The 124,540-nt window shown below is 44.3% G+C and overlaps 1 protein-coding gene across 4 annotated transcripts; it reads right to left on the reverse strand.

The window, feature by feature from the left end:
* Positions 1-20,475: 20,475 nt before the first annotated feature.
* On the reverse strand, positions 20,476-119,093 carry ZDHHC21 (zinc finger DHHC-type containing 21). Of its 4 annotated transcripts, none has more exons than XM_029605688.1 (6): positions 119,004-119,093; positions 104,511-104,622; positions 92,007-92,145; positions 77,366-77,482; positions 33,093-33,136; positions 20,476-21,297 (listed from the first exon to the last, which is right to left on the reverse strand). In XM_029605688.1, exons 2-6 carry the CDS (start codon positions 104,585-104,587, stop codon positions 21,165-21,167), a joined length of 510 nt encoding a protein of 169 aa, XP_029461548.1. In that variant the 5' UTR covers positions 104,588-104,622; positions 119,004-119,093; the 3' UTR covers positions 20,476-21,164. The 4 variants fall into 4 exon arrangements, with proteins under 4 accessions (XP_029461548.1, XP_029461577.1, XP_029461567.1 ...); XM_029605707.1 differs by lacking the exons at positions 20,476-21,297; positions 33,093-33,136 and adding exons at positions 42,405-44,130; positions 44,220-44,286; XM_029605717.1 differs by lacking the exon at positions 119,004-119,093 and having other exon boundaries at positions 21,165-21,297; positions 104,427-104,535.
* Positions 119,094-124,540: the final 5,447 nt, after the last annotated feature.

The raw sequence follows: 124,540 nt of genomic DNA on the forward strand, positions 1-124,540 counted from the left end.
GTCAAAGATTTGGCAGCTGGGATTAAATACCAAATACTGTATCTGGGGTGCAGTAATCCAAAAGAACTGTATGCAATGGAGAGTGAAAGACTGATGTGCACAAACCAAAAGAGGAATCTTGGGATCTAAAGATGGCTAAACAATGTAATAAGGAGACAGCTAAAGCCAGACGAATCCTGTGCTACATAGAGAGAGGAATAGCCAATAAGAAAAAGGTGATAATGCCATTGTACAAGTCCTTGATGAGGCCTCACCTGGAGTACTATGTTCAGCTGGAGTTTGTGTCTCAAGAAGGATAGTGACAGGATGGAGGTGGTTCAGAAAAGGGTGACCAAAATGGTGTAGGGTCTGTATCGGAAAGACCTGTGAGGAAAGGCTGAAGGATCTGTATACCTTGGAAGACAGGAGGTGCAGGGCAGATATGATACAGACCTTCACATACTTGAAAGGTTTTAATGATGCATGAACCTTTTTGGAACTTTGGACCTTTTCCTTTGGAAAGAAAATAGAACTAGGGGGTCACAAAATGAAACTCCGGGGGGGGGGGGGGGGGGGGGGACGACTCAGAACCAACGTCAGGATATATTTCTTCATGGAAAGGGTGATGAATGCTTGGATTTCCCTTCTGGAGGATGTGGTGAAGATGAAAACAGTCAAAGAATTCAATGGGGCATGGGATAACACTGTGGATCTCTAAAAACTAAAGGATGAAAATGAGAAAAGTGCTGGTATGGCGGTTACTATCCTTAGCAGAAGCCATGGAGACTACTACCCTTAACCAATAAGCCTTGATGCTTTTAATGCAACTGTTGTCAGACCCAGATAGAGTCATGTTGATTCATACTTGAGACCTCATAGAAAATCTTCAGGCAATTATTTCAACACCCACCGACCGAGGATTAAAGGAGGACGAATTCCCTGATGAAAGGTCCCTGGACGGACTTGAAACGTAGCTGCGTCGGTCATCCATAGATTATACCAGATAAGTCGGGATGTTGAAGGAGCTTTGTATTTAAGCCGGTTTCTAAAACACTTTATGCCTAGCGGGGTCGTTCAGAAGTGATTTAAGTATTATCAAATACCTTCTGGGATCATCATAATTTTACCGGGACATTTAAACTTGTTGCTGTATGATTGAAGGAGTGATTTGGTTCACTGTTATTAATAATGAAGATTTCATAAGAAAACACTAGAAATGTTCACACTTGGTGTTATTACATCTTTTTCAAAATATCGGATGGGGGAGGTCCGTTCATGATTATAATTTTAATCATATTACCCTGTTGGGGATTTATGATAACGATATATGAAACGTTCCTCTCTTTTCCAAAAAATCTTTTTTCACACGTTCATATGTACATTTCTTAAATTGGGTTATCCATTATTGGAACCAGGAAGACCATATACTTGCTTTAGAAAATTGACTGGAGGGTTCAAATTGTGGTCTAATTTAATGCAACTGCAACATTGCTCCCTGCTTAGAGAACTAGAGGAAAGAAATGAAGAAAAGCATGCAGGGGGGTAACTTGCTGGTGTAGCAGTTACAAATCTTAACAGATGCTCCCCGCTTAGTCGGCAGGGGAGAAAAGAGGAATTGGATTCAGGCAACAACCGAGAACGCCTGGATACTGATACACAGACATAAGGGAAAAAGCACAGGACTACTTCTACAGCCAAGTCCTAAAATAAAGAAAGAAAGCATGCATGGGGGTAACTTGCTGGTTGCGGCAGTTACTACCTTTAGCAGAAAGCATAGAGATTATTACCCTTAAGCAATAAGCCTTCATGCTTTAAATGCAACTGAAACATTGCTCCCCATTTCAACAGGAACAAGGGATTGGATTCAGATAACCAAAAGGGCTCGACTGCTATGGTCTGGGGTACTGATATGCAGACCTAAGGGAAAAAGCACAGGACTGCTTCTATGACTAAGTCCATAAGCAAAGCAGATAAAGCAACACTGAATTTTCAAGAATGCTCATCACCCAGTAAAAAATGTTGCTAGCTGAAATATTTATAGGTATCATAAGGTTTGGGGACAACTGCACAGAGTGACAGTTATTACCTTTAAAATAAATATGAGAGTAACCTGCAGAGTGGCAGTTACTACCTTAAGCTTGCTGGGCAGACTGGATAGACCATTTGGTCCTTTTATGCTGTCATTTCTGTTTCAGGCCCAAAGCTCTTCCAAGCAATAAAGTACTGAATCTTGTTCCTGATTTTCCTGGAACCAGGAATTTCTTTGACTTCATACTGAGTGTCATCCTCAGTCACCACCTTCAAGTAGGCTTAAGCGGTGGTCTTCAGGGCCAAGACAAAATCGCAGGCTGTAATAGAGATACATGAAAAATGTGGATTCTGAGTGTAGGTGGGAGTTTCAATTTGTAAGCCACTGGTCCCACCTGTCGAGGGATAGGAAATGGTCCCATGAATGAATATTAGGGTGGTGTCTAGAGTCAGAGTGGCAATATGCAGCTTGCAGAAAAAATAATTTCTGGCTAAGATTGCCAATATCTTGATTACATAGACCAGCATTATGAAGAAATTAAGATGATAGAAAAACCTGACCAAACAAAAAAGAAAAGCAATAAAAATTATAAAAATGTATACTTTAAAATAAGAAAGGAAGACTGTCACATCTCAGTTGTTTCATACTTGAACACAGCTAACTCAGCACAGTTCTTTAATCCCTTCCATTCTACTAATGCAAACATGCTGTGCTACCATAGTGGAGATATTCAAAGATAAAAGGAAACAGAAAAACAAAAAGGAGAGAGCACATTTATTGAGAACAAAGGATATTTCAAAGTTACAAGACAATTCCATTCGGTATCAGATGACATACATTTCAATTATTGTCCTTGAAATAATTTTCTTCTGGAAATTTTCAAGAGCTGCTTCACACCTTTAACAATGTCAAAAACCTTTATTTGCCTGCTGAAAGAATAGTTTTGCTGGATATAGCATAGCATTAAATGGCATCTTGTTTGCACAGCTCAGTCTTAACATGAACAAATTCTTGCTGTCTGTGCAGAAGTTCTGCAGAGAACCCTTAACGTATAAAATCTTGGTCTCTGGATAGTATATTTCCTTCAGTTTATGGCAGCAAGTATAATTTGTACTTTCTTCAAAGTTGCATAAGCAGATAACTACTAGTCATGACCTCATTTGACTCTGGTATGGGTTCAAGGGAGCAGTGAGTTTGATCAATTTTGTATCTGGTTACTGTATTAAGAATCAGGGGGAGCCATTCTGAAAAGAACTTGACTGGATGGGGTCTTTTTGATTTCTCTGGTATGCCAAACACTCATTATTACAAGTGTCCTGTTACTCAGTTTGGACTTTCTAAGAACTCTCATACTGGGTCAGACCAATGGTCCATCAGGCCCCCCTGTTTTCAATAGTGGTCAATCTAGGTCACAAGTATCTGGCAGGATCCCAAAGATTGATTTCATGTTGCTTACTCTCAGGGATATGTAATGGCTTCTCTCAAGTCTACCTGGTTAATAATGGTTTATGAACTTTTCTTCCAGGAACTTCTCCAAATCTTTTTTTAAATGCAACTATATTAACCTTTTATACTACATTCTCTAGCAATAACTGCCAGAGCATGATACGTGAAAAAGTATTTTCTATGTGTGGCACTCCCTTGGGTCAGCCACCAGATGGCCTTAGGTCCGTGCTTAGAACCCTTACATCCCTCTCTGCTCCTCCCTACCAGGGGGCTTGGATTGGACACCTCAGCCTATTTAGTGCAGCCATTTTAGTATCCTGTAGTCAGTTTTAGAAAAGTCTCTTAACAGTGAGGATGTCTTTTTCCAACTCTCTGGTGAGGCCTCCAAGCCTCCAACTCTCTGGTGAGGCCTCCAAGCCTCCAAGCCTTGTTCTTTGTAAAGGCCTCGCCTATATATTCCTTGTTATAAGTTACTTGTAAACCGGCACGATGTGCAAACGGTTGCCGGTATATAAAATAAAATAAAATAAATAAAATAAATCATGCATCTCAAGTTTGAAGAGATCCTTCGTCGTGCACTCCACGCCAGAATGACCCTCTTCTATTAATTACAAAGAGATAGATTTTGGGCCAGAATCCCTTTAGGTGCTTTCACTTCAGAAGACTGAAGACCCATGAGCTCCACTCTACTCCCTAGGTGGGCAAGACCGGTGTCAGCAGCTTCTGAGAGAGATTTTGATAGCTGAAGATGTATCCAGTGTTTCTTAAAGAAAATATTTTGGACAATTGCTTTGTGGGGAGGTTTTTGCTGACTCACTCATCCCCACGGGGATCCAGAGCTGGTATAGCCTGGTCCCCTCTTTCTAAAGACTTTTGCTGCAAGAGAAGTCCCCACAAACAAAACTAAAGAGAATGATCAAGACCAGGAGAGCCCAACTGGATCTCCTCATCGGATCTCCGCTCATGGGACCAGGACAGGCTGGGTGTCCAAGAATGAGATAGAATCAGGTAAGACTGTTTTTCCTGTGATTGAGGGGACCCCCTTCCAATAGGATTCCAGTTTAGCTGCTGGGAAAGCTTTGTGCACTTACCACCACCATGGGAAGCTTCACCCAAACGTCTGAAATAAAGGACAACTACCTAAAAAGAAACTTACATCTGTACCATCAGTCAACTATAACTTCAATATTATGGACAAATTGGACTTTATTTGTTGCAAAATCAGCAAACTTTATTTTAGCACCCAAAGCCTGATCCTGCTTGGTTTGTCCCAGCAGCTCACCCCTTAGGATGCTGCTATTTACAACACACGGGGAATAACACACCACTGGGCCATAAGCAAGAGCTTCCACCCACAGAAAGAATCCACCCTAGGATAGAGAGTTAAGCATGGAAGTACTTGGTAGCTGGATGTATGCCCTGAAGAGAACAAATACGTTTGTGTGCCCTTGGGACCTAACCTCCCCCCCTGCAAGGGTTATATATGATTTGTATTAAATGTGCTACTTAATAACTCAAGGATTATCCCCTAGTCTTTTTAATTTTTGAAAGAGTAAACAACTAATTTCTATTGAACTGAGTGGTCCGTTTTAGTTATCTTTTGTTGAGTAATAACTAACAAGTCATCTACGTCACCAACTTCTTTGCTAGCTCTTTAATATAATTTGTCTCATTTTAGAGACTAACTCAGCAACCTTAACAACTATTTTTAGTTGAGAGTCCAGACTTGTATGAAGTTTTGTGGAGAGTTTGTCCATGACTTCCCTCAGAGGAAAGGGAGTCAGCAAGTTCAGTCTCCATCAGTGCCATTTTGTCCTCCTGTTTATTTTTTTTTTTTAATGGCTTTGCTGTTCATTTTCTTCACTTCACCTAATCTATCTGACCACAAAGCTGGTACTGATGTGTTTGAGCACTCTTTAGCCCCAACTTTAGACTTCTGGAAGGATTTCAGTCATTGAAAATGGATAAATAGGAGGACCACCTGTGGGATGGTCATCTTGCTTAGCATCACATGATCCCCCCCCATAAGTGAGACTTTTTAATGAACTAAGCTAATGCATTTGTGACAAGTGCAGCTCAAAATTAAGTATGATTTGCTGATAGAAAGATTGGCTTTTATGACTTTTTTCATTAGCATAATCATAACATATCAAAAAGACCCATTTATTAGTGTATTTAACCTTTCATGTTGAGGAGGAGGAATATGAATGTATAAACATTTTTTTTCATACAATTTTTTTTTCACTTTAGTTTTTCAACTTTTTATTTTTCTATTTTCTGTGTTTTAAATTTTTTTTAACATATATTAGTGGTTAATATATAAAAACATGTTTACATTTACCTGAAAGACCTTTTATATTGAAAATTTAATATACCAGACTTACCATGGGGGAAAAAAAGGCCACACAATCAGTAATTTTTAAAAATATGTATTTAAAAATAGGTTTTCTAAAAATACAGTACATAATACATCTCAATAGAAATAAATTCACAATTTAAATTAAATCAATCTGTAAAGAAAAATAGATTACATATGACAATCACCCAAAATAAATACAAAACAATGGTTTACAATTAAGATACACCATTCATTACCTGAACAAGAATTATTGTATGTCAGTGCACATATGGTCATCCTTCGACCTTCTTCCTGCTGTTTACATATCTTAGATGTGACACTAATCATCTAGGCCTCTATTCTCCAAAATTCGGAGGCATGCAAAAAATATTAACAAGGAGTACATTTCTGAGATTATCCTGAGCAGGCTCAAATGTCTTTCTTTGTAATGTGGGGAAACTAAATGTCTTGGGCTGAGTGTATCCAGATATTTGTTCATTTATATGGTTCAAGGATTTTACCAACTGGAAATCTTATAGTGCGTCTAGAGAAGGCAATATTACAGAGACACTCTGAAGCAGCATGGTTAGAGAACAAAAACAAAAAATAAATCAGCAGCCTAAAGTACATTAGAGACATAGCCATATACATTCATACCAATAACACTACAAAGCTTAGAATGCCTATAAAACAGGATGAGTTTTGCTGTAGTTATTTTGTGTGTGGCACTTAGTTATTTTGCAAGATAAAATGTATATCCGTTCTATAGATATAAGATTTTACAAGTACTTTACAAGTGGATATTAATTTGTATATGTAGTCCAGTTATTCAAGCCAACTTGTGAAGAAAAACTGTTGATCATTTTAGTACAATTCAGTCTAATACCTGATCTATCTCTCCAGTGTAAAGGCAAAGTAATAAAAAATGTACATTACATTGGCTCATTTGACTTGAATATAATGTAAGGAGTGCAAGATAAGAATGGGATAGAAATTTATCTTTTAGATAAAATCCAATTTCAGGAAGAAATGGGAGGTAGCATGACTATTTGGACCCAAGAATAAATAATTACATTCATGTCTGCAGCAGATCCATGTACTGATTAACGCAAACAGCAATGGGTTAAGGGTAAGTCTACTTTTACAATAAAATAATGCAATACATTAGCAGTTCAGCTACCTTACCAGGAAAACATTTCATATTTCCATTTAAAAAAATAAAAAGGAAACCTAACAAATTTATCCAAAATTTTACAACAAATTATAGTAAGGGAAAGTGAAACCATTTATTCACATTAATATATGATACAAGCACATGTGACATCACACTCAGAAATGTAAGCAATCCAAGTACAAGAAATAAGGGGCTGATGCAAAAAAAAAAAAAAAGTGCTGAAAGTGGGCACGGAGTGTTCAGCGCCTGTTTTCTGCACCTCTCCTGGGGGTACCATGCAATATTTTAATTAGGGGTCACGCTATCAAGGAGGCGCTAGGGTTGATTGCGTGCCCCTAGTGCCTCTTTGACAGCATGCTCCCAGGAGAGGCCGGCTGTCCACGGCCGTCTGCTGGTTTAGAAAACGGACGCTGAATTTATCGCCGTCCGTTTTCTAAATTGGCACACAACCGTGGGTTCGGAAAACAGACGCTGGTTAACTGAGAGTCCGTTTCCCGAACCTGACTGCATGGGGGACCCTGAAATCTCACAAGTTTTGCTGACCCCACCCACTTTTTTTTTTAACCTTTCGTTCCTCCTACTTAACATCGCAATGATATTAAGTAGGAGGATCTACAGACATGCAGTATTTTCTGCTTTTCTTTACAACTTTTGGGAGTGCTCAGGAATTAACGCCTGCTCTAGGCAGGCGTTAATTTATGAGCGCAAAAGTGTGCATGTTGAACGCACATTTTTTTTTTTTGGAATTTCGGGTGAGTAACTAACAGAATCATCAACATGCATTTGTATGTGATGATTGCTATTAGTTTCACCACGTACTGGACACACGTTGTGGAGGCGCTAATCCCCTTATTGCCTAAGGGAATTAGGTTGTGCCTACACAACCTGTGTCCAACTGCGGGTTAAACAGTGCACTCAGCTGAGCGCACTGTATTGCATCAGCCCCTAAGAAATTAAAAGGGCTGGTCTTGTGGTGGGGCTGCACACTGCCATGTAGAATCCCTGAATAGATGCCCAGGAATGGGGCTTATTCACTTCAGGTTGGCTGGGTGTGGGGGGGGAGGTCATGATCATTAAAGGCATCACATGGAGCTGGATCTAAACCTATAATATAGAGCGTTTCCCAGCCGGTGGTGCTGCGGCACACTGGTGTGCCATAGCTGTAGCTCTGGTGTGCCACTACAGTCTTCAGATTCTCTTTCCCCAACAGCTATCCCGCAGGATATCCTCCCGCCAGCAGAAGAGTGAGAGTGCAGCACTTATCTGCTGCTGCTTCTGTTTCTCCTCTGCTGGCTCTCCTCTGCAACTGAAATGACATGGGGGACCCTGAAGTCTCACAAGTTTTGCTGGCCCCACGCAGTTCCGATTACAGAGGGAAACAGGCATAGAAGAAAGAATGAGCACCAGGTAAGTGCTGCTGGAAGAGGCCGCTGAATTTGCTAAGAAGCTGGGGATACTGGAGGAGAGGGAAGGAAAGGATAAAGAAATTACTAATGCCAAGCAGGGGAGAGAGTAGGGGTGGAGGGTAGGAGAGATGTTGATGGAGATTATATCGGGGGAGGGGTGGAAGGAGAGGGTAGGAAGGGGAAAGGGATGATGATGAGGCCAGGAGAGTGGAGGGAGATTGTAGATCAGAGAAAATCAAGCCAGAGCATAACTACAATGGATGAGATGTAAAAGCTGCTGCTGACCTGCCTTATCCATTTAACATGATGTTAAATTCCTGTAGACTTTCCTCCTCCCAGTTTCAAATCTCCCCTGTTTTATTGTAACTTCAGAGTTTTTTCTTTTCACTTGCTACAGTTTGTTAATTTATTTATTTATTTTTTCACCCCCCCTGTTAAATGTAAACTGGCATGAGATGTTTATCTTAAATGCCGGTATAGAAAAGTGCTAAATAAATTAAATAAATAAATGATCTCCCTTCCAACCTGCGACTTGAGTTCTTTGAGTTCTTGTCAAAATATTCAGAGATGGGCACACAGGGACCCCTTATGCACAGAGGCTGAGAATAAAGGAAAGAAATAGTAAAAATAGCATTCTGCAAAGTATGGTCCAAGTAAAAGCAACTAAAACTAAAATAAAAATTCAGTCAATCTGCAAGGGAAATATTAACAAAGCAATAGAGTGTAAGTACTATTTATTATTTAGCCATATTGATAATCTGTCTTTCCAAGTAAAAACTTACTCATAGCAGAGTATAAAAATAGTAATACAAATAAAAATTAGCACTAAAGGTTCAAACAAGCAGCCCCTTTAAAGAGATACTGCTGTTTTGATAGGATCATATCATATGCTCAGCACCAAAGACATACTGATCCCTTCCCATCCAAGTAAAGATTTAGTTTCAACCAAAAACAATTCAACATTTTCAGCAGAGGTCCTTCATAGCCTTATCATTTGTAATCTTAAAATATATATTATATATTTAATTCGTTTGACCGCCCTTCCATATAGTTCATCAAAGCGGTTTACAATAAAATCCAACAAATTATATAGACAACTTAAGACACAAACAAAAGAATAGCCCACTGCGTAGGTTCCATATAGGCCTCCAAGTCCTTTTCCCATATGTTTTCTATTTTTCAGAAAACCCTAATAAAAAGAGCACTGACCCCATAACCACTTCAGAGGATGCCAGCACCTTATCAAAAGTTTTAAAAAAATTCTGGTACATTTTGCAATGAATGGATATCAGTTTTCCTTGCTAATATGCAGTGCCTTAGTTGAAACCATTTAAATATTTGAAAGCAGCTAAGTTAAATTTGATCCTTTTCAATACTTGATCCAATGTCCATATACTTCCTAACCCCCTTGGAACATCATATTATGACCCCTTGGTTCTACAGTTTTCTTTCCATTGAAAAAAACCCTTTTGTTCCTGTGCATTATTTATATCTTTCAGGTAGTTAAAATTCTGTATCATATCACCCATGTCTCTCCTCTTGTGTATAGATATTTAGCACCTTCAATTTCATCTTCTAACTCTTTTGGTGCAGGCTCCACATCATTTTTGTTCCCTTTGTCTGGACAACTTCCACCCTGTCTCTAAACCTTTTTGCAATACAGTCTCTAGAACTGAACACAGTATTCCACATGAAGCCTCACCAATGGCCTGTCAGGGACATTATTCTGTCCTTTTCCCTGCTGGTTATACCTCTCGCTATGCAGCCTGGCATCCCTTTGCCTTATCTAGTCTCTTGTCACATTGTTTCGCTGCCTTCAGATAGACACTATCACCCACAGTCTCTCTCCTAGACTGTGCACAACCGACTTATGCCTTATCATATATAGCTTCTTTGGCTTTCTGCACCCCAGATGCATGACTCTATACTTGTAGGCATTGAATCTCAACTGCCAAACCTTCGATCATATCTCAAATTTTCTCAGATCATTTTTCATTCTCTCTACTCCTTCAGGTGTGTCCACTCTAGAAAACAGAAACATGACTCAGAAAAAGACCATATAGCCCATCTAGTCTGCCCATCTGTCCAAATTTTCTAGCCCTTACAATTTCCATCACTCCCTCAGAGATCCCCAGTATTTATCCCATGCTTTCCTGAATTCAGATATTTGAATGAGATCTTATTGTCATCTGCAAAAAGACAAACTTTTCCTTCTAATCCTTCTGCAATATCAGTCACAAAGATACTGAATAGAACTGGTCCCAGAAGTAATCCTTGAGGCACTCCACTTATCACTCTTTCCTCCTCAGAGTAGGTTCCATTTACGACTACTCACTGTTGTCCGCCAGTCAACCAATTTCTGATCCATTCCACCACCTTGGGACCCATTCCCAGGCTTTTCAATTTGTTCGTGAACCTCCTATGCAGGACCTATCAAAAGCTTTGCTGAAATCCAGATAAATCACATGAAGTGCTCGGCCTTGATCTAATTCTCTAGTCACTCAATCAAAAAAGTCAATCAGATTTGTCTGACATGATCTTCCTCTGGTAAAACCATGCAACCCACTGCACTGCAGATAGTTCATTATTTTTTTCTTTCAGAAGTGTCTCCATTAACTTTTCCACCACCGAGGTAAGGCTAATGGCCTGCAGTTTCCCAGGCTCCTCCCTGCTACAGTTTGTTAAGCAAACCACAACCGCCCTTCTCCAATCTTGCAGCACAACTCTCCTTTCCAAGGATCTATTAAACAGGTCTTTCAGCAGATCAGCCAGAACCTTTCTGAGCTCCTTCAATATCCTGGGATATATCTCATCCGGTTCCAAGGCTGTTTCCACTTCCAGTTTCCCTAGTTCCACCCAAACACTCTACACCCCATTCCCATCTATGCTCTTTCTAACCAGCAACAGTTCTTCAATAAGGTCTTCTTTAGTGAACACAAAAAATGTCGTATTTAATGTTTCTGTTTTTTCCTCCTCTTTCGCCATACACTGACCTATGTCCACCTCTGTCCTTCTTCCATTCTCTGATATATGAAAAATGTTTTGCTACACTGCTTTACTTCTTTGGCAATCCTTTCTTCCTTTCAAGCTTTTGTCATCCTGATTTCTTTTCCCGTCTCTTTCAACTTCACCAGATATTCTTTCCTGTGTGCCACTTTTTGTGCTCCTTTGTACTTTTTGAATGCTGATGCTTTTGCCTTTATTTTTTCAGCCACCTCTTTAGAGAATCATATCAGAGACCTTCAAGTGAGCCAAACAACAATGAAAATCAGTGTGGAGCCCAGAGCTGGTGCCCATGCATTTAAAGGTCCTGCAGTGATCCCACCTGCCCCTCCTGTACAGGCTTTCTGTGAACAAGATGACCTGTGAGAGGGACAGGATTGCTACATGGCCAGCGAACATGCTGACATCAATTATAGGTTTTTTTTATTTAGATGCTGCCTATGCAATAGCCCTAGACGGCTTACAGAATAACATAAGAACATAAGAAATTGCCATGCTGGGTCAGACCAAGGGTCCATCAAGCCCAGCATCCTGTTTCCAACAGAGGCCAAAACCAGGCCACAAGAACCTGGCAATTACCCAAACACTAAGAAGATCCCATGCTACTGATGCAATTAATAGCAGTGGCTATTCCCTAAGTAAACTTGATTAATAGCCGTTAATGGACTTCTCCTCCAAGAACTTATCCAAACCTTTTTTGAACCCAGCTACAGTTTAAATACTGTACCATGCAGAGCTGGGGTGCTGCAATTTGAGCACTCAGCATGCAACCTTGGGAGACTTCCTAAATGCATCCAATGCCTTGGGTCTTTCCCAGGGGTTCTTATTAAAATGATCACGTGTATGCTTAGGACGCTTCAAAACCTCCACCAAATCATAAAGCAACTGGACCACCTCAAAATCTGGGTGGCCTGAACTGTGTACTTCAGGTCTAGTTTTTGGGCTACCAGAACACAGGAGGGCGTGTGCCACATCCTCATCTGAAGGTCATGGAGTTTGTGAACCAGAAGAACCACAGAATATGCTAATGTTTGAAGTAACTGGAGGAGCCCTAATACATCTGTTCTCGGGTCCTTTTCCTTCCTAATACTGTAGGACTGGAGTTTTTACCAGTTTATCCAAAAACATGGAATAGCAGAAATACTGGAGGAGAGGTATGCTGATGCAACTCCAACAGGGGATTGGACGTAATCCCCATAGAATCCTCATCTCTTGGCCACAGAGGAACGCAAAACCAGGACACCAATGATAAAGTGGGTGACTAAAGTGACCTCAGCTGGTTTGACGGGAGAGATATCCAGTAGAAACTAAGAGTAAATAGAGCCCACTTCCTCCTCTTCCAAATAATAAAGGGACTCCCCTGGAGGAGAATCAACCACCTCCAGATGAGGACTTATTCTCCTGTGGAAAAGTATGTACCGGTGTGGGCCTTGGAGCCATCTACTCTGTGGAAACATTTCTTACATGTTGGACAGGAGAAGTTCTAAGCTGGGATCTACTGGTTTAAGATTCCTCTTCAGAAACCCAGATCAGCTCATCTTCACTCAGAGCTGCAAGAATAGCTGAAGTGGAACCTGGCACAACACAGCAGCCCCTGCTGCAGAAGCGGCCAGTTGCACCAACTCCTGTCGACTAGCACGCCACTCCAAGGATAGCACTAGTAGCTCCTTCTGCGCCATGTCCAAAACCAGGGGACTCTTAGACCTACATGCCGAAGCACTCTACTCCTGACACAGGCTGCCATACAGAGTGTATGCAGGCTGCCATACAGAGTATGCTGACAGTACCTTAGAATGCAGGTGCTGTTCTGAGGACATGTACACCACCCTGAAATTTCCTGAATCCAGATAAAATGAGTGGCTCAGTGCCTTGGGAGACTTCTGTGTTTTGAACCATGATGGCACCTGTGCTAATTTCGCTAAGAACCACCTCAGCATTGAGAGTCCCGTTCCAGCAGAACTCTGCACCAACAGTGCTGGTCTCTTCAGCTCTGAGGAGGATTGCTCCAAAGAGGTCTCCTAAGCTGCTTCAGAATTTTTCTCAGTGTCTCCTCCAGAACCATAAGCTTCTGTGCCACACTCAACCCCTGACTTGAGGCAAATCCAGTCATCTGTGCCATGGGATGGAGGGGGAGAGAGGAGTCTTCCTGTGCTTGCGAGATCAAAGAGTGGGGAAGCTTCCTGTCAACTTCATGAATCGAAAGCCCAAAGACACCTTGCTCCTTGATGAGGCATGGCTCCACTGTTCACTTTCACTTTGCGGATTGGGAGCTTTTACTTGCCGAGCCTTTCTTAGGACATCCATCTTCCACGTGTGGTACTGCAACGCCCTGGGGGACATTGACCATAGCTGTAGCAGTTAGAGGAAATATGATTCAGGCTCAAACAGTGACAAAAGATGGAGTGTGTATCTGTGAGGGACATCTGGTGCCCTCAGATGCAGGACTTAAATCCACTTATTGCAGCCTTTTTGGCCTTGAGCTTCTCTCTGCTTGTCAATATTTTGTAGGTTCACTTTTTTTTTTTTTTTTTTTAAAGACTTTAAAAGTTCTGTTTGAAGGGCGTCCAAGGCAGCAGCAAAAAATGTTTGAAAGCATCAATGCAGACAGGAACACTAGGCCCTAGAACATTCCTAAAAGAGACTGGGACACGTGTGGTATCTTGGATGAAGAGAGGCTCTGAGAGCTGGGTCCATGTCGGCACTGTCAGATGATGTTACCCATGCGTTATGGCTCATTCATGGCTATTTGTCAATGGAGAACAGTAACTGTCATTAGTGAAATATATAGTGACCACATAAAACAGAGTGGATGAATATTCTAAAAATATATATATTTTTTTACCTACCACCAATCAAGAATTTACATGCATAGAGCTTTATAAATATCCCTCTCTTACTTTAACCTTATAAAGAAATACCTTTCCAACATCAGCAATAAGTGAGATCTGGTTACAATAGTGATATAAAATAATCTGGACATTACTATGGAAAATATTGTGGCACATCTCATAATTCACTGCATTGCATCACTACATCATCACCATAGAGTAAACTAGTGTTACTGCAGTGACATCTTGTGCTAAAACATAATATCATGCAGTAACTTTTGAGTGAGCTGTTTATCACAGCTCCACAGTTTTTAAATTATGTAAAGCATTAGTCAAAATAAAGTCTTATGAAGAAAAAAACTGTGTGTTTTATTTACCTCCCAAGAGTAACACATGGAAAGATGAGAGGATGATGTAAACAAACCCCTAGGATCAATACTAAAAAAATGAAGTTATGCATTTTGGGTGCAGAAATCAAAGGGAATTACAGATGTGCACAGAAAAGGAAAGAGTTAGGGTGAATATATCCAATGATTTTAATGTAGCAAAATAGTGCTACAAGACTGTGGCCAGAGCCAGAAGACGCTAGGGTACATAGGGAGAGACCCCTGTACAAGTTATTGGTGAGATCTCACCTGGACTACTACACCCAGTTCTGGGGGCTACACCTCCAGAAAAATATAGACAAAGTGGAGGCAGGCCAGAGAAAGGCTATCAAAATTGTGCAGTCTGTGTCTGCAACAGAAGTCCTAGGAGATTAGGCTTAGTGATCTAAGAAGAAATATAACAGAGGCATTCAAGTATCTGAAATGAATCAATAATGCACAAGAAGCAAACCTCTTTCATTAGAAAGGAATTTCTAGAATAAGGCAGCAATGTGAAGCTCTGAGAAGGAAACCTCAAGAGCAACATCAGGAAATATTTTTTTATGCAATGGGCGATAGATGTGTGAAGTACCCTGCTATAGTGGGAGGTGGAAACTAAAATGGTAATGGTCTATACAAACTCCATGGAGTAAGCACAGAGGATTGTAGTTATAAAAATGGAGATAGCTGAAGAATGAATTAGCACCCAGGTCTTTCTGGTAGGATGCAAGTACAGTAATAACCAGAAATTCGAGTGGAAACAGGCACACGAAGCTGGGACTGACAGGCTATACGCTCCTCATGTTGAGCAGATTGGTGTGGCAAGTTGGTGGCGGAAGGGAGCCATCTGGAAAGGCCGTGGGCATCTATGAGGCTGGATTTTCTTTCAATAGCATGCTGGTGTTGGTGGCTGTTTAGATTATTTTGTGACATTTTCGTTGGAAATGGGAGGTAAGGTGTGGGTGTAAAAAAGGGGACCTTCCATGCCAAGCTACCAAGGAGGGTGGTTACAGTGGTGGAAGAAGATAAAGTTGTCCTGGATAACAAGTGATATCCTACAGATGGTCAAGTTCTGTTGCCAACAGCTGGGATATAACCTTAGAAGTATGGACAGAAATAACTGGGCAGACTAGATGGACCAATTGCTCTTTTTTTGCCGTCATTTACTATGTTAGCTCAGTTGTTGTACTCTCTGTTCTCAGATTAGACAATCAATAATTTTAAAACCCCCTGATTCTCCCATTTAATGAAAAAATATGGAGGTCTATATTCCAAGGCATGTAGCCAAATAACTCACTATCCGGCTAAATGAATATTTGGGCACTTATCCTGCTAAATTGTAGCCAGATTTCTTATAATCTGATTAAAATTTAGCTGGACAATTTAGGGGCATTCCAGAGGTGTTTTGGGGAAGAGTTACATTAGCTGGATAAGTTATCCAGCTAATGTAACTCATTCATCCTTTATATGTATACCAGTATAATTTATGAATTTGTGTTTCTATAAGAAGGAAGCTGAACTTGTTTTCACAGATGGCAAAGTGCATCTAAGCCAGTTTGATCTTTGATTTTACTATCATAAATCAGCAATAGCAGAGGAAACAAAGGCTACTTCACAAGTGCTACTTAAGTTTCTATCACTGTCCCTACTGCGTGTCCTCACATCACATCTACGCTAAATATAAGGCTTCAATTTATACTGTACTCAGCTTAAAGAAGATATGAAATTAATTTGCCTGGTTCACTTTATTTCACATATACTTTAAAATGTTTATGGTCCTGTGACTTATAAATACATGATTACTTTATCTATACTCAATACACTACATTTTTATTATGAAACCCTGCTCTCAGACTGGTTATAATTTGGGCAACAGACAACTAACTCTGGGTTACAGCTTCAGCACTCAGGTTGTCGCTAGGGGTATATGATCTCAACTAGGTGACAGCTGAGTTACAGCTACAGCTAGATATTCATGATTCTCAGCTTAAAAAAATACATTTTATTCGGTGGCATATGATTTGCAAAAAGAAAAGAAAGATTATTCTGTAGTTTCAATCTTTTTTGCATTCCTAATTTGCAAAAACTATTTGGGTTTTGCTTTGTTTTTATATTTTAAACTACCATTCCGCACTCATTAAGAGGGATAATTTTCAAAAGGATTTACAGGCTTAAAATTGGGTTTTACATGTGTAAATGCACTTTACCTGTGTAAGTGTGCTTTTGAAAATTGCCTCAATCGTAGATTACATTTATGCATGTAATTCCTTTGAAAATTCACCTGTAAGCTTTTTTTTTTTTTTTTTGGAGATGGGGGGGAAGAAGCCAGCAGTTTCCTCCTGCTCCGTTGGGCTTCCAGCTCAGATGGTACTGGGGCTGGATTCTGGCACCATAATCTAATTTGCAACTATTTGCAATTTTTTTTCCCTTATTTTATATTCACTCCCAACTTACCTAGACAGCCATTTGCTGGGGTGTGACATGCAGCAGGGCTCCTTCTAATCCCTGCAATCATGGCCAAACATCCGGCCAGTAGGTGCTGTCATTGTACAATAAGAATGACTCCTCCACAACATTGCTAACCCTGGTTGACATGGGAAGCAAAAGATCCGAGACAGGAATCAAATTCAGGTGCCTTTACATGGTAGTGCACAGCACTTTCACTAAGCAACTGGACCATCCCCTCAAAAATGTACCTGGGTATTATCTGGTTTCTCTCAGAGACTCCAGGAATTTGTATAAATTACTGAGTCTTTGGAGAAGCAGGGAAATCTACAGATGCTGGCTGAATCATCCCCCCTGGTCCAAAAGGAGGGGGCAGTAGTGGAGGCTGAATAGGTAGGTAGGTTACAAGCTAGTGTGCTGGGCCTGGAAGCAGGAAGGGATAGAGTGCTGGAGTCAGGTCTGAGAAGAAAGTGAGTGTGTATATGAGTGAGGAAAAGTGTGTGGGAGTAATTTTGTGAGTGTGGGACTGTATACATGGGGGGAGAGTGAGTTTATGTAATAGCATGCTCTGCATCTCTGCAAATCTATTCCAATCTCAGGGCAACCAGAATTCAGGAGTTCCCAGGTATGTTTAATAACTCTTTCAGGAAACTGCTTTCAAGACACAGGGCTGTAAGAAAGGAGCCACAGCAAAACCACAAAGACCAACTGGCTTTCTATTGCACATATCTGCCCCAGGAGGCAGTTACAAATTAAGGGCACCCGTGAGCAGACGGGGATACGGTGTCTCTAGACAAAGGCCTTGCTCAAGAAGCTTTGATGGGGAAATAGCCTTTGAGATAGAAGGCAAGTGAAGTATGTCTCCCTCCGCACCTCCCATCCTCCCTGAATTGGTTGAAGGGACTGGCAATTTGAGGAATAGCTGCTTTGGCAGCACCAAAGTTCAGTGTGTTAACGGTGCTGATCCATGCTCTGAGGCTCAATTCATGAAGCATCGGCACTGTTGAGGTTCGATGGGACTCAATGAACCAGCAAATAGTGTGTCATCGGTGCCAGTATTTCGTGCATTGACCTTGACACCAATGCCTAGGCCTCAGTATAGCTTCTTTGACACACACATGGTACTGTTGATTCTGAAGAGTAGTGCTTCTTCTTACTCAGCCCCGAGCACTGCAGTGCCCATGAGGGGCTTGCGGATTCCTGAGAACATTGCTTTTGCTGCTTGCTCGACTCCAATGGGGGGGGGGGGGAGGGCAGGCCTGCTCCAATAAGGGGGGTGGAGAATACTTGAGGAGTTCCTGCTCATCTTGGCACCCAGGGAGTCAGAAGAGGTTCTGCTCTGGAAGAGGAATGGTTGTGGCTCTTCCGAGACATACGCAGCTCTTCCATCTTCCAGGCTCTGAAATCAAAGAGACATCCAGCTGCAGTGATAGCAGTTAGATTGGTCATGGCCAAGTCCTAGGCACCAGTAACAAATGTCATGGCCATCAGTTATGGACATTTTCTTACCATAAATGCAATCCTTGAAGCCACTGATGGTTGGTTTGTTAGAGCCAGAATTTTTCTGTGAAGAACTTATCTTCTTTTTTATTTTTTGAAATAGCACTGAAAAGTGCTGTTTGGTGGGCTGCCAAGACAGTAAGGCAATGCAGTAGTAGAAAAAAACCCCAACTATAAATCTGAAGATATCAAGAGATACATCTGAAGAAAAACAGACATAGGGTACACATCCGTGCTGAAGTTCGGATGAAAAAAAGGGGCTCACGAGGCAATGCCTATGAAGGAACTCTATGAGCTAAGATAGAAAGCTCTGTCTGGCACTGTTGGATATCGTTGTATGGCTAATTCAGCCCTGCTTGTTGATGGAGAATAAAAGTAAAGGGAGAATGTTTTGGCACTTGGGATGATGAGAAAGGGACGCTGATATTGAGAATGTACTGACAGCACCTAATGAGAGTTTGAATGTGGGAATAAAAAAGGAAAAACGATATTCAAGGTGATCCCAGGACAAAAGTTTTGTATATAGGCACTTGTATAGACAGATGAGGAATTGCAGGAGTGAAAGGGATAAAATAAGGCAGTTATAAACATAATGAGTTTAGAAGGGTAGCCCAATACCCAGGGACATTCTCAGAAGCAGTCAGTGACCTGGGTTTTGATAGAAGGGAGGATGTCAACAAAGGAAGTGTGCAGAGAGGAAAAACAAGGGGGTGGTTATTCCCAAACCTGTCCACACAGACTCTAACTGGTCAGGTATTCAAAATCTTCACAGGAGTATACAGGAGATACATTTGCACATGGTGGAGGCAGTACATTCAAATACAATTATATCATATTGTGGCTATCCTGAAAACTCAACTGTCTGAGGGATCCTAAGGATAGATTGGGAAACACTGCTATACATAAATACCATTGAAAAGCTAGATTCTCCATAGACAGTCAGTAGACAACTTCATTACTTTATATATGGCCTCTGATGTCTAACAGAAATCTGTAGCTTTTCAGCTTTGGGCACTGCAATGTACTGAATATAGTATAAAGAATATCACAATTACCACTACTGTACTCCTTCACTGAAGGACAAAAAAAGTTGCCAATGGTTACAAACCCCACTGAGATGTCGAAAAGGCCATAATGCTTTCTCCCTTCTCTTGTCAAATCCTGAAAGTGACAAAGACAACCCATATATCCCTGAACAAGAGCCAAATCATTTTATACAAAAACACAATACACAAACAATCAGCCAATTAGAGACTTGCATGCCAATTTAGTTTAGCTGCCTGCAGCTAGGTATCGCTATTATATTGGTCTTGGATGAAAAGCATCTTTAATGACATATGAATAGAATACTTAGGCAAGGTGGTCCCCTGTTTCCAGAAATATTTCCTAAGAAATACACATCCTATAAAAGTTTAGATATTTACACAATACATCTTCATATAGATTTATACATCTCAGTGCAACATATGCCACATGCTTATTCTGGTATTTAGTCTACCATATTGCATAATGGAAGAGAATGAGCAATTTGCAAGCAAACCTTCTTGGGGTGAAAGTAGCAGTATCACCCCTAGTCGGCAACAAATGCATTTTTGTCTTGGATTTTGGGGTTTGATGGATCTTATGAGCACATTTTTTTAATAGCATAACAGTTTGCTATATGAATAACATCAATATAAAATTGACATGTAAGACAAAAACAAAAAAAAGATACACATTGAAAAGAAATGAAAACCATCTTTGGAACGCTGTGCTACACAGCTAACAGGTGTACAACACTTCAAAGCAGGTCTCCTGCAATTCTACCCTCTTTACCCTTAGAAGAAAAAGATTAGGTCTGTTTTACTAAGGGTTCTCCCTTTCCTAGGTCTGCAGGAAAACTCTTCGATAAAGTAGGCCCAGAGGAATTTAGGAGGCGGCTTAAGGTCATTCATTTTTCTGCCAAAGAAATCTTTTTCTTCTTAAAAAAAAAAAAAAGTCCCTGGGCTTTCTTTCCTTTCAGAGATTCTGCCTTGGGCATCATGCTTTCCGTTGGGCAAATGAAAACTATTCTGCAAGTCAGACATTGCATTACGACTCTGAAAAGAAAAAAAAAAGCCTGTGGAAGAGTTCCTTGGGGGCCTCCCTTATGGGAAAAAGAAATGCTTTAATTAATGTCAGCACACAAAACAAACAGAATTTATCTTACAGTGACATTCTGAAAGAATCAGAAAAATATCCATCACTGATAGTAAAGAAAACAATGTTAAAAGTGATTCGGCTATAGAAAGTAATGCAATAAGAATCCTGATGTAACTTGTCCGTGGTGCTCTATTCAGTAGTAAGTCAAGAACAACCCAAAATTCCCTGTTTCAAAATAACTCACCCATTCATTTCATTTAAACCCGTATATTTACAAAGGTGCCTGGGGGAAAGGCTCATTTGAAAGGAACATTCCTTCCTCTTCCCCTTTAAAAACAAAAATAAAGATCTTTTACTAATCCTTAAACAGGATCAAGATCACTATTATAATAAAGCCTGGGGTAAAATTATGTCATCTAGGATTGGTGGGTGGATTATAATTGACTGGAAGACTGTCACAGTTCTATTATCATAAAACCTGAAAGGCGCTTCCAGCATAGAGGACCCATCTGTGCCCACCATCCATCTGTTTAGACATGATTGGCAAAGTGGTAGGAGACTCGCAGTGGTTGCCTTTGCCTGAAAGGAATGAACCACAGGATCTTCCAGGGCGTGCCAAAAACTTCTGAGAAGGTCTGCTGCCATGGCTTTCGGGCTCTGGACCTGCGGAAGACAGCGTTATTAGTGAGAGGCAGCACTCCCAGTGTGCACTTCACTCAACTGAAACAATACAGACTGCTTGGGGATCCATTAGTTAATTCTGATGAATTGCGTCCTCACACATCACAAATACAGCTTTCCTTTCATAATGGTGAGCAGCTGAGGCTGAACACTGGGAAGCAGAAACTGTATCTGCCTAGCCAGAGCTCAGCTTGTAAAATGAAGACTACTCAAATCAATAGAAAGCATGTCAACACACTAACAATTTGTTTTCCATTTCTATTTTCTTTGGGGAGAAAAAAAGGACTCAGTCCACATGCATGTACTGTAGGAAAAATGGAAAAAAATATCATCAGTAAATACTTGCAGAAAAGTTAATAATGAAAATACAATATAGATTTTTAAAAGACATTTTAAAAAGCTATTGCTTTCCAACAGGGCGAGAGCACAAACAGGGGATCTCACTCAGTTGGATGGAAGTGTGGCAGCTTACCAAACATTGCAGAAGATCAGCTTTATATATAAATGCAGTACATTCTCTATTAAGGACCCCATGCTTCCACACGAATAGTGTCCCGACATACAGAGAAGTACAGCTGCATTACTTTGATTGCACAGTGATACATTATTTCAAAATTTAAGAAAACAGACAATATGAGCTAAAGAAATATGATTATGGGCTTCAAAAGAATTTTCTATATAGCCTGAACCCAAGGGTGATGGCAATACTGTCCCTGCAGGAGGATCAATTTTGGGCTCTTATATGAGACAAAAGAGAGGTTATATATTTTCCTATACACCATAGTTGGAATTCTTGAAACTGCAATATTATATTTGACTGCCTAGAATATCAGCTATAACTGTATTCTTAGAAACTAAGAGCAAATTAGAAAAAAATAAACTATATTTAGTTTCACATAAACCTAGTAATAACAGTTTAAATAAGGCATGGCACAGTGTATATAGGAGAAAAACTGTGGAGATGGGAAGAGGATGAGCATACTCCATTTCTATTTGGTGCTATACGACATGTTCCTTGTAAATTACATCACAATACATACAGCAAGTGCCAGTTCAGTGAACTATTTCTAGCTCACTATTGGGTCAATTTTCAAACCCCAGCACGCGCAAATACCGGGAGATACGCGCGTGGCTGCGCCAAGCCCATTTTTAAAGCAGCCCAGTTACGCGTGTATCTCCTGGTATGCGTGGAAGTGCTGGGTCTCTAAGAAGGGGCGGGGTCTGGGCGGGGAAGTGGCCAGTACCATTAAGGACCTCGAAACTGCATCGGAACCGGCTCACCTGTGAGTCCCACAGGGAATGACAGCAGGTATTTATGGAGTACTGTGCACATGTCCTGCAATCTCCGATTGCAGCCACTGGGGCCCAGAGCGGTGCTGGTGCCCTTAGGGCCCATGGCGCTTTTGCACTCACCAACGCAAAGCCACCATCGGGCACCCAATGACTCTGCACCCAGGGCCTTGACGGTGCTAAACCGAACTATAATCAGTTCGATGGTAAATAGCTCCATCCCTGGTGCCACAGGTGCTCACGGATGTCGATCACCCAGGGTCCAGATGGGGCCTCAGCCTGAAGGTATCGACCAAAGAAGCCATGGGTGTGTCTGCAGGGAGAGACCCTGCAGCCTACCCACAGCTCACAGATGCCAAAAAGAGCAGATGACCGCCAGTGCCAACGGCAATTTCCCATGGCTCACTTACTCATCCAAGGCTGTCGATGCTGTGAGCACGATGGCCTCACAAGCATTATGGCTGACGAGAGCCTCGCTAGCGCCCATTAACAATGATGGTGTGCGCATCCTGGCAGGGCCTCCAATGCTGGGCTCGTCAGCTGAAAGGATGGCTCTGAGCTTCTCAGTGCTCCGTAGTGGACACCACCCAGGAGTCTTGAGGGCACCGGACCACCACGTACGGCTGCACCAGCGCACCAGGGTGCCTCGAGTAGATGGCTAGCACTGCATAAGAGGCCAAAACAAACCTTGTCACCTGAGGGCTTCAGAGAGCCCCAGCGGTCGATGAATTCAGGGGTGACAAGGGCGCTCAATGGCGAACCCGATGCCTGGCTGGTGGAACTTGACATAGTTGAGGCGGTAATGAGAGGCATTGGTGGTCTGAAAGCCTCTATGGTGGCCTCCCACCTCAATGGCCTTGAGGGCATTAATGGTATTGGGGCAGCATTGCATTGTGATGGCACTGAGATCCTGCTAGCACCAAGGCCGTGCACCTTGACGACCAAGTGGGGGGCCGTGGCATCAAGGGTATGCGTCTCAATGGCATCAAGGGCTGCCGCAGCATCGATGCTAAGCACCTTGACAACATCGAGGGCTTGCCACCTCTTCGACCTCGACAGCCCCGAGAGTGGCCATGCATGCACCTTGATGGATTAAGGGTATTGATGGCATCGAGGGCTTCACAGGCATCGAGATCACCATGGCATCAATGGTACCATGGTCACCACAGCATTGAATGCAGCAAGAGCGCCGAGGCATTGAGTACAGCGAGTGCACCATGGCGAGTGCACCGAAGGCACCGTGACAACGAATGCATCAAAGGTACCGTGGCATCAAGTACATTGCGTGTGCGGCATCGAGGGCACCACAGCACTGATAGCAGCGCAGTATCGATGGCAGCGTAACCTCGAGACATCAGCAGCATCGAGGGAGTCAACTTGCACTGTACTCTGTCCCCTCAATGCTCAAGCTGGTGCAGTGAGACTTCAGTTCCACCGATGCCAACGACACAGAAGGCCACTACAGCATTGTGGGCGGTCACACACCTCGATGGCCACAAGGGAGACCTGAACCTTGACGGTGTCAAGGGTGACCATGTTACCCAAAGATGGGCCTGGTCCCCGACACAGGCCCGACATCGATGCGTCAGATGAACAGTGCGCGCTGGTCAGAGCTGTGCATGGGCAACTGGTTCATGGGCCAGGCACCGAAGTACAACAGCAAGTTACTAGCTCAGGCTCTGCACACCCTCTCTCTCCCAGGGAGACTGCATGGCCAAGGCTGGCAAGCAGGAGGGGAGGCAACATCATCCAGGGCTCCTGCCCATGGAAGCTAGTTCCTTGAGATGTGGGGAGGATGAGCTCTCCCCTCACAGAAATGGCATGGTCCTCGATCCTTCCACCATCTGAATCCATCGATGCCAATCGATCGGTGAACCGCCATGGAACTCCAGCCTGGGTAGAACTCAGGCGAGTCCCCAGACTCAGCAGCCAACATGGATCAGATGGACTGCATAAGTCAGTCCTGTCAGCACCGTGGAAAAAATAGACAGAGCAAGGAGAGGACACAGATATAAAAACTGCAGAAGCATTTTAAATTTTTTTTTTTAGTAACAGACTCTGCCAGACTGCTCAGGGAAAAGCCCACCATGCGGCCTGTATGAATATGGTCAGTACAAGAGACGTCAGAGCTGAGAAAATGAAACTTAAGAAAACTGATTTCCTGGAAACTAACAGCAAGTGTAAATGGCAGAAAAAACACCCTAGTAACAAGGCACATATACATGCACAAATTTACTAATTGGACAAGGGATAAGGGGTGGGTAAACGCAGACACCTGTTGATTGGCTGAAGGTAAACCTTTATAACGCTATGCACTAGCAGTAGAGCACTGAGTAGGTTTGAGCTTGCACCATTTGCTTTGTAAAGCTTGCTACTTCTGAAGAAACCACGCCTTTCTTCATAATAAACTTCACTGTTTGACTTTTAAAGATGGTCTTTATCAGTCTTACTTTATCCGAGGTTTATTCAGGCCAGAAGACAGCTAGAAAGAAGGAAAAATAGAAGAATAAACTACTTTAAGAGAAAAGGGAAGAAAACAGCTGCAGCTCTAAAAAAAATCACTTATAAAAACTGCGAGAAGAGAGCAAAGCTGAATACCATGAGCACACGGCTTCCGCAACCGCAAGGCTCTGTGGAAAACGAGAGACTGAGGGACTCTGCCTAGGGGGCAGGGTGATGACTACAGCTGCACATGCTCAATAGGGCATGCTGAAAGCTCTAGATTCTTTGAGATCACAGTTCTGTGTCAGGCTTCATCCAATGATGTCACCCATGTGTGAAGACTACCATCCTGCTTATCCTAGGAGAACTCCACGTCACAGCCTTGCAGATCTCCTCCACGGGAACTGCTCGTAAGTGGGCCAGCGAAGCTGCCATGGCTCTGACAGAATAGCCTTGACATGACCCTCAAGATGCAGTTCCCCTTATGCATAACAGAAGGAGAAGCAATCTGCTAGCCAACTGGATAGTGTCTGTTTGGCAACAGCAACTCCCAATCTATTCCTGTCCAAAGAAATGAAAAGTTGGGTGGACTGTTTATGGGCTTCTGCCTGCTCCAGATAGAAGCTAAGACTCTCTTGTAATCCAAACTGGGCTGAACTCTTTCGCCCTGGTGCAAATGGGGCCTGGGAAAGAATGTTGGCAGGATGATTAACTGCTTAAGATGGAAATCCATTACCAGCGTAGGCAGGATCCTAGGATGCATACACAAGACCACCATGTCATGAAAGAACTTAATATAAGGTGGATAAGTCACTAAGGCCTGGAGCTCACTGATCCTGCACGCTGAAGTGACTGCCACCAAAAATATTACTTTCCAGGTCAGGTATTTCAAGTCACAGGAGCGTAGCGAGCTCAAAGAAAGCTTTCATCAGCTGAGCCAATACCATGTTTAGGTCCCAAGACACAGCGGGAGGCCTTAGGGGAGGCATCAATTGAAGCAGGCCCCGCATGAAACATACAACTATAGGCTGTACAGAGATGGCATGCTGCCAATTGCACTAAGATGAATCCTTACATAGTTGGTTTTTAAGCCAGCCTCCGAAAAGTGTAAGAAGGTAGTCAAGCAGGTTTTGTGTGGGGCAGGAGAACGGATCTAGGGCCTTCTGCTCTCACCACCTCCACTTCAGTCTGTAAGACTTTCTAGTGAAAGGATTTCTGGAAGCCACAAGGACCAGAGATACATCCTCAGAAAGATCAAAAGGCTGCAGGATTAACTTTTCACATCCAGGCTGTGAGAGACAGGACATAGAGGTTGGGATGCCGCAGCCTGCCCTAATCTTGCTTGATGAGATCAGAGGAGGTCCCTAGATTGATCGGGTTTCCGGATGGACAATTCCCACAGAAGTGGAACCCAGACCTGTCTCAGCCAATGAGAAGCTATGAGGATCATAGTCTCTCTGTCTTCGTGAAGTTTCAAGAGAGTCTTCACCACTAACAGAATCGGAGAATAAGCATACAGAAGATCCTTGGTCCAATGACGGGCGAAGGCATTGAGGCTGATTTGCTGTCTGACCTGGACAGAAGCAGAACAGAGGTACTTTCCTGTTGCAGAAGGATGCAAACAGATCTACGTCTGGGCTCCCCCAGAGGGGAAAAAACTAATTCGCTATACCACCTGATCCAGGGACCACTCATGGGGTCTGAAGGCTCAGCTCAGCCTGTCCGCCATTACGTTCTCCATTCTGGCTGGGTATCTGGCCCTGAGCACCATCCTCTGGGCTAGGGCCCAGGACCAGATATGGACCGCTTCCAGACATAGGAGGTATGATCCCTTGCCTCCCTGCTTGTTGATATACCACATAGCTACTTGATTGTTGGTCTCGATCAGGACAATTTTGTTGGACAGCTGATCTCTGAAAGCCTACAGCATGTACCTGATCACCTGAAGCTCCAGGAAGTTGATGTGACATCATATTTCCTAGGCAGACCATAGGCCCTGGGTGTGGAGCCCCTCTACATGAGCTCTCCACCCCAGGTTCCATGATTAGGACAATTCGAGAAAACCCACCACGGAGTATTTTGGGTATGAGCCTGGAAGCTCTGGGTGGCCTCACGTCACTGCAAGGCTCTGTGCATGTGTAAGTGTGCCAAAAGAGTGACATGGACAGTTTCAACATGTGCCAGGCTGATACCTGCTGGCTGTGTTGCACCTCTGTCGCAATGGTCACCAGAGCGACAGCCCTCTGGAGTGGCAGAAAGGCCCTGGTTTCAGCTGGGTCTAGCAGGGTTCTGACAAAGTTCAATTGAGGTGACAGACTGAGAAGGGACTTTGTGTAGTTGAGAACGAACCCTAGTGATTCAACACCCGAATGGTCAAGCGTATGGACCAGATGGACCCTGCCTGAGACGTATTCTTGACCAGCCAATCATCCAGATACGGGAAAACACACTGCCACCACGGCCAGGCAGTGTGTGAAGACTTGTGGGCAGACAAATCCAAATAGCAACACATGGTACTGGAAGTGCTATTTCCCTTCCACAAATCGGAGATACTTCCTGTGACTTGGGAAGATCTCAATGCAAGTGTATGCATCCTTTAAATCGAGGAAGCATAGCCAATTCCCTTTTTGCAGGAGGGGAATCAGGGTATCCAAGGAAACAGTCTTGAACTTTTATTTTTAAGAAACCTATTCAAGACCCTTAGGTCTAGGGTGGGATGGAGTCCTCCTGTCCTATTTGGAATCAGGAAGTATTGAGAGTAGAATCCCTGCACTCTTTGCCTTGGTGAGACAGGTTCAAACACTCTGGACATTAAGAGGGTAGAGAACTCCCATAACAGTGCCTCAGGGATCTGTATTGGGACCTTTACTTTTCAATATATTTATAAATGATCTGGAAAGAAATACGACGAGTGAGATAATCAAATTTGCAGATATAAAATTGTTCAGAGTAGTTAAATCACAAGCAGATTGTGATAAATTGCAGGAAGACCTTGTGAGACTGGAAAATTGGGCATCCAAATGGCAGATGAAATTTAATGTGGATATGTGCAAGGTGATGCATATAGGGAAAAATAACCCATGCTATAGTTACACAATGTTAGGTTCCATATTAGGTGCTACAACCCAAGAAAGAGATCTAGGCGTCATAGTGGATAACACATTGAAATCGTTGGTTCAGTGTGCTGCGGCAGTCAAAAAAGTAAACAGAATGTTGGGAATTATTAGAAAGGGAATGGTGAATAAAACGGAAAATGTCATAATGCCTCTGTATCGCTCCATGGTGAGACCGCACCTTGAATACTGTGTACAATTCTGGTCGCCGCATCTCAAAAAAGATATAATTGCGATGGAGAAGGTACAGAGAAGGGCTACCAAAATGATAAGGGGAATGGAACAGCTCCCCTATGAGGAAAGACTAAAGAGGTTAGGACTTTTCAGCTTGGAGAAGAGACAGCTGAGGGGGGATATGATAGAGGTGTTTAAAATCATGAGAGGTCTAGAATGGGTAGATGTGAATCGGTTATTTACTCTTTCGGATGATAGAAAGACTAGGGGGCACTCCATGAAGTTAGCATGTGGCACATTTAAAACTAATCGGAGAAAGTTCTTTTTCACTCAACGCACAATTAAACTCTGGAATTTGTTGCCAGAGGATGTGGTTAGTGCAGTTAGTATAGCTGGGTTTAAAAAAGGATTGGATAAGTTCTTGGAGGAGAAGTCCATTACCTGCTATTAATTAAGTTGACTTAGAAAATAGCCACTGCTATTACTAGCAACGGTAACACAGAATGGACTTAATTTTGGGGTACTTGCCAGGTTCTTATGGCCTGGATTGGCCACTGTTGGAAACAGGATGCTGGGCTTGATGGACCCTTGGGCTGACCCAGTATGGCATGTTCTTATGTTCTTAACAGTATTTCCTGATGCACTATTGGCCCCCAAAACGGGCACGGAGGAGAGCTCCCCACTCCAGAGTGGTTGCATCTGTGATTAGGACAATTTGGGAAGGGGGATTTTGGAAAGATATTCCCTGTTCTAAATTCGAGAGAACCTGCCACCAGGACAAAGAATCCCAGAAAGACAGAGTGATTCGGATGCGAGCCTGGAAGCTTTGGGTGGCCTGATGCCACTAAGACCTCAAGATCCATTGGGTTCTGCACATGTGTAAGCGTGCCAAGGAAGTAACATGGTCGGTTGCGGCCATGTGGCCCAACAGCCTCAACATATGCTGAGCTGACATCTGCTGGATCTATTGAATCACCACCGCTGTGGATGCCAAGCTGACCACCCTGGATCGCGACAGGAAGGCTCTTGTCTGAGCCATGTCTAGCAGGCTCCTAAGAAGTCCAATCGAGGTGATGGGTTGAGATGGGACTTCGGATAGTTGATGACAAACGTTAGTGACTCCAAAACCTGGATGGTCAGATGCATGGACCGATTGACCCCTGCCTGAGAGGTACTCTTGACCGGCCAATTGTCCAAGTAAGGGAAAACATGCACTTCCAACCTGCGGAGGTGCGCCCCCACCATCGCGAAGCATTTTGTAAAGACACATGGGGTTGACGCTAGCCCAAACGGCAACACTCTATACTGAAAGTGCTGTTTTCCCACCACGAATCTGAAATACCTCGTGACTTGGGAAGATCTTGATGTGAGTGTATGCGTCCTTTAGGTCAAGGGAGCATAGCCAGTCCTCTTTTTACAAATAGGGGATCAAGGTGCCCAGGGAAATCATCTTAAACTTTTCTTTTCTTACAAACTTGTTCAAGGCACTCAGATCTAGGATGAGACGGAGACGTCCTGTTCTCTTTGGAATCAATAAATACATGGAGTAGAATCCATGCCCTTTTTGCCCCGGTGGTACAGGTGGCCATTAAGAGGGAGGCGAAGTCCATTTGTAGCACTTCCTGATGAGTTACTGGCCCAAAGATGGGCTGGAGGGCAATTTGGTGGGATACCCAATACATCTGGTGGACGATGGGTAAAACCCACTGATCCGAGGTTACACTAGCTAATCGGTTTGCAAGGAACCGCAGCCTGCCCCCGACCAGAGGATCCATCATCCTGGGTACAGGCAACTGGTTTATGCTCCCTATGGCTTAGTCAGAAAACCCTGTGCCCTTAGTTAACTGAGGAGCCAGTTGGGGCTTGGGAGCTCTCTCCTGTCTGGAACGGCCGAGGGAGCTCTGTTGGTGTGTACAGGATTGAGAAGGCGGAGGATAGTGCTTCCTTTGGTAAAAGAAAGACTTCCTGTCTCGATGGCCTCCTGGATGAGGACGACATGTCCGGAGTGCTGGTGGAGCGCTGCTGAAGGGTTTCATGATGGACTCGGAGTTGGGTCACAGCATCCTTCACTCTATCTCAGAAGAGATTCTCTCCAGTGCACAGCACATCAGCGAATCGTTCCTGCACCTCTGGTCTGAGATCCAAGGCCTGCAGCCATGCCAGACTGCAGGCGCTGATTCCCACTGCAGAGACCCTAGATGCTGTTTTGAAAACATCATAGGTGGCATGGACCTCATGTTTTCCACACTCCAATCCCTTGTGCACCAGTGACTTGAGGGTGTCTTGCTGCTTTTGAGGTAGCTGCTCAGCTACCTCCTGCACCTGCTTCCAGATGTTCCACAAGCAGCGATGCAGGCAATAAGAATGGCACCTTGGAACACCTTCCTCCCAACAGCGTCCAACACTCTGTGTTCCTTTCTTGGAGGCACCGAGGAGTGGGTCCGAGAGTGCTTGGCCTCCTGAGGGCGGATTCGACCACCACCAATTAGTGGGGCAGCTGACGCTTATAGAATCTGGCAGCCTTCTGGATGAGGTAAATCCCGTCCACCTTCTTATTCATGGGAGGCACAGTGAGGTGTTGTTCCCACATCCTCAGCAGTAACTCCGTAAGGATCTCGTGTACTGGGACCGCCATGATCTCCTTAGTCGGCTCCATGAACTGAAGAACCTCAAGCATTTTGTGCCTGGCACCTACTTCAGTCAAAAGCTGGAACAGGATGGCCTCCAACATCACCCTGATGAACTCTGTAAAGATCAGGTCCTCAGGCGGGGACCTCCTTCGCTGCTCTGGAGAAGGGTCTGATGGGAGACCCTCCAATTCCTCTGAGGATTCCGTCTGATCATCCTCCCAGGGGTCATAGGGACCCTCATCCTCACTGTATATCCACAGAGGGTGGAGTCCTAGGTGCTTGGCTAAAGTCCAGAGGTGAAGGCACCAATGGAACTGGTCAGTGCCTGGGATACCCAGTGTCTTCAGGGTCTGGGAAACAAGGGCTGGTAATTCATCCTTGTGGAAGAAGCGAAGCATGGTTCGGTATGGTTCCATCCCTAGAGGGATTTCTCCTTCCAGGGAGTCGCTCTCGCCCTCAGATGAGTCTGGAACTGAGATAGGGTGGCTCTTGGTTAGGCGAGCCATATCTCGAGATGTCCGGGTAGCGCTGGGAGGATCCTGAGCATCCAGGCGGTGTTGAGCCTGGTGCATAGCAGGGGCTGGTTGTGCTTGAACGAAGGTTTGCAGCCCTCTAAAGAATTCCACCCAGGAGAAGGTTCCTGGGTCCATGTTGATCCCCGGGGTGGTTAGAGTAAGTGCCCCCCGAAGTGGCCTCCTATGGCGGAGCCGAGCCGGAGATACATAGGTCCGGGGTACAATCATCAGTAGTTCCGGACCCCTCTCCCGACTATAGGGGGCCAGGTTTAGGTTCCCTTTGAGCTTCATGGCACTGCTGGCACATGAGGGCCTCCAATTCTGATTGTGCCACTCTTATGCGGCAGGCTGAGCAGAGGGAGGGGCCTTTGGCCTTCTTGGTCGGTTGTGCCATGTTTGTGCGGTGGCTGCGCGTGTAGTTATGCGCATGGGGGCGGTTAGTTATGTGCGCCGGGTGCGCCTCGTTGCGTATGGCAACATTGGGCGTGCGCAAATTAGGTGCGTTGGTCGACCGACCTGCCCCGCGCCGGACGAGAGGGGAATATGGCACCGACGATCACGCTTACAAAATGGTGCGCGCCCCCCCGGAGGGTCTCCACTTGTGTGGGCCCTTGCACCGGATCGGGGCGCAGCCAACCCGGGGCTGCTCAACCCTATCGGTGCCCTTTAAACCTCGCTGGGAAAAATGCTCGATACAGCTGTTCGAGCTCTGGAGACCAGAGACTTAGATTAAAAGGTTTCTACCTTACCTGGTCTCGACACTTACCGATTGCATGCCGGGCGGTCTCCAGCTGCGGTGAGTGAGGGAAATACCTTCACTTCAGCGCTCGAATCTGCACCTGCTGCCTTTAAGCCACCCGGAGGGGCTAAGTCCATGCCGGGATTCGGCTGCCGGACCAAGATTTACCTCTGAGGGATCTCAGAACTCACCTCAGGAATTCTCGACTGGGGGAGGGACCCTTAGGTATCACCGCAGGAGAAGCGGGGCTCAATCTTCCTTAGGTACATTTTCTTCTTCTTTGTTTTAAATTGTTACACTATTCTAGTTTGTGGAATAGTGTCCGCATCTGCTGGGAGACGGAAAATACTGAAGAGCTAAGCTTCCTGCACGGGTATATGTAGAGTGACGTCAGATTGAAATCTGACTCCATCTCCCATCTGCTAGCAGAAGAGTACAATACCCATTGGTCCTGAGTCCATCTGGCTACACGCTAGGAAAGTTACTATAGAGGTAGTTTTTATAGCCCCTACAAAGCAGACGGGAGAGAAGGAGAAGGGAAGGGATATGCAAAACTCTCTATCCAGTAACGTCTATTGACTAACTCCTTACAGCTTGAGCCAAGGTTCCTGGAATTGGTCTCTAGCTCTGCTGCTCAGGGAGGTTGCCTGCATTAAAAGTTACCTGTAAGCTCATGGGTCATGGCCTTAAAGTCAGAGGGCCAGGGATTAAGGGGAGGGAAAAGCTCCAAGTTGCAGCCCTATGGTACCTTTGTTTCACCCCTCCCATCCCTCTCAACCAGGCCACAGGCATACCGTGAGTCAGCAGAAAAACTGTTGCTCTATTTAAGGTTTCACTTACATATTTGCCCATTCTTTCTCCTCTAGATACTTACATCTCTTCACAACAGTTAGACATTTTTTCTATTGTTGTAGTATCCTGTTAAAGAAAATAAAAACAAGAAACAATGCATCAGAAACATTTCTCTCAAATTTAGGCTAATTTCATTTGGTGTGGGGGGAGGGCAAAGAAAAAGAACCTTTTATGAAGTATTGCAATAACTGGACTATAGCCAAGTTCTTTATAAAAGGAGTAGAATTAATGAAGACAACCATTTTACAATATAGTCACAAACCCTTTATATAGTGCAAGCAATCATTCTGCAGATTCATTAAGTTGAGCGTTTGCATTCTTCTGTTGTAGTTAATACTAAACAAGTTATAGAGGCTTGATTATAACTATAAAATTATGTGTGCTTTGTGTGTTCAGATAAGTATTCTACTAAGCACTAAATGCTTGCAACAATGCAATACTTCCAAAGACTCTTTTCACTCAAAATGGACTCATCAGAATCATTTTACAAAGTATTAATTGTACTTTTACAGAATAGGTTTATTTAAAAAAAAAAATTAAAAAAAAGACAAAAACCCCCACTGTGATTTAATAAGTAATTTTTGCCAGCAGTAAAATACTTTTAAAAGTAAATTTTCTTTAAATGAGATGACAAGAAAAGCTTTAGATTTTATGGTCTGTTCCAAAAATATTAAAATGCTAACAGCGCCATCTATAGGATATTGACAGTGGTTTCTAAGGCCCACAGAATATTGCAAACACTGTAAACCTAAGCAGTGTTTCAGGGAAAGCAGAAGAGACTGCAAAAATGTCAATGCTGTCTCTTTGAAGGAGTTTGGGCCCAAAACTTCAACTCCCCCCAACATCTCAAAAGCCCCTATTTTTTGCTCTTACCAAGTCTTCCTCTGAAGAGATGCTAAATATTGGCATGAACATTCATAATGTCCACTAGGGTGGATACTATCCTTGCAATACTACAGGTACCAAACAAAAATGGTAACAACTGAGCATTATTTTGTCAGTGGCTAGTATTTCCTAGAGACATTTTGCCACAAAGTACATATGAACTTAATCATGCTCTCATAACAAAAATATAAACCACACAATCCCAAGCTAGGCTGTGAGCAAACTGTTTCTCTTCAAAAGAGAAACTCTGCGTTACAACAATGGTTCAAGGTTACATTATTATGTAGCAGACTGTGACCATGTCACATCTATTACTTATTTGATTTATATTCCACCTTTAAAGCAGATTACATTCAGGTACTGTAGGTGTTTCCATGTCCCTACAGGTTTCACTATCTAACAGGACGATGCAATAAAGTGTGCCCTGCCTAGCACACAGGTTTATTTACGGTTGGAGGCGCATTTTGGGTGCACAATCATAGCATCAGATGCGGTTCAAGGAGCTTAGCGTGTCCATAACTCATGCACTAACAAACACTTACTGGATAGCATCTATCCCATTTAAATTCCATATAAATGAAAGATTAGCTATTACCCTCCATTGCAAGAAAGGGCGCCCAAAAGCTGGCTGCTCAATGCACATTTTTGTAATGTACGAAATTTAGCTCCAGCTTAGTCTTTGGAGTAAAGTTTACTCATGATCTAGCAGTCAAGGCTGGTGAAGGCTTTCTAGACATTTTCAAGACGGTTTTTCTGTACTTCCTTATTCTGCTGAGTTATCTCTTGCAAGCGAGAATATGGACAGTCAGGGAAGAAAGAGAAAGGTCTATCGGGGAAGAGAACAATCAAGATAGAAGGAGAGAGGACCATGCGGCACAGACTACAGTCATAGGGGCCGATGCAATATAACCCGCAGTTGGACACGGGTTGTAGAGGCGCTAACTAATCCCCTCATGCAATCAGCCCCTATACTGTCACATATCAGTGAAAGGACCAATCCCCTTTCAGGATAGCCTTCTGAAAGGAGATTGGTCCTTTCACTGACATGTGACAGTAAAGAGACCAATCCGCAATAAGTGAAGGAGTGAATAAGTTAATATTAAGTGCCCGACACTCCTGGTGCCGGTAGTCAGGTTGGGAGAATGGACGGACAGCCACCGACAGCAGACCTCTCTCCGGCTTGCGCTGTCAAGGAAGCGCTAGGGGCGCCCAATTGCCCCAGTGCCTCCTCGACAGCGTGAGCCCTAATTTAAATACTGCATCGCGCCCCCAGGAGAGGTGCCTGGGGGCGCGTTAGGAAAGCGGGCGCTGAATACACAGCACCCGCTTTCAGCGCAAGTTTTTTGCATCGGCCCTATAATCTGGAAACTCTGCAGGTAGTGTATATTTCAACTGCAGACAACACTCCTCGGATTGCCAGAGACTGATGTGGCACGAAGGTACCGTTTAAACTCAAGGGAAATTTTGTACCTTTATGAGGGCCTGAGTAATGAGAGACCCCCTCATGTCTCGCTATACCTGGGTTGGTGAAACTGCTCAGTGCTTTATGTTTTTTTGCCACTGGAAGTTTCCAAAATATAGTTGGCCAGATGGCCCAGTCCTTATTCTCGAGGCACTTTGGTCAAGTACTACAGGCAATGATGAAACACAAGGACTACGTCAAATACTCAGAGCAGCATGGGTTTTATGACATTGCTGGAATGCCAAATAAGATTGGCGCTATAGATTGCACCCATATCACTCTCACTGATCTGTCGGAGCAGGAAATGGCATTCCGCAACAGGAAACATTTCTATTCAATGAACGTCCAGGTCATGTGCAACGCGCATCTTAAGATTCTGAGCGTCGTCTCAAGGTTTCCTGAAAGCTGCCACAATTTGTACATCTTCTCCCACTCCGCGCCCGGCTGTGATTGTGCTGAGGGAAAATATGATGATGGCAGGTTGCTTGAAAGTTTGAAACTCTACTTGGAGGGTCAGTAATGTGGATGGGGAATGGGGGAGTGACAGCTACTTATAGCAATGCTTTGGCAAGCTGATGTGTGTAGGATGTAAAATGGAAAACTAATGAATGTCAATTGCGCATGGTTTGTGCCCTGAGGGTAAATGTGCCGACAATGTATGTTGAGAATCCTGGAGGATATGGTGGAAGTAGTGTATATGATGAATTTGTACCTTTTTTGTTATGCCATTTCGTTTTCCCCTTTTATAGGTGATGTAAGCTATGGATGTAAGGCATGGTTGCTTACCCCGCTCCTGGGTCCGCATACTGCTGCGGCTAGACGATACAATGAGGCACATACAAGCACTAGGTCTGTCATCGAGAAGACATTTGGCTTGCTGAAAAACCATTTTAGGTGCTTGGACCAGTCTGGCAGTGCACTGCAGTACAATCCGGAGTAAGTGGTATGCATAGTCATGGTCTGCTGTACACTACACAATATTGCTTTGTGGTTTGGCATGGAAAATGAACTCACAAATGCCCTGGAGCAAGATCCACCCATGCATCCGGCAACAGAGATGGACACTACCGTGAAGGGCCATGAGGTTCATCGAAAACTCATCACTGACTACTTCTCATGTAAGTTTTAAAGTCTGCTAGCAATTACCCCTCTGCCCCAGTTATTTTACTTGACAGGAATAAGGAAAAAGGAAGATGTTTTGCCTGCAGTTGAGCAACCGCCATTTCCTTGTGCTTTATTTTAGGATTCTATAATATGAGGTCGCTGGATGGAATGGACTCATTTGCCTGTTTTCATTTGTGCTTTTATGTGTTCTTTAATTAATCGATAAAATATTAAATAGTTTTAAATAACAGAATCCATCAGTTGGTCATGTGGCACAAAGTTGTATGTGATCTCTATGTTCATCTCGCTCATCCATTCCACCCTCACAACCCCTTCACCTCCTCACAAGCCCACTGTTAAAGGTGTGCATCCTCTCAGCCCCTCATCAAAGGTGTGTAGCCCCTCACCCCCTCGCAATCCCCCGTCAAAGGTGTGCCTCAGTGCGATTGCTGCTCTCAGGCCCCCTCCATCACTCCACTCATCGCCCCACCATTTCTCTCATCAATGCCTGGGGTCCTGGAGCTCCAGACTCTCACTACAGCACCACCTTACATAGAAGTCCAATGTCTATGGGCCCTGCATACATGGGCCTGCAAATGCACACATGGACGCACATACATGGCCTTTTGACTGTACATAAGGGATGCACAGTACTTGAGCCCTGCAACCGCACATAACAGACACACAAGACATGGACACACAGTTTCTATGTCAGTGGATGCCCAGGTAATGGAGGGCACACACCTCTCTTGCACGGCCATATCCCGACATCCATTTTGTGCGGGGCCATTGCTACTGCAGCCATGCCAAGGGGACGGATGCCCAGTTTTTCAGAGGGTGATGTACGCCTCCTGTCGGAGCTCATTATTGCAAATGAGCGGTGACTGTACTTCTAGCCTGGGAGGAGGTGTAACGAAGACCGGGCAGATGTTGCTTGGAAGGTCCACAGGCAGAAGTTTAATGTGCAGGACTCCTTCCCCAGGGATGTAAGTGCTGGTGATCAATACAAGAGGGTTATAGTAGAGTGAGTGGACGAACAAATACGCTGTTTGGGAGTGGGGGACTAGGACAGCAGGCTCGTTCTCATATTTAAAGCGTTTTTTTTCACCCTTTGTATCTTCCAGGTTGAAGCACTAAACAAGCAGGAACTGAAACTGTGCCACAAACAGTGGGAGTGGCATCAGGATGTGCGTGCTGAACTCGGGGAGCAGAAAGGTAAGTTATAGTCACACAAACTTTCCCTTAGAAAATTGGTGTACCATAATTACTATATCACTGACGCGGTCCAAAAGCAAGGTTTAGAGGATGGGAATGAAGAGAAGACCCATGGGAATGGCTTGCTGAAATGGTGGCTACTACCTGGAGATTACTACCCTTAATTCAATAAGCCTTCACACGGTTAATGCAACTTCAACATTGCTCTCTACTTCAATGGCAAGGGGAAATGTGTAGAAGAGGATTTGCAATTAGATAACAACCAATAAGGACTTAACTACACAGTGCAGGTAAACAAATAAGCATAGGGGTAGCTTGCTTATTGTGGCGGTTACTACCCTAAACCAATTAAGCCTGATACTTCACTTTGAATGCATAAACAGTGTTGCTCTCTGCTTCAACGGCAGGGGGAAATGTGGAAAAGAGGATTTACATTCAATCAATATCCAACAAGGCATTGATCTGTGCAGTCTAGGTAAACAAGCATCGGGGTAACTTGCTTGATGCGGCAGTTACCACCTTTAACCATTAAGCCTTATGCTTCATCTTGGATGCAACTCCAACATTACTCCTTGCATCAACGGCAGGGAGTGGCAGGAAACTTGAATCAAACGGTTACCAACAAGAGCCCTGAACTTGGTGGTCAGTGAAACAGATAAATATGGGAAAATAAGTGTGGGCAGACTGGATGGGCCATTTGGTCTTTTTTCTGCTGTCATTTCTATGTTTACCATGGTCTCGCCCAGCACTTTCGGTATTGCTATGTCAAGATAAGGTACTAGGGAGAGAGGGAAGGAAGAGTTTGAGTTGGGGGTTGTAGGAGGAGGGGGAAGAAGAGTGAGAAAGGCAGAGGAGTGGTCATTGTTGGAACATTTTGTCGGTCCATGAGGACATGGGCTGGGGGCAGAGGAAGTGGAGCTGAGGCTGGGCCAGCACCTCGCACTTGAGGTTTGAGCAGCTCATAACAAAATATGTTCTGATTCTGTTGTGGCAATTTTGATGTATTTTTATTCCTCCACACCCCACCCCATCAGGGGAATTTGCTGACTGGAGGATAGCTAATGTAACCCCCATATTTAAAAAGGGCTCCAGGGGAGATCCGGGAAATTACAGACCGGTTAGCCTGACTTCAGTGCCAGGAAAAATAGTGGAAAGTGTTCTAAGCATCAAAATCACAGAACATATAGAAAGACATGGTTTAATGGAACAAAGTCAGCATGGCTTTACCCAGGGCAAGTCTTGCTCACAAATCTGCTTCACTTTTTTGAAGGAGTTAATAAACATGTGGATAAAGGTGAACCGGTAGATGTAGTATACTTGGATTTTCAGAAGGCTTTTGACAAAGTTCCTCATGAGAGGCTTCTAGGAAAAGTAAAAAGTCATGGGGTAGGTGGCGATGTCCTTTCGTGGATTACAAACTGGCTAAAAGACAGGAAACAGAGAGTAGGATTAAATGGACAATTTTCTCAGTGGAAGGGGAGTGGGCAGTGGACTGCTTCATGGATCTGTACTTGGACCATGCTTTTCAATATATTTATAAATGATCTGGAAAGAAATATGACGAGTGATGTAATCAAATTTGCAGATGATACAAAATTGTTCAGAGTAGTTAAATCACAAGCAGATTGTGATAAATTGCAGGAAGACCTTGTGAGGCTAGAAAATTGGGCATCTAAATGGCAGATGAAATTTAATGTGGACAAGTGCAAGGTGATGCATATAGGGAAAAATAACCCATGCTATAGTTACACAATGTTAGGTTCCATATTAGGTGCTACTACCCAAGAAAGAGATCTAGGCGTCATAGTGGATAACAAATTGAAATCATCGGTTCAGTGTGCTGCGGCAGTCAAAAAAGCAAACAGAATGTTGGGAATTATTAGGAAGGGAATGGTGAATAAAACGGAAAATGTCATAATGCCTCTGTATCGCTCCATGGTGAGACCGCACCTTGAATATTGTGTACAATTCTGGTCGCCGCATCTCAAAAAATATATAATTGTGATGGAGAAGGTACAGAGAAGGGCTACCAAAATGATAAAGGGAATGGAACAGCTCCCCTATGAGGAAAGACTAAAGAGGTTAGGACTTTTCAGCTTGGAGAAGAGATGGCTGAGGGGGGATATGATAGAGGTGTTTAAAATCATGAGAGGTCTAGAACGGGTAGATGTGAATCGTTTTTTTTTACTCTTTCGGATAATAGAAAGACTAGGGGGCACTCCATGAAGTTCGCATGTGGCACATTTAAAACTAATCGGAGAAAGTTCTTTTTCACTCAACGCATAATTAAACTCTGGAATTTGTTGCCAGAGGATGTGGTTAGTGCAGTTAGTATAGCTGTGTTTAAAAAAGGATTGGATAAGTTCTTGGACGAGAAGTCCATTACCTGCTATTAATTAAGTTGACTTAGATAATAACCACCACTATTACTAGCAACGGTAACCTGGAATAGACTTAGTTTTTGGGTACTTGCCAGGTTCTTATGGCCTGGATTGGCCACTGTTGGAAACAGGAACCTGGGCTTGATGGACCCTTGGTTTGACCCAGTATGGCATGTTCTTATGTTCTCTGTGTTTTCAGAGAGCATCACCAAATCTTCCTCGGAGGAAGAAGAGATAGAGGGGGCCCACCTCAGCAACATCAGATGATGCCACTTCCAGCCACCCAGTGGCCTTCACAACCACCAGTGGCACAGGCGCCACCACCACAGGCAACAGCACTACCAGTGGCCCAGGCACTACCACCACTGGCAGTGCACCGCCACTACCCCCCACTGGGACTGGCCCCATGCCAGCAGCACAGGCTCCACTGGCACATAATGGATGGCCCCCCATCAGCTGGGTGTCCCTCTTCCCCAGCCATCCCTCTCCCAGCTGGAAGCCAGAAACCCAGCTTGCTCCCCCCATTATTCCCTCCCCCCTCCAGAGTCCCTGGGCATTGAGAATGAAGAAGTGGACATCTATTTAGATTATGTATCCTTTGATGATGCCCCAGATGTGGCCCTGTTGCTTCTGCAGCAGCAGCAGAAGGGTGCCAGGAGGGAGGAATGCCTGCTCCCACTGGGGAACACTGACACTGTGATGGCTAGTCTAGAGCGGCAGAGTAACACTCTGGCCGCCATGGAAGGACGTCTAAGAGGGCTGAGGGCCAGCATGGAGCAGCTGGTCAATGGCCAGGAATGAGCGACAGAGCTGCTGGCAGCAATGTCCGCAGCTCCATCAGTCTTGGTGATGGCCCAGCCATGACCACGTTGGCTACCAGCCCGCTAGCTGTCCACACCCCTTCTCAATTCCTTTGGGCCCACTTCCCATCCCCTTTTATTTTTATTAAATAATTTTTATTTTTTTTTATTATTGTGCAAACCACTGTTTATTTGAAAAACAAGTTTAATTTCTTATTTATTTTTGTAAATAAAAATTCTTTTTGATCCTTTAAATGGTTTCGAATTTGCTGTCTTCACATCAAGGTGGCTGGCCATAGTAACCCGTGAATAGGGCCTGCTCAGTGAGGTTTTCATTGCAGCATGTCAGGGAAGAAGGGATAGTTGTTCCTTCCCCGCCATATACCAATTGCCCCTCCCTCTGTGCCATCAAATGAAGGTAACCCACCCAACCAGCCATTAGCTCCCCTCGCATGATGGCCATGGAGTTTTCTCTGAGAATGGGGTTGTTACTAGCTGTGTGCCTCAGGGATCGGGCCTTGGACCAGTTCTTTTCAACATTTTTGTGAGTGACATAATGCAAATGTTGTCGGGAAAGGTTTGTCTTTTTGTAAACGATATCAAATCTGTAATAGGGGAGACAGCCAGGAAGCAGTGGAAAACATGAGGATGGATCCAGCGAAGCTCGAGTAATGGTCTAAGATCTGGCAGCTAAGATTTAATGCTAAAAAATGCAGAGTAATGCATTTAGAATGCAAAAATCCAAGGGGAAAGGTAAAATATTGGGGGTGAAATTTTTCTAAGCACAAAGGAAGCGAAATCTGGGATAATTGTAGCTGATGATCTTAAGGTGGCCAAACAGGTGGATAAAGCGATAGTAAAAGTCAGACAGATGCTTGGCAGCATTGAGAGAGGAATGGTCATCAAAAAAAGGGAGGTGATAGTGCTCCTGTATAGGTCCCTGGTGAGACCTCACTTGGAATACTGTATACAGTTCTGGAGACCGCACCTTCAAAATGATATAAACAGGATGGAGCTGGTCCAGAGGGTGGTTACTAAAATGGTTAGTGGTCTTTGTTATAAAGCATACAGGAATAGACTTAAAGATCTAAACATTTACATCCTAAAGGATAGGTGAAATAGGGGAGATATGAGCGAGACATTCAAATATCTTAAAAGTTTCCATGCACAGGAAGTGAGCTTTTTCAATGAAAAGGAAGCTCTATGAGAGGCATGAGATAAGGTTCAATGGAGGTAGACTCAGGAATAATCTTAGGAACCTCTAGGGAAGATCTCTAAAGAAGTGATGAGAATTATAATGCTACATTAATTGGACAGATGGGCAGACTGGATGGGACCATCGTGTGCCTGTCTCCTATTGGTGGCACCCCACCATCTGACGGCCAACCACCAACACTCCCTTCTGGTGGCCTGTTCCATGGGCAAGGATCATGTCATGCTCCCCCCCACCCCCCTCCCTAGGAAACCAGGCCCCTGGGCACAGAGAATAAGGGCATGGGCATCATGTCACATTTTATGTAAGCATGAACAATTTTTTACTTTTCAGCTTTTATTTTAAAATGATATAATTCATACATTGGTCAATGAAACTAAAAACATTTATTCATAAACTAGGTAAAAGGAACTTATTAACAGCAACATCAGAAAACAGCAGCAGCTGACCGGCATCTATCACACACATGGGAAAGTGGTGGAAAAAAAATTAGAAAATTAGAAAAAGCAGAAACGAAGGATTAGAAAGATGATCAATAAGAGAAGGGGGGTGGAGGTAAATTAGAGGAAAAGGATGAGAACGAGACGGTATCCAGAATCCACCAACCCTCAAACTGCGCTACGGGAGCAGAAGTAGAGAATGGGGTAATCTTGGTTGATTTGAAGACCATGCTGTGGCTGCCTTCTTGAATAGACTGGCCAGCTCCTTGAACGCCCTGGTGAGGTCAACCAGAATGCCGGCTATATTGTCCATGACAGCATCAGTCTCCCGACGCATTTCACAAAATTCAATTTCTATTGCGTGCCACTCCTCAGCCACAGCTTGGTCATGTTGCTCCTGCCGGAATATCAATTCAATTGCCAACTGTTCTCTCACGCCATCCAGGCTGATGAGGGATGGCATGACTTGCACACTCTTTACCAGCTCCATGATGGTACCATGTTCAGAAGCAACTGGTGTCTCAACATACGGAATGGGAGGTTCTTGGATGATTGCTTCCAACAGTTTAGTTTATTTCTCATCATTCATTTTCCTGTGTGCTTTCATTGTCGCCATATTTTAATAAATCCTTTTTGTTCTTTCAACCGTGTCATTTGCTTGAACAGCATTTTATTTTCTGGTTGTTGTGTTGAACTGTCTATTACATTTTTTCTTAGGTTCTCAAACAGACAAGCTGGTTCTCGATACAGCTGGGGAGGGGGTGGGGAGGGGAGGGGGTGGGGGTGGGGGTGCAATTCACTATCCATGGGAACTGTGAACTCTGGTGTGGAAGGGTTTTGTTCTCGTTTCATGCCGACATGCACAGCTTGTGACTGTCTCCACTTCGTTATTACTGCCACCTGTTTAAAGGATAGAAGAACACAGGTTGAAGCTCTTCACCACCACAACCCCCGAGAGAATCATCAATAGGTTTTTCTCGAACGTACCTTGCCTTGCATAAGTATCCAACCATTGGTTCCATCCACCCATCAACCTCCTCGGGTTGAATAGTCGAGAGTATCAGTACATCTAAAGGGGTCAATACCAGAGCGCATGTTGGAACCCCCCTCCCTTGTTGTGCTGGGAAACTTGTATTTTCCCTGCCTTTTCTTTCACCTTCATTTGCGTATCGTGCCAGAAGTGCTGTACCTGCTGCACTGTCCGGGTCTTCACCACAAGGGTGTAGGGATATCAACGGCAATTGAGGCCCAAATCCTCCTCTTTGTTGCCACCGAAGCCTTAGAATGAAACAACGCAGCATGGTTTTCACACATGTTCTGGCACAACTGTTCCTTCTCAGCCTCAGAGAAACATACATCGCGCATTTGCTTCTGGGGCGCAACACTGGGCCGAGCCTGCTTCCCCTACTTCTCTCTCCACCTCCACCATTTTCCTTTTTCCTTCTGTTCTTGGATCTTGCTCCTGACTCACTCTCTCGCCACCTCTTTTCCCTTGGGTATTCTTTTACCCACCACTTTGGCCACATGCTTCATTTTTCCATCGGAGTAAACTCATGTATTCTTGAAAAAAGAAAAGAAACATTGTATTACCTCAGTCACAATTTTGAGTGGAAACAAAGAAAATGAGATACCTGCAATAAAAAACTTACCACTAACAATTCCAAACACAGAGCTACAGGACAGCTGTATCGAGAACCAGCTTGTCTGTTTGAGAACCTAAGAAAAAATGTAATAGACAGTTCAACACAACAACCAGAAAATAAAATGCTGTTCAAGCAAATGACACGGTTGAAAGAACAAAAAGGATTTATTAAAATATGGCAACAATGAAAGCACACAGGAAAATGAATGATGAGAAATAAACTAAACTGCAGAAAGGCCAAGGAAAAACGAGAACAGGAAAACCCATGTGCTTGAACCAAGCACATAGAAAACTGAACACTGAGAAATAAAAGCTTTTGTTGGACAAGGAAGAAACAGAAAAGATAAGAGAAAAAAAAAATCATGTGCTTGAACAAAGCCAACACACATGTAATAAATCCAACAACCATAAAAGGGTGATAGAAAAATAAGCAGTTGCAAGCATTATTAATTAAAAAAAATAAATGGTTACAAACCCAACAAACGAAAAAAGTTATCAAGCAAAGCACACAGCTGAAAGAACAAATATTATAATTAATCATAAGTACCTGAAGGAGTGATTCTACCTCCAGCTACAATTGGACAGACTGAGAGGGGTCAGAGCTAAAGGATAAAATCCATTGCATTAGAGTTAGAGAACCCGCACCCAGTTTTCAGGATCTACCGGTCCCTGGTGACATGGAACCATTCCAAAAATAAGGATTGGACTCCTTCTCCCGCCAGAGGGGGAGGCCTCAAGGACATAAAAACTGGTTCAGATTTAGGCTTCTACTGCTGCTAGACCTTTGGCCAATGCCTTTCTCTCTGCCAATCTTTAGCAGGCAGTTGCTGCTACTGAATAGAGAGAGGAGCTCAATGGCTACTGATTGGTCCTTTCACTTTCATCTGCCAGAGAAAGGACCAATCAGTGGCCAGAGGTGAAGTGGATATTAATTGAACTAAGAGTTACAACCGGCTGCTGAGTGGGAAGAGGTAAGCTCTTCTCCTCCTCTGAAGGAGATTGGGGTTCTGGAGAAAATTTAGGTACCTTGGCATTGCCTCTATTATACGCAATTATATCTCATAAATATTCAGTATGGATATCCTGAAAACTAGACCCATTTGTGGCACTTAAGGCTGGAGTTGCCTATCCTGGCATATATTCTTTTTATTTTTTAATGGCATTGCTAGCTTTGAAGCATCCTGGCACTATAGAGAGAGTGAATCTATGAAACACAAATTTAAGATAGGCTCAGCATATCTTTGATGACCTGGAGACACAAGTGTCACCCCTGAAACTCACCCATATTTCCCCCATTTTTCCATGTAGATTATAAATTGTTGTGGTTAAGAGGAGGTGGGTAATTCTGGTCCTCAAGGGCCACCAACCTGAAAACAAACCTGTCTGAAGCACTTGAGGACCAGAGCTGCTGACCCCTGTATTATACTTACTTAATTTTCAGGGCCACTTCAAATTTTGACTTCAAATCACAATTCGGCTGAATTTTGACTGGCAGAATTTTTAAAAATGATTTGCTATTCAAAGCTAACTGGTAAATTATTAGCAGCAAAAAGCTTTTGTGTAAATTAACTTATGACATGCTGACAAGATTACTACTTGACAGACATGAACATTAATAACTTTGCACTGGTATTATGTGATATATCATGTTGGCACTGTCAGAAGATTCTACAGCAATTTAAAAAATTACCACACACTACAAAGTATTCAAAATGCAGAAAGTGAAAAGATTAAACACAGTAGTCTTTATTTCATTTTTTTCACAAGATGACTTGAAACCAGTAAAAGTTTAAAGTGTGTCAGAGGATGGGTAAAGGCCATTCACTTTGCAGTTTGAAACTGCTTTGGAGCATGCTAGTAAGGAGGAATCAGGTAAGAGAGGCATAATTTTTCAAATCACCTAGAAACACATTTTAAGAGTATCTGAAATCTGCAGACAGTTAAATTAAGACCATACTCTAGATCAAAACATTATCAATGTTTATTAATCCAGGCAAGCTAACAGTTGGCTGATCCCCATGCAGACATACTAATATGAGAGGAAAATTTTAAATGTCTAACTTGCTGTTCATATTTTCCAATCATTTTCCTGTGCATTTTCTGGAGGAAAATTTGCTAAGATCAGAAACAGTTCTCTGGTCTTTCTATTGCATTAAGTAGGAAAAATGGGAACAGTGAGAAGGGTCTTGAAGGTCTTTATCTAGTTGCAGAATGCATAATCGAAAAATGGCTTGACGGAAGAATATTTTTCAAAACATGGATGTCTATCATACAAAGTAGTATGAAAATATAAGTGGTACAATATACTGGGCTTAAAAAAAGAAATCTAGGAATTAAACCAAATGAGGAAAAAACAGGGCTAATAAACTGTCAATCTGGTATTTTGAGGACTTTAGCTATAATGGCTGCTTTGATTGACGCCCTGCCAACCCTACTGTTTAGATGTAGTTCCTCATGATCAAAAGAGCAAATTTTCAAGCATCACCTAAATTTCTGTACTGAATGATATTCTGATCATCTAGGTCAGTTTTGAAAGATCAGACAAACATACAAAAATTTGGCAGAGGATAACCCACTGTCCCTGGACAAGGTATGGATAAGAATACCAACACAAAAGAAAACAAGGAACCAGAAATCCATCCCATTCTATATATTTGTCAGAATACACAAGGGCATAAGGGAAAACACATTTCTGCCCTGTTTGATTGATTTTACACTAAAGATAATCCTTTAAATTAGGCTTCAGATCAGTCTGTGCAAAGGATGCAGTCCAACTGAAACATCTGGACATGTTATGTTAAGACGGACTTTTTTTTTAAATTCTGGAAATTAGATTATGAGATCAGTTATATGCAAGCATCCAAGTTATAGATAATCTCCTTTGGCAAGCCATACGCAAAGACATCAATCAGGGGATCAGTATTTCAGCCATTATCCTGTTACACAGCAGCTTGGGAAGAAAAGATTTTCTTTTATTTGAGGGAAGAGGAGAAAAGTCATCAATAGTTTCATAGTCGTGAATGATTAGAGTAAACTGACAGAATGCATGATATTCTTCCACACTGCCAAAAAAATCCTTGAACAGGTAGTTTTTATACATACTATGTATTAATTTTTAGTGTATTATATTTTACTGTAGCCGCAATGAGATCATAATGAAATTGCAGGCTCTCAAATATAAATGCATTAGATAAAAGCAAGTTTGCTTAACGTAAACTTTTTTTTTCCATACATAGCAGGATGAATTAGCCATGCTCAATGGGTGATGTCATCAGGCGGGACTAGGTTGAGCTGTCTCTCAAAGTTAGTAGAGCTCTGCTCTATTGGGCATAGATAGGAGTTCCCGCGCTTACTGCATGTTCTAGAATCTCCTCAGTCTATATCAAAGCTTAGCTCAGTTCTCCGAATTGCTGAACAGGGAGAAGAGCAGGTTTTGCATGGCTAATTCATTGTATCTATGGAAAACACTGTTTACGGTAAACAAACTTGCTTTTTTTCTGTCAATAAGCAGGATGAATTAGCCATGCTCAGCGGAAAGTCCCAAGCTGAAGGTTGCAGTGCATTTATTATTTTTCAACCAGGATTCCTGTGTGGACAGTTCATCTGGTTACTGCATGGCTCAATATCGCTCGGCCTAACAAGCTGTCCAAGGCCATTTCATCGAGGCAGTGGTGAGATGTGAAGGTATGGCTAAGTGGCAGCCTTACATCTATCCTCTATGGGCATATTTCTGAATTGTGCTATCAAGGAAGCCATTACATGTACTTGATGAGCCCTTACTGGGTTTGTGAGGTGCAGAGAATTTGTGGTATTGCAGTAACAAATGCAGAGGGTGATCCAATTTGATAGAATGTGTTCTGAAACTGGCGCCCCTAGTCAATTGGGATCATACGAGATGAAGAGTTGCAAAGTCTTTCTATAAATTTGAGTCCTCCTTTTACAGTAAGTCAACACCCTCTTACAGTCCAGAGTGTGTAGCTGTTTTTCCCTTTCTTGCTTGTGAGGTTTTGGGGAAAAAAAGTAGGGAGCAAGATGGTCTGGTTTAAATGAAAAATGGATACTATCTTCGGTAAGAATTTAGAATGTGTGTGAAAATCCATTTTGTCAAGAAAAAATTGCATATAAGGTAACAAATGAACCAAGGTCTGCAGCTCGCTTACTCGTCTCGTGGATGTAAATGCCACTAAGAAGAACAGATTCCAAATGAGAAACTTCAGTGATGTCCTAGTGGACCGCTGGTTTTCTCATGGGCGGATGAAGATGGAGCAGGCTCTTCATAAAACATGATAGTAATGGGTTTATAGAGATAGGGGATCTATCCTCCTGTCGATGGTACGCCATTATGGAGCTCAGGTGTACCCGTACTGAGGCAGCCACCAGTCCCGACTGCTTGACAACAGCAGAACTTCCTGAATAGTCTCTGGTAGGTTCCAGTGGGCTAGCACTGCATGTTCAACAACCATGTGCTGAGGTTCAGGGATGGTTGTTCAGGTGGAGGAGAGACCACACCCCTCCTGAGAGAGAATATCTAGATTGCATTCCAGGGCAAGTGGAGAATATACTGAGGATTGTATGAGATATGCATACCATGGTTGTCTCAGCCATGCAGGAGCTATCGAGATCATCCTGGCTTAGTACTGTATGCATATTTGGACCTTCTTAAACATTAGTGGCATTGGGGGAAAAGCATAGAGCAAGCCCCTTGTCCATGCAGGAGGAAGGCATCCAGTGCCTCCCAGTACAGGCTGGGATGTATGGAACAGAAAGTGCACTTTCTGGTTCTGTCGGGTGGCAAAGAGGTCTATCCACAGCCGGTCTTCAGTGGTGTAAAAGGTTGTTGGCTAATTTTTGCGACAGGGACCATTCATGAGGGCAAAACATTCTGCTGAGTCTGTCTGCTTGTGTTTGCAATACCTAGCAGGTAAACAGCTTACAGCGTCGCCCTGGATCAATCTGCCTTCTTTGCAATGGCTTCATGAGCCGGTGTCTTCTTGCTTGTTCACACAGAACATGGTGACTTGGTTGTCTGTATGAATCATAATGGCTTTCTCCTACTGCATGTGTCTGAATGCTATAAGGGCATGACACATTGCTCTCAGTTCTAGCATGTTTACCTGCAATGTTCTTTCCTGCAGGGACCAAAAGGCCCTGAATTTTGTACTGCTGTAGATGTGAGCTCCATCCTGCAGTGGAGGCATCTGTTGCAAGGATTACTTGGTGGGGGACCGGTCGAAGTGGAGCACCCATGTCCAGTTCTTCCAGCCACAGCACTAGATGTCAGCCATCTGTTCTGTGATGCGAATGACTATTAATAAGGGTTGAAGAAACTGACACCACTGCCTCGCCTCCATATGTGTCGATTGCAGTGATGCCTCAGGAGTCAAAGGGACAACTTGAAACGCTGCTGCCATCTGACCTAACACTATTAGCATGTAATATGCTGTCTTTAACTTCAACTGAAATAGCTGTAAGGCAAGCACTCAAAGTGTGTTTTCTCTGTTGTAGGGAAAGAAGGCTTTTAGTTTGATAGAATCTATCTAAGCTCCTATGAACTGAAGGCGTTGTGCTAGTAGGAAGATTGATTTTTCATAGTTTACGAGAAATCCCAGCAATTCTAGACAACAAATCATTGTTTCGGTATTGGAAAGGAACGCCTTTCTTTCTGGCTCTACGATCAACCAATCATTGAGGTACGTTGCTCTCGTGTGCCATGCATCAAGGGAGGTAAGCCGCGAGTCGACTGCAGCACAGCTTGCACTGGGTGAGGTGTGCACCATGCGAAGGCACATTGTGAGCCTCAGGCATCAACGCAGTATGCGCAATGCTCTTCTTTTTCTCCACCTCGGCGCTAAGTAGAGTCAAGTGTACCAATGGCGCTTTTGATGGCACTCAACGCTTCTATTGTCTCCGCAGAGGCTGAGCAACGTCTTTGGCTGTGGGTACACGCTGGCCTTCCCAGCAAGAAAATTTTCTGGCTTCTTGGCCAGATTCTGGAGGGGACTTACTATGGGAACTTCCAGAAGTGGATGACAATCCCAACTTCACATGTGAACCCTTGGCTCTGAGGCAGGCTATCTTTTCAGCCTGTTACTGCTAAGCTTAGGGCGACATCCTACAGCAGTCCCAACAACTGGCCTGGTGGTGCTCCAGTCCCAGGCACAGATAACAATAATTGTGGCCGATAGTGATGGACATTAAGTGCCTCCAGGAACAGTATTTTAATCTTGAGGTCTTGTGCGACGACATGTTAGCACCGAATAGTGCTTTTGTGGGGAGAGCAAATGCAAAAAAAGCGAGATGGAAGCAGGAAGAGAAACACAGGTATCAGCATTCGTGCAAAGCATGGTTAAAAAGAGACTGAGGAGATTCTGGAACAAATGATCATGCAGGAATTCCTGCACATGCCCAATAGAGCAAAGCTCTACTAACTTTGAGAGACAGCGCCACCTAGTGGCACCTGATGACTTTACCCACTAAACATGGCTAATTCAGCTTGCTTATCGATGTAAAAATAAAAGTATAGTCACAAAAATACTTACTTCAAATGGGGAAAAAAACTTTCTAGTCATAAAAAGAGAAGAGCTAAGACAAGTGGGTTACACAGAAAGAAACAATGCTGTGCTCCAAGTAGCAGCAGTATTAGCAATAAGGGGAAGAAGTTGTTTTGCTTGACAGTTAAAAGAAATTCACTAATATTCCCCTTTTACATTCTTTTAAATAACTCCTGAGGATAAAACAAAATCTAAAGTGTTGAAAAGTTAGCCTAATCACTATCATCATCAGGACACTGGTGTGCTGATCCTCACTACGGTAGAATCTCCTGCAGACATTTAGGTATGTCAAATATAAATATGAGAATTGAATTCAAAAGACATTTTGAAAAGTAGAGTGTGTTCCCAATATAAGGGAATACAAGTATATATATATTTGATAAGGGAATACAAGGGATATATAAGGGAACATAAGTATATATATATATTTGATAAGGGAATACAAGGGATATATAAGGGAACACAAGTATATATATATATATTTGATAAGGGAACACAAGTATATATATATTTGAGTTCACAAAGTGTAAAAATATTTTTTTAAATTATACTAAGACAAAACCCACATCTCTATGAATACGACCAAAGGAAGCATATAGGACCAAAAACAGGCATATTGATATTCCCCAGGATCTAGCAAGTACTGTGGCAGATTTTGAAGCAAAAACAGCATTAAGTCTCACCGAATAAAGAATATGAAGCTCAGTACAAAACAGAAAAATCTTTTACTAGAAAAGTATGTAGATTATTAAACCTAAGAACAGGAGAAAGGGACGGATGTATTTTGGTACAGAAACATAAAATAATTTAAAAAAAAAAAAAAGACAATAAGGGGGCAGATTTATAAGCAAACAAGGAAAGCTGTTTGGTCAAAAGGACAAGGAGAGGTTTCCTTTCCTATAATACCTCGCCCCCCACAAAAAATATATTTTGCACTACTCTCATTATATAAATGAATTATAACTAGACAGACTAAATAATAATTTGTTAGAGATATATTTCTAAGGCTTAAGAATGTTTAAGGATGCTAGCTCTTGGAACTACTAGGATTCCTTCCTCAGCATAATTTATACACTGTAATTAGTGCTTCTGTTTATTGGTTACAACTGATATAACCCACCCCTCCTGATTTCAAAATTGGGTTTATTGGTTTTAACAAGCAGCACTGTAATGTGACTTTCTCCAAAGGTGCATGAGCCTCTTTCCAACTGGTTCTACTGCTGCTGATTATGAAGAGTAGTGGGTGTATGAGCCCTTAGTGCTGTGGCATAGCTGATGCAGCCCTGAGGGCAAACCACGGAGGCCTAAGCCAGCAGCTGGTGAACGCGCCTGTAGTAGAACAGTCTGGTGCTTTACCTTTACCAGCCACCTCCTCCGCAGGTTGAGCCCTTAGGTTCCGGCAGCTGGCAGGACTTAGGCAGGTCCTTAGGATGGTGGTGATAAATAGAGTTCACAGACACATCAGGGTCAGGGCCGACAACAGGTTAATGGAGTCAGAGAAGGGCAAAGGTTGAGACAGGCAGCTAGTGAGAATAGTCAGGTTCAGGCAAGGGGTCAGATCTCCAAGAGGCAGGCAATCTTAGTTATTGAGAATTAAAGCAAATCTATCATATAGCCCTCTGTTTGCTCATGTCTTTGACAATGTGCCAGATAAAGTGCATGAAAAATTTGCCAGTAGCTTATCATAGCAAACTGGTTTAATTTTGCTCATAATAATTTTTTAAAAAGCATAAAATCCCAGAAAGAACTGGCAAAGGGCCTAACAGTCTGCCCTATTTCATAGTTCACGGTGACTGACTACTGTACCAAACCAAATTTTGTGTCCTCGTTCTCCTTCAAGTGGAACTGAGGAACACAAGTCCTTGAATCCAAAAGTCGAGAATGCACTGGTAGCTAGATTGCCCACTGAGGGTCTCCTGGAGTATGGAAGACTAATATTCAAAGATATCATATATATTTGCAGAGTGCGCAAAAACTGAAACAGTTCCCATGCTATATGTTCATCCAATGATCATTCATGTGGCTGTAACTGGTGACTTTGTCTGCTATCTGAAAACTGTATGATACATCTTTTGGGAAATTGCCCAGGCTTCCTGACAGACTAAAAGAGCCTGTTCCTCCTTATTTGTTGATATAGAAAACAGCTACTTTGCTGTCTATTTCAAACACCGCTACTTTGTTTTTTAATCATGAAAGGAATGCTTTTAAGAACAGTGAAGATTGCTTTGCGCTCTAAGGGGTAGATTTTAAAACAATGCGTGTTCGCGTACTTTTGTTGGCGCACCAGTCGCAAACAAAAGTACGCTGGATTTTAGTAGATACGCGCGTAGCTGCGCGTATCTGCTAAAATCCAGGATCGGCGCGCGCAAGGCTGCCGATTTTGGGCAGCCGGCACGCACCGAGCCGCGCAGCCTGCCTCTGTTCCCTCCGAGGCCGCTCCGAAATCGGAGCGGCCTCGGAGGGAACTCACTTTCGCCCTCCCCTCACCTTCCCCTCCCTTCCTCTACCTAACCCACCCCCCCGGCCCTATCTAAACCCCCCCCCCTACCTTTCTCCACGGATTTACGCCTCCCGAGACGCGACCCGGGGGGCGGTTCCGGAGGGCGCGGCCACGTCCCCGGACCGCCCCTGGCCGAAACCACGCCCCTGAGCCCGCCCCCGAAACACCGCGTCGATCGGCCCCGCCCCCGACACGCCCCCGTCAAAAACCCCCGGGACTTACGCGAGTCCCGGGGCTCTGCGCGCGCCGGCAGGCCTATGGAAAATAGACGCGCCGGCGCGCAAGGCCCTGCTCGCGTAAATCCGGGCGGATTTACGCGAGCAGGGCTTTTAGAATCCGCCCCTAAATGACTAATGTAAAGTAACCTTTCTTGTGGAGACCAAGCTCCTTGAGAAAAAAGGTTGTTCAGTTGAACTCCCCAATCCTGATTGGAGGCATCTGTGGTTCTTCTAATTTGAAATTGAAGCTGGTGAAGAAACTGACCTCACAACACATCTGAAGGATCCAGCTAACATGACAGATGTTTGTTCCACTGAAACTGTCCAATGCTGAGACACGCCAAAGTTGTACCATGGACTGTTGCCTCCAGGTGGCCCAACATTTTTCATGAAGAAAATTGGCACAAATTAATTTTTGATCTGAAAGAGTTGGATTAGTTTAGGTCTCTTTATGTATTCTCTATTGAAGGAAGAATGCTTTCCTTTGTGTGGTATCAAGGTAGGCTCCTATGACATTTTTTTATATGAGTTAGCTCCCTATTGAGTTTTGGGAAATTGATGGTGAATACTAGGGACCAAATGGTGTTCATAATATGGAGAGTGGAGGAATGAGCTTCTTGAAGGTTATGGTGTGATATGTGTCAGTCATCTAAACAAGGAAAAACAAAAGTATTGCTAGTTTTTAGGTGAGCAGGAATAACTGCCAGAGATTTTGTAAACATCTTGAGAGTTGTGGAGAAGCCAAAAGAAAGAACATGGTACTGGTAATGATTGCTGGCTATGGTGAATCACAGAAATTTCCTGTGAACCTTGTGAACTGGGTATATGTATAGGCATCATTGAGGTTTAGGATGATTAGCCAAATATAAGAACATAACATTGCCATACTGGGTCAGATCAAAGGTCCATCAAGCCCAGTATTCTGTTTCCAAAAGTGGCCAATCAAGGTCACAAGAACCTGGAAGGATCCCAAAGGGGTAGATTGATTCCATGATGCTTATCCCAGGGATAAGCAGTGGATTTCTACAACTCCACATTCATAATGGTTTATGGACTTTGACTCCAGGAACTTGTCCAAATCTTTTTTAAACAGAGCTACACTAACAGCTTTCACCATATCATCTGGCAACGAATTTGAGAGTTTAATGTCTTGAGTAAAAATTGTTCTCTTAGTTTTAAATGTACAACTTAGTAGCTTCATTGCTTGTCTCCTAGTCTTTGTACTTTTTAACAGCGTAAACAATCAATTCACATTTACTTGTTCTACTCTACTCATTTTATAGACCTCTATCATATCTCCCCTCAACCATGTCTTTTCTCCAAGCTGAAGAGTCCTTATCTCTTTTCACATAGAGGAATTGTTCAATCCCCTTTATCATTTTGGTTGCCCTTCTCTGTAACTTTTCTAATTCTGCTATATCTTTTTTGAGATGTGGTGATCAGAACACGGTGTGACCTCAAGATGAGGACACACCGTGAAGTGATACAGAGGCATTATGATATTCTCTGTTTTAATTCTCCATAACTTTCCTAATAATACCTAGCATTCTATTTACTTTTCTGGCTGCTGCTGCACACTGAGCTAAAGATTTCAACATGTTGTCAACAACACCACCTAGATCCTTTTCCTGAATGGTACTGTTAACATATAACATTGCATTATGTAGCTATAATTTGGGTTACTCTTCCCTAAGTGCATCAGTTTGCAAAACTGGGAAACTGGGCATGCAAATGAAATTTAATGTGGCCAAGTGCAAGGTCCTCTTGCAATTTCTCACAATCCTCTTGGATTTAATAACTTTGAACAATTTTGTATCAACATCAAATTTTTCACCTCACTCACTGTTCCCATTTCCAAGTCATTTATAATTAAGTTAAAAAGGAGTAGCTCCACAACAGATCACTAGGGCACTCCACTATTCACTTTTCTCCATTGAGAAAATTTACTATTTAGACCTACTCTCTGTTTTCTATCTTTTAATCAGTTCCCAATCCACAATAGGATACTGCCCCCTATCACGTGACTTTAATTTCCAAAGAAGTCTCTCATGAGGGACTATGTCAAATGCTTTCTGGAAATCCAAATACACTATATCAACTGGCTCATCTTTATCCACATGTTTATTTACACCCTCAAAACTAACAGATTGGTGAGGCAAGACTTCCCTTGGCTAAATCCATGTTGATTTTGTACCATTAAGTATGTCTATCTATATTTTCAGTAATTGTGTCTTTTATGACAGTTTCTACCATTTTGCCTGGTACAGATGTCAGACTCACTACTCTGTAGTTTCCTGGATCACCCCTGGATTATTTATTTACTTTGAATGTACTTGAAAACGTTTTTATGAATTAGTGCTTCCATGGCAAGCTTCCTTTCAAAGTCTCTTTTGCATTCCTTATAAATGCTTTGCATCTAACTTGCCAATGTTTATGTTGTTTCCCGTTTTCTTCATCCAGATCCCTTTTCCATTTCTTGAAAGATGTTCTTTTAGATATTATAGCCTCTATCACCTCACCTTGAATCATCTAGCCTTCCTTCCACTTTTTCTAATGTGTGGAATATATCTGGTCTGGGCTTCCAAGATGATATTTTTAAACAAGGTCCATGTCTGATGTAAATTCTTAACCTTTGCAGTTGCTCCTTTCATTTTTTTCCTAATCATTTTCCTCATTTTATCAGTCACTCTTTTGAAAGTTATATGCTGTTGCAGTAGATTTCTTTAGTGTCCTCTTTCCAATTATTCATTCAAATTTGATCATGTTATGATCACTATTGCCAAGTAGTTCCAACACTTGTTACCGCTCACACAAAATCATGTGTTCCACTAAGGACTAGGTTTAAAATAGTTTCCTTTCTTGTTGGCCAAGCACCACTGTGACCTCAGGGTCCATGGGGCTTTGCCCATGTACAGTCATGCCAAGGGAGTAACGTGAATGTTTGCGGCTATATGGCCCAACCTCAACATGTGCCAGGCTGAGACTCTCTGGCTCTGCTGAATCTCTACCACAATTTTCATCAGGGTGTTGACCTTTGACAAGGCAGGAAGGCCTTAGCCTAAGCCGTGTCTAGCAGGGTTCCTATGAAGTCCAATTGAAGCGTCGGGATGAGATGGGACTTCAGGTAGTTGATGACAAACCCAAGTGACTCTAGCACCCGGATGATTAAGCTCATGGACTTGACAGCCCCTTCCTTAGAGGTGCTCTTGTCCAGATAATGGAAAACATGTATCCCCAGCCTGCGAAGGTGTCACCACCACGGCCAGACATTTTGTAAAAATCCATGGGGCTGACGTGAGCCCAAACAGCAACACCTGATACTGGAAGTGCTGCTTTTTCACCATGAATCGGAGATACTTCCCATGACTTGGGAAGATCTTGATATGTGTTTACGTGTCCTTCAGATCGAGGGAGCATAGCCAATCCCCTTTTTTTGTACAAGGGGGATCATCAAGGTACCCAGGGAAACCATCTTGAACTTTTCCTTTCTGATAAATCTGTTCAAAGCCTTTAGGTCTAGGATTTACGCGAGCAGGGCTTTTAGAATCCGCCCCTAAATGACTAATGTAAAGTAACCTTTCTTGTGGAGACCAAGCTCCTTGAGAAAAAAGGTTGTTCAGTTGAACTCCCCAATCCTGATTGGAGGCATCTGTGGTTCTTCTAATTTGAAATTGAAGCTGGTGAAGAAACTGACCTCACAACACATCTGAAGGATCCAGCTAACATGACAGATGTTTGTTCCACTGAAACTGTCCAATGCTGAGACACGCCAAAGTTGTACCATGGACTGTTGCCTCCAGGTGGCCCAACATTTTTCATGAAGAAAATTGGCACAAATTAATTTTTGATCTGAAAGAGTTGGATTAGTTTAGGTCTCTTTATGTATTCTCTATTGAAGGAAGAATGCTTTCCTTTGTGTGGTATCAAGGTAGGCTCCTATGACATTTTTTTATATGAGTTAGCTCCCTATTGAGTTTTGGGAAATTGATGGTGAATACTAGGGACCAAATGGTGTTCATAATATGGAGAGTGGAGGAATGAGCTTCTTGAAGGTTATGGTGTGATATGTGTCAGTCATCTAAACAAGGAAAAACAAAAGTATTGCTAGTTTTTAGGTGAGCAGGAATAACTGCCAGAGATTTTGTAAACATCTTGAGAGTTGTGGAGAAGCCAAAAGAAAGAACATGGTACTGGTAATGATTGCTGGCTATGGTGAATCACAGAAATTTCCTGTGAACCTTGTGAACTGGGTATATGTATAGGCATCATTGAGGTTTAGGATGATTAGCCAAATATAAGAACATAACATTGCCATACTGGGTCAGATCAAAGGTCCATCAAGCCCAGTATTCTGTTTCCAAAAGTGGCCAATCAAGGTCACAAGAACCTGGAAGGATCCCAAAGGGGTAGATTGATTCCATGATGCTTATCCCAGGGATAAGCAGTGGATTTCTACAACTCCACATTCATAATGGTTTATGGACTTTGACTCCAGGAACTTGTCCAAATCTTTTTTAAACAGAGCTACACTAACAGCTTTCACCATATCATCTGGCAACGAATTTGAGAGTTTAATGTCTTGAGTAAAAATTGTTCTCTTAGTTTTAAATGTACAACTTAGTAGCTTCATTGCTTGTCTCCTAGTCTTTGTACTTTTTAACAGCGTAAACAATCAATTCACATTTACTTGTTCTACTCTACTCATTTTATAGACCTCTATCATATCTCCCCTCAACCATGTCTTTTCTCCAAGCTGAAGAGTCCTTATCTCTTTTCACATAGAGGAATTGTTCAATCCCCTTTATCATTTTGGTTGCCCTTCTCTGTAACTTTTCTAATTCTGCTATATCTTTTTTGAGATGTGGTGATCAGAACACGGTGTGACCTCAAGATGAGGACACACCGTGAAGTGATACAGAGGCATTATGATATTCTCTGTTTTAATTCTCCATAACTTTCCTAATAATACCTAGCATTCTATTTACTTTTCTGGCTGCTGCTGCACACTGAGCTAAAGATTTCAACATGTTGTCAACAACACCACCTAGATCCTTTTCCTGAATGGTACTGTTAACATATAACATTGCATTATGTAGCTATAATTTGGGTTACTCTTCCCTAAGTGCATCAGTTTGCAAAACTGGGAAACTGGGCATGCAAATGAAATTTAATGTGGCCAAGTGCAAGGTCCTCTTGCAATTTCTCACAATCCTCTTGGATTTAATAACTTTGAACAATTTTGTATCAACATCAAATTTTTCACCTCACTCACTGTTCCCATTTCCAAGTCATTTATAATTAAGTTAAAAAGGAGTAGCTCCACAACAGATCACTAGGGCACTCCACTATTCACTTTTCTCCATTGAGAAAATTTACTATTTAGACCTACTCTCTGTTTTCTATCTTTTAATCAGTTCCCAATCCACAATAGGATACTGCCCCCTATCACGTGACTTTAATTTCCAAAGAAGTCTCTCATGAGGGACTATGTCAAATGCTTTCTGGAAATCCAAATACACTATATCAACTGGCTCATCTTTATCCACATGTTTATTTACACCCTCAAAACTAACAGATTGGTGAGGCAAGACTTCCCTTGGCTAAATCCATGTTGATTTTGTACCATTAAGTATGTCTATCTATATTTTCAGTAATTGTGTCTTTTATGACAGTTTCTACCATTTTGCCTGGTACAGATGTCAGACTCACTACTCTGTAGTTTCCTGGATCACCCCTGGATTATTTATTTACTTTGAATGTACTTGAAAACGTTTTTATGAATTAGTGCTTCCATGGCAAGCTTCCTTTCAAAGTCTCTTTTGCATTCCTTATAAATGCTTTGCATCTAACTTGCCAATGTTTATGTTGTTTCCCGTTTTCTTCATCCAGATCCCTTTTCCATTTCTTGAAAGATGTTCTTTTAGATATTATAGCCTCTATCACCTCACCTTGAATCATCTAGCCTTCCTTCCACTTTTTCTAATGTGTGGAATATATCTGGTCTGGGCTTCCAAGATGATATTTTTAAACAAGGTCCATGTCTGATGTAAATTCTTAACCTTTGCAGTTGCTCCTTTCATTTTTTTCCTAATCATTTTCCTCATTTTATCAGTCACTCTTTTGAAAGTTATATGCTGTTGCAGTAGATTTCTTTAGTGTCCTCTTTCCAATTATTCATTCAAATTTGATCATGTTATGATCACTATTGCCAAGTAGTTCCAACACTTGTTACCGCTCACACAAAATCATGTGTTCCACTAAGGACTAGGTTTAAAATAGTTTCCTTTCTTGTTGGCCAAGCACCACTGTGACCTCAGGGTCCATGGGGCTTTGCCCATGTACAGTCATGCCAAGGGAGTAACGTGAATGTTTGCGGCTATATGGCCCAACCTCAACATGTGCCAGGCTGAGACTCTCTGGCTCTGCTGAATCTCTACCACAATTTTCATCAGGGTGTTGACCTTTGACAAGGCAGGAAGGCCTTAGCCTAAGCCGTGTCTAGCAGGGTTCCTATGAAGTCCAATTGAAGCGTCGGGATGAGATGGGACTTCAGGTAGTTGATGACAAACCCAAGTGACTCTAGCACCCGGATGATTAAGCTCATGGACTTGACAGCCCCTTCCTGAGAGGTGCTCTTGTCCAGATAATGGAAAACATGTATCCCCAGCCTGCGAAGGTGTCACCACCACGGCCAGACATTTTGTAAAAATCCATGGGGCTGACGTGAGCCCAAACAGCAACACCTGATACTGGAAGTGCTGCTTTTTCACCATGAATCGGAGATACTTCCCATGACTTGGGAAGATCTTGATATGTGTTTACGTGTCCTTCAGATCGAGGGAGCATAGCCAATCCCCTTTTTTTGTACAAGGGGGATCATCAAGGTACCCAGGGAAACCATCTTGAACTTTTCCTTTCTGATAAATCTGTTCAAAGCCTTTAGGTCTAGGATGGGAAGGAGGAGTCCTGTTTTCTTTAGAATCAAGAAGTACCTGGAGTAAAATCCCTATCATCTTTGCCCTGGTGGAACAGGCTCGACTGCTCTGGCCATTAAGAGAGGAGAGCTCCATTAGTAGTAATTCTTGATGCACTACCAGCCCCCAAAGCAGACTTGGAAGGCAATTTGGCGGGGCACCCAATAGGTTCAATTGGTACCCTTGATGGACGATAGAAAGAACCCACTGGTTTGAGGTTATACTGGGCCACTGGTTCACAAAAAAACCACAGCCTACCCTGACCGGCAGATCCATCGGCCCGGGTACAGGTAACTGGACTATGCTCCCTAAGACATAGTCAAAACCCAATCCCTGGAGTTGACTGAGGTGCTAACTGGGCCATGGGAGCTCTCTGCTGCCTAGGATGGCTGTGGGAGCTCTGATGCTGCTGACAGGAGTGAAGGGGCAGAGGACAATGCTTCCTCTCGTGAAAGAAAAACTTCTTCTGCCCAGATCTTGCTGACCTCCTAGTAGAGGACGGGTCCGAAGTGCTGGTAGCGAGTTGGAGGGTTTCATGGTGGTCCTGGAGCTGGGCCATCGCATCCCTCACCCTATCTCCAAAGAGATTCTCCCCAGTACATGGCATGTCAATGAGTATTTCCTGTACCTTTGGTCAGAGATCTGAAGCCTGCAGCCATGACATTCTGCAGGTGCTGATTCCCGCTGCAGAGACCCTCAATGCAGTTTCAAAAACATCATAGGTTGCTCAGACCTCGTGTTTTGCGCACTCCAGGCGCTCATGCACCAGTGACATGAGGGTATCTGGCTGCTGCAGAAGCAACTGCTCGGCCACCTCTTGCACCTGCTTCGAGATATCCAGTGAGTGCTGGCTCATGTAGAGCTGGTAGGAAGTTATGCAAGTAATGGCATGGCTCCCTGAAATACCTCTCTCCTAAGGGCATCCATCGCTCTGTAATCCTTCCCCAGGGGCACCAAGGAATGGGTTTGAGATCATTTGGCTCTCAAAAGCATATTCAATTACCACCAATTGGTGAGGAAGCTGTTGCTTATTGAACCTGGGAACCTTCTGGATGAGATAAACCCCTTTAGCCTTCTTATTCATGGAAGGCACCATGAGAGGATGTTCCCACATTCTCAGCAGTAACTCCTTAAGGATGTCATGCACTAGGACCGCCATGACCTCTTTAGCAGGCTCCACGAACTGGAGGATTTTATGCATTTTGCTCCTGAAATCCTCCTCTGTCAGCAACTGAAAAGGGATGGCCTCCTGCATCGCCCGAACAAAATCTGCAAAAGTGAGGTCCTCAGATGGAGACCTTCTTCACTCCTCTGGAGGAGAAGGATCTGAGAGGAAATCTTCAGAGTCATTGGTGGGGCTCTCCTCCTCACTGACTACAGGGGATAGGGCCCTGGGTGCTCGGCCTTTGTCCAGAGGTGCAGGCACCTGGAGAGCTGCAGGCCTTGGCGTCTTGGCTGTCCTAGGCAGAGCTTCCTCCTCCAAGGAACTGGGCACAACCACTGTAATTGGCAGGGGGAGGCTGCAGTGCTCTGACAGGCACCGACTCCAACCCAGGTACAGACACCAGCTGGATCGGTAATGTGCCAATGAGCACATGGAGTTTCTCCAACAGCGGCTCCAAGATGGATGGTTCTAGCTCTGGTGCTGGACCAATATCCTGCATTGCCAGCTGTAGTCGCCTCTCGAGCTCCTCCTCAAACGATGCTGAAGCCAACAGCGACTGGGAGGAAGCAGAGGTGACTAGATCCTCTTTGGAATAGAGAGGATGATTAGTGACTGGCACCTGGACTGATGGAGACCATCCAGACCCCCAGCACCAATGGAGGACTGGCACTTCTCGCCATGGGGTTGCTTCAGGGCATCACAGCATGAGCTGGGGCATTCCAGTGCCTGGCAACGTGCATTGACTGAGTCCGATGCCGATGATTCTTTGGCTTCCCTCAGTGCTTGACATGGTCTTTCCCTGGTGCTGAAGCCAATGACGAGAAACCCGACATCCTCAGCCAGGAAAAGTCCGATGATGGTACCTACAGTCCTGCCAATGTCGATGGCTCAGTGTCCATCGGTGCAGCTCCGTGATGCCGATGCCGACTCGGACTTCTTTGACCCGAAGAGGTGCTTCATCGTGTCAAGTTGAAGACAACGTCCTTTTGGGGTCATCTGGGCACATTTGTGGCAACTCCAGTCGTCATGCAATGCCCCAGGTAAAGGACACATTCATCATGAGGATCAGTGATGGACATGTCCTCAGGCACCAAAGGCATCGCTTAAACCCGGACGAGGCCATGACGGGATGAAATAAACGGGAGGCAAGATCAAAATCGATGGCGATGACCGTCAATGGCTGGTGGGCATCAAAGCACCACCGCTATGGGGAATAGACCGTGAAAGGAAACTTATGAATAAACTTTGAAAATCCTTAACTTAGAACGTTACGGGGAGGACTGAGAGGGACCTGGCATTGAATACTGTGGCTACTGTAAAAAAAATAAATAAATAATCGCGTTAAGCAAAAAGGGGAAAAATTTCCCAGAAAAAGCCAAAAAACCCAAAAATGCCAACAAAAAAAAAAAAGAGCTCACAAACCACGATTCTGCAGCTCTGTGGAAAAAGACAGACTGAAGATGCGTGGTATAGGCCATGCTGGGCATGCTCAGTGTGGCAAGTCAAAGATCTAGACATTTTGACATAAGTTTTCCTTGTCGGGCCTCCATCTGATGATGTCACCCATGTGTGAGGACTGCCATCTTGCTTGTCCTCAGAAAAATCAGACTTACTAGGTTTGTAGTTCTCGTCCTCAGAAAAATCAGACTTACTAGTTTGTAGTTCTCATCCTCCTCATTTCCACTTTTGTGAAGAGGAACCATATCCAGAACTACTCCTGACTCTAAAGAAGCACTGAAAGTTGAGCCAGCAGAGCTGCCAGAACTTCTCTAAGTTTCCTTAAACCCTCTAATGTATTCCGTTTGGCCCTATCACTTTATCTTTTAGTTCAGATAGTTCATCATAAACAGTCTTCTGAAAATTGTTTGAGGTTTATCTTGCTTCCACATATATTTTTTTCTCTGTTTTCTGTGGTTCTGCTCCTAACCTTTCCTCAGGGAACATCAAAGTGAACTATTTAAGCAATTCCACTTTCTTCTCGGCAGCTTCTATATATTTTTCCTCTTCACATCTGAATCTCAATACCACTTTTGCACTTCCTGCTACCACAAACTTATTAAAAAAAAAAAAGTCTTGACCTCTTGTTGTCTTCCTCTTTCAGCAATCTCTTGTCGTTTATGAACACTAAGCTTTTTTCTTACCTTTACAGCTACTACTTTAGAAAACCATAGCAACATCTTTTTCCTCTTACCTTTCATTAATTTTCTAACAGATAGGTTAGTTAGCCTTACATCTTTTATTTTTGACTACTTCTCTTCTACTTCCTCTAGATTTTCCCATCCAACTAATAACTTTAACCTACTCCCCCAATTTAAAAAGATAGTTTTCCTAAAGTCTACAACACTCACCTCTGAATGAATCTTCGCTGCCTGCATTCTAATACTGAACCACACTATTTGATAATCACTGGAGCTCAGTTGATCATCCGCTATATCAGAAATATTCTTCCCAAATCACTGCCTGTTCATGTTTCACCCCAATAAAAATTATTTTGAAAAAAAAGAAATATTCTCCCCATTGATTAGTATACCAGGTTCACTATCACCCCCTCCCATGTGGATTTTGTTACCAGTTGACAGAACAGTTCTCCCTGCTTCTAGACAACACCAGAGCACCATACTTTCTGATAGCCAGAGTTAATTTATCAACAGCCCTTCCCATTTTACTGGGATCAAAAGGACACTAAAAAATTAGGACTGGGAGGGAGGGGTATCACATGATGTGCCTGTAGAGGAAGCAGCAGAACTGAGGGGCTCCCAGTTTTTTCGTGATAACCTATTTCTTTGTCAAAGGCTGGCCAAATATTGAAGTTAACACACCAAAGTAACTTCTTAAACATTTAATACCCAGATTAATTAGTAAATTAATTAATAAATACACCTGTAGATTTAAAGTACTCTAATTCCAACTCCCTTATTATCCTCAACTTAACTAGGAACTCCACAAAATTAAGATGAAGGCAGCAATCCAGCAGCAAGAGGGGGGGGGGGGGGGGGGGGGGGCTTTCCAGTATTTTGCATTGAGTGTCACATGCATGATTTTTTTACCCGCCAGTGAGAGACTGTGTGTGTGCACTCGATGCAAAGAGCTCCTGGCTCTCAGGGAATGAGTCCGATCTCTGGAGGCTAGAGTGGCAGACTTGGAGGAGCTAAGACAGACAGAGAGGTACATTGATGAAACCTTCAGGGACATAGTAGCCAAGTACCAAATCTAATCTGGCAGCCCCAGTGTTGCCTTGGATCAGAAAGGTCTCCCAGTTGGAGAACATCATCCTGGTGTAATAGGAGGTGATCCTTTAGCAAGGACCTGCTCTCCAAGTGATGTACTGTCCTCTCACAATGAGGACAAGTCTCCCAGGGCTACTGCCCAGGAGGGAAGGGTTAGGCCGGCCATTATAGTTGGTGATTTAATTATTAGAAATGTAGATAGCAGGGTGGCTGGTGGACATAAGGTAACTTGCCTGCCTGGTGCAAAGGTGGTATCACCTAGATAGGATTATAGACAGTGCATAAGATGGCACTCCCCGAGGGTCTCCACTTCTGTGGACCCTTGCACCGGATCGGGACCTAGCCCAACCAAGGCTGCTCAACCCGATCAGTGCTCCCTTTTAACCTCGCTGGAAGAATTTGGTACGGAAATCCGATGGAGACCGGAGACCTGAATTTAAAGATTTTTTCTTACCTGGTCTCGGCGCTTAACGATCATGTGCCGGACAGTCTCCAGCTGCGGGGGGAGAGGGAATTACCTTCACCGCCGCGCTCGGTTCTGCACCCGTTGCCTTTCAGCCACACTGGGGGCTAAGTCCATGCCGGGAACCGGCTACCTCTGAGGGATATCGGAGATCACCTCAGGAATTCTCAACTGGGGGAGGGACCCTTAGGTATCACCGCAGGAGAGCAGGGCTCGATGATCTTTAAGGTACTTTTTTTTTCTTCTTTGCTGTAATTCTTAACACTATTCTAGTGTGTGGGATAGTGTCCACATCTGCTAGGAGACGGAGAGATACTGAAGAGCTGAGGTTACTGCAGGGGTATATCTAGAGTGATGTCAGCTTTGAAATCTGACTCCGTCTCCCATCTGCTAGCAGAAGAGCACATAACCCCACTGGCTACATGCTAGGAAAAGGTAAATAAAAAAAAAAGAATCCCTTGAACATTGCAAGGTAAGACAAAGGTATTCAGCCAATGGATTTCAATTCATTTAAAAGCAATTTCTTCATCTCAGAGAGAATAAAGCTGTTTAATGCTCTTCTCAGGTTGGATCACTATTGCTGTTTGTGCTCCCTGTGACTGCAATAGAACAGCTGTGGCAGGTGGTTTAGACTGCACTGCATGAAATCGTAGCGATTAAAACATGGAGAATGTTTCAAAAGTAGTAACAAAGGCCTTGAACAAAACTAAAGTTATAAAAAGAAAATTAATATGTTTGCCCAGAGATGTTTGTAACATTTTCGTCTCATCTTTAAAATGTCATCTATTTTGAAAATGGCTTGAGCAAAGCTCTGTACAGCCGTAGATAAATACTCATGATTCCCTGTTTTTGAATCTTGAACATTATGTCAAAAAGGGGATCAGTCATCAGACAGCATCTTTTCCACAAGACAGTTTTCAGATTTCTTATTAAGATTTGTGTTTTGCAATCAGTGTGAATAATTAGATGCATTAGCATCTATAAAACAGATTTTTCAGGAGCATTAAGCATTGTATTTATGTCTCCTAAGAGTTTTAAAGTCTCAAGGGAAGCTTATATAAAAAGCTGCCCCTAAAGCAATAAATCTTTCTGCTGCGGGCATGGAAGCAGAATATGGGGCTAAGAGTTTGGATTCTTTACTAGAAAAGGGGAGTTTTCTTTCGAGATGAAAGCTTTCTTTAATCCTCCCATTTCTTAAAGCAGTGATTACAGCATTATTTTCATGTTATTCCTTCTCTAAAGCTGACAGTATATAAATATGAAAAGAACTCCATTTGTGATCCAATTAATAAAAGGATACATAAAGCATCAATAGCCATTCCACTATATTGAGCATTAGTGAATCATGTACTCTTCAAAAATTTGTTTCAAAGAGATTTCTATCTAAGCTCAATTCCTTCAGAGTTTCAAGGTTATTTCAAATGCCGCGGTTTGCTACAATGGTCTCTGAACAAGCCAGTAAACGAACTACCCCTCTGGAAGGAGATGTTTCTCTCGAGAATTGAATAAAAAAGAGCTAATATTCAAGCATGGGTTCTCGCTGAATGTTTTATCGGTGCAAGCGGTAATCTGTTTAAGCAATGTTGTTAAAGCACTTCTGCTTTAAGTCATGGCTATCTATCAGACAGTCTAAATGACCTTATAAGGGTTTCTTCAAGTTTGATACCTGTTTCAGGAAGGGTTAGAAGTCTTATGGCTCGGGGGTGGAGTCAAGATAGCGCCCGAATGAGGAGTGGGAGAAGGTTGCTCCTCAGATTTTTTCTTAAAAACCAGATTTCCTTTGCCTAAGACTTTCAAATATGCCACATACCAAATGTAATGCCCTGCTACGTGAGAGCCAGGCTGCTTCAGCAAGTCCAGAGGTACGGCAAATGTCTATCCAAACCTTCTTCACATCGACGCCGAAAGAGCCAGGAGGACGGAGGACGGAGGCAGAGAGCGAATGCCTCCGCCATTGGCAGATGAAATCTCGCCATGTCCTGGCTCGCCAAAGACACCGTCCCCTCCCCAGCGGGAAAGAGAGATGCAGGATAATATCAGCATGAGCCTTCCGGAGAACCCCATAGAGCCAAGAGGCCAGAAGGGAGGTGAACCGGGAGGAGTATCCCTCAAAGAAAGAGAAACCTCTGCAGGACGGCAGATGGTTGTTCCACAAATTGGATTATATTTACCTCAAATGTCGGAGGATACGGAACCAGATCCTCAGATGCTGGAAATGATTTGGGACATTGTGTCTGAAGCCACGCAAATGGGTGAGTCTCCTCAAGTTTTGACTTCTTTCCTTGTAAAACCCATGGTAATCACAATTGAGTCGATATGGGAAGCTTTGGCAGCCATTGAAGGAGCGATTATTAAACTCTCCAAAATACGCACAGATTCAAATAAACGAAGCATGGAGAACGAAAAAAAAGATTGAAGACCAGGAAAAGAAGTTACACGAAATAGATAAGAAAATTAAAGTAATGGAAAGTTACCAACAATATGCAATTCAACATGAAGCTGTGCAGAATAAGAAGATTGAAAATATTGAGAACTCACTCCATAGTTTAAATATAAGGGTACTGAATTTTCCGATTATAACCCAATTTTCAGTTTTGGATATGTTCAAGAATTACTTAAATGTTATATTAAAGATTCCCACAGAGGCGCTATCCTTAATATCAAAAGCGTACTATTTACCACAGAAGAAAATAGAAGGGGATCGAGAGAATTTAGAACCACAATAACAGTTGAAAGTCACTGAACTATTGGAGCTGTCTCATGAAGATAAAGTAGATACAAGAGGTGTTCTATTTGTTTATTTTGCTTTTTTAAGCGAGAAAAACAATATACTGGGATTGATCTACTACGAAAAAACAGAGTTGTATTATGGCTACAAAGTGTGGTTATTTTCTGATATTACTCGCGCAACACAGGAAAGAAGAAAGAAATTCATAGAAATGAGAGCAGAAGCATTGTTTGCGTTATCCCTATAAATGTGTAGTTATGCATGCAAATTTGACCTATGTATTTTTTGAACCGTCCCAACTACGTTTCTTTCTAGATTCTCACCCCAATGTGACTTAGTCAGCACAGATGGCATGAGTAGGCATACTCATTTATGAGCACATATTTTCTTTTTTCTGTTTGAATATTCTAGATTGTCACTCTTAAGATAATACATCCACCCCGTCTTATTTCTTGTTATTATAGGGTGGATTAAGATATAATGATAATTACAAGTATAACATTTTCATTTGAAAAGTTTTCACTGTAAACCCACCTAATTTTTCCATTCACAATGTTTAATTGTGTAAACTTTAAAAATGCAATAAAAATAAAATAATAAAAAAAAGTCTTATGGCTATGATTTTAAACAAGAGCCGTTTTAAACTGCCATTATAAGGAAGGCTATTGTTGAAGAGGAGCTTAAAGAAAAATAAAAAAAGGAAACAGATTACGAGGGGTTAGTGATAGGTCCATTTGTTGCCTTTGCAGAGTACATAGTCAAAACCATGATTCACGATGATACTGTCATTTACATCTCAACCCTGTGACCTGGCAACTTCCCAACCAAAAACTGGGTTTCCACTTGTTTCTGGGCAAGTACTCTGCCAACAAGCTATTCCCTGAGGGTTTCTCGGGACACTGTGACCTCACAACAACCCTTAGGTTACAGAGCACTAAGAAAGGTATTTTCACACCATTTGCTAAAAATACTGGGATCCTAAAGCAACTCACTTACCTGGGTTGCTAATCAGTCACAAAACACTGTACTAATAAACATAAATTTATTATTAAAAAGAGATTACAGTGAACACAAAAAAGGACTGAAAAGCTGCAAAACCAAATGGATGATAAAAGGAATTTTCATGTTAGAGTAACTGCTAAACTCTAATCAGCTGGTCCACTCAGGTCTCTCACTTTTTTTCTCTCTCCTAGTTCCAATATCACTTTCATTTTCACAGGCAGTTTTAACTGTCACTTTCTTGGAGCCTGGGCAGAATGATGTCATCTGGAATTAACCCTATCAGCTTAAGCTGCTGGTACTTAAGAAACACTGCCACCTGCTGTCCAGTTTTAGATAGTCAGAAAATACAAAACAAAGGTTCTCAAGTGAAATTTTTATGTGACAAACAAATAATAGTATTAACATTCAAAACTCCTGTTTCACCAGTCATTGTACCTTCTAAACTGTGCAACTGCGCACACAGGTCGTGAACCCCACACTAATGGGAAAACATAATGGGGTAGATTTTAAAAGAAGCGCGCGCGGCCTACATGTGTGCTCACTACCCGGCGCATGCACATGTACATCCGATTTTATAACATGTGCGCGCATGTTATACAATCGCGCTGAGCCGCACTGCCTTCCCCCGTTCCCTCCCCCTAACCTGATCTTCCCACCCCTTCCCCTAACCTTTCCTCCTCCTAGCCCTACTCTAACCTCCCCAAAATTTTTAATTTACTTTTTGCGCTGGCCAACTGCCAGTGCGCAATCCCAAGCACAGCAGCAAATGGCCGCTGTGCCTGGAGCCTCTGGACCCCACCCTAGCCCCGGACCGCCCCCTTCCCACCCCGTGACTTACACGTGTTGCTGGACCTATAACCTTTTGAAAATCGGGCCCAATGTGTATAAGAAATCGCAATATTATTTGCATTATATTGACTCAAAGCACAAATTTGAACTTGGCTTATAAGAAGTTGCGCAAACATTTTTTTTGCTCACATAGTCTTTCAAACATTAGAAGGAACATTAGCTATAGTATCCCTTTTTGATGGGGAGGGAGGGGGAGGGTAAGAACTTAGACATGCTGCTGAGGGGCTGCCAAGGCTGTAAGGCAAAAGGACTGCCATAAGACAGTGAATAATAGAACCAATCTCAAAGAGGGGACACATCCATGCAGTAGCTCAAAGACTGAGGGGTTCACAAAGCAGCACATGTGCACACACAGAAACTCTCTCACAAACTAAATAAATATTTATCTGAACTATGAGAGATGGATACGTTTGGCGCCACTGATGCTGTCGCCCATGAGTCATGGCTAATTCAGGCTTGCTTGTCAAAGGACAACAATTGTTGTCCTAGAAGCCAAAAAAGGGCCTGCTGCTCCAACAAGAGATGCAGCTGCAGCTCAAAGAGTGAAGCCCTGGGAACCCATCAGTAAATGACCTAAGATTTGGGAGCTAAAGAGTCCTGTTGTACCAGTACTTCACAAGTCTGCCACCCACTGGAGATGGAAAATCCCGGGAAAATGTTTCATCGCACCACTCCTTCATATCAATGATGTCACTGAAGAATTTTCATTTTCCACCTCCATCTGCCAGACCAGTCCAGACGTGTGGTATAAACTGGACTGGCCTCGCAGGATAAGGAAATGTGTTTAAGATTCCCCACAATAGTTTTAAAAGGTGTTCACATGGGACTCCAGATGATACCAATTCACAGAAAGATGTATTGCCTGAAATCTCTTTACAGTTCTTGAGGTCATTTTTCAAAGTGTGACTGGCACTTTGATTTAAGATATTTGGAAATATTCTGGCAACCAACTGTGTGAAGTTATTTCTCATACCCAGTTATATCATCACTAATGATACTTTTTCTAACATTGTCTTCAAGAATGTTAAATGTTATGCACAGGGCAAAGAAACAATTAATGTGTATTAAAGAATGTCTTCTGTGTACTGGTTATTTCAAAAGTTTTCTTACTTGTTAATTTTCTTTCCATGAATCTTGCTATACCAGTCTGGTTAGGTAGATTATGTCCCCAGTAGATGAAGGCAGAGTACACAACTTTCTCAGTGACCTTTTAGCAACAATATAGAAAAATGGTGCAGCACAGATAAACCCAGTATACCTATGACAAAGCACTAATCAAACTCTTTAACTTGATAATAAAATTCAAGCTGTCAACACTTCAAAATTGGAAGGGAAGATCCCCTTGAATGCAGCATCTGTCCCAAATACTAACAGGAACAGATACATTAGAAAAGGGAAAGAACTGTGCAGATAAGGAAATATACACTGCAGCAAAAATATACCCGGTAAGAACTTGAATCATCTCCTTTCTCTCCTTTTCACAACCCAACTTTCCAGCAAGCTGATTCAATAAACTCCGCAGGAGAGCCGGCACTCCGAGGCGAGCGCCCGCTCTCCCGACGCGTGCCCAGGCACCTCTCCTGGGCGTGCGATTCTTTATTTAAATGAGGGCCCGCGCTAAGGAGGTGCTAGGGATACTAGCGCGTTCCTAGTGCCTCCTTATTAGTGGATGTGGCAGCTGTCAGTGGGTCTGACAATCGACGCTTAATTTTACTGGCATCGGTTGTCAAACCCGCGGACAGCCACGGGTTTGGAAAATGGATGCCGGCAAAATTGAGCGTTCATTCTCCAACCCGTGGGCAGATTTATTTTTTTTTAAAGAAGTTTTTTTTTTTAAAATTTTTGGGGCCTCCAACTTATTATTAAGTCGGAGGGTGTACACCAAAAGCGTTTTTTTCTGCTTTTCTGTACACTTGCCCGGTGCCATCAGAAATTAACACCTGCCTTTGGCAGGCTGTTAATTTCTGAGAGTAAAATGTGTGGCTTGGCCACAAATTTTACTTTCTGTATTTTGGGTGACTAACTAATAGGCTCATCAACAAGCATTTGCATTTGAGATTCCATAGAGGTACCGGCCACTTTAGTGGTGGTCGGATTTGCTTGACCCCTCTCAGGAAGCGGGAGACGTCTGGATGGGAAGATGGACTGATGTTGTCCATTTTGGCTCTGAAGCAGGCCACCGTGGCAAGTTGAACCTTGATGGAGTTGAGAGACAACCCCTTCTTCAGACCATCCTGCAGGAATTCCAGGATCATAGGAATTTTGACTGTCCACAGAAGGATGTTGTGGTCTTCACACCAGGCTTCAAATATTCTCCATATTCGTATATAAGTTAAGGATGTGGAAAACTTGCGTGCTCAGAGCAAGGTGTCAGTTACTGCCCTCGAGTATCTGCTCTTCTTCAGGCGAGTCCTCTCAATGGCCAGACCGTAAGAGAGAATTGAGTTGGGTCTTTGTGGAGGATCGGTCCTTGCTGGAGCAGGTCCCTGTGTGGAGGTAGACACAGGGGGTTCCCCACCAGAAGTCTTCACACGTCTGCGTATCACGGCCTTCTTGGCCAGTCCGGGGCCACTAGAAATACTAACCCCCAGTGGTGTTCTATCTTGCGGATAATCCCGCCCAGTAGTGGCCATGGAGGAAAGGAGTACAGCAAGTTTTGGATGAGGCCGTCAATCCCCTGGGATTGCGAGTCTCGTCTGCGACTGAAGAACTTGGGAACTTGGGCGTTGGACTGAGTTGCCAGGAGATCCATGGCTGGGGTTACCCAGCGGTCTATTATCAACTGGAAGGCTGTGGATGACAGCCTCCATTCCCCTAGGTCTAGACTTTCTCTGCTGAAGTAATCCGCAGTGAATTTGTCTTTTCCCGCAACGTGGGCGGCCGAGATCCCTTGCAGGTTTGCTTCCGCCCACATCATTAGGGGGTCTATCTCCATGGACACCTGTTGGCTTCTGGTTCCTCTTGCAAAGATATATTATATTTCGTCCAATAGCGTGAGTGAAGAACAAACACCTCCGCTAAATGTGACTGAGTTGCTTGAGATGTCTAATGATGAGATTGTGGAAAAGAGAGGAACTGTATCAGTAAAATTTGTATTTCCCTCAGATAGGGACACAGTTCTTAGATTATTCTTGTGTAACAGAGCTGTTAAATTCTATAATCATCAGATCTGGATTTTCCCGGATATAGCCAAAGTGACTCAGCATAGAAGGAAGGAATTCCTGGCTATAAAACAACTAGCTGTACAGTTGGGGGCCCAAATAGTAGTTCGCTATCCCTGTAAATGTTTGTTTATTAAGATTGAACAACGCGAGGTACATATACTATGAACCAAAAGATTTAGAAGTGTTTCTAGAAGCTAAGAAATTAGTTGGGAGTAATGTTGGCTAAAGAATTTGCCGCATAGTAGTGAAAGAGGGCTATACTTATTTTCCTAGATGTATTACCGTTAAGAAATGCTCAATTTATCTTAAATTGTTTACTACTAATTTCATGGTAAATAGGATAACTATTGAAAATGTATAATACAGTTGACAATATTGGACTGTTGAGTTTATACTGAAAATTTTTGTTTTTCTGTAGTTTTGTATTATCCAATCTTATTTGTATGTTTGTATTTTAAGATAACAGATATCCGCATTGTGTTTTGATGTTATGTCATGACATTTGTAAAATTAGTAAAATATAAATTAAAAAAATAATAATAGTGCATTGCAATAGTCAATGGTTGCGAATATTAATGCCTGTAATATAGTTCTGAAATCTGCTTGGCTTAATAATGGTTTTAATCTTTTTACTGTCATTAATTTTCCATAATCTTCTTTAACCTTTTGAGCTATATGTTGTTTTAAGCAAATTTCATTGTCAATTATTACTCCCAGATCACGTACCTTTTCAGTTTGATTGTTAGATTATCATTAATAGTTATTGGTGTTTGAGTGATTCTTGAAGCTTTTCTTTCTAAATGTATAAATTCAGTTTTCTCGATATTTATGATAAGCTTCATTTGTGTCAATAGCTGTTTGATTATGTTTAGATACATCGCCGCTAGTCTCAATGTTTTATCTAGGTCATCAGTTACCTGTAAAAATCAACTGAATATCATCCACATAAAAATAATGGTTAATCCCCAATCTCACTAAAAGCTTATTATTTGAACTTGAAAAAAACGGTTTTATAGGAATGATTCAAACCATGAAATGGTAGCGCCATTGAATCCTATCTCTTTGAGTCTATCTAGTAATATTATGTGGTTCACTGTATCAAATGCAGATGATAAATCAAGTAAAATTAAAAGGTAATGTTATCCATTATCAAATCCTCTCAAAATTGTATGTCAATGATAATAATAGTGTTTCAGTACTAAAATGCTTTCTGAATCCATGTTGGAAAGGATATATTATGTCATTGTTTTCTAAGTGTTCAGTTAGTTGAATTTGTATTGATTTTTCGATTACCGTATTTTTCGCTCCATAAGACACACTTTTTTCCCCCAAAAGTGGGGGAAAATGTCTGTGCGTCTTATGGAGCAAATATAAAAAAAAATTAAAAATCTAACAAAACCCCCCGCCCCCTCCTGACCCCCCCAGACCTTCCAAATTAATTTACTACAACTCCCCACCCTCCTGAACCCCCTCAAGACCTGCCATAAGTCCCTGGTGGTCCAGCGGGGGTCCAGGAGTGGTATCCTGGACTTGGGCAGTCGGCTGCCAGCAATCAAAATGGCGCCGACGGCCCTTTGCCCTTACTATGTCACAGGGGCTACCGCTGCCATTGGTCGACCCCAGTGATCTTGGGGAGGGGTCAGGATGGTGGGGGTTGTATTTAATTAATTTGGCAGGTCTTGGGGGGTCAGGAGGGTGGGGGTTGTTAATTAATTTAAAGTGTTGGGATGGGGTTTTTTTTGGGGGGGCGGGGTTTCCCACAGAATTAGAAAGACAAAACAGTTTTCTGATCTGGGGAATGGACCGAAATGGCCCTCCCCAGACCCGAAAACAAAATGGGAAGAAAAAAAAATGTTATGCACTCCCCTAATTTGCTCCATAAGACGCACAGACACCCGGGGACAGAGCCGGTTTAGCACAAATTTTTTTTTTTAATTTTCCCCCTCTGAATCCTAGGTGCACCTTATGGTCAGGTGCGTCTTATGGAGCGAAAAATACGGTAGTTTAGCCATGAAAGGTAAGTTTGAAACCGGTCTGTAGTTGTTTAAGATAGATGGATCCAATGTTTTTTTCTTTTTGATGGGTTTAATAATGGCTCCTTTTAGTGTAACAGGGAAGATTCCTTCCTTTAATGAGAGATTAATAATATTAGCAATAGTTGAGGCTATCAATTGTTTTAAGGGTTTTAATGCTAAGGTGGAAATTGCATCAATTATATGGTTAGCTGGGTTTAAATTTTTACTCATATTCTCTATCTCTAATATTGAGACCTCGTTGAATTCATTCCATCTAGTTACATCTCTAGGTACCATTTTTACTTCCTGCGATGAGTTGGTTTTTATGCTCTCAAGTAAATTATCGATTTTATTTTTGAAAAACTGAGCTATTTCATCACATCTATGTTCGGGAAGTTCCTGATTTTGCTGATTATTGTCATTCGTCAGTTTACTTACTATGCTAAAGTTATATGTTATAAGTTATATGTTACTATAGAAGTTCCTTCACCTTGGGGAAAGCAATCCAAAGTAAAGATACAACCCGGTCAATAAGGACTGATATTTCCTCTGAAAAATGGATAATAGAATCATCTTCTCTACCGGATACATCCTCGCTCTCTTCCACAGAAAAACAGCTGGCCGAATCTAGCTGATCCTTGGGGAACTCCTGTGCCTCTTCAGGATCACTGAACTGAAACTCCAAAACCAACCTGACATGTTTATTGGACTCCTGATCCACAGGCTGTACCTTCAAGGGGGCACCCAAAGGAGGAGATAGTTGTCCCGTACCCCCAGGCTTCTGAATAGAAGGCTTGAAGTAGGAATCTAAAATAAAAATTCAGGAGAAGATTCCGGGGAAAAATACAAGTCCCTGCCTTAGGAACTGAAAAGGATGATCTAATTACAGGAGACAGCATTGGGAGATCCTGGGGAAGTACAGAAAACACGCTGAAAAGAATCAGAAATGGCTGCAGGAGAAAGACCTGCAGACTTTCCCACCAAACCCACCAACTCAGAGGCCTCCCCTGATCTCTGTTCTGAGCACAGTGCTGAGAGAGACTCTGTCCCCATACTACAGGGTGGCCCATGAAAAAGTAGGCTGCCTCTAATGCATTGGTATTGGAGCTGAGTTACTTTTCCATGAGCCACCCTGTACCAGTGCCCAAAGGTTGTCACGAGGCTGTAGAACATTCTGGCATCTTCCCTGCTTGATATATAGGCAGTTCAAATAGACACCGCGGCAACTGCTGGCCCCATAGCATCAGCTGTTGTCTGCTCATTTTTGATCCTGTACAAAACTGCTATTGTAACAGCAAGAGCCCAGGCGCAGATATGCGGAAAGGACACCTGGCACCCCCAGGCACTTACCTGAGCCAGAAACAGGCCAAACAAACCATCTTTCTACCTTACCAGTGCTCAAGATCAAGTTTTTTTTTTTAGATCCTCACAGTCCAGCAGTAGGAGGTAGAGAGAAAGAGAAAAAAATATCCTTTGCCAATTTTGAATCCTTTCTTTTTTTTTTTTTTTAAGTTACAAGAACAGAAGAACTTCCCTCCTGAGCTCTACCAAGTCCCTTCTGGGACTGGGTCTCTGAGGGGGGGTCGCTATTCTGGCTGAAACCAGATGCCTGACTTTAGAAAGACTTAGCCAATGCCTAAATCACTCCAAGCAGGAGGCAGGCCGAAGTAAAGTCCTGCTGCACCTCCAGTTATTCTACCATCTGCAGGAGACAGAATACTGGGTTTCTCTGTGCTACACCCACCTCTATATAGTGACAATGAGGTCACTTAGAAAGCTGTGTACTCTGCCACTGACCTGTTTGTACCGGTACAGCAGGATGAAATAATAGTATGTAATACACACAAATACAGTGCTTGCTGTAATTAATAAAATATTTATTCTTGGTATTTTGTGGGCCCAGTTCATCAAGATATTTTCTACAGAGACAGAATGGTAGAAAAGCAGTAGTGAATCAGGACATTTAAGTTGCTTCCCTGAAAATACCCAGACCCTTAAAAAAACAGCGATGTTTAAAAGTGTCATATGGAATGAGATCAGTTTATGCAGTGTGTAAGATGCCATTTGACACGTCGCATCAATAAGGAGCAATCAAATACTTTGATTTTTAAGTAATTTATGACACTGCTTCAAATATGGGTGCTTTAGGAGTTCAGCAGACTTCTAGGGGAACAGTTTCACGAATATTAAAAACAGTAGCACTCATCCTGTGCACTTAAAAAAAAATACTATTCTATTTAGAGTGTACAGTATGTAAGAGAATCATAATAGTAATCCTAAAGAATTAAAATACTTACAGTTAATAATCCTATGATTTGAGTATAAAAGAGGCCACACATTCCAATAAACATGATTATGCCCATGAAAGTGGATATTCTAAGCAGGGCCAGCTCGTGTTTAAACACAAACAAATCCTGCAAAGGCAGAAAAGAAATGAATAAATGTATGGAACAGACATCACAAAGAACAAAATAAAATACAAAACAAAGAAATCACAGGCACAAATATTAAACCTTTACAGCATCGAAAATGAATGCTTTAAAGTACAGCAATTTTGCCCTAGTATGGCAATGTTCAAATTAAAGATAGTAGTGGCACTCAATATAGCCTCTGAAGGGTTATACAGATGTTCTTTCCCCACATTTACATGGACACACTGAATACAATACCAGCCTTGTAGCCTTTGCATTATTTATATCTGTCCCATACAGGAGGCTCAGAAATATGCTGAGCAGCCTAGGCATGGTTCCTAAGGTGGTGAACTAGGTTGAAAACTGGTTGAGTGATGAGCAACAGAGAATAGTGATAAAGGAGTTTGCTCCAATGAAAGATGGGTGGACAAATAAGATGGAGATGAAAAAGATGAGGCCTGCTTAAGATTGTGGCAAGTAAGAATGAACGCAATGATGTACACCAACTATGAGAGAGATTGTGGGGTGTTATCCAGTGATCTGAAATGTTGTCATAAGACAGTAGCAAGAACGAGAAGAACTCGAGTGGCATTACAACAGTGAGGCGATAATGCTTTGTATAAATCATGGGTGACCTCATCTGGAGTAGTATATCCAATCTAAAGAGCTCTCCAAAAAGACAGCATAGAAACAGTATTCAGAGAAGGGTTACCAAAATAGTTCAGTCTGTATCATAAGCTTATGATATGAAATGTAAAGACCTATGCATATACCACAGGGCAAGGCTTCTCAACTTTTTATATTTCATGCAAACTTTCGCTTAATTCTTGTGGCATGGCAAATCAAATTTTGCATAATTCTCGCTGCCCCTACCCCTCATCAAGAGAATAGCACTTTGTACCTGTGTCTGTCTCATTCTGCCAGCTTCAAATCTGACATCAGAACATGCAGAATCAGCCAATCCTGTGAGATTACAGTGCATCACACATTCAAACATCAGACTGAAGCTGGCACAGGAGGTGCACACAGGTAAGAAGCACTGCCCCTTCTCCTTCCATTGGAAAGGAGGGAGATGTAAGATTACAAAAGTTCTGGTAGGTGAATTTGGAAACTTGTCCCCTGTAGGACAAGTCGTGAGGGAGCAGTTCATTTTGGTGGGAGGGAAGAAGTCTGGTGGACTGTTCCCATGGAAAATTGTAGTAATCTACTCTCAAAATAGACCTAAAAGCACATTCTTTAACACAAAATATTTTGGGGCCCAGTACAAAAGCCTCCATGCTGGTGAGTATGTCCTGCATACAAGAGAATTAATAACATGTCATAAAGTCTAAATTAGTCGGCAAAATAAAACTCTTCCCAACGTGTGGGACAATGGCACATAAAATATCTAAATAAATAAATAAATGCAAATTCTACAGTGTGAGGGAGACATATCCAGATCAGAGACTTTGATTTGTGTCCCAGTATATTTTATACTGGTGAGTTATTAATATTCTCTATCAGGTAATAAAAGTTTCCAATCTTTGATGTCTCTGGTTTGCTTTTCTGGCTGATTGTGGGATTTTTTTTTTTTTTTTTCATTTTCAGGTCTTCTCTCTGTTCCTTTTTTTGTTTTCCTCTCTCTCTGGTGCCTTTTACTTCTTCGTCTCTTTCCTTGAGTGGATATTTTAATACTTTCTCTTCCTTGATGCGCTCCTTTTTGTCCTACTCCATCTCTCCTCCATTCATCAATCCTTTTCTCGTCCATTATCTCCCATAATTTACTACCCTCAAACCGTGGTGTAGCCAGAACTGACTTTTTGGGGGAGCCCCAACGTTAACATGGGTGGGCAGTAGACATACAGATCTAGGTCCTACTACTTGTACTCTTATTGATAAATAATACTTTAGCATGCACCCTACAATAGATTTCAGAGTGGTTCTGCAACAGCCATCATGCATGAGTGACAATTTAAAATATTTTAATTCTATTACTTCAAGCACTTACCAACATTAAAAATGCCTTATTAATCTATATTAAATTATTTTATATTTGCTGCACTTTATAAATACACAATATCATGTAAAACGTAAACAAAGAACATTTCAATAGAAACATCAGATCTAATCACGTAATAAAACTAATGTCAATATATCTTTTATGAATCCTCTCCAAAAATGCATAAAACTACAATAAATTAGCAATAATCATAATAACCATAAAAAGATTTGCAACAGGTGAACTGAACTAGGACATGCCAAAAAAAAAATACAAATCCCAGTGTCACCTCAGTGATAGCAAAATAATTCCCTTCACTGCTAAACACTTTGTGAAGTAACACAAACCCTGCAAATAAATAAATAGAACTTTACCATATCATAACAGTAACTCTCAGGACTCAAACAGCAGCAACCTTATCTATGAAAAGGCAGCAAGGCTAACATTTCACCAGGCCCTAGAACACTAATACACTATCCCAGTGGGCAAACAGAACAAACCAAACTGCTACAAATCCTTACAGAGAAACTAGATGCTAGCTAAAATTACTGCATCTCTGTCACACATGCGCAACAGAGTCAGACCTAAGACAGAATAAGGGACTACAAATTAGAAACAAACATGCAGACAAAACTGAAATGGAAAGCCTGAAAAACCAGACTCTGAGCACTGGAATACCGAAGACATGAGAAATTACTACTTACTTCATAATTTTCTTTTCTTTAAGACAGTCAAATGAATCCAGAACAAGTGGGTTATGCAACTCTACCAGCAGATGGAGATGGAGCAAACTGACACCACAATATATATACCCCTGCACCGACATCAGTCTGCCAGTATTCGCTTCAAAAGCAACTGTGGACAGACTAGCAAAACTTGATTAAACAGATAACCATTTCAATACTCAGTCAACAGGTAACACTGAGCTCAGACAAGAATGTATTAACACTAGTTTAGGGACTGGACGAACACTTACCTGTAATCCCTGTAATACATAGCCATGGAGGAGGACCATAATCCAGCCATTCGGCAGCCAAGGGAGGGAAGCTGGATTCATTTGATTACCCTAAAGAAAAGGAAATCATCAGGTAAGTAGTAATTTCTCATTTCTTAGTGTCCAGTCAGATGAATCCAAAATAAGTGGAATGTACCCAAGCTACACCCGAATAGGGCAGGAGGTTGCCCCGTGGTCCAGTCAAAACCGCACGTGCAAAGAGTGCAACCCCCCAGGCTTGCACATCCAGACAATACCTGGAAAAAGTGTGTAATGAGGACCATGTTGTAGCTCGGCAAACGTCATCAGGAGACACTTCTGCCAATGATACTGCCTGAGCCCTGACCCGACTAGGTAACGGCTTCCCAGCATCAACGTATACAGCCATGACTACCTCCTTAATCCAGCGAGCTATGGTAGCCCGCAAGGCTAGCTCTTCCCTGCCTAATACCACCGTGAAGGACAAACAGGTGATCCGTCTTCCATAAAGGCTTAGTAACCTCCAAATACCAGACAATAGGTCTCTTCACATCCAAGAGTCACAATAGACAATACTCCTACATCTTTTTCTCTGTGCAGAGATGGCAGGGAGATAGACTGATTCAAGTGAAAGTCAGTGACCATCTTCGGTAGAAAAGAAGGAACAGTATGGAGTCACCCGGAGGAATGGCTCCCAGAAAGACAAGGCCTACAGTTTGGAAACCCTACGCGCAGAACAAATTGCCACAAGAAACACCATTTTCAAGGTCAGTAACCGCAAGTTCAGGTTAGGCATCATACTAAATGTAGGACCCACTAAGAAATTCAATACCAAATTAAGACTCCATAAGGGCACCGGAAACTGCAAAGGAGGACAAAAAATGCTTCACTCCTTTCAGGAAACGGGCCACATCAGGACGAGCCAACAAGGATCCACCATTCACTTGACCTCTGAAACAGGCGAGAGCTGCCACTTGTACCTTTAAGGTATTAAGTACCAAGCCTTTATTCAAGCCATCCTGCAAAAATTCCAAAATGAGCGGGATCTTGATCGAACAAGGAAGAGTACCTCAATCCCCACACCAGGCCTCAAACACTCGCCAAACCCGCACATAAGCCAAGGAAGTGGAGAACTTTCTAACTCTCAGCAAAGTGGAAATCACTGCCGTAGAATATTCACATTTCAGCAAGCGAGTCTTTTCAAGGGCCATACCGTAAGACAAAATCAAGACTGATCTTCGTGAAGAATATGTCCTGTCGCAACAGATTCCTGTGCACCTGAAACCTATGGGGGGAGTCTACCAGGAGCCTTCATAGATCTGCATACCATGGTCTCCTGGGCCAATCTAGTGCCACCAGAAGCACCAGCCCTCTGTGACCCTGGACCCTCCGAATCATCCTGCCCAACATGGGCCACAGGGGAAAGGCATGTAGCAGCTTGTCCTCTGGCCATTCCTGCACGAGAGCAACAATAGCCAAGGACTTTGGATCTCTCCTGTGACTGAAGAATTGAGGAACCTTTGCATTATGAGAAGTCACCAGCAGGTCTAGAAACGGAAGGCTCCAGCAATCCACTATCAGCTGAAAACACCTCGTCTGTCAATACCCATTCTCCTGGGTCCAGACTCTCCCTGCTGAGAAAGTCTGTTCTCACATTGTCTTTTCCTGCAATGTGCGAGGCCGAGATCTCCTGAAGATGCACTTTACCCCATTCCATAAGTTGGTCTATCTCCTGCGACACTTGCAGGCACTTGTTTCTTCCCTGCTGACTGATGTAAGCCACTGTCGCTGCATTGTCCGACATTATCCGGTCCAGTCGACCCTGCAACCTGCCGGTGAACTGCAAGCATGCCAATCGGACTGCCTGGGCTTCCAGCCAATTGATGTCCTAGAGAGACACTTATGCACTTCAGCACCCTTGCACCATCAGTTCCTGACAGTGAGCTCCCCAACCCTGGAGGCTCACATCTGTCGTGAGTACTAACTAGTCTGGTGATTTTAGGGAAGCTCTCGCTCTCTCTCTCTTAGATGATCCACTTGTAACCACCACTGTAGTTGAGAGCAGATCTCCTTCAGCAGGTGGAGCCAAATTGAACAGTCCTGAGACTGTGGGCTCCAACGAGATAGCAGGTAGCACTGAAGAGAACACATATGTGCCCTTGCCCATGGCACCACTTCCAGGATTGCCGCCATCAAACCAAGTACCTGCAGATAGGACCATACTGTTGGGCGTATAGTATTCATCAATAGATGAACCTACACCATCAATTTCTGAATACAAGCTTCCGGGATGAAAACGCTGCCCTGCTGCATGTCGAACCGAATATCGAGATACTCTAGTGACTGAGAAGGCTGAAGACTACTCTTGGCCAGATTCACCACCCAGCCGAGGTTTTGCAACAGGGAAATCACCTTGCGGGTCAACAGGCAGCTCTCTTCCAGAGACTTGGCCCAAATCAGCCAGTCGTCCAAACACAGGTATACCAGGATTCCAACCTTTCTCAACTCTGCCACCACCACCACAATAACCTTGGAAAAGGTTCTGGGTGCAGTGGCCAGACCAAAAGGCAGCACCAGAAACTGATAATGGTATCCCAAAATCATAAATCGCAGAAAACGTGGTGCATTAGCAGGGTGGGAATATTTATTTATTTATTTATTTGAATTTTTTCTATACCGGCATTCGCGATGGGAATCGCATCATGCCGGTTTACAATTAACAAGGTGTGACAAAAGGAGAAATACTTAGAACATTAACAAGTGCTAGAAGAAAAAATAGCAGTTACAATAAAACAGGGACATAATACAACTTGGAATGTAGAGAAGGCGATAGCAAATTAACAGTGAAATAAAAGAATAAAAATAGATAAGTAAAACCTGCCAATTTAAAAGAGAAAGTAACATTATGGAGTTGTCAAAGTTGTTTATTACCCTGTAGGGAGGTCTTAGTTAATTGAATTGAAATTAGGTTCAATTGGTGTCTGGAAAGGCTTTCATAAATAACCAGTATTTAATATGCAGGTATGCCTCGGTCAGAACCAAGGAGGTCAGAAATTCCCCCCGACTGCACGGTTATTATCACTGAACGCAATGTTTCCATGCAACAATGAGTCACCCACAAATGACAGTTGACCCCTTTGAGATCCAGGAAGGGACAAAAGGAGCCCTCCTTCTTAGGCACAACAAAATAAATGGAATATCGACCCGTATTTTCTTGAGAAACGGGCAATGGAATCACAGCCCTCAGATGGAGAAGCCTTGACAATGTACATTCCACTGCCTGCTTCTTCTGCAGGGAAACACCATGAACAGGTCCAGAGGAACACTGTGAAACTCCAGCACATATCCCTCTCATACCACCTCCAGGATCCACTGGTCCAATGTGATTTCGACCCACCTCCGATAAAAGAGAGCGAGGCGTCCTCCCCATTTCCTGTTCCCAGGGGTGGATTAGCAAATCTTCATTGGTAGGCCCAGAAGGTTCCACTACCCGTGCCCCATCTGAACCGTCTGGGACGAAAGAACTGAGACCTGTTGCTTTAGTCCTACTCTCTGTTTTCTTTTAACTAGTTTGCAATCCACAATAGAACATTGCCTCCTATCCTGTGCCTTTTTAATTTTCTTAGGAGTCTCTTCTGGGGCACTTTATCAAACACTTATGAAAATGAAAACACTACATCCACTGGCTCCCATTATCCACAAGTTTATTAACCCCCCTTCAAAAAAAAATGTAGCAAACTGGTGAGGCAAGATTTCCCATGTGTATCCATGCCGGCTATGTCCCATTAAACCATGCCTTTCTGAATCTGAGACCAAGTCAAGTTATAATCAGGTATAGCAGGTAGTTTTCTACCCCAGAGGGTTTACAATTTAAACATGTACATATGGGAAAAAAGGGTAAAATGACTTGCTCATTGTCACAAGGAGCGTCAGTGAAAGAAACAAGATTTGAACCCTGGCTTACCTGGTTCTCAGCCCACTGCTCTAATCATTAGAGAAGCCCAAGGTCGAGTAGATGAAAAAAACGACTAGTTCAAGGTAGTGGCCATACTGGTGAGGTGGGACAATACAGCCTAGCTGGAGGTCAAATGAAAAAGGCACGTAGCTTAGAGGGAACATTTGGAAGCCAAAGATAAGGGAAGAGGAAGATGGTTCTAAAAAAAAAATGGAAATTCAAGAGCTGAAGTCCATGAGGAAGGAAGAAAGGGACTTATCAAAGAGCCAATTGATGAATTACCTTGAGTGGCAGTGATGGGAACTGACAGATGGAGTGAAAGACGTAGGAAGAAGGGTTGAAACAGAAAATGGGGGAGAGCAGTAGACTGACAGCACCACCATAGCCTATCAAGCAATTTGTGTGGGAATTAAGAACGTCCATGAAAGACAGCAGCAACTGAAGTAATGCCTTTAGAGAAAGCTAGATCTCAGTTAAAACAAAAAGAAAGAATGTGAAATGAAGAGGCCATGGATTAGACAACTTGTTAGAAACAGATCAGACATTCCAAAGAGAACACAACAACAGGAGAAAAGGAGGAAGGAGGAAGGAGGTGGGAAAGAGAAAAAGATGTATGTAGAAAATGCTGGCTGAATAAAACCCTTTATCTTACCAGAAAAATCCAACAGAGGTCATATGGATATTCAGCATATGAAACAAAATAAAAATTGTACAGTAAATCTTGAACTAATCAGCTAACATTTATAAGGGATGTTCCACAACCCAGAACTTTATTAAATTCAGAATCCTGCCAGCAAAGGCTAACAAAACAAACAAGCCAACCACTGAAGTCAACATGTGTAGCATATGGAACTGTCATGCTAGTAATTTAAAAGTAGCAATGCTAGTCAAATTGCTCAAGAATCAGCTTGTTTTCTGGCTCTACTGTTAGAACCTCAGACTCACTGTATGCCTACCTATTCCATTTGTGTACTAATATGTATTTTGTGTATTTCTATATTTCTATTTGAAATACACATTTTTGTACAATTCATTATAGGCGTACCATGTCCTCCTCACCACAGAAGTCCAGTATTTTCCAACCCAATTCTAGAGGCACACCTACAAAATATTTTTTTTTTTATTATTACCTCAATGAATATGCAGGCTCTGATGAATATACAGGATCTCTTATATATGCAAATCTACTCATGCATTTTCATTACAAATGTCCTGAAAACCAGACCAGTTAAATATGCCTCCAGGACAGGGTTTAGAGCCACTGCCCTTGTCCATACTATTTTAATGTTTTTCGTATATCAGTGCACCTCCTGTACAAGGTTCTAATAAGCAGCAGTAGTACCATAGTGTAGATAGCTAGAAAATGACATTGCTTACTTGTAATTGGTGCTCTCCTTGAACAATGATGCCTGACTTCAAGAAAAGCTTATTACACTTAAAGCCACCAGTCAGATCACCAGCCATATTGTAGGACCTAAACAAAGTCATCTCATGTCCCATGGGAGGAAAAGAGGGATTGTTTATCCTGCTCTACATGGAGAACACCAATTAAAAAAGTAAGCAACTTTGTTTTCTCAAGGAGGCAGCAACAGATTCTGATCTCACAGCTATGTTATTTATAAACACTTCCAGCGTTGCCCTTTATCTTTAAGGTCATACCTCTCTTTAAAAAAAAAAAAAAAAAAAAGTAGTATAGGACAAGCAGGATGGAAGTCATCACACATGGGTGAATACCTAGCTACAGGTTACCCCCAAACATAAAAGGGGACCAACAATACATCAAAATAAGTCCAATGGGCACAACAACTAGTTTGGTTGGTAACAAGTGGAGGGGCAGCCTGAAGAGAAAGAACAGGCTCATGCAGGAAGAATTGGATTCTACACCTCAAACAAGTTCCAAAGGACAGATTGGCCAAACCTACTGTCGATACAGCCATCCTTAGCCAGACAGCAATGTGATGTAAATGAGTGGATGGAACTCCATGTCGCAGCCTTGCAGATCTCCTCTTTGGGAATTTCTCACTAGTGGTCACTGACACTTCCATGGCTCGAACAGAATTAGTCTTGACATGGCCCCCAAGACGCAGTCCTGCCTGGGCATAACAGGAGATGCAGTCTGTTAGCCAATTAGAGAGCGTCTGGCTGGCAATGGGGCTCTCCAACTTGTTCTGATCAAAACAAACTAAATGTTGGGTGTACTGTCTTTGGGCTTCTGTCGCTCCAACTAGAAGGCTAAAGTTCTTTTTCAGTCTAAACTGTGGACTTCTTAGTCTTGGTGCAAATGGGCCCTGGGAAAAAATGTTGGCAGGACGATGGACTGGTTAAGATAGAAGTTTGAAAAATATTCAAATGATGGCTTTATCCCTCACTTTTATCAAGACACACAAACACTTCCCCTGTGACCAATTTGGTTTTAAATTTTTTAATTCTAAAATATCTGGAATCTGTATCAGAATGAAGAGTGCTTATACTACAATCTCCTGGGCTCTTGCCCGCAATGGGCTGCAACCCGTCTCATGTGTACGCACTAGTTGTCACGTCATTTACTTCATCCCGTTTAAAATATTTTTCATTTAATTTTGCTATATTATTTATTTATCATTTACTTTTTGCAATATTATTTCCCAAAAAGTGAAACCCCGTTATTACTATCAAGACTTATCTCAATCTCTTCAGACTTGAACACTTAATTTATTGTTGTCCACTGTCACCCGCTGTGTTGCTCATGTTCTTAACCACCCAACATTGACAGTGTTTCGGCATGCGATTCACGCCTTCTTCAGGGGACTTGAATTATTCTTATAAACAAATAAACACTCCATTCATACAACCTGTCTCACACTGTAAAAAACACTTTTTTTCCTAACTTTAGCCACTTTTCCATGAGACTCACTTTTTGGCCGATCTCGGCTCTGCTACAGCAACAATTCTTCAAAAAATAGCACTCAACGCTTCCACCCATGATTACCGGAAGTTTGGTATATATATATATATACACTTTTTTTGACTAGCGTTCTAACCAATCAGGAGATCTAGCTTACATGAACATGGACCAATCGACCAATTGAGCCCGGCAGGAAAGACTGTATTCAAGTTAAAGATCCATCGCTGTTCTCTTTGTAACAGCCTTTGGTTCACGTTACCTCCCCGTTCATCTTTATAAACCACCTCTAAAATGGTGCACTGTAAACTTTCAAAGTTTTAGAGGTGGTTTATAAAGATGAACGGGGAGGTAATGTGAACCAAGGTCTCCAGCATCCCTCTCAGCCGACGACCTTGCTGGAACCGGCGGGCTCACCAATGTTGATGGGTCGGTGACCATTGATGTGGCTCTGAAGTCCCTTGATGCCGATGCCAATGGATTGGTCTTCTCCGACCCATAGAGGCGCTCCATCTTGTGTCCCTTCAGGAGTACTTGCTGCAACCCCAGACATTGTGTGATGCCCCAAGGCAGAGGACACATCAATCATGGAGATCTGTGATAGACATGGTCCTCGTACACCTGGGCACCGCTTGAAACCCAGAGTGGACATGTCATCATGAAACAAAAGGGACATAAGATCAAAGTCAATGGCAGAGGCTTTCGATGGCCAGCAGGCACAGAGCATACCGGAACTCCGGGGGTAATTGACAATAAAAAGAAATCTACTGAAAAATGTCGAAGAACCTAACTAGGATGATAATGGAAGAACGGAGGGGATCCCATCACCTTGCAAGGAATACTTTGAAAGAAAAGCAGAAAAATCTATTTGAAAAAGCACTAGAAACTCATGCAAAAAGTGAGGCTCACCTGACCGTGTGACGCAAGGCTCCGCGGAAAAGAAGAGACTGAGGGACCCTGCGTGGTATAATGCATGCATGAGCATGCTCAATGAGGCTCAAAGTTCTAGAACAGCGGTTCTCAACCAGTGTGTCGCCAAGCACCAGCAGGTGTGTCACGGCTTCTGGTGTTCCACTGCCCCACTTGTGCTTCCCTTCTCCCTAGGGGCGGGGCTGAAGAACGGAGCGACGTTGTGCGCCACCGCTGGAGGCCAGGCCAGCAAGGCCGAAGAGTAGAGAGACCTGCGCGCCGCCGCCGGCGGGGCCAAAGAATGGAGAGACGCTGCACACTGCTGCCGGCGGCTGAAGAGTGGAGAGACCTGTGCGCCACTACCGGAGGCCAGGCCAGCAGGGCCGAAGTGCGGAGAGACCCTGCGCACCGCGGGAGGCAGCTGGAGAGACGTTGCACGCTGCCGGAGGTCAGGCCAGAGGCGGCTGAGAAGCGGAGGCAGGCTTATTGGGCCGAACAATGAGAACAGGCTCCATATGAGCTTGTGTGTGTGGTAGAATGGGTGCCTGGGTGCATGAGTGAGAACTTGTGTGTGTGTGTGTATGTGGTAGAATGGGTACCTGGGTGCATGAGTGAGAGCTTGTGTGTGTGGTAGAATGGGTGCCTGGGTGAGAGCTCTTGTGTGTGTGGTAGAATGGGTACCTGGGTGCATGAGTGAGAGCTTGTGTGTGTGTGGTAGAATGGGTGACTGGGTGCACGAGTGAGAGCTTGTGTTTGTGGTAGAATAGGTACCTGGGTGCATGAGTGAGAGCTTGTGTGTGTGTGTGTGTATGTGGTAGAATGGGTACCTGGGTGCGTGAGTGGCAGCTTTGTGTGTGTGTGTGTGTGTGTGTGTGTGTGTGTGGTAGAATGTGTGCCTGGGTGCGTGAGTGGCAGGTGTGTGTGTGGTAGAATGCATGCCTGGGTGCGTGAGTGGCAGATTTGTATGTGTGTGTGTGTGTGTGTGGTACAATGGGTGCCTGGGTGCATGAGTGAGAGCTTGTGTGTGTGTGGTAAATGGGTGCATGAGTGGCTGTGTGTGTGTGGTTGTAAGTGACAGAGTATGTGTGAGCTTCTATGTAAGAGCTTGTATGTAAGTGACAGAGCATGTGTGTGTGATTGAGAGAGACAGGTCAGGGAGGTGACTGGTATGTCTGTGTGTGAGAGACAGAAATTAATCAGGGAGGTGACTGGGGTGTGTGTGTGTGTGAGAGAGAGACAGAGAGAGCCACTGAGGTGACTGGTTTCTGTGTGAGAGAGAGACAGAGACTGGTCAGGGAGGTGACTGGTGTGTGTGTGTGTGTGTGTGTGTGTGTGTGTGAGGGACAGAGACTGGTCAGGGAGGTGACTGGTGTGTGTGTGTGTGTGAGAGAGACAGACTGTTCAGGGAGGTGACTGGTGTGTGTGTATGTGAGAGAGACAGAGACTGATCAGGGAGGTGACTGGTGTGTGTGAGAGACAGAGACTGGTCAGGGAGGTGACTGGTGTGTGTGAGAGGCAGAGACTGGTCAGGGAGGTGACTGGTGTGTGTGTGAGAGAGAGACAGAAACTGGTCAGGGAGGAGACTGGTGTGTGTGTGTGTGAGAGAGAGACAAAGACTGGTCAGGGAGGAGTCTGGTGTGTGCGTGAGGAAGAAATTCTAGTTAGGGAAGTTACTGGTCTGTGTGAGACAGAGACTGGTTGTGACTGATTGTGGGCCCTAAGGAAGAGGACTGTGAGGACAGAGCTTCAGCAGCCACTGCTGCTTCTGGTGAGTGCTATTGGCCTGCAAGGGAAAGGAGTAGGAGAGTTGCTGGAAAGGGTAAGTAAAGGCAGCTTTTTAAGTTTATTTTTCTTGAATGACTGCCATTTTAATTATTGGGTATTATGTGATGTGTCTGCTGTTTTGAAATATTTTATTGCTATTTGGACAATTTTTAATAATTTTTATGAGTTTTTAATTGTTGGATGTTATTCTGTTCATCAGCTGTTTTGTAACATTTATTAGTATAGTTTTACAATTATTTCTAAGTGGGTATCTATCTATAGCAGCTTGGCTTGCTCTGTTTTCCTAATAGGAGGTATATTAGTGTTTAGGGCCTGGTTAAATATTTGTAGTGGTAAATTACTGTCTTTTCATAAGGAGGGGTATTGTGCTTGCCAGTAAAGAGAGTTTGTTTTGCTTTTACTGAGATGTCATCAGATCCAGAATATCTTTTTTTGTATGGTGAGCTGTACAGGTAAAGTAAGCCAGGTGTTCTCACAGGACAGCAGGATGTTAGTCCTCACATATGGGTGACATCACAGGATGGAGACCAATCACAGAACACTTTTGTCAAAGTTTCTAGAACTTTTACTGGAACCTACTAGGCATGCCCAGGATGGCACTAACCCTGCAACCAACAGGGGTCCCCCTTCAGTCTTGTTTAAAAGTTATAGTAAGTGCCAAAAATAAAATAAGAAAATGAAACAAACCCAACACCGCGGGGGCGGTGTTGGGTTCGTTTCATCCTGCTGTCCTGGGAGAACACCTGTTACAGGTAAGCAACATTTGCTTTCTCACATGACAAGCAGGATGGTAGTCCTCACATATGGGTGAATACCGAGCTGAGGATGCCCGAGCAATGCACTAAATGTACCCAAAGACGTACAACAGGCACAACAACTGGGGTGGAATCTGGTAGAGGGCATCTTGAACCCTAATGGGCAGGCGGAAGGGTGTTGTTACATCAAGTTGCAAAAAGGTTGCGCAAGGCAGATTGGCTGAAGATGGAATCTTGTCTTCCAGCCTTGTCTAAACAATAATGGGCTGTAAACGTATGGAGAGAGCTCCAGGTAGCAGCCCTACAAATATCAGGAAGTGGCACTGAACGTAGGTGCGCTACTGAGGTTGCCATGGCCCTGACACGGTCTTGAAGCGGAATGCCTGCTTGTTGATAGCAAAAGGATATGCAGTCCGCTAACCAGGAGGAGAGAGTCTGCTTACCCACAGGCTGCCCCAATCTGGCGGAATGGAAAGAAACAAACAGTTGAGTGCTTTTCCTGTGGGCAGCTGTACGGTCTAGACAGAATGCTAGAGCCCGTTTACAGTCAAGGGTATGCAGAGTCTGCTCTCCTGGGTTTGAATGGGGCCTGGGAAAGAAGGTGGGTAGTATAATGGATTGATTAATGTGAAACTCCGATACTACCTTAAGCAAAAATGTAGGGTGAGTGCGGAGTACTACCCGGTCATGCAGAAGTTTAGTGTAAGGCGGATAGGTAACTAGGGCCTGTAACTCACTAACTCTGCGAACGGATGTGATTGCCAGAAAAAAAATCACTTTCCATGGTGGAACAGGTAAAAGGATCAAGTGATAGTGAGGAACACCATGACTTAAACCTGTTCCATTTGCAAAAATAAGATTTTCTCGTGGAAGGCTTCCGTGAAGCAATCAGGACATGGGAAACTGGCTCCGAAAGGTTGAGTGGCTGAAGAATTAACCTTTCAACATCCAGGCAAGTCAGGGACAAGGCCTGAAGATTAGGGTGTCGTAGGCACCTGTCGTTCTGAGTGATGAGAAACTGAGGTTTAATAAAGGAATTGATTTTTAATTGAAACTTACAGAAAGTGGAGACTCCTTGAACAAATGAGTATGTTCAAGTTATGTATAATAACTTGCATACTTTCACTCTGAGGTATTATCCTCTGTTGTCATAAATCAACTTTCAGATATAAAAAATGTTTTTGTAAATGTATGTGGTAAGGGCTGGATTTCATGCTATAAGTAAGTAATAAGAGAACTGCCATCACAGGTAAAATACTACATGAACTATTCTATGCACCAGGTTTCTTACCCAATTAACAATGTGCAGGGGTTGGAAGTAATAATAGTGGCAGAAATCGAGCAGCAGCGTATAGGCGCTAAGTAGCTGAGTGTAGAAGCATAGCTGCAGGAAGAGCCAGTGGTTGTCCTCCCCAACACAGTTGTTTATCCTGAAAAAGAAATACAGTTATATCAACAGTGCTCATACTTCTGCACAAGACCCTCTTCTGAGTTCTGAGCAAACTTCCGGGCCAGTAGCAAAAAATGTACTTCAAAATCCAAACCAAACACACAAAGTTTCTCATCATTCTAATGTCACTAACATGATGGAGCAGGTTTAAAATATGCAAACTGTTTTGAGCGCTCTCCTTTTTTTTCCTGAAATTACAAGTAAAGTGGCCCAAGTGGCCTTTTGTTTTGGATCCCACTTATAAACATCTGCCAGAACCAATTAGAGGATTCAGCACCACAGCCTCAAGGTTACAGAGCCAGGAAAGAGTCCTCATTTGGCAAACTGGGATTCTAGAAATGCTGAGAACGAGGTTAAATTATACTTACCTGTTAATTTCATTTCCTTGAGTATGCTAGACCAGTCCATTAAAGAGGAATATACCTCCTCCACAGTTTGATGGAGACAGAGGACACACCTCTTTCATGACCTCATTCTGGATTATAAAGGGGGTATGGTCCTGGTCCAATGCCAGTAGCCTACTGTCAAAGTGATGAGACACCAAACATTCTCCTTAATGCCAATTATTTTTTTTTTTAAACAATATTGACTACAGAGTAGTATAAACCATTCTGAGTGAAGTCAAGAGGTAAACAGAGTGAAAAGGTAGAGAGGCTGAATAGGGAGGATACAGCCAGGCATTCCTCCTATACTGCGAAAAGTTCCAACGATTCTCCTTGTCTTTCCAGGCAGGATCTGGACTGGTCTAGTATACTCAAGGAAAGGAAATTAACAAGTAAAAAATAATTTAACCTTCCTTTTTGATTGCTAGACCAGTCCATTACACTGGGGGCAAGAGCAAACCCTTAAAAAGGGGGGGGGGGGGGGAGAGAGGAAGACAGGGCTGTCTTACCCATCTTTGCCTTGTGCAAACTTAGTGTTTGCCCAGAGGTGTGAAAATGACCAGGCTGCTGCCTTGTAAAGTCCTTCCAGCAAGGCTGAGCTGCCTCTGCCCAGAATGAGACTTATGTCCTTGTAGAATCAATCCAGAGCACTACCAGGGGCTGTTAACCTGACAATAGGCAGGCCGATGGTATTACCTTGATTCATCTGGCTATGGTGGCACTATAAGGCACCTGCCCTTTTTGGCATCATCAAATATCATGAAGAGCGAGTATTTTCCTTTAAAATATTAGGGACTTCCTTCAGGTATATCAAGATAATCTCCTGTACATCTCATAGTAGTAGGGCTGCCAGGAGACAAGAAGTCTTCAACTGAGGACTGGCATGCCTATACTAATTTTGTCAAGAGTGATAAAACCAGACCTTGTGAATTTCCCAGATAAAGGCTTCTAAGGTCCAGAGCCTACAGCTCTAAAATGTGTACTACCTGCACAAGTGTACAGAAATACACCTTCCATAGATGGCCATTTTACCAGCTCAACAAGGCCATTTGCCCAAGGCCTTTAGCACTGAAGTCCCACTGGTGAATAGCTGGGCAGAAAAAATGAGATCTATCCCTCATAGGAAACACTCTATATCCAGATGCACTGCTATTAGCATGCCTTTAATTCGACCCCCATTGCATGCGAATGCTGCTACTTGGGTCTTCACAAGACCGCATGCCAGCTCTTAGTTCAGGCCCGCTCGTTGGGAGTCTAAGTCCGTGGGACACCCACTTCCTACTTAGAGAAGTAAACCTCACACAAAAAATTACTCAAACCTGTCCTGGATTAGGAAAGCAGAATTTCTGCATCCTTAACTTCATTGGCCTTACAAGTAGAATGACCTCTCTTTCGCTGATGCCCCCTTTCAAGAACCAGACCACAAGAGAGAACTCAAACCGATCCTCCATCAGGTCTGGACCCTGTTAGATAATGCCCTGTTCCTTTATACAGATGTGACAGGGTTCCATACAGGAGCTATCAGATACATGAACCAGCACCTTCTTAGCTAACTAGGCATAGACAGTTCACTGCATTCTCTATTGTCGACCTGTAAGTGGCCATGGCAGGACCTAGCACGGCTATGACTTGGCCTTGGATCCACGAGTACATGTCTGCTTCTGAACCCTAGCCCTTGCTGGGGGATCTGACCTGCAGATTCCTTTTCCTTGCTATATAAGGGGAGAACCTCTGATTGTTTCCTAGTACACTGAAGGGCGACATCCCCTTCCATTAGGTCTTTAGCGGAATAACTACCATCCTTAAACAGTGGTCCTACGTTAGAAGTAATGGTGCCAGCTCCTCTTTCCATCTTTGGGGAATCAGAGACACTAGGATGTGTAGGTCCCTATATGGGAAATTAATAGAAACATAGAAATAGGACGACAGAAAAAGACCAGATGGCCCATCCAATCTGCCCATCTGTCCAATTTAGCAATATAATTATCATCACTTCCTTGGAGATCCCTGCATTTATCCCTCACTTTCCTGAATTCAGATTCTGTTTTTGTCTCTACCACCTCCACCACCTTCTCTGTAAAGAAATATTTCCTAAGATTACTCATGAACCTACACATTTTCACCCTCATCTCATGACTCCTCATTCTAAGCCTCCTTTCATTTGAAAGAGGTTCGCCTCCTGTGCATGGAAACCTTTGAGATATGTGAATGTCTATCATATCTCCTCTATCTTGCCTTTCCTCTAGGGTATACATGTTTAGATATTTAAGTCTATCTCCATATGTTTTAGAACCAAGACAACTGACCACTTTAGTAGCCAACCTTTGGACAGACTCCATCCTGTTTATGTTCTTTTGAAGGTGCGATCTCCAGAACTGCACACAGTATTCCAAGTGAGGTCTCACCAGTGAGCTATACAGGACAATATCACCTCCCTTTTTCTGATGACCATTCCTCTCCTTTTGCGGGCAAGCATCTTTCTGATTTACCGTCACTTTATCTATCTGTTTGGCCAACTTAAGATCATCTAATACAATTACCCCCAGATCCCGCTCTTCTTCTGTGCTTGGAAGAATTTCACTTCCAATATTGTACCTTTCTCTTGGGTTTTTGCAGCCTAAATGCATTACTCTGCATTTTCAGCATTAAATCTTAGCTGCTAGACCTTAGATCTTTCCATGATTTCACTAGATCCCTCCATGTTTTCTACTCCTGTTACAGATTTTGGTATCATCAGCAAAAGGACAAACCTTTCCTGACAACCCTTCCATTACGTTCCATAACAAAAATGCTGAAAAGAACCAATCCCTAAGGCACACACTAGTAACAACCCCCTCCTCAGAGAAAACTCCATTTACCAATACCCTTTGTCGCCTCCCACTCAGCCAGTTTCTAACCTAGTGAGTAACTCTAGGATCCATACCAAGGGCGTACAATTTATTAATAGGTCTTCTGTGCAGAACTGTGTCAAAGGCCTTGCTGAAATCCAAGTACACTACATCTAGCACTCTCTAACTTTCTGTTCACCCAATCAAAGAAATTGATAAGATTCGTCTAACAAGCTTTACCACTTGTAAGACCAAGCTACCTCAGATCTCACAATTCACTGGTTTATGGATAATGCTTTATGTATTGCTCTTATGAAATTAATGGCAAAGTATCCCTATCAGGGATCCTCAGAGCCCTCCTGGATCTTCCCCCTCGGCTGTCCCTTAGTAAGCCTACAAAAGGGAAGGGAGGAAACAATTCCTCAGAAAGACCTGGGCTATTCTGATCCTGTATTATCCAACTTGGCACAATCCCCAATTCTGCTTCCAGTTTTCTGCATTATACTTCCTAAACCAGGGCGAAGAATCTGCTGGCTAAGTGTCTGCTTGTTTCTATAGTCAGGGTACAGCCAGGTGAGAGGCACTTGCAGGGCTGAAAAACCTGCTTGCCTCCTCAGAAAGGGCATTACCATTTAAGGAGAGACTGCAGGGCTAAAACTTGCTTGCTCCACAACAATTGACATTTAGGAGTAGCCTGCAGGGATGAAAAACCACCTTGCTTCCCACTGTCAGAGCATTACCATTTAAGAGAAGCCTTCAGGGCTGACAAACTTGTTCGATCCTCAGGGCATTAACGTTTAAGAGGAGCTTGCAGGGCTAAAACCCCTGCTTGCTCCACAGACAGAGCCTTACCATTAAGGAGATCCTGCAGGGCTGAAAAACCTGCTTACTCCGCAGACAGAGCATTTTCATTTAAGGGGACCCTGCAGGGATGCAGCCTGCTTTCTCTCCAAAGCATATCATTTCAGAGAAGCCTGCAGAACTGAAAAACCTGCTTGCTCTACAAAGCATTGACATTTAAGAGGAGCCTCAGCTAAGTATTATAAAACAACATGCCTGCATATTGTCCAGTATTTGGAACCCACATACTGAGAAATGTTTAATCTTGGAGCAGATCTTATGGAGTCTTGCCAGGTCTGAAATTGGCCAACCACAAGATATCATTTTATGCACATATATATAGCAAATCACAACCAACAAAAACAGCCTAACTCAGAAAGTTTAAACTTCCCTTCCTCTACATTAAATGATCACATTCAGCTGGGTACCCTCTCTCTCAGTCATATGCACATTTCAAAGAAAAACAGACTAGCTGCTTACTCACCACCTCCGGAGAGCCAGTGCCTGCTGGTAGCAGGCTCTGATTCTAACTACTTACGACACATTCGGTCCCAGTCTCGCTCGAGAGAGGAAAATTATCCGAGAGAGGGAAATTAGTTCTTACCCGAGAGAGGAAAATTAACAGGTAAGAACTAATTTTCCTTTCCCTGTACGTACCCGGACCAGTCCAGACCATGGGATGTACCAAAGCTTCCCTAGACAGGGTGGGACCTTGACAGGCCCGCTCGAAGTACCTGCTGCCCAAAAGAACCAAAAATTGGCACTTGAATATCAAGGCGGTAATGTCGAAAAAACGTATGCAGAGACTTCCAGGTAGCTGCCCTGCATATCTCCTGCAGGGAGACAGACTAACTTTCCGCCCAGGAAGCCACTTGTGAACGTAAGGAATGGGCCTTGAGGCCCTCCGGGACCGGGCGTCCTTGACAGATGTAAGCCAACGGATATCGCTTCCTTCAGCCAGCAAGATATCGTAGTCTTAGAGGCCTGGTTGCCCCGGTTGGGGTCACTCCATAAGACAAAGAGACGATCCAATACTCGAAAGTCATTAGTTACCTCCAGATAACGCATGAGAATGCGTTTCACGTCCAGATGGCGTAGGTCATCCCCGCCAGGGCTTGCAATGTCCGCAGAAGAGAACACGGGGAGCTCAACCGACTGATTGACATGAAAAGAAGACACGACCTTCGGTAAGAATGACTGGGACCGTCTTGAGAGAGACCCCGGAATCCGAAAAACGTAAGAAAGGCTCGCGGCAAGACAACGCTTGGATCTCAGACACCCGTCTGGCGGAGCAAATAGAAACCAGAAATACCGTCAGGAGTGTCAAATCCTTGAGGGTGGAATGGCGAAGGGGCTCAAAAGAAGCCTGACAGAGCACCCGAAGGACCAAGTTCAAACTCCATGAGGGATAAGTAGGATGCAACAGTGGCTTCAAACGTTTGACCCCTTTGAGGAAACGGACAATATGCGGGTGAGACGCAACCGTGTGGCCCTCGAGGCTTCCCAAAAGAGAACCGAGGACAGACACCTGAGTGAGCCAAAAGAGAGACCCTTAGAGAGAACTCGCTGGAGGAATGAGAGGACGAGCGAGACTGGGACCGAACGTGTCGTAACGCCCGCTTCCATGCAGGCCAGCTCGAAAACCTTCCAGACCCGGACATAGGCAAGGGAAGTAGAAGTTTTGTGGGCCCACAAAATAGTGGAGATGACGTCCTCAGCTTATCCCCTCGCCTTAGCCTTCGCGTTCAAAATCCAAGCCGCAAGTCAGAAGCGATCTGCGTGATCGAAAAATACAGGACCTTGACTGAGAAGGTGTTGAAGATGGCCTAGGCGAAGAGCACCGTCCGACGCCAGATTGACTAGATCCACGAACCACGGTCTGCGGGGCCACTCGGGAGCTACAAGAATGACTGGGCCTCTGTGAAGCTCTATCCATCTGAGTACCTTCCCTATGAGGGGCCACGTACAGCAGAACATCGCTCGGCCATGGAAGGGCCAGGGCATCCACACCCCTTCCGAGCAGTGTTCCCGCCAGCGGCTGAATAACCGGGGAGCCTTGGCGTTGTTCAGAGTTGCCATCAAGTCCAGGTGCGGGGGACCCCACCTGTCGATAATGAGGGACATGGCATCATCAGAGAGCTCCCACTCGCCTGGGTCCAGGGGCTGGCGACTTAAGAAATCGGCTTGCACGTTCTCGTTGCCTGCTAAGTGGGTGGCCATGAGGCAGTCCAGGTGCCGCTCCGCCCATGCAAGAAGACAACTTGCTTCGAGGGCCACCGGTCGACTCATGGTGCCCCCTTGGCGACTGATGTACGCCACGGTGGTAGAATTGTCCGAGAGCACCCGCACCACCCGTCGCCGAAGTAGAGGGAGAAATTCCTTGAGTGCTAGATGAACCGCCCGGGTCTCCAGGTGGTTGATGTGCCAGCGAGACTGGGCTGGGGACCAGTGCCCCTGCGTGGTCTGAGACTGGCAAAGCGCTCCCTAACCGGATAGGCTGGCATCCGTCGTGACTACCATCCACTGCGGGGTCAGAAGGGAAAATTCCACGGAGGAGGTGCTTGAGAGAAAGCCACCATTGTAATTCGCTGTTGGTAGAGTCTGAAAGCGGGAGCTGCATCTGAAACTGCTCCGAAACCGGCTGCCAACGAGCCAGCAAGGCTCTCTGAAATGGTCGCATATGTGCAAATGCCCAGGGGACCAGGTTGATCGTGGAAGCCATGGTCCCCAGGACCTGCAGATAATCCCACGCCGTGGGAAGAGGCATGGAGAGGAAGCTCTGGAGCTGATCCATCAACTTGAAAGCTCTCGAGTCTGGTAGAAAGACCTTGCCAACGCGGGTATGGAAGCGAGCCCCCAGGAACTCCAAGCCCTGAGACAGATAGAGATTGCTCTTGGAGAAATTGACTATCCAACCAAGGGACAAGAGGAGAGCGAGTACGCAGTCCACCACCTGGCGGCATAGGTTCTCCGACTTGGCCCGGATTAACCAATCGTCCAAGTATGGGTGGACCAGAACACCATCCTTCCAGAGGGCTGCCGCCACTACCACCATCACCTTGGTAAACGTGCGTTTTGCCATGGCAAGACCGAAGGGCAGGGCCCTGAACTGGAATTGCTCACCCAAGATATGGAACCGGAGGAACCTCTGATGTTCGGGACGGATCGGTATATGCAGGTAGGCCTCCGTCAGATCGAGTGAGGCCAAAAATTCTCCAGGATGTACCGCCGCGATCACAGCCTGAAGGGTTTCGATCTGGAAATGGGGCACCTTGAGGGCCCAGTTGACCCTCTTGAGATCCAGGATGGGACAAAAGGAGTCGTCCTTCTTCGGGACCACGAAGTAAACTGAGTATTGGCCGGCGCCGCACTCCACCACCAGAACCGGGCAGATGGCCCCCAGCCTCTGAAGTCAGAGAAGAGTCTGGGTCACCGCGGTGCGCCTCCGGTGGCCGCACGGAGACACCATATACAAGTCCGGGATGTCGCGAGCAAACTCTAAAGCGTAGCCTTTGTCTATTGTTTCGAGGACCCACTGGTCCGACGTGATCTTGGCCCATTCCTCTATGAACAGGGACAAACGACCACCTAAGTTGGGAACGGAGAGATGGGCCGGCGGATTCTCATTGGGAGGCGGGCTTGGGCGCAGGACGGTGGGTAGCTGCATCTCGAAAGGGCCGACAGCCTCGAAAGGACTGGGGCCAAGACTGGACCCGAGAAGAATTTCCCCTAGGGAAGGCGCCCCTTGCTCTAGGGTTATAGCAGCATTGGCCCCGGAAGTGGGTACGAGTAGGGAAGAAGGATCTAGCCTGTTTCGGGCGGTCCTCAGGCAACTTATGGACCTTGTTCTCCCTAAGGATTTAATAAGCTGGTCCAGATCTTCACCGAAAAGTAACTTACCCTTAAAGGGGAGAGTTCCCAGCTGTGCCATAGAAGACTAATCAGCCGCCCAGTGTCGGAGCCAGAGGAGCCGTCTGGCTGATATCGCTGAAGCCATCGCCTTCGCCTGCACCCGGAACAAGTCGTAAAGGGCATCTGCCCCATACGCTATGGCGCCTTCCAACCTGTCAGCCTGCTCTGCCTCTGCAGATGGGAGATCTTGGGTGCTGAGTAATTGTTGGACCCACCTAAGGCTTGCCTGCTGCATGAGACTAATGCAGATGGACGCCCGAACACCCACCCAAGGCCAGGACTTCAAAAATGCGCTTGAGATGGAATTCCAGCTTACAATCTTGGACATCCTGCTAGGCCATAGCCCCCACGACTGGTATGGTGGTATGCTTAGTGATCGCCATCACAGGAGTCCACCTTAGGCATGCTCAATAATTCTAAACACTCCTCCGGGAGGGGATAAAGTTTTTTCATGGCTCTCCCGACCCGGAGGCCCGTCTCGGGGGCCTGCCATTCCCTGAGAAGCATTAATTTGTGCATGGGAAGGAAGGGAAAAGAGCGTGGCAGGGCCCTGAGTCCTGCCAGGACCGGGTCCGAGGAAGCTGGCATTGCTGCCGAGAACTCGTCCACAGAGGGACAGTCAATGCCCAATTCCTGGGAGATGAAGGGGAGAAGAGGATCCAATTCCTCCCTGTGGAAGAGACGGAGAACCCTGGGGTCATCCCCCTGCAGGGGGGAGGGGTAGCGTCAGCTGCATCTGGGTCCTGGTCCGGATCCTGGGCAGGCGGGGGGGCCGCAGAGGCCGGGGGGGGGGGGGCGGGGGGGAAGGGCCCCCTGAACGACCCAGACCCGGGTCGCCCTCTGCCTGTCAGGAGCCACAAGGGAGAGAGGGACAGAGAGCCGAGGAACCTTGGCTGGATGGGGGGGGGGCCGCTTCTTCCTGCAAACTTGCTAAATAGGATTTGTGCAGCAAAAGCACAAAATCAATGGAAAAATGGGTCCTAATGCCCTCGGGAGGGGGGGGGGGTCAGGGTCCAGGAGAGGAGAGTGTGCAGGGCTCACCGAAAAAAGAGGTCAGGGGCTTCAGGGAGCTCCGATAAAAAAAACTAGAGGAAAAACCCAAAATGGCCACCGTTCCTGCGGTTTGACGGCCTGGGAACAGCGGGGGAAAACGTTTTGGCGGCTTGGTCCGGGTCCCAGAGGGCATCGGGCCCTCGGAGGAACCTTCCCCCCCCCCCCCCCCCCCGGTAGGCAACGTGAACAGAGCTCCTCCCGCAAAAGCCTGACCGAGGAATCCCCACAGGCTAAACACTTCTGAGATCGTGGCATGGCTGCTGGGTGGAGGAGGGGCAGCACTAAAATAAGCTGAGCTGCCGGTGCTGAAGGAGCAGAGGCACAGAATGAACTGTACATGCTCCCAATTCTCTCTCTCAAGCTGCAAAAGTAAGTAGGGAAGGCAGGAGCCTTCTGTTAATCCTGTCAGGGACTCCTCTTGGGTAAAATCCCCTTTTATTTAGTTTTTTGTTTTACAATGGTCCCTGTCAGCAGCTACAAAACCATGGATCCCAATGAAGGGCGAGCAGTACAGAAGAGAGGGAGAGAGAGAGCTGAACAGGGGGAGTGACTGGCACCACCAATTTTTATCCCTGCAGCTGAGGCCCATTGGGAAAAGGGAGCCTAGGCTATATAAAACAAGGGGCCAAGCCCCCCTAGGCCCCCCACAAGAGTGAGAAGACAGGGATTGTCTCCTGTGAAGGATCCAAAGTGTTCACACTTTCTTTTTTTTTTTTTTTTTTTAAACAATAACTCAGAAATACTTGCTTGATCCAAACACGATAGACACACAGAAGGAAAAAACGCCCAGAAGGAACAAGCGAAGTTAACAGGGAACCACAGGGTGAGCTGTTCCACTTGCTGGAGACAGACAAATACTGAAGGACTACAGGGTAGGCTCTGTCCTCATATATGATACTCTTTCAGTTTTAGTCTGTCTCCACCTGCTGGAAAGGAGGCTCAACCCATGGTCTGGACTGATCCGGGTATGTACAGGGAAAGAGGAAAAAGGGAGAAGCAAGGGTGGGGGAAGAGCCTTCCAAGCTCTTTTTTATTTTGGAGGGGCTGCCAGGTTTTTGAGAATTCAGAAACTACTCTCTGATGATACCACTAATCCCAAGGGATACTGTGACCGCTATCATGCTCAAAGTTCCACAGATCTCGAAGGGTACTGGGCCAAGTACTGTTCCCTGGTGGTTCCACAGACTAAGAAGGGTACTGGGCCAAGCAACTTTCTCTGGGAGGTACCGTAGACCATAGAAAGGTACTGGGGAAACCTTCCAGGAACTCGACCATGACAAGCCTGGGAGAAATAACCTGAGGGGGTAGTTGTCCCAGGAGCAACAAGGACTCAGCTAGGCCAGGGCTGCATCCTGACTCTGGGAGTTACATCCTCTTCATGTGCCCACCATTGCCGGAGACACAAGACTATTGGCACTGGACCAGGACCACACCTACTTTATAAGTCCAGAGTGAGGTCATGAAAGAAGCGTGTCGCCATCAAGCTGTGGAGGAGGAGTATTCCTAAGTATTAATGAACAGATCTAGCAGACAAAAAGGAAGAATATGCTATACACTATTTCATTTTCTCCCATACACAAACTCATTTTCTAATTTAAAAAAACCTGCCAATTAACCGACTTAAAAAATTGCATATTGCTTTTTACCAGAAGACTGGCCTCACAATATACCAGTGTAATTAATTATAACTAGCTGAAACCTGCAAACATTTATAGTGAAATAATATATTTCTCCCCCCACCCCTCCTGTTCCAATTCTTCCCTCCACTGCCCACTGTTAGCCCTCCATCTCCTCTCCCTGCACCCACACACACTGGATTGCTCCCCTCAAGAGTCTCCAGTTACCTGGCTCCTCTCACAATTCACGCATTATAATACTACTATTATGAAATCTCACCTCACAATATTAACCCTTCCCCAGCTGACTCATCAGTTTCTATTTCCCAACATGTAAGAGACCTAGGCATTATTTCAGATAACCAACTGAACCTAAAAAAATTAATCAACTCCACTATGAAGGATTGCTATTACAAACTTCATGTTCTAAAAAATAAAACTAAGACCCCCTTCCTCCACTTCAATGACTTCCACATTGTCCTTCAAGCCACAATATTCTCCAAAATCGATTACTGTAACACCCTACTTCTAAATCTCCCCACAACCTCCAAATGCTACAAAATGCTGCTGCCAGAGTCCTCACCAATACCCGCAGAAAAGACCACATCACTCCTAGCCTTAAAGACCTCCACTGGCTCCCAATTCCCTTCAGAATTCTCTATAAGAGTCTCCCAATAATACAGAAGACACTACACAACCAGAATGTTCACTGGCTAAATGACTCCCTACACTTCCATACCTCTAATAGAGCCACCAGATCTGCCTACAAAGGAACCATATACACACCATCCCCCAAACTTATGCATCTCGCCTCTACGAAAGAATGTGCACTATCTATAGCCAGACCGTCAATTTGGAAATCTCTATGCCCTCCGACCTTCGTCAAGAACTCTGCACCCAGACAGTCAAAAAAAAAATACTAAAACCTTGGCTATTCAAACAGGCCTTCACAGAAGTATTTTTATTTATTTAACGTTTTTTTTTATACCGGTATTCGTGGGTACATCATATCGGTTTACAGTGAAACTTAACAAAAGGTTACAAAAAACAAGGAAGGGGCGAACAGGGAAGGTCAGGGTACAAAGAACCCTGTGACCTTAAGTAACAAGGAAAAGTGTCTTAATATACAAAGGAAAGGAAATATTCCCCCTTCCCCTAATCATCCCTTTAATTTAATCTTCGTTCACCCTCCCCCCCCCTTTTTTGTCCTTTTCCTCTCCCTTTTGCTATTAATTACTATGCTTATTTATTCCTTGCTGTTAACTTTGTAACACCCGTTTTAATGTTTTCGAGATGTTGCCTCACCATCTTCCTTATATCATCAATGTTTCTTTTGACTCCCTTGTTCTATGTAACCTTTTTAAAGTTATACTCGTTCTATGTAAACCGATGTGATGTGCAAACGAATGTCGGCATATACTAGTTTTAAACAAATAAATAAATGAAATGTGTTTTTGAAAACACACTCATTAAATGTGTTTTTTGTTTTCTTTTAAAATGTATTTTGACCACGTAAGTCAGTCAGACATGGCCTTTCTATATACTGCAAGAAAAGAAATATCATAAATTAATTCCAAGCATCACTATCTTTTCTTTATTGAATATAAGACTATCAAAAAGATTGTTCACCTCATCTTCCTCTCTCCCTCCCTCTGGTCCTATCTGCTAGGGTGGCACGGGTGACAGATAGCAAGCAAGCAGATTTTGTCTCACCATGGGCAGTGGTGATCCATCCGCCTAACACAATGTCCACAGCGACTGCAGTGATGGGAACGCTTTGGTCTCATCATGTTACATTTGTTACACAGCTCCCATAATTCTCTTTCTGGAGAATAGGACACAAACACAATGAAAATTAGGTTAATAAAATGAAAATGTTTAAAAAAAAAAAAAAAAGATCAATTGCGCTAATACTGGCTTATATCTCTCAAAATACCGTGATCTCACTCTCCTTCACCCAACTATGTATAGCAGACAGTAGAGAATCCCAGTGAAAGTCCACTACAAAACCATCTCCTGCCCATCTGCACTCACACAATCTACAAGTTCACATTCATAGTAATAAAAACAAGTTACATCAATAAGGAGACATTTCTGCCTGTTCATTTTCTTTCCATTAGTCCAACCCACACAGGCAGGTTATGTCCCCACACCAGCAAATGAAAGCAGATCAAAATGATTTCTCCAGCGACATCATGCCACTATGTATAGATGGTTCAGCACAATGAGAACTCAGTTTCCCTATGGCAAAGTAGTGAAACAACTACAACAGACAGAAATACATGAGAACATCAATAAGAGCAGTGAAAAAAACGAAAAAAAAAACCAAAAAAATAGGAAATCCTCATGATTCCATTCGCCTGTTACGAACAGATATAAACAAAGCATCAAACAAGGAGATTTGTAATTAAACTTCTGTAAATATACACACAGCAGTACAGAGAACTGAGTTGTACACACCTCGCACGATTCAAAAAAGACCCAACTTCCCGGTGGGGTGGATCGGGAGATGGTTTCCTGGACTGGTGTATCGGGACTAATGGAAAGAAAATTGACAGATACATTTTTCTCCTTTCATGTCTTCCTGCTACACCAGTTCAGTCCATAGAGGTGGGAAGTACCAATGCCCCACTGCCTAGGGAGGGCAGCTTTGCTGACACCAGTATTAGAAGCTGCATCCTCCTCAGCAGAGAGGTCCGATCTGTCATGCATGGTAAAGGAATGTAATGCCGCCTTGCAAATATCTTCAGGAGACACTGCAATAGCTTCTGTCCAAGTCAGACTATGCTCTTGTAGAATGAGCCCAAAAACTTTCAGGAGTCCTTCAACCCTTAAGCAAATATGAAGAAGCTTTAATCCATCTAACAATTGTACCCTTCGAGGTTGTCTCACCCTTGCACGGTCGTCCCCCCCCCCCCCCCCCCCCCCCCCCCCCCCAAGACGACAAACAATCTGATCATTCTTTGGAAGAAATTAGACACGAGGTACTTGATAACACAAAAAAAGTCCAAAAATCTGAGGGATTTATCATCATTCAGCTCTCAAAAATAACGGAAGTGTAATTAACTGACTCAGGTGAGGCAATAATAGTACCTTTGGTAAAAAGGAGGGAACAGGGCAAAAGGAAACAATCAGAGCCAATAAACAAAAAGGAATCCTACAGGACAGTATCTGAATCTATGAAATCTAGCAAGCCGAACAAATGGCCACAAGAAAGGCCTCTTTCAGGGAATGATCCTTCAAAGAATTCTGCTTCAAGGCCATCAACACCAGATTGAGATTCCACCGTGGTACCAAAGGATGAAAGGGAGGATGTAGCTCCACAGCTCCCCGCAAAACCTGACAACATTCGGATGAGCAGCTGACAAGCCACAGATCTTACCCCTGAAACAAGAGATAGCTGCAGTCTGAACCTTTAGGGAATTCAAGGCTAGGCTTTTTTCCAGTCTCTGCTGGAAAAAGCTCAAAATACCAGAGATATCTGAATGCCAAGAATACAAAGCAGTTCCTGCAAAAACCTTCCAACACATGCCATAACCGAAAGTAAGCCAAGGAGGTATAATTCTTATGAGCCTTCAAGAGCGTGGAAATGACAGAAGAACAATAATCCTTCTTCCTTAAGCATGTCCTTTTATAAGCCAACCCATAAGACAGAACGGAGAAGGATCGTCCATGAGACCCGGCCCCTAAACCATGAGACCTCTGGCATTTAAAAGCTGCAAAGTAAAGTCATCCTGAAGTCTCATCAGATCTGAATAACCAGGACTCTATGATCAGTCTGGAGCCACAATAATCTCATGACTGCTCTCCAATTCTGTTTATTTTAAAAATGTATAGATTGCATCTGATGCAGAATTTGGCTAACCAGAGGCCATAAGGGCACATACAGAAGCTTCCCTCATAACCAGAGCTGAACCAAAGGCTAAATATATACTTCCAGCAATGAATGAAGTACTGTAAGAGCTTGGTGTTCTTGTGAGTTGCCATCAGATCCATGTGAAGCCAACACCAGCAACGAATAATTAACTAAAAAACCTCCTAACTCACTTTCCATTCTCTGGATCGAGTATATTTCTGCTTAGAAAGTCTGCTTGCAAGTTTTTGTGTCCGGCAATATGAGCCTTCAACAAGAGCTGCAGATTCTCTTCTGCTCAGATAAAGAGAAGACTGGTCTCTGCCAACACTCCACGATATTTGGTGCAGCCCAGCCTGTTCACATAAGGTACCAAGTAGCACTGTCGGACAGGACCCGGATCGCCTTCCATTGAACTAGGGGAAGAAAATGAAGAAGAGCCAACCGGATGGCCCTGGTCTCCAATTTGTTGATTGACCAAGTCGCTTCCTCTGCAGACCAAACGCCCTGTGATACCTTGTCTAAGCAATGTGTCCCCCAGTCAGACAGGCTCACAACTGTTGTGAACAGAATTTAAGATGAAATAGTCAGACTGACACCCCTCAACAGATTCTGAGGAACCATCCACCACTCGAGACTTTGCCTTACTGCTGCTGGCAGGGCCAGACACAGATTGTAATCCTAGGATTGAAGCAAGCACTGAGACACAAGAAGAGTTTTGAAGAGATCTCCTATGAGCCCTGGCCCAGAGAACTAAGTCCAAAGCAGACACCATGGAACCCAAGAGCTGAAGATAATCCCAAATTCTCAGATTAGGAAGAGCCAGAAACCTGCATGTTTGGAGAATCTTCTCCACCCTTTCTACTATCAGATAGGCTCAGCCCTTCTGAGTAGTGAATCTGGCTCCCATAGACTCTAGGGAATGAGAAGGCACTAGGCTGCTCTTTGCGAAACTGATCACCTAATCCAAGCCTTCTAAACCTTATACCACTCTGCAAGAAGTCTGAATCCCTTCTTAATATGAATTCGCCCAGATTAGTCAGTCGTTCAGATAAAGGCAGCATCTTTCCTCAATGATGCTACCATTACCACCATTAACCTTGGTGAAGACCCACAGAGCTGTGGCCATACTGAAGGGGAACGCCTTGAAATGAAAATGTTCTCCAAGGACCCAAAAACGAAGATACAGCTGATCTTCCTGAGAAATGGGAATATAGAAATGGGCCTCCAACAGATCCAGAGAAGACAAACTTACCCAGACATACTGCCATTAGCACACAATGAAGTGTCTCCTTGTGAAAACGAGAAACCCTGAGGCTGGAGTTCACCCCCTTGAGGTCCAGACTGGGATGTGTCCTTCTTGGGCACCATGAAATAAAAATGAAGTAACAGATACTCCCCTCAACAATTGAAGACGCAACAGGGTCTTGGCCACCATCTTTCACTTTACAGCCGAAGAACAGAGAGAGACCATAAAAGCATCAGTAACCAACGAATGGTACACAAAGGTACACAAATGGGCCATTACAAACTAGCTCCAAATTCCATTGATCCGAGGTTTTGCAAGTCCACTCCTGGTTTAAAAAAAAAACCAAAATAAAAAAAAACAAAACTGTAGACGGCCCCCCCACAAGAAGAATCTACGAATGGACCTGCTGCATTTCATTGAGCAGCCTGACCAGCTGCTAAAGAGGGGACGTAATCAGATTTTATCTTCCAGAAACCTGAAAGGAGTGGTCCCTGTCCCTTGAAGCCTAAGAACCTTTGAAAAAAATAAGAAGCCTGTTTTCCTGACTTATAAACTGCCCTAGTACTGGAGAAAGAATGTGGCTTGTCCTCAGGCAGCCTATGAGGCTCTGGATTTCATAGGTTCTTGACCAGCTGCTCTAGATAGTCTCCAGATAAAAATTCTCCCATTAAAGGGAAGCTTACCTAGCTGAGACTTTGACCAAGAGTCCGCGGCCCAGTTCTGCAGTCAGAGAAGTCTTCCTGGTCACCACAGCTGAAGCTACTGAGCAAAAAGAGACCTTGAAAAGATCATACAAGATACCAGCCAAAAAGGCCGCAGCTGACACTATTCTAGCTACCTCCTAGCTTACTGGCAGCTGCTGCCCTGCAAAAGCGCTCTGACCTCAAAACCCCCACAGATAGAAATTTGAACCACCAGAGATGAAGTAAATAAGTGCTTCAATGGATTTTCTATCTTTCTATCCTGAGGGCCTGATAATTGCTCAGTGATTCACAATCCTCTTCTGGGTTTGTGAATCACCTAGTAACTGCCATGACGAGAGCATACACACAGGGTGTCTGAAAGAAGCGCTTAACTGTGTATGGGGGAAGAAGATACAGCTTCTGCAGCGTTTGCAAACTTTTGAATCCCAACTGGGAAGCCTTCCACTCCTCCAAGACCATCTCCTCTCCCTCAGCATGAAGAGGAAAGGCCTTTGAGAATTTATGCCACCTCCAAATGATGCAATCCCATACAGGGTCTCCTCAATCGCAGCCTCCGCTATTCAGAAGCAGGATACCACCTCATCAATCAGGGCCATCAGCCCTTGTTTACAAAATAGACGGATGACTGAATTATCCTCCCTGTCAGAGACCACCTTCATGGAAGCACCATTAACCGAATCCGAATGGTCACCAAACTCCTCCATATCCTTATCCACACCTGGGGAGGGGAGCGCCAGAGACCCCCACAATGGCATTTATGCACAGCTGGGGCAGCAACCAGAGTCCTGACCACATCAGATATTAAATCTGGGTTTTCACTAGGTTTCTGAATAGTACAGAAGGCCTGGTGCAAAAACCTGACAAACTCTGGGGAAAAAAATCACCATTTGAGGTACTCACGCCTGGGGAGGCCGGGATTAGTGGGGCACCCATGCTCACAAAGAGCAGGAGAACCCATATTTGCCATTACATGAGAAACCCCCCCCCCCCCCCCCACCATGGGGTGAATCAGGAGGCAGTGCAGGAACATGGCTCAAGATGGCCGATGCTCTGGCCAAAACTGTGTCTTCACTGGACTCTGTCCGCAGTACCTCAGTTGATGAAAAGCGCCTGAAGCTGCAGACCCAGCATCAGTGGCTTCTCCCAGCTTTGTCCACAGTAGCCACAAAAATGGCTCCCCCAGCTCAGACTGGAGCCGCAAGCAAAACAACGCCATCAAAGGCAGCCAGTTACCCTCAGAAGACTTGGATCTCTCCCGAGTCTAAGGCTCAAGCTGCTGCTGATCCAATCAGTGACCTTAGGTTCTACTTTCTTTTTGTTTTGTTTGGTATTCAGCATCAAAGGAGGAGTAAGTGTGTGTGTGTGGGGGGGGGGGGGGTGGATGGAGTAAATCAGAAGGATCCTGAGAGGTTGACCCAATAAAGATATAAACACAAAAATAAACCTCCTGCTGAAATGCTCTCTCAAAATCCTTCTCTCTGATTTAAAAAAAAAAAAAAAAAAGTTACCTCCTGGGCTCGACCTAGTTCCTTCAGGTACTGGGAAAAGAAAATTATTACTTACCTGCTAATTTTCGTTCCTGTAGTACCATGGATCAGTCCAGACCGTGGTTATGTCCCCAATCCAGCAGATGGAGTCAGCCCAAAGCTTCGAGGGGGCGTCACCATAAGTACTACTACCCCCTCTGCAGGAGTTCAGTATCGAGAATATCAAAGCCCGAGTAAACAGAAAACCCCTGAATTGGATCAAGTTTAAACAAGACGGCAACAATGAGCCGCTGAATTTAGAACAGAGAGAACTGTACCATCCCACCAACGGATGGGAGGTCACAACTCGTGTCAACCCCCAAGAAAAACAGTCACAGACAGTGAAACGGGGAACACGGGAAAGAACATAGTAGGAGAAGGAGAAGAAGACACTACCATATAACAGGCACCCAAATGCGGTGGGCGTCTGGACTGATCCATGGTACTACAGGAACGAAAATTAGCAGGTAAGTAATAATTTTCTTTTCCCTGTACGTACCTGGATCAGTCCAGACCGTGGGATGTACCCAAGCTTCCCTAACCCGGGTGGGATTCTGCGAGGCCTGCTCGTAGAACCTGTTCGCCAAAGTGTCCATGGACGGACGAGGCGAGGTGTAGCCTGTAGTGTCTCGAGAACGTGTGTAACGATTTCCAGGTGGCCGCTCTACAGATTTCTTGCGAAGATACCGATCGACTCTCCGCCCAGGAGGCCGCCTGAGAGCGTGTAGAATGCGCCACAATACCGGGTGTAGGAGTCCGCCCCGTCCCGATGTAGGAAGCGGCAATGCCGGCCTTCAGCCATCTGGCAATAGTCGTCTTCGAGGCCTGGGATCCCTTCCGGGGACCAGACCAAAGGACGAAGAGATGGTCAGAAGTCCGAAAGTCATTCGTAGCCTCCAGGTAGACCCGCAGAGTGCGCTTGACGTCGAGGAGACGAAGAGCCCGCGGCTCAGACGAAGAGAAAGAAGGCAATTCCACCGTCTGATTCACATGGAAGGCGGACACCACCTTCGGGAGGAAGGAAGGCACCGTACGAAGTGAAACGCCCGAATCGGAGAACCGGAGATAAGGTTCCCGGCAGGACAGAGCCTGCAGCTCCGAAATACGCCGAGCGGAGCATATAGCCACCAGGAACACCGCCTTGAGAGTGAGGTCCTTGATCGTCGCACTCCTCAGTGGTTCAAAAGGAGGTCCCGACATGGAACGTAGTACCAGATTGAGGCTCCAAGAGGGACAAGGATCCCGCAATGGGGGCCGCAAGTGCTTGACACCCTTGAGAAAACGGCCGATGTCCGGGTGCTGTAACAGAGATCCTCCTCCCCGCAGGAGGGAGCCAAGAGCGGCCACTTGAACTCGAAGTGAGTTGTAAGCGAGCCCCTTTTCCACTCCCGCCTGTAGGAACTGGAGAATCTGCGGGACAGACGCCTCCGTGGGTCTTGTGTTCCGGTCGGTACACCACAGTTCGAACACCTTCCAGACTCGCACATAGGCCACCGACGTCGAAGTCTTCCGAGACCGCAGCAGCGTTGACACTACCGCCTCCGGGTACCCCCGTCGGCGGAGGCGGCGCCTCTCAAAAGCCAGGCCGCAAGACAGAAGAGTTCTGCCTGGTCGAAAAATACCGGTCCCTGGTGTAGGAGGCGGGGAAGATGTCCCAGCCGGATGGGTCCGTCGATTACCAGGTGGAGGAGATCCGCAAACCAAGGTCGTCTTGGCCACTCTGGCGCGACGAAGATCACAGGCCCCTGATGAACCTCTATCCGTCGGAGTAGTCTTCCCACCAACGGCCAAGGGGGAAACGCGTATAGGAGCAGATCGGCCGGCCACGGGAGCGCGAGAGCATCTACGCCCCCCGTTCTCTCCGGCGACTGAAGAAGCGAGGCGCTTTGGTGTTCTGGACGGACGCCATGAGATCCAGGTGGGGGGAGCCCCACCGCCGGACGAGCAGTTGCATGGCCGTGTCGGAGAGAGACCACTCTCCGGGATCCAGCCACTGGCGACTGAGGAAGTCCGCCTGGACGTTGTCCACGCCCGCGATGTGCGAGGCCGCCAGGCGGCGCAGATGCCGCTCCGCCCACTGCATCAGCATCGCTGCCTCGAGCGCGACCTGCGGACTGCGAGTGCCGCCCTGACGGTTGATGTAGGCTACCGTAGTCGCGTTGTCCGATAAGATTCTGACTTCCCGATTTCGAAGGAGCGGCAGGAAATGGAGAAGCACCAATCTGACCGCTCTGGTCTCCAGACGATTGATGGACCACTTTGATTCCTCCGCGGACCACGTCCCCTGCGTGGCGCTTCGGTCGCAGACGGCTCCCCAGCCTACGAGACTGGCGTCGGTGGTCACCACCACCCAATTTGGTAGGTCGAGGGACACGCCGCGAGCCAGATTCTCTGGGACCATCCACCAGGCCAAGCTGTTTCTGGCAAACTGGGGCAGCGGAAGTATCACTTGGTAGTCCTGCGAGAGTGGTTTCCAACGGGATAGAAGCGCTCTTTGTAGAGGGCGGAGGTGCGCAAATGCCCAAGGCACCATGTCGATGGTGGAGCCCATCACCCCCAGGAGCTGAAGATAGTTCCAGGAGGAGGGAGCTGGTAATGCAGAGAATCGCTGTATGTGTTCCCGTAGGGCGTGCGCCTTGTCCTGCCGTAGAAAAACCGCGCCCAGACGGGTGTCGAAGGTCGCCCCCAAGAAATCCAAGCGCTGCGAGGGCACGAGGGAGCTCTTGGAGAAGTTCACCACCCAGCCCAGGGACTGCAGAAACTGTATCACCCTGGCTACTGCCGCCTGTCCCTGTGGAAAAGACTTCGCTCGTATGAGCCAATCGTCCAAGTAAGGATGTACTAGAATCCCTTCCTTCCGGAGGGCAGCCGCCACAACTACCATGATCTTGGTAAAGGTGCGCGGGGCCGTTGCTAATCCGAACGGAAGCGCCACAAACTGGAAATGCTGATCCAGGATCTTGAACCGTAGCAGACAATGATGCTCCTGGCGAATGGGAATGTGAAGGTAGGCCTCCGTCAGGTCCAAGGAGGCCAGAAACTCCCCTCGATGTACCGCCGCGATCACCGAACGTAGCGTTTCCATGCGGAACCGGACCACCCGAAGGGATCTGTTGACTTCTTTCAAGTCCAGGATGGGGCGGAAGGAACCGTCTTTCTTCGGTACGACGAAATAGATGGAATAATGGCCCGAGCCCACCTCTCCGGAGGGTACGGGCGTAATGGCGCCTATCTCCCACAGTCTGTCCAGGGTCAGCTGCACTGCCCTTCGCTTGATGGCCGAGCCGCAGGGAGAGAAGATGAACCGTCCCTTCGGAGGGCGGGCAAATTCCAACGCGTAGCCGTGTCCTATGGTGTCCAAAACCCACTGATCCGAGGTGATCCGTGCCCACTCCTCGTAAAAGAACGCCAGCCGTTCCCCGATCTTGGGAACGGCGGAGTGGGCGAGCTGAACATCATTGAGAGGATTTGGGCGAGGGCTGTCCCGCCGTGGAAGCGGCCCGCGCTGGGCGGCGCCCGCGAAAGGAACGGGACCAGGGCTGAGCCCTGGAGGGAGGAGGCCGGGATACCGCCGGCCTGTAACTCCTGTAGCGTCTTTGCGCCCTGGCTCTGGTCCGGGAGGACGAGAACGCCCTGGTGGAGCGATATCTGTCTTCCGGCAGGCGATGGACCGCGTTTTCCCCCAGCGACTTGATTATCTGGTCCAGCTCCTCTCCGAACAGGAACTTACCCCTGAAAGGCAGGGAACCCAGGCTCGACTTGGAGGACGTGTCCGCCGCCCAGTTGCGGAGCCATAGGAGTCGACTCGCCGCCACTACAGAGGCCATGGAGCGGGCGAGGACCCTGAATAGATCGTAGGAGGCATCAGCCCCGTATGCCACTGCGGCTTCGAGTCGGTCCGCCTGGGCGGCCTCCTCGGGAGGCAGCACCTGAGAAGTGAGCAGTAGCTGTACCCAGAGAAGACTAGCCCGCTGGGCAAGAGAGCTACACATCGCCGCCCGCAGTCCCACTGCGGAGACCTCGAAGACCCGCTTGAGGAATACTTCCAACTTGCGATCCTGCGTATCCCGCAGCGCCGCTCCACCCGTCACCGGAATGGTCGTCCTCTTCGTGACCGCCGTCACTGCGGAGTCCACCCTGGGTACCTTGATGAGATCCAGAAAATCTTCCGACAGCGGGTACAGCCTCTCCATGGCTCTGCTGCCCTTTAGCGCAGCTTCCGGGGAATCCCATTCCCTAGTAAGAAGTTGCAGGAACGACTCGTGGATGGGAAATGCCCGCGCCCGCGGGCGCAGCGCCGCCAGGACCAGGTCCCCCTTCTTCGAAGAAGTAACGACAGCGGGCGCGACGGGAGCTGGCGGGTCCGGCGGGGGATCGAGGTCCAACCCCTGAATGATTTGTGGGATTAGGTCATCCAGCTCTTCCCACTGGAAGAGGCGCAGCGTGCGTGGATCCTCTCCCTCTGAAGTAGAATCCCCTTGTCCCGAAACGGCAGGGTCCGATCCCGGGGAAACTGGGTCCGAGCCAGCCCCCCCGAACCCACAGGGAGCCGGACGTGTGCGGGGAGCTGTGGGGCCCCCACGCCCCCCGGAGGGGGGGGGCCGAGGAGAGGGACGAAGGTCGCGGTAGTTTGGGGGGCGGAGGCCCCGTGGGAGCTGCCAGCTCCTGCAGGTACGCTGTGTGCATCAGACGAATAAATTCTGGGGAGAACCCCGGCCTACTCGGGGGAATCTCCGGGGGGGGGGGGGGGGGCCGGAGGGCCCTGCTCCTGTGAGTCCAGCTCCGGATCTTCCTCTGGCAGCAAGTTCGGGGGAGAGTCCCCTGAAGCCTCCCCATCCCCCAGCGCTGTCCGATCTCCCTCGCGGCGCAGCGCGTGCAAAATGGCCGCCGTTCCCGCCAGGAATGGGGGAGGGGCCGGCCCACGCCGCCCGGGCAAGGCTAGCACCGCTGGAAAACGAGTGCGGGGCCCGGACGTGCCTTCCCCCCCTGGGAGGCACCTAGCACAGATGCCCTCCCTGGAAATGCGCGAACCGGGCTCGCCGCAGGCCGAGCAACGCGACGGCCGCGGCATAGCAGGTGCTCAGAAAAACCACCCCCGGCAGCTAAAATCACTCGGTGAGCCTCGGGGCGGAAGGGGGGGGGGCCGCGAAACGGCGCGCCGCTGCGGGGGGGCCCGGACGGCCTGCACAACCCGCCGAGAAAAACAAGCGGCACCGCGGGGGGGCCTGTCCTGGCCTCGCAACCCGCTGAGATCACTCACCCTGCTCCCTGCAGCCCACGAGGCGCGTGCAAGATGGCCGCGGGAGCGAGGGAAATCGCTGGCAGGCCGGGCACACCGGCAGTCTCAATCAGCAAGCTGAAAATAAAACTACAGCCCAGAAAACCAAGAAAAACGACTTACCCCGGCAAGAACACAGGCTCGCGCTGAGGAAACAAAGGAGACAGAGAGGCAGCACAAGGAAGGAGCCCCGCCTCCCCAATTAATCAATTAACTATCTTTTTTTTTTTTTTTTTTTAAATACAACTTGATCCAAGACAAGACAGAGACAGAGAAGAAAGTTCCAACCAAGGGAAAACAGAATAGGTTATAGGAAATCGGGAGCAAGCCCAGATTCCCCTACTCGCATCTGCTGGAGTCAGAAGATACTGAACTCCTGCAGAGGGGGTAGTAGTACTTATGGTGACGCCCCCTCGAAGCTTTGGGCTGACTCCATCTGCTGGATTGGGGACATAACCACGGTCTGGACTGATCCAGGTACGTACAGGGAACCCTTGATAGGGCTCACAGACTGATGCACCAGCGGCCTGGCCCCAAACAGTATTTCAAAAATTCCTGTTGCACCACTAGTTGTCCTACCATCTGCTAGAGGCAGAGAATACTGGGGGTCTCACTGTGCTGCATCACCTGTACATTGTGGCATTATGTCACTGGAGAAATCAATTTGATCTGCCTCCATCTTCTGGTAGGGGGATACAACCCACTTGTGTGGACTGGGTTGATATAGCAGGAAAACAGGAAATCTATATAAAACAGTTAAAACAAATTGTAAAAACAGTAATAAGAGTACAGACTAAAAGAAAAATACATTACGTACTCATGAAACTCAGAAATGTACCTTAACAGTATTTACTTCAGCAGATAGCTTCCAAAGCCTTAGACATCAGCTCAGCTAGGACCTCAGCATTCTCTAAAAGGTCATTAAAAGCCTTCTCAAATAGGTATGCTTTAACTAGCTTACGAAAGTGTACAACCAATTTCAACTTTCAACTCCCCAGGAAGAGAATTCCATAAAAGCAGGCCTACTATCCCAGTCTCTTCCTTGATTCCTCCAAATGAGCCTGTCAGACTGCAGTGACCTCCAACAAATTTTTAGATAAGGAACGCAACATGCTTACAGTTTTGTATAGCCTGCGTACCATATTAAGGCATCTTGGTGCAATTCCATTTATTGACTTAAATTCTAACATAATAATCTTAATTTTCACAAGACAGCAAATTGGCAACCAATATAACTCAAATAAGGCTGGGCTTATATGGTCTCTAACTGGCATTCTGGTCACTAGCCTAGCTGCCGAATTCTAAATAATCTGAAGTGCTCTTAAACTTGAATAAGGGAGCCCTATATATAAAGCATTACAGTAATCAGTCTTAATTAAAGTCTGATTCTGTCAAAAAAGGTTTTATATGTCAAAGCTTATCATAGTTTTTGACATTTTTATTGTGGTCAACAAGATAAAAAAAAGAATCCAACATAAAACCGATTCACGTACTTGGCAGGATAGTGAAATTCTTGTATCATCAAAAGCAAGTTCTCTCAGACTGTCACTTGAAAGAAACCATGCAAAATAAAGTATCTCAGTTTTCTTCACAGAGCCAAATTCATTGTTTGCATGTATCCTTTGATAGCAGTCAAACTATTAGATACATTAAACAAAGAATCAGTCACGCTCGAATGGATAGGAACGCAGAATTGGATATTGTCTGTGCATGGTCAATAATCAACATCTAAATTATCCAAAGCTGACAAACAGGATAAATATAAATATTAAAAAGGGTTGCTGACAATGCCAGTTCTATGGTACTCTGCACTCAAAGACTACTTGGGCACATTTTACCACCACTTTCTGAAATCTGTTAGATAAAAAAAAGAAGAAAACCAGAGTAAAACAGTGGACAAGAGACATACTCCACAATTTCTGAATGAAATATCTAATAAAACAAGAAAGAAAGAAATCCCATTATCAAATTGTCTTCAAAATACTTCAACAGTAGATAACAGTGAAGTTTCCACATTATGGCCTTCTTGAAACCAAAACTGAAAGTCAGCAAAAATTCCGTTTAACAGTGAAGCTGTTAAGAACCACCTTCCAGGATCTTTGCCAGAAATGACAAAGAAGAAATGGGCCACAAATTACTCAAATCTAGATCAGTTCCTACTTTCTTTGAGACCTGTTGCACTGATGCAATCTTCAGAATGTCTAAAACTTGTCCAATACTAGGGATTGGTTAACAGTTCTAGAGAATGAATCATTAATATCTTTCAAGACTTTCAGGACAGCATTTAAACATTTCTTTAAAGGACAATAGGTAGTATTCATGCCACTAATAATTTGGGCAATCTCCTTAGAAGATACAGCATCAAAAGTGTCCCATCTATGATGTTCATCAACACCAACTCTTTATTAACAATCTGATTACTAGAAAATTGAACAGCAAAACTAGCTACTTTGTCATTCTGTCACAACTTTCTGGAAGATGATCCTGACCAATTGTAACAGGAAAAACAGATGTTGCTTTTTCTGAATATTATCTCCTCCCATTAATAGTGGCATTTCCCTGTTTGTGAGAATTTTAAATCAGCAGCTAGGATTTCCACCACACAGCTGTCTTATCTGTCCAGGTCTGAAGTACTGTAATAGTAAAGCAGTCAATGAAATTACTGCATAAACCCAAATTATGGCTGTCTACTTGCAGATTCCTCATCCCTGACACAGAGGCCACATTTTTCTCCTCACACCCAGGTGAATGTTAGTAAAAGTGCAAATGTAATTCTAGCTTTCTACTGGGTTTACTCATATTGGTCCTTTGCAAAATAAAGAAACTGAAAAGGACTATGATCCACTCCCTTGCTCCTGTCTTGCAATATTATCATACACTTCCACTAAAAATCTCATGCATCTGTATGCAAACAATCCTTTTAACAAGCATCCATCATGAACTTCATCCTGTGTGTGCCTTGCACATACATAATGGGATGTGATTGGACACAGTAAGCATTAAGAGCAAGAAGATTACATAAAAAATAGTATTTAGTTTCTTTAAGGAACCAAACTAAAGGAAACTTAAGATGATAGATGCTATGAAGAGAGGAAAATGTTACCACAATTGTGTGCAATCTTTTTTTTTTGCCCATGCCATGCTCCTTCACAGCCATCCCAAGATACAAATTATCTCGTTTGTGAAACTGACTGACTGAATTTGGAGGGATTAATCTTTTTCTAACAAATTCTGTACTCATGAAAGTGCTAAATTGAGAGCACAGAAAACCTAAGGCCTCCCTATCTATCCTCAGGAAAGATACGGTACAGGCAATGGCAGTGAAAGCGTCCCTGCCAATGTGCCTCATCCCTGCTCGGCAGGTACCACCAAAGGACAGAGTAAATCATTTTATCGTAACATCTACAATTTCCTAAAAGCAATGTATTTATTTTCTAGAGATGAGGCTGACAATGTTTATGCTGGATGCTCCCTCTTGCCAGTTTCCCAAGGGGAGAGAGAAACAGCAGCAATTGTGAATGAAGAGGGCTTAATTTGAGGCAGGAGAAAGTAATGGCTCAAAGGGAAAGAAAATAACAAAATGGAAACACAAGTACCTGTATGTGGGATCTTTGGGCTATCTGGTAACTTTCCAGGATCAGCGGTGGAAGCCCTCAGTAATGAGGTCACACAAAAAAGAGACGTCAAATAGTAAACTGAAACGAAAAGAGAGAACATCATTTATTGCTAGAAAAAGGGAAGGTTAACTCTCGAGCTAGTGTCAGATATTGCACTGCAGAACCATGGATAACAGAGGCTAGATCCATTTATACACAGAATTTTTGAATGGTTATAGTCAGATGATACATATGGCAAATCATAATGCAGGGTACATTCTGGATTTTGTTTTTCAACCTAGGATGTTGAAATTATGCCTTGTTTTATTGCACATTCAGGAACCATCGGTAAGGGATTGTAGTTGGGAGATTTCCAGGAGAAAGGTTAGGACTTTTTGATGTTTAATTGTACTGCTAATGGGAGCTGATTCAGTGTCAAACTTTAGACCAATCTCAAACCTTCCAACACTTGGAGAAAAGTGTTATATCACAGATCAATGTGTTTCCAGAGAGGGATGAGGTTTTACATGAGCAGTGGTATGGATTCCTGAGAAATCATGGGTCTGAAACATTACTGTGAGCTGGAACATGGTCATACAGGGTTGTTAGTACAACTGGATATTTCATCTGCTTTCGACACCTTGATAGGTTGTTGTACCAGCTGGGAGAGATTGATCTGGAAGGTGTAGTATTAGCCTGGTTTTGTTCTTTTTTTATAAGGGAGAAAATAGCAGGTTTGAATGGAAGAAAACGGCTCAAGTTCGAAAGATTTAGTATCAGGGTTTACACAAGGGCCATGTTTTGGTATTGTTCAATATTTATCTACGACCGCTGAACAATGTTTTTGTTTCATTGGGTTTAAATTATTTTTTTGTATGTGGATGATATCCAGTTCTACCGTCCTAGTGAAACAGCTGGGGTTTTGCCTGTTTTATTTCAGCAGTGTACGGTTGCAGTTAATGAGTGGTTAATTATGAATGAGTTGCTGCTTTTTTTATATATATATAGATATATTTATATATGTTTATTTTAAGTTTTCATGAAAATTACATAGTTGAAAAGCATTTGCTATTTAACGTATCTCAATACTCCCTCCCCATTCCAATTCCCCCAATATCCTCCCCCCTTCCCCAGGTACATCTCAACACTGAGTAGGAATATTGGGGCAGATTTTAAAAAGCATTTACATGCGTAAATCTGGGTTTTACGCATGTAAATGCACTTTACTTGAGTAAGTGGGCTTTTGAAAATTGCTACAATATATGCCATTGAATCGTCCATAGGATTTATTCGCATAAGTGCACTTTATGTGAGTAAATGGCTTTTGAAAATTGCTACAATAGTAGTTACATTTATGCGCGTAACTCCTTTGAAAATTACCCCCAAAAAGTATAACCTGGAAGATAATAAGCTCCAAAGCTTTTCTCGGTGTATTAAATCAGGGCAAGGAGCACACTGTGAGGTAGATCTTAAATAAGTTCGCACGCGCGAACAAAAGTATGCCGGATTTTATAAGATACGTGCATATCTTATAAAATCCGGGGGTCGGTGCGCGCAAGGCTGCGCAAAATCGGCAGCCTGCGCGCGCCGAGCCGCGCAGCCTGCCTCCGTTCCCTCCGAGGCCGCTTCGAAATCGGAGCGGCCTCGGAGGGAACTTTCCTTCCGCGTCCCCCCACCTTCCCCTCCCTTCCCCTATCTACCCCACCCCCCAGCCCTACCTAAATCCCCCCCCTACCTTTGTTGTGCAAGTTACGACTGCTTGAAGCAGTCGTAACTTGCGCACACGCCTTGGCATCTCCTGGCACAGGCCGCAGTGCTGGGAGACTCGGGACCGCCCTCCAGGCCCGCCCCCCGGATCCGCCCCTTTTACGAAGCGCCGGGACTTACGCGCGTCCCGGGGCTTTGCGCGCGCCGGCGCCCTATGCAAAATAGGCGCGCGAGTGCCCAGGGCTTTTAAAATTTAGCTCTGTGTGCTTTTGCATTTAAGGACAAAACTTATGCTTGCCATATCTCCAAAAGTAGAGCATATTTAGCCAGTGAAGTATGACATGCAGTCAGTTGTTTAAAAACTGCCATCTCATGGAATTTCAGATTCCAGTATGTGAAAGGAGGTCTCTCAATCTCTGTCCACTACTCCAAGATAGATTTTTTTCGCCAATAAAAATACTTTCCACAAAAACAAATGTTGTGGTTTTGTGGATGAAGAGGAAATTGCATCCATACATTCAAACAAACAAAGATGAGAGGAGTCCGGTATGGCAACATGGAGTAATTATAACCCAAATAGGCCAATATATCTTTCCAGAATGGTCTTATAACAGCAGAGTCCTAGAAACAGTGAAAAAGGGTTCCTGGAGCAATTCCACATTTAGTATAGTTGTCAGTACACATAAGTTGGCCTTAAAAGCCTAAACAGCAGATATGAACATACGTCTGAAAAATTTAAATGTACCTCTCGGAAAGAGCAAGTTTGCTTACTGTAAACAGTGTTTTCCGTAGATAGCAGATGAATTAGCCATGCTGACCCCGTCCGCCTCCCTAGACAGTTCTAGCATGCCTATCTTGCTTTGAATCTGCCTGAGGAGCCTGAGGTGATCCTGTCAGGATACAGGAGGGAGGGAGTAGTACCTAGCTAAAGACTTTACTAGACTTGAGAGCTATGCCACTTAGTGGTACGGAGGACATACCCATACAGCATGGCTAATTCATCTGCTATCTACGGAAAACACTGTTTATGGTAAGCAAACTCACTCATGCTCCTCAGGCAGATTCAAAGCAAGGCAGGCATGCTAGAACTGTCTAGGGAGGCGGACGGGGTCAGCATGGCTAATTCATCTGCTATCTACAGAAAATACTGTTTACGGTAAGCAAAACTTGCTCTTTTCATGTAGATAAGCAGCTGAATTAGCCATGCTGTATGGGAATCCCCAGCTGACGTATTGAGCAGATAATGTGTGTTATATCTTTATTATTATTACTTATTTATTTATTTTTGCTCAATACGATAATAGTGGCGGACAGTTCCTATGAAGGTTGTATTTGTTTGGAATTTGTGCACTTCCGTAGGATACTCCGTTCCAAAAGGGAATCATCCGCCGTAGTGGCGGACAGTTCCTATGAAGGCTGTATTCATTTGGAATTTGTGCACTTCTGTAGGATAGCCCATTCCAAAAGAGAATCATCCGCCGTCTGTTTGTGTAAACAGTGGTGGAATGTGAAAAATGTGTAGCGATGACCATGTCATTGGTGCATCAATGTCTATGAGAGGTACTTGATGGAAAAAGGCAATCGAGGCTGCCACTGCTCGTATGTGATGTGCCCTTAGGGTCGCAAATAACATGTGCGACTTTGTATAATGGCTAAACTGCATATAGGTGGATATCCCCTGAGGATAGAATTCTTTAGCCACTGGGCACTCTTTCGCGTTGAGATTGAGGGAAAGAAAAACAGGCGTGAAGGTCGATTGGGTGACAGTGCGCTTTGTAGTATGCTAGCGCACGGTTGCAATCTCAGGTGCATGATCTTCCTCATTGGCATTCGCCTGAGGTCTTGAATGAAAGGTTGTAAGGTGAGTGCATACAGTCACCATGACATAGTGAAATGAAGATAGGAGGGAAGTGAACCAATGCCTGGAACTCACTTATTCTGCTTACATAATTTCAACAAACAAGAAAAAAGTACCTTCTATGAGAGGTAGTGAATTCCTGGGTGACAAGTAACCAAAGGTTCAAAGGTGAAAGCTTCAGTTGATTGAGAAGAACATGAATGCATCACGGCACCCGTGGCTTATGCAAAGGTGATGTAGTTGCAGTACTCCTTTTATGAAGATGGATACTAGGAAGGATATAAACAGGCTCAGATGAATGTGATAAGTTATTGTAACGCTTAAAGTAAATCGTATGAGGACGCAAGCAAGGTCCTTGCTGTAAGGAGATGGAGATAGGAGAGAAGCCATTCAGGCGGTAAATTAATGGTCCGAGACCACTGTATGTACACCAGGAAGTGTAGCGCAATCACTTGTCTGGCAATTAGGCTAGTTGACAGCATCTTTGATGACATGATATGTTGTCCTGGGAAGGAGCCGTGGACTGGCGGCCCGAGGGAAGTTGGTTGTGGATTATAGGTGTAGTGGGGTAAACACAACCATGGTTGTCGTGGCCATATGGGTGGGATCAGGTGCAGAGCCGCTCGGTCATGTATACATCTCTGAATTGTGCGAGAGATGAGTGGTATCGGAGGGGGTGCATAGAGTAGTTTCTGTGACCCATTGAAGAGAAAGGTGCTGGAGTGAGTTGAATGGTTCGGAGAAAAACAGAGCAAGGCTATTATCCCTTTGTTTTCTGTTGCAAAAAAGATCGAGTGTAGGGAGACTCCAAACTGAGAAACTGCTGGAGTTACCTTTGGAGTCAGGTGTCATTCGTGGAGGCGAAAATTCTGAGTTAGTTCGCTCTTGAATTGAGAATCTCGGGTAAAAGTGGCTTGTAGAAAGATGGATCTCCGGTGGGCCCATTCCCGAAAGTGAACTGCCTCGTAGCAGAGGTTCCATGCACTGGATTTATTTTATGTGAGTCATGACTAGTCTCCTTTGTGGGAAGTCTTTGAAGGCTCGAAAGAGCATTATTACCTCCTTGAACTTCAGAAGGTTCATGTGTAGTGTACGTTCACACGAAGTGCATGGACTTGTGTTTGCAATTCGTTGAAATGAACTGTCCATTCCTTGGGGGATGCATCTGTGGTGAGTATCCCATGATGTTGAAGGGTCAGAGAGGTGAGCTCGTCGAAAGTGTGAACTGGAGTAGCCACCATTGTAGGTCCCTGCTATGTCGCCAATTAAGCAATGGTTGTGTCCAATGGATGAAGAAATGAGTTCATTGTGTTTGAGACCTCTTTGAGGGCTGCGTATTTGGAGGCGCCCATGTGGAACTACGTAATCGCTGCCAACATGTGTCTAGAATAGGTAGGAATTGGCAAGCTGATATTGTAGTACTGTGACACAGAATATAAATAGTATAGAGAGAGAGAACAAAAGCTGTCAGGCGAGGTAGGAAAGCCCAGTCCTGGATTGTGGCAATGTAGGCTCCCATGAACTGCAAAGTTTGAATGGTTGCAGCTTCGAGTTTTCGAAGGTGGTCAGTAGGCCCAGATTGTCTAATCAAGAAATCGTGTTGTATTGGAGGCTATAGTAGGAGGTCGTCAGATAGGAAATATTGTATCCCTTGTCGACGAAGGTGCGCCTTCGCTACTGCCATGATTGTTGACAACTCTTGGGCAGAAGCAAGGTCCAATGGACGAACTTGTATTGGAAATGATGGCTGTCTGCCTAGAAAATTGAGGGAAATAGTAGGAACTAGGGTGCATGGATATGCGAGCATATGCGCCCTTTTCTTTCTTTTTTTTTTTTTTTTTTATCTATGGTTCTTACAGGATATGTCCCTGGTTAGGTGACAAATGGGAGTCGATGTAATGCGATTGTAGGCTGGAAGGCAAGTGGGCAACCTTCATCCCAGTTGCAATGTCGGCCTTATGATTATACAAGA

The sequence above is a fragment of the Rhinatrema bivittatum genome, chromosome 1, assembly GCF_901001135.1.
Source record: "Rhinatrema bivittatum chromosome 1, aRhiBiv1.1, whole genome shotgun sequence".
Lineage (NCBI taxonomy): Eukaryota > Metazoa > Chordata > Amphibia > Gymnophiona > Rhinatrematidae > Rhinatrema > Rhinatrema bivittatum.

Bases quoted from the DNA above. Each gene is read 5' to 3' on its own strand.
- ZDHHC21 (XM_029605688.1), bottom strand. From the start codon at position 104,587: ATGATGAGACCAAAGCGTTCCCATCACTGCAGTCGCTGTGGACATTGT. The intron at 92,146-104,510 runs GTGAGACAAAAT...TTTCTTTTTCAG, and splicing joins ATGGATCACCACTGCCCATG to GATAAACAACTGTGTTGGGG. The intron at 33,137-77,365 runs GTAAGTATTTTA...TTTCTTTAACAG, and splicing joins AAATCATAGGATTATTAACT to GATACTACAACAATAGAAAA.